The sequence below is a fragment of the Anabrus simplex genome, chromosome 3 (assembly GCF_040414725.1).
Source record: "Anabrus simplex isolate iqAnaSimp1 chromosome 3, ASM4041472v1, whole genome shotgun sequence".
Taxonomy (NCBI): Eukaryota; Metazoa; Arthropoda; class Insecta; order Orthoptera; family Tettigoniidae; genus Anabrus; species Anabrus simplex.
In genome coordinates, this window is record NC_090267.1 from 105,429,711 (window position 1) to 105,573,889 (window position 144,179).

The 144,179-nt window shown below is 38.4% G+C and overlaps 2 protein-coding genes across 2 annotated transcripts in view; one reads left to right on the top strand and one right to left on the bottom strand.

Annotated features, from left to right (window-relative positions):
• Positions 1–3,175: 3,175 nt before the first annotated feature.
• Las (lipoyl synthase, mitochondrial) lies at positions 3,176–114,442 on the bottom strand. The gene is made up of 7 exons (XM_067142668.2): positions 114,182–114,442; positions 103,085–103,414; positions 102,844–103,000; positions 52,176–52,233; positions 37,069–37,227; positions 23,392–23,507; positions 3,176–8,560 (listed from the first exon to the last, which is right to left on the bottom strand). Exons 1-7 carry the CDS (start codon positions 114,242–114,244, stop codon positions 8,325–8,327), a joined length of 1,119 nt encoding a protein of 372 aa, XP_066998769.1. The 5' UTR covers positions 114,245–114,442; the 3' UTR covers positions 3,176–8,324.
• Positions 114,443–127,161: 12,719 nt separating this feature from the next.
• The window catches only part of Ip259 (NSA2 ribosome biogenesis factor-like IP259), a 20,377-nt gene continuing 3,359 nt past the window's right edge, over positions 127,162–144,179 (top strand). Inside the window, exon 1 of the mRNA XM_067144170.2 lies at positions 127,162–127,429. The gene's annotated coding sequence lies outside the window, so the exon portion shown is untranslated. The remainder of the gene's footprint in view (positions 127,430–144,179) is intronic.

Consider the following 144,179-nt stretch of genomic DNA (forward strand, 5'->3'; position numbering starts at 1 on the left):
TCATACTAGGAGACCTTAATCTGTCCATCTCTTGGATTTCCCCTTCATTAGATCAGTCTTCCAATTAACTTGACAAATGGTATCTGGACCACTATATTACTGGACTGAATTTCAAACAGCATGTCTTGGAAAACATCTACGGAAATTGTCTTCTTGACTACCTGCTTCCTTATAACGAACCCTCATCTGTTTCTGTGGGATGAGAAATTCTGAACTCCAACCACAAATCCGCTGAAGCAAGTTTCAATTCCATCCCTCTCCGTGCTCAGAGATATCATCGACCTATCCTTAGGAGCTCTGTGCCTGTGTGGTGTAAAGTTTACTGGCAGACTATTCATCATACCCTATCCCTTTTAACACGGCAGCTGCTGCATGTGGGTGAAGTTCAAGATGCAGTGGACTTATTTTATGCAAACTTGTGTCCTCAACCCGAGGTGGTACAGCTCCTTTCAGGCACACCCCCACTGGAGGTGCACTGCATGTACCATTTTAACCACATACCAGTCCCCCTGCCATTCTTAAATTTTTGGCAGTACCGGGAATCTAACCCCCCCCGAAGACAGCAGCTAATAACACCCACTGTTACGCTACGGAGGCGGACGACTCATTTTATGATTGGACCCTTGCTGTGATCTGTGACCTCATTCCTACTCGTTCCATGTCCAGGAAATGCCCCCCATGGAAGAAGAGTGATACTGAAAGGGCTGAACTTAAAAAAATGAGAAGCCTGGAGACAACGGAAGAATGCATCCTCCGAGAGATATCATAAAGTACTCTCCGACCTTCGCAAACACCACAAGTATTTATTAAGGCTGGATTACTCAGAATATATTAATGGAGCCTGTCTTGAAGTAAGACAGAACAGTAAAAGGTTCTGGTCACTTATAAATAACAGAAGACAACAAACGAATACCGGAAGTAGTAACCTGCGACCATTCTGTAACCAGTGAAGCAGATAGACCTGAACTGTTCAATGAATATTTTACCACTAATTTTGCTAAACCTGTTCAGTATGCTGATTTTCCTAAAATCAAACCTGTTACTTCCCATAGCCTCAGTAATATTTCTACCACTGAATCTGAAGTGTACTCCCTATTTTTGTCTTTGTCAGCAAATAAACCCAGTAGTCCTGATGGTCTCAGTCCTATACACCTTAAGAACACAGCAGTAGCTCTTTCATATCCTATTAGTGTGATATTCAATTGTTGCTTCTCAGTCAGCCATTTTCTGAGCTCCTGGAAACTTGCATTTCTCACCCATTCTTAAATGTGGAAAGAGATCGGATATCATAAGTTATTGGCTGGTCTCTTCTTCTTCTTCTTCTTCTTCTTATTTTATGACCACATAGGATTACTTTAGTCAGTCTGTCGTTCAGGTCTCTTTGAAGTTATTGTTCACGCTTTGCGGTCCTCCCAGTACTTCTTCAGATGCTCCGATCTTCGTGCCCTTTCCTCAGTTGAAAATATGCGTGTTGTTGGTTTGTTTTGTGTAAGGGTAAAGCGGAGGTTTGTATTCTTGAGTTTTGCATTCAATTTTATCTGGTCTCTATACTACTTGTTTTATCAATCATTTGTGAAAAGATCTTCCAACAGCGTTTGCTTTCATTTACAATTCTATACATATCCCCCAAGCAGCATGGTTTCCTTCCTGGAAGCTCCTGCATAACTAACTTGTCTATCCTCCTCCATCATGTCACATCTGCCATCCACACGGGTTCTTAACTTGATGTATGCTATATCGACATCGCATAGGCTTTCGATACCATGGAACACATGCATCTTTCACACAAACTTTCTGAACAGTTTAACGTGCATGGGAGACTTCAAACTCTCATTAATAGGTTTCTGAATGAAAGACTACAGTGCGTGGTCCCTCTCTGGTGTCCCGCAGGGCAGTCTCCTAGGTCCCCTTCATTTTGCACTGTTTATTGATGATCTTATCAATACCATTTCCCACCATTCATGTGAAATCCTTCTCTTTGCAGATGATTGTAAAATCTTCAAGCAGATTGATTCTCTCACAGATACAATCTACTTGCAAAATGCACTTGATTCACTGTCGCGTTGGTGTACTACATGGCAGTTTAAACCTCATCACTCCACGTGTTCCATCATTTTGTTCACACTTCGTAAATCCCCCTTCTACAAGAATACCACCTACTGAACCGACCAATTACAATTGCAGATAATGAAAGAGACTTCGGAGAGCATTTTGACAGTACGTTGGTGTTTGTCTCACACAAACAGGGTCACGTCACTCCTTGGTTTAGGTTATAGGTTTTCTGACTTCACAGATGTAAATGCCCTCACAGCATTCTATGTTTCCTGTATCTTACCGATTGTTGAATGTGTCTCCCCAGTCTGATTTCTGCTTTTTCAAATCTCAGTGCCACCTTGACTTGTTACAGTCTTTCTTCTGTGCTATCGCCAGAACCAAGGTCCATGCCTGTCGCAACTTGACCACTAACCAAGTGTTTGGGACAAAACTCTTTCTTGCTCAGAGGAAAGTAGCCGAATTAAAGCTGCTATACACAGCAGATAATGGTTTATTTAGGTCTCCAGAATTAGTTTCGTCATTCCCCCTCCGCATCCCCTCCCACAGTACTAGAATGAAGACCCTCTTCTATATTCCTTACTCCCGGCTTTCTCTAACCCAAACCTAAAGGTATTCCAGCAATTTTTAATACCTTATCTATCAACGAGAACCTAGATATCATCCTATCGTATCCTCAAATTTAAGTGTAATTTTGTTTGTTTATGTTCTTTATGTAAAGATGTAATACTAGGATTGCACAGTTTTTATTGTGTATATTGTGTCCTTTGTAAATGTCTGTTCATTTTTCATTTTTGATTAATAAATATTGTACACATCTGCCATCTTTTTTATTCGGCATTATGCTGTTGCTGATCGTAAGTAATAATAATGATGAAGGAGATATTTGTGATTACTACATTTTGCATTCCAAATATCTCTGCAAATATTTGTTTCGTCTAAAACCTGTACATAACTAAGTTACAGAAACTATAATTTCCAATCATTTATGTCTCGTACATTTAAAAACATTGTTCCCTTCACACTGATACAGATAGGTCTTAAGGCAATGATAGGATAGGTGTAGGATTAGGAAGAAAGCAACTGTAGGTACGTTTTAAGATTGCACTGACTGTTGTTAATTAAGATGCTCACTCTGTCATAGGCTGCCACTTCTTTGCTAGATGGCATTATCACTGCAACTGTATAAAAACCAACCTGTGAACAACAGGTTCATTATAAAACAGTAGGTACAGCAGGTAAAATCTCCATAAAGTTCTTGGAAATCAGATAATATCACTTACGGAAAACAGGAAATATATATTTATTCTTCAACAATTTTACATCCATCATTCTTTTTTTTTTAATCTATAAATTAGATCATTTTTTCTCACTGTTAGTTTCAAAAACTGTCAAATAAATTTCCACAAATAAGTTCAGAATTTAATTTATCGTGTTCCCATTTCCTCAGGCTATGATTCATGAACATGCTTCTCCGGTGTTCTAACAGAGAGTTGATCCTGATATTCCAGTTTGAAAGTATCAGTTAATTGAGTTTGTAAGTATATTAGCAATTCAAGAACCTAAAACAAGAATTGTGTTGAAACTCTAAGGTGAAGCAGACTGACAATGTGACATGCTTCAGATTATGTTTTCTAAAGGTAGATTTTGGAGTCATTCCTTTAATCTTCTGGCATCTCAATACAATTTTGACAGAGTATTCTGTTGTTGACATGGAGAGTGTGATTTTGGATATATCAGGTGATTTTTGTCCACTGTAGGATTTTGCTGTGTGCATACTGCACAGGAACAGCTATAAAAATTTTGATCTGAAGAGGATGTGCCACAAGACTGACATGACCACGTCCAGCTGTGTGGTGTAATGATAAGCGCTATAGATGTCAACTTAGATTCCTGGTACTGGCAGGTGATGACTGGATAGGTCTGGGACTAGGAACGAAATGACTATGAACATTTTTTTTTTTTTTTTACTATTTGCTTTACGCCACACCACCACAGATAGGTCTTACAGCGATGATGGGATAGGAAAGGCCTAGGAATGGGAAGGAAGCGGCTGTGGCCTTAATTAAGGTATAACCCCAGCATTTGATTGGTATGAAAATGGGAAGCCACGGAAAACCATCTCCAGGACTGCCGACTGTGAGGTTTGAACCCACCTTCTTCCAGGTTCAAGCTCACAGCTGAGCGCCCCTAACCGCACTGCCAACTCACCCGGTTGAACTTCATTAAGGTACAACTTTAACTGCTCATTGTGAAAATGTGGAAACCATGGAAAACCATCTTCAGAGCTGCTGACAGTGTGGTTTCAACCCACCATCTCCTCAATACAAACACACAGCTATGTGACCCAAACATCACAGTCAATAAATTTACAAAATATATGGCCGGGCTGAGTGACTCAGATGATTGAGACACTGGCGTTCTGACCCAAGCTTTGTAAGTTCGATCCTGGTGCTCAATTACGCCAGCCTCGTTTCAGTAGATATACAGGCACTTAAAAGAACTCATGCAGGGCAAAATTCTGGCACATTAGCATCACCAAAAACCATCAAACGTAGTTAGTGGGACATAACAACAATAACATTATATTATTATTTACAAAATATGGCTTTGGAACACCTGGATGAGTTATAATACATAGTTCTGCTTCATACAATTGGAACTATCTGACGTCTTAACACACTTGCAGTTTCTATAGTTCAATGAAATCATGTGGAATAATGAAACAGGCCTAGCTGTTCTATAAACTCCAAATCCAGAATGTTGATCACATAACCAGGAGTAAAAAATCTTGTTACATGTACAGGAATTGAACAGTATCCAGAGAGGAAAAAATAGCTAATTAAGCAAATTGCAGATTATCTATTTATGTAATTATTGAACAGCCAAACAAAAGAAAACATTCGTACAAAATCATATCTGAAATTTTTAACAACGCATGACCAATAAATTAAAATATCAACATCATTTGCACTCCACAAGATCAATGAACTATGAAATAAATATACATATCTAGCTACAAAGTATCTAAGATAATATACAACCCACAATTACTGTCTGAAGAAAAAGGAACACATCACTATTAAAAAAGACCACAAATCTTCAGAAAGCATAGGACGTGTCTGTGTTTTGATCTCTTTGAAGACATTTATCAACAAAATTAATCACAATAGTCATTTGAAAAGTAACTGCACTGACAAAGTTTCACATCATCTTCAATGATATTACTTTTTATACTGAAGGGAGAGCATTTTACTTCTTATAGGCTAACTATCCAATCACTGCTTGGAAAAACTGATACAGAAACTTATGACTTGTTGATGTTATGGTTATAATTGCTACCTCGTACTAAAGTCTTCATGTAGTTCAAAAAATTTATAAGAATGGAAGGAATACATCCGAGGTGGTCACCCAAGTACATCAAAAGCAGATTCTAACATTAAAAGAGATGGTAAAATTGTCTAAGATATCATCGCTTGAGCATTGCTGACACTTAAAATTTATAAAGAAACTGTTCAAAAGATTTTTACATGATAGTTTTAACATAAGGAATGTATATAAGAAGATGGTGCTGAGACTCCTCACCCTTGATCATTGAAAGGATTTAAACTTATATCATTGTAACTTGTAACAAGTCGTGCTTCTTTCTTTTTTCAGTAATACCCTGTCACTACTGGTCTGGCCAGGGTACTTGCTATGGTATGGAATAGACTGTCCAGCCAGCGACACAATGTTGAGCGTTGGGCAGCGGTAAATAACCTGATTATCTCAAGGAGCCAGTAGCTTCAGGTCGAGGAGTTCCTTTAGTTATGTGCTGGTTCCCCAGTGGAGGAAATACCACTGAAATCCAGAAGGTAGAAATGAAATGGCGTATGGCTTTTTGTGCCGGGAGTGTCCGAGGACAAGTTCGGCTCGCCAGGTACAGGTCTTTTGAATTGACGCCAGTAGACGACCTGCGCGTCGTAATGAAGATGAAATGATGATGAAGACGACACATACACCCAGCCCCCGTGCCGGTGAAATTAACCAATTATGGTTAAAATTCCTGACCCTGCCAGGAATCAAACCCGGGACCCCTGTGACCAAAGGTGAGCACGCTAACCATAGCCATGGAGCCGGACCCAGAAGGTACAGTCTGTTCTCCAGATCAGGGGAGGTCACAAAAGGCATCTGTTCTCTAGTTTAGGGGTGACCTCAATGAAACCAGGCAGTTACGTATAAAATGTTTCTGGATGTGGCGAGTCCACGATAATAAGCCTATAAGAAGCATCAAAGTGGATCAGGGCACAGAGCTAGAGAGCATCCCACAAGCGACATGCATCTCTTGTGTCTCTAGGGAGGTAAATGATTCACTACCTGACTCAGGAGCTCCCTAGATAAGGATGACAGAAGAAGAACACTCCAAAATTATATGCCAACCCATGTCCCATGTATTGGAAGAGTTACAGTACACCAAGGAAAAAAAAAAGCAAGAATGAATGAGTCTATATTCAAAACAATGATAATTTTTTTCAATATTCAAGACATTACCTATTCACATTGACTGGACACCTGAAGGCCAGACTGTTAACCAGGTCTACTATAAGAAGGTTGAGGTGACGCTTTATGAGCAATTACGAAGACAGTGACCTAAAATATTGCAGATTCTGTTAAAACTTTTCTGGCAAAAAAAAAAAAGCAAAACATGCTGAAACACCCACAAAATGTGCTAGGCCTAGACCCATGCACATCATTCTTTTTCTTCCAAAGATTAAGCCTGTGCTAGCAGGAAACCAGTTTGAGCCTGTAAATATAGGCAAAGCAAAAGTGACAGAGCTCATGCACAACCTATCAAAAGAAGTTCTGCAGCACTGTTTCGAACAGTAGAAAATTCACAGGGAGTAGTGTTTAGCAGCATTGTTTCTAAGAGTGGAAATTTCAATGGGAGTGGTGTGTAGAACAAGGAGTGGACTACAATGAAAGTGACAATGTTTCCATTTAGTCATTTATGGAACAACTGTTTCAGCATCAATTTCATTGTTTCTAGCTGCACCTTGTATTTCACATTTATTTCAAATGCTAAAACCTACATACACTAACTATGATGTTTACAAAATATTGAGTCTCAGCCAAAGCATTTAGACAGTTTAATAAATTGTTCTTCAAAATAAGGAGATGAAAACTGAAGAAAGAAACAAAAATCTGACATTATAAACATACGTCTATGGGTGCACTATTATGAACTGCTTGCTGAATTGTGTAAATATATTCTACAATTAAAAACAAGAGATGAGAAAGCAAAAACTCTGTACTGAAGCATGGTAATGTCAGAAGGGAAGGGGCTGTTCTGATATCCAGGGCCAAGTTTTCAACACTTGTTCAAACTTAAAGCAGCTTTACAGGAAGATTGTAAGGGAATTCTTTTATACGACAAGACTCAACCCAACCCACAAAAACAAGGAAATATACCAGGCCTATACTGGACAGCCAGTAACAAGATGAAACAGATTCTGTTCCCTAATACAGCTGTACATTATTACTGTTGTTTGTATATTTCTGTAGTCTAGAGACAGCAATTTTGTATTGGAGTTACTTCCCAATAAAGCCACAGGTTACAACAACACATTAATAGTAATGTTGTGTAGTCTCTGAAGAGGCCTGGTGCAGGTCTTTCGAGATGACACCTTAAAGGTGACCTGTGCGCCGGTGAGGATAGGGCCCTACCTCAAATGAATTTTAATGCTGAAGATGGTGCAAAAACGCCCAATCCCCAAGCCAGAGGAATTAACTAATGAAAGTTAAAATCCCTGACCTGGCTAGGAACCGGACCCGGAACCCCTTGGACCAAAGATCAATATGCAAACCATTTAGCCATAGAGCCGGACAATACATGAAGCTTCATAATCATCATCATCATCATCATCATGCTTAATATACTTTAATACAATATCTGTACAAAAGTCTATGAGATTCAAGGCAGTAATTACAGCTGGAATAGAAAATAGTCAGAACATAACAAGAGATTAATTTCAAAAATCTGTTTAAATTGATTACATCAAATTTTGCAGTAAATCATTTTCTCTTCTAATTATTACATTTTTATTCAATTTATAAAAACCCATAAAATTAAAACTAACTGACTTAATATCACAATTTGAAGATTTTTGGATGAAATTTATATACATTTCAAAAGGGAAATTCAGTTAAGAAGAGATTTCTTAAAACAGACTGATGCATCATTCCCTCTTTTTTTCTTCTCTTGACAGGCTATGTACATTATCACGAAAACAATGCTACAAAGATGAAGCCTTTCTCTTTTTCAGAATGCTAGCTATAAAGAATTCGCCAGCCTTATATGAACTGCGAACAAGTGGCCCACTAGCCGTATAAAGGAAGCCTAACTGGTTGCCTACATCTTCCCAGTGCTTGAACTTTGTTGGTGTCACATACTCCACAACTTTAAGATGTCGTTTTGTTGGTTGCATGTACTGACCCAGGGTTAAACAATCCACTCCAGATGCTCGTAGATCTGTAGGAATGAAATAAACAATGATTAACAATACAATTTACAAATCATCATTAGGGTTGGCACTTGACATTGATTTGGCCTAGTTTTACAGCTGGATGCACTTCTTGATGCCAACCCTACATTGGAGGGATGTATTTCTGTGGTGGTCAGTAGTGTGGTGTGTTGTACATATATAAAGAGAAGTGTATGAAGATGAACACAAACACCCAGTCCCTGTACCAGAGGAATTAACTATACGTGGATAAAATCTTTTGCCTGGCCAGAAACTGAACCCAGGGCCCTCTGAACAGAAGATCAGTATGTTGACCATTCCATCAAGAAGACGGATGACATAATTTATACGTTTCAAGACTGATAAATGCGAACGTGAGAGTATAAATACACTGGTAGAAAAAAATATCCAAACACCAAGAAGGGGTTGTGCTAGATTAATGAACATTGGTAGGCGCATTTATACATCTGAAAGATGATGCTGATTCAAATTTCCCGCAAATCGCATAAGTGTGGCGCTAGTAGCAGCTCCATGACGTTGCACATCAGGTTTGCTTTAAATACGGGCTGTACTGTGGGAGCGCGTTAGTTACCTGTGAGATTGGATGGAGTGACTGTACCGGGTCAAGAGTGCCTTTACAATGACGAAGAGGCCGGGATCAACAGCTTACTGCGGTTGAACGACGCCGCATAATAGGGCTATGTGAAGGTGGATTTTCCTTCCGTGCTACTGCGGAACGACTTGGCAGGAATGTCTCTGCTGTGCATGCGTGCTGACAGCGGTGGTCATGAGAAGGTACGCTCGCAAGAAGACCGGGCTTCAGATGTCCCTGTGGCACCACCAAGAGGGAGGACCGCCGTATTCGGCATACAGTTGTGGCATAGTGGACTGAGTCTGCAGCAACAATTCGAGCAGCAGTTGGCACCACAGTGAAGCAAAATACTGTTCGAAATTGGTTACTGGAAGAATAGCTTCGAGCCAGACGCCCTGCAGCGTGCATTCCACTTACCCCAAACCACCGCCGCCTGCGACTTCAATGGTGTCAAGCGAGAGCTCATTGGAGATGGAGTGGAGGTCCGTTGTGTTTTCCAATGAAAGCCGGTTCTGCCTTGGTATCAGTGATGGCCGTGTGTTGATTAGAACGAGACCAGGTGAGCACCTGCATTCCACCTGTCTGTGGCATTGACACACTGGACTTACACCGAGAGTTGTGGTCTGGGGAGCAATTTCCTACGACAGCAGGAGCACTCTCGTGGTTATCCCATGCACCCTGACTGCAGATGTGTACATCAGTCTAGTGATTCAACCTGTTGTGCTGCCATTTATGAACAGCATTCCCAGGGGTGTTTTCCAACAGAATAATGCACGCACCAATGCCGCTGTTGTAACTCAACGTGCTCTACAGAGTGTTGACATGTTGCCTTGGCCTACTCGATCCCCCGATCTGTCCCCAATCGAGCGTATATAGGACACATTGGATAACAACTCTAGTGTCATCCACAACCGGATTAACTGTTCCTGTATTGACTGACCAAGTGCAACAGGCATGGAACTCCATCCAACAAGCTGACATCCGGCACCTGTACGACACAATGCATGCACGTTTGCATGCCTGCATTCCGACAGTCAGGCGATTATACAAGTTTTTTTTGCTAGGGGCTTTACATCGCACCGACACAGATAGGTCTTATGGCGACGATGGGATAGGAAAGGCCTAGGAGTTGGAAGGAAGCGGCCGTGGCCTTAATTAAGGTACAGCCCCAGCATTTGCCTGGTGTGAAAATGGGAAACCACGGAAAACCATTTTCAGGGCTGCTGACAGTGGGATTCGAACCTACTATCTCCCGGATGCAAGCTCACAGCCGCGCGCCTCTACGCGCACGGCCAACTCGCCCGGTCCACAAGTTATTAATGGACCAGCATGGCACATTTGTGATGGCTTTTCTCATGCGGAGAAAGGTAGTCTTGTACCTTTAAAAAATTAAATATGTTACCTCAACAAATATATTGCCAAAATTTCCATATTCTACATTCCTTATTTCATGGTGTTTAGATATTTTTTCTGCCAGTGTAGTAATTATAATCTATATATATAAAGCAGAATGTCTGTCTGTCCGTTCGTCTATTCCTTATACAAATCCATACCGTTCCCATCTGAACCAAATTTTGTATACTTACCTTTTAGGACCCTACAGGTAACCCCATCTACAAGAAATTTTAACAGCCCTCTCCATTCCTCATATTTAGGCCCTTTGGCACATATGCTAATATAGGTGAAATATTGAATTTGTTGTGCAAGTACGAGACAAAGCCCGTTGTAAACCTCACAACGTGAAGAACAAAACTCTGTAAGGCTCTGAAAATCATGTTTTAAGGACCTAAAACCAGCCGTTAAGGAGATATTGGCATCACACTACCCCGCAATAGGAATCGGATGAAAAAATGACACGTCACAACCATGGTAACGTCAGCTCAAGGATTCTACAGCAGAAGCAGGCACGTGTGTAAATGTAGGATAGGCCAAGGAGAGATTCAGCTACACATATGACTGTCTGGAAAAAAGCACTGTGGGTGTCTAGTGATGGAGTTGGGGAGGAGGTGGCATATAAAAATAATCAAAAATAGTGTCAAATCCATAGGTTTTGGGGTTGCCGAGATGAACTGTGACACTCTGCATGTCGTTTAAATCCAATGAATGACAGAGCAGAAACTCTGCACTGATGCACCGTAATGTTGGGGAGGGCATGTTGCAAGAATTACAGTATTGTTTGGCAAGCATGTGTGGCACCGGTATCGAAGTTAGTAGTATCTTTTATTGGCTGTTGCTACGTAGTATTCCCAATGCAACTGTATTTTGTATTTGTACATTAATAATTTTTTGCACTACCTAGAATTAGTGGTTTCTTGTTAATTTGGAAGCACTCCACTGGGAGGAATAGTTAAATAGATAACAAAGTTCCACTCCTAAAAGACAGCAAAGAATTGAATTGACATGTAATATATGCTTGTTTATAAAATTTGATTTTGTACAAAACAGAACTAAGTAAACAACACAAGTATAATTACAATAAAAGTATCATGGTTTTATTTTGCTTTGAAAGTTATAAATAAAATAACATATGTAAGATTGCAGGGATGGGAAAGGGCTAGGGTTGGGAAGGAAGTAGCCATGGCTTTAATTAAGGTACAGCCTCAGCATTTGTCTGGTGTGAAAGTGGGAAACCATGGAAAACCATCTTCAGGGTTTCTCATGGTGGGATTCAAACCCATATATAATTGTGTGCTTATAAAGCATTTGATAAGCAGCATTTGTTTTTGTTATTAGTAATACATGTGAAATATGACTTGAAGATGCATCAGTTAGTATGTGTAGATTTTATCATAAATACGGCTCATCTATGACATTAAATGCAATGCAAATTTTCCCATTAACTGGCAGATTCTGCATTAAAAAAGGTTCTTTTTAAACTTAATTCATGAAACATATACTTTTAAAATGGCATCTCAAGAGAAGTGGGGCCAAGAGATAAAGAAATTATTTGGTAGAAACTTAGAAACCATATTTAGTTTATTCCTGACTGTGATAGGGATGAACTGTGAAGTTAATATTATCTCCCAAGCTAAGGAATTCGAAAAGCAACGGTTTGTTTCAAGTGACAATAAAATACTTTATGTGCAAATACTGAAATACAAGACTTGGGTAGAAAAGATGTGATCAGTGTGATATCATGTACCAAGTACAGAACATTTAAAACATGCTCAGAGAACAAGATCACAACATTCTACTCCTAAAAGACAGCAAAGAATTGAAGACAATCCTCAAAAACATAAGGATGCTAAACTAGGAAAGAATTAATTTGTCATGGAAACAACATAATGTTCCTAGAGGTAAGCTTCATCTGTATTATTGAAATAATTTTAAATTAGATATGTAATATGCTTGTTTATAAAATTTTATTTCATATAATACAGAACTAAGTAAACAACAGGACTATATTTACAATAAAAGTATTAACATTTATTTTGCCATGAATGTTGTCAATAAAATAACATACATAAGATTGCTTCTATCCAAAACTTATGTATGTTACAAGTTCCTGTAATTTCATATTTTTTAAAAAAAATTCAAGAAATTGCTAACACATTTCTATCAATGATAAGCAGGAATACCTTTTGTTTTTTCTGGGTAGTTTTGAATTTTTTGCATGATATTTAACAAAGAACACTCAAATCATAAATTTTAATATTGGGACTTGAAGGCAAGCTGGCTCCTGAATCATCAGGTTAGTCAAGACGCCACAGCACATAACTTTTTGCTCCCAATATACAGCGCGGTGTAAAAAGCGTGCTTAACCTCTTCAAAGAGGGAAGGGAAACAGGTGCTTATATCTCGAAAAGGCTAAGAACTTGTCACATTCCACAAAAGTATTAATAATAGTACACCTAAGCTACTTGTATAATGGTAACAGCATTAGCAGAACCCTCTCTTGGTGCTGTGACAGTATTGTTTTTAAAATTTATTATTTTCAAGTCCTTATTGTTAAAGTTCATGATTATAAAATGGGGATAATTCCACCTAATCAATATTGCTCAGTAAAAGTACAATGTATTTATGCTTAAAATACACTATTTGCAGAACCGATTTTGATCTGTATCGATCATCCTCAGCTGCATTAATAACATAAGATAAAACAACATGTATAAATTACTGCACATTACTTAAGAATGTGATTAAAAAGCATGATGAACAACTAAAAAGGTAGATTAACAACATCAATGACAAGTTAAAATCAATAAAATGTGAGTTGTGTCCATGTTCTTAATGCAGCTGAGGATGATAGCTACAGATTGATACCAGTACTGCAAACAGTGTATTTTAAGCATAAATACATTATACTTTTACTAAGCAGTATTGATTAGATGGAATTATTCCCATTTTACAACAGTATTGTTTGACAAACATGTGTGGCACCCATATCAAAGTTAGTAGTATCATTTATTGGCTGTTGCTACGTAGCATTGCCAATGTAACTGTATTTTGTATTTGTACATTAATAATCTTACTGCACTACTTAGCATTAACAGTTTCTTGTTAATTTGCTTGTGAGGGTGTTTGTTCATCTCATGTTATCACAGACCAGAAGCGATTAATGAATCTGTTCACAGCTACATTGGATTTTACTTTTTCCTTGCTAGTGGTTTAACATCGCACTAACACACTGAAGGTCTGCAGCAATGCAAGGATGGAAAAGGGCTAGGGTTGGGAAGGAAATGGCCATAGCTTTAATTAAGGTACAGCCTCAGCATATGCCTAGTGTAAAAATGGGAAACGATGGAAAACCATCTTCAAGACTGCTGGCAGTGGGATTCAAGCCCACCATCTCCCAAACGCAAGCTCACAGCTATGCAACCTTACCACACTGCCAACTCGCTTGGTTGTTGGATTTTCTGCTGTAACGAAATATAAAATGCCTATAATTTCTACTATTTTTTATCGAGTGAGGGAGTTTGAAGATGATGGCTTTTATGTGTTCGATGCAAAGCACAATAGCCTATCTTCTTTTTCTATCACTCTTGACCAGGCAACTCCTGGGTCGGGCAGTGTACCATCGACCTCCATTTTACCTTTTCCTTCTCCTGATCCATTTTGACACTTTGTACAGGCTAATATTAAGTGGGCTTATCATACCGAAAGGCATTTTATACCTACTTGCCAGGTTTCAATGAGGTCACCCTAACCTGGACAACAGAGGCTGCATGCTGGATTTCAGTAGCATTTCCTCCACTGGGAGATCAGCACCCACCTAAATGATCTACTCCACCTGAAAACGATGACCTCTTTATAGAGTCGGGTCATTTACCGCCACCCAACACTCGGGCCCCCTTCATCCCGTAGCAGGTATCTCTGGCTTTTATCGATGTGCAAGTTCTCCAATGTATGGACAGTGGGAAAATTACAACATGTGTGTACAGCATAGCAAGGAAAGTGCTAAACTTTAATAAAGAATTGGACAAAGCGACAATATCTTCTTTGGCAGAAGCAGTTAGTTCTGCCAGAAGAATTCAAACCAAAAAGGAAGTATTTATTTATTTCTTCAACAGTCCAAGCTATCTTCATCATCATGATCAGTTCTCTGCTCCAGCAAGCCAGGTGTGGGTGTTTACAGGTCATCCTTCTCATATGTCCCAACCATTGAAATCTACATAATTTTTAGGTTTCCAACAAACTCCTGTCCAATCCATATTGTTGTTGGATATTGTCATTCCTTATTTTTAGATGCACCTGTTTGTGTTGAAAATTTTTGCCTATTTTCGTCATTTTTTAACAGTTATTTTGGTATTTTTTAAGATATTATTTTATTTTGTCAATAATTTTGCAAAATTTTATTTCCACCTATCAGCAATAAAGGGTAAACCAAGAACTTAGTTGTTAACACATTTGCAGTATAACAACATTGTATTTTTGCATAAGTACAAAACACACACAGTATTACACATTATATCAAAGCATGGAAATTTGAAAAAATTGTATCAGCTGTCACTTTAACAGGTAGGGCCTAGCCTAAGTATATCATTTACACATCAGTCTGAAAAAGACAAAGGTACCATGAGTTCCATTAAATGGGAGTCAGAGCTGTTCTCCTGTAAGACATTACATTACACTACGTTGAGAATGCCCTCTCACTATCAACATTACTGACTGAACATGAAGATATTCTCCAAGGTACTCAACACTTTTAAACCATCAGTTCCACCTGGTGATCACAGGAATAGGGAAGAGTTTAGCTTTAGTGGGTTCATCTTCATATTTCTGTTTCAAGAATTGAATGTATACATGCTGTCTCTTCCGTGTAAAGGAAGATGTGTTTTTTCTGTACAACACTTTGGTTCAAAGCACTAAGTTTCACTGCCCGTACACTGCCCACCAAATTCAGTTTATGAACTCAGCACTGTGTGTGTACTAACCCTTTTGAAACTAAAAACCTAACTGCATTTATGCACTTGCCTATGTAACGTGCTGAATCTGAAGTTATAGAAACTACATTCTATTACTGAATTTCAAGTTTGTGAATTACATTCATAATTGCCTGTGAACATGCTGTAGCATTAGCATTTGCAATAACTTTCACTCCCCCTACAAATAACTTCTGCACTCTTCTATTACCACAACTAAGCACTTTTACAGAACCATAAACACACATTGCCCTTTTTTTATCAGTCGTTTCATCACACAGAATTGAAACTTCATCTTCCACAGCTTCTTTTAATCTTTCCTCCCCCTCTTTGATGATTGGAGGTACAGAACCTTCCTACAGTCTTCCAGCTGTGGGCAAGTCTCCAGCACTTTAAAAAATCAATAGGCCTAATATGAGATGGTTCTTTAACATCATTTGAATGAATTAAATCATTTATAATTTTAAGTAAATGAGGGACCCAGCATGCATTGTCTACCCCCAAATGTCATTAAACAAGAAAACTAGCATAACCGCACAAAGTTATTAGAAAAACATAACCTCAAATTTCTTCCTCAGAAAAAATTTATAGTCTTGCACAAAGGTATATATTTCTCCATCCACTCTCACATCTTCAGAAGATCAACTTTTTCCAGTGGAATATTTTCTTCCATACAAACATGAGTTGTAGATAAAATGAATTCGCCTTTATCGTATTTCGCTCGTTTTGCCGTTGAACTAGTGTCTGTGAGACTAGCTTGTCTCCTGATGCCTGCCGTTGTTAGCACCTTTTCCTTCTTCTTATGTGAAACTCAGCCACTCAATTCGCACATTACAGTATTTGCATATCAGTATCTTTTTAGTTTTTTCAAACAAGTAAAATCCTTCCGATGCAAATTCATTTTCTCGATCAAAAACTGCCACAACCATTTTAATAAACTGAGCAAAAAAATAGGAAATTAAACGCACCGATCAGCAGCGATTTTCAACAGGCAAGAGCAGGAACGTGACACTTTACAGGGAGCGTCGAAAGCAGTTTCGAGTATGCTCCTCTATCTCTGCCAAGTAGTGAAAACTAAAATTCCCTTTTATATAAATAATTAAGAAGTGCACAAATGTGCATTCTCTTTTGCACAGTTAATTTAGCAGGAAGTGATTGGAATTACACATGCAGTTGCACGCGATACGGCACATTCATAACATAATACCGTTATCGTTGTGCGCAAAGGGAACTTGGTCGTACGGCAAGTGATAGTGCTTGTTAGAGGAAAATATGTTGAGTTTTTTTGACATTGAACAAGATTTTTGATCCAGTATGCCACATCATAAACAGTGTGTTGCGCCAGGATGTCAGGAATACGCTTACAAGTTAAAAAGTATAGCGCTTTTTAGGTTTCCAAGGGACTCTGCTATTATAGGTAAGTGAGTTTTAATTAAGGTTCAATTTAGGAAGAATTTTGAAGTCGATTACAATTTTCAGGGGTCACGTTATTTCGTACATTGAACTGAAAATAATTCTGATAAATTGCCTGAAGACAATACGTACTATCTTGAAGTCTACTTTTCTTAGGTGCTCCACATGGGTAAAATTGTGGAAATAGGGAATTATTGCAGCTACCTGTGATGAAGTTTTATGACATGAGATATCTCTGTGGAAAGCAGAGGGAGAACATTGTCATCTTCAACTTTCTTCTGAATGTAGGGAGAAATAATGAAGTGGTTTCATCGACTCCAGGACCCTCCGATATGCAGAAAAGGCTGCAGGGCATGTATGATTCAACAGTGTAATTACATCTGGATTCTTTGTTTTTGTACTGAAGTTCGTTTGATGTGATGTTATCTTTATTTTATAGGACATCTATCTGCCTCATATCTTACTGGATTTGCTGTCCTCGATGCCAGTTTCACACAGGGAGAAGATTCCCAGCTGTCTTCCACTGAGAGTGAGTTTCAATGTACATCAGAAGGAGCAGGAACTATGGTCATTTGACTGTTATCTGTACTGTGATTTCCTGCATTAACTTCAAGGGACAACTTTTTATTAAGGTTATGAGCATTTAATGTAGTCTTGTCTAAAAATGTTGAAATAACTAGTGGGTTATTGACGCTTGTGTTACTGCTCTGGATGTTTTGTTTTAACAGGATTAGCTTTCTCATTCCTGAATGTATTTTTGATTCAAATGAACTGTTAGAGAGGCACCAATAGGCTTTTCTCTTAAGTAAATCCACTCAGTTCTTTGCATTAACATCAAACATTAAATTCAGTGTCCAGTGGTCCATTAGGGTATTTAAAAGTAACTTTTTGTGTCAGAAGAGGAAAATTGAATCCTGGGTTTCAAATACTTAATGGGCAGTTGTTGTATAACTTATATACCTGTAGGGCAAAAATATAATGTCCCTACTGGGCTCAGTGGCTCAGACAGTAGAGCGCTCGCCTTCTGAGCCCAACTTGGCAGGTTCGATCCTCGCTCAGTCTGGTGGTATTTGAAGGTGCTCAAATACGTCAGCCTTGTGTCACTGGCACGTAAAAGTACTCCTGTGGGACAAAATTCTGTCTCCAAAAACCAAAAAGTACTTAGTGGCACGTAAAATCGATATCCTGTTTTATAACATCCACCTACCTCTTCAAATCTGTGATGGCTGGTATCACAAGTTTTTCATAAATGAATTATTTGCAAAGTAATTAATCAACATTATGAATGTTTTCCTTTCATTTATATTAGTTTAAGGACCTGTTCCTGAAGAGGTTCTCAATTTAAAGGATAGGGTAGAGGTCTAGGTATTAAAAGTTAAGTAGACAGTCTTGTAATTTGTAAGAGAACATCTTTATGACTTAGATGTTTCATTATTTCATATAATGCCTCTTGAGTTCTTTCGAATTTAACATCCAATGACCCTTCATGATCTTGATGCTATTTAAAAAATTATGGAACTGCTCTCAGTAACTGGTGCAGTAACCACCTTACCGCCTTGACATCACACGCTGTATCCTACGGCACACAGTGTAGTCAGGGCTGCTGATGGTAGAAATAAGTGTGGCCTAAGTTTTATAGCATTATAATGTATTTGAAATACATAGTGCAAATTTTAAGTGGAATACCTTGTAGAGGAGAGGTATGTTTACTGCAACAGCCAGGGACCCACCTGCCAACCCCCTTAAGTACATCTACTTTTATAACCTAATGTAATTTACCATGCGTCATTCTCCATTGCTCAAGCACACAGTACTATTTTCATTGGCTGAGATACAACAGGATATGACATCATTCCATTCAGTCAAGTCAAATACATTCCAATTACCAACCCACGCACAATATAAACAGAACTAAATGCAATCTGTAACGAAACAATGTACAATACCAAACAGTAGCGAAGGATATAACATACTCACAGCCTTGAAAAATTTGTACACACTCGTGTTAGCGGGAAAGGATGGTGGGATTTCAGCAGGACATATCAGATCAGTTGGATTCAGGAGGCCAGTTACATTGCATAGCCATAGATCTTTCCAAAGCCTTTGATAGAGTGGAACATGGAATATTATTAAAGAAATTGGAGGGAATAGGATTGGACGTAAGGGTTATACGTTGGGTAAAAACATTTCTAAATTCAAGGGTTCAGAAAGTCAAAGTAGGAAATAATTTATCACAGGAAGAGAAAGTTTGGAAGGGAACTGCACAGGGTAATATAATCGGTCCATTACTTTTCTTGATATACGCAAATGATTTAGGGAACAATATAACATCGAACATAAGATTGTATGCAGATGACATAATTGTTTATAGGAAAATAAATAACATTGAGGATTGTTCAGAATTACAAAGGGACCTTGAGAGTATCCAACAATGGGTTGAAGAAAATAATATGAAGGTTAATGGAGGCAAATCAACTGTTACAACATTTACAAACAGGAGCTTTAAAACTGAATTTGAATATACTTTGGATGAGGTAGTTATCCCAAAAGACGGCAAGTGCAAATACTTAGGTGTGAGATTTGAAAGTTATTTGCACTGGAAGGGTCATGTTGATGACACTGTTGGGAAAGCATACAGATCATTACACGTCATAATGAGGCTACTTAAAGGATGCAACAAAGAATTAAAAGAGAAAAGTTACTTGAGTATGGTTCGTCCATTATTGGAATATGCAAACAGTGTTTGGGATCCTCACCAAGAATACCTAATAAAAGAAATAGATAGTGTGCAGAGGAAAGCAGCAAGATCTGTAACAGGGGATTTCAGGAGAAAGAGTAGTGTATCAGAAATGTTAAAGGAACTTGGGTGGGAAACTTTAAGTAAGAGAAGGGAGAAAACTAGACTTATAGGATTATATAGAGCCTATACAGGAGAAGAAGCATGGAGAGAAATCCGTGAAAGGCTTCAGTTGGAAAATAATTATATTGGCAGAACTGACCATTTTAGCCAAAGCGATTGGGGTAAATTTTCATTCATTGGGAAGGGCGTGAAGGAGTAGAACAGTTTACCAGGAGTAGTGTTTGATCGTTTTCCAAAATCTGTACAGATATTCAAGAAGAGAATAAACAGAAACAGAGAAAATAAATGAAATGTTAGAGGGCATTCGACCAGTGCAGGATATTGTAAATAAAAAATGTGTGATTAAATTAATTCCATCCCCTGGTCTATGGAGTTTAGACAGCCCAAGTAGAGGACTGCCTGTAGGGAAAGTACAGTGGGGACTTCGAGGGCCCTGGGACCGCTACAGTAGCTGTGAAGGCCCTTCAGGAACTCTGAAAAGTGGTGACAAAAGGGGCTCTGGTTAAGACGCAGCAGGTCGTTATGCTACTTAGGTTCCAAAATGGGTAAAATATAAATATGTAAATAAATACAAATCTTATACCAGTTGTATAGTATTATTAGAAGTAGTGTAATTTCACATTCTGTATATGAGTTGACTATGTTTGTAAGTACAGGAGATATTATAAGTAGAATTTTTTAAACGATATAAATTTATTAAGGATGTTGTGTGTGTTTAATAGAAAAAATTATTAGCGTAAATTGTATAATATTGTATTCTAGGAAAATTTTCTTCGTCTCTTGTTAATTTAAAATTTAGTGCTTGACAATAATGTATTTTAGTGTACCATTTGCCACCGAGGTAGACACCTCATTTGCAAATAAAGAGATTTTGATTTGATTTGATTTGATTTGAAGAGGAATTCCACCAAGTACCCTACAAAGTGTGCTTTCTTCCTGCCAAATCTCGTAATGGAATACATGCCGTGCTTTAAAATGTCAGTGTCAGCTTTTCGCCACTGTCCAACATTCAATGAGCTGCTATCACCCTACGGAGTGACAGAGGCCTGACAGCTGCTCTGCGGCCCTAACCTGGGGGCATATGCCTCCATACTCTGTTTGCTACATCACAGATCGATGGTTTTGTCACTAACAGTAACCTAACCAATCCAGATCAGTCGTTTTGTCGCTAGCCGGACCTAACCAATCCACACCAATGGCTTTGTCACTAGCCGGCATGATAAATTAATTCACCTTTTCACCACTGTTCAACATTGAATGCGCTGCTATACGACCAGTTCTCAAGTTCAAAATTTGGCACTGTGCTGAAACAAAAGCTACATTAACTGAATATATGCCCAGCCAACAAGTGATGATACTACCTGTGTGACCCATAAGTTGCTTCAGACTGTAGTGTTTTCCAGAAAAGCAGAATGGAACCTGTCACTATCAGTAATTTTGTCATTAAGTAATCCAACCCTCCCTGTCAGTAATTTTGATACCGACAATAAATGAGTAGGGTACATTGCTACACGACCTAAAGCAACACTCCCATTAAGTGATTTCCGATGAACCAGTACGCGGGGTCACTGTCGTGGGGGCAGTCGCGGGACAAATGGGAGGCGGCGCATCTGCGGCATCTGGGCTCCAGTCGGCAAGCCACCCCTGGATGGCCATGACTCTGACACACTCCACATTGGGGGCCAGTGGCTGGGGGGCGGTACGGCTCGACCGACACCAGCATGTTCGCGAGCATCCGCATTTTCCGCAGATTGTTCGCTTCTGGGGTGTCCGCCATGGCAACTAGGAATAGGTTGCCCTTGGCTGGCCTATTCCCTGTTCGCATCCGCACCACGGAGAATGCGGGAATATCCTGTGCTTTCAATGCAAGTTGGATTTCGTCCGCATTACTTCCGTTAATGGGGGTCCTCACTACGAACCGCTTCCTAGTGCTGTTGGGCAATACTTTTACAAAATTAATATTCAGCCCTTTTAGCCCTCCGATAGCAATTTTGTAGCTCTCAAAGCTTTGCACGTGCAGCCAATATTGATATTTGTATGGTACAGGAATTAAGAAGAATGTTTTCATTAAAATTTTCAAAGGAGAGCGCACTATTATGTAATAAAGTATTTTATAACATTGGCAATACACATTTTCTATACTTCACGTTTCTGTGGAGTTACAGAACAATGTTTTTCACACAGACTAGAACAATAGCCATTTGCAGCACTTCTTTGAAGATGCATCACTATCGAGGAATATTTAGCTTACAGGATATCACAAACATTTGCAACTGGCTAAAGCCTAAGAATACCAATTTTTTTTTTTTTCTAGTTGCTTTACGTCGCACCGACACAGATAGGTCTTATGGCGACAATAGGACAAGGAAGGGCTAGGAGTGGAAAGGAAGCGGTGGTGGCCTTAATTAAGGTACAGCTCCAGCATTTGCCTGCTGTGAAAATGGGAAACCACAGAAAACCATTTTCAGGGCTGCCGACAGTGAGGTTCGAACCTACTATCTCCTGAATACTGGATACTGGCCACACTTAAGCGACTGCAGCTATCGAGCTCGGTAATACTGAAATTGTCATCTCATAAACTGAAATATCAAAAATTGCTTCACCTACATCAACACCATTGCCTTCAATAAACATAGGTGTATGTTTGCCGGGCTGTGTGGCTCACACAGTTGAGGCACTGTCCTTCTGACCCCAACTTGGTAAGTTCCATCCTGGCTCAGTCCGGTGGTATTTGAAGGTGCTCAAATACATCAGCCTCGTGTTGGTAGCTTTACCGGCACATAATAGAACTCCAGTGGGACTAAAATACAACACCTCTACATCTCCAAAAACCGAAAAGTCGTTAGTGGGACGTAAAGCAAATAACATTATTATTATTATTATTATTATTATTATTATAATTTTTTTTTCATTTGCTAGGGGCTTTACATCGCACCGACACAGATAGGTCTTATGGCGACGATGGGATAGGAAAGGCCTAAGAGTTGGAAGGAAGCGGCCGTGGCCTTAATTAAGGTACAGCCCCAGCATTTGCCTGGTGTGAAAATGGGAAACCACGGAAAACCATCTTCACGGCTGCCGATAGTGGGACTCGAACCTACTATCTCCCGGATGCAAGCTCACAGCCGCGCGCCTCTACGCGCATGGCCAACTCGCCTGGTTTATTATTATTATTATTATTATTATTATTATTATTATTATTATTATTATTATTATTATTATTATTATTATTATTATTAGATGTATGTTTGCTGTAATACTGGTCACACTTTCTCACTTTCTTCAGCTTATTCTAGTTATTTCTGGGGTCTCTGGAGCCATCCAGGCTTATTTTGGTTTTGGTCGGGGGTTGAAGGCCATTTTCCGACGCCACTTGATTTTCGAGATGAAAATCTCAATCCGGGATTGACTGGAATTCAAACCTCAGCCTTCCAGGTTTGCCCGCTGTTTGCTGCAATAATGGTAATAGAATGCGATATCTAGTACCTGTCTCAACCAAGAAATAGCAACAGTAATGTTGGCCTTTTCTACATTAAAGGTTACATTCCTTTTCTTCTGCACTTCAATAAAGAAAGTTTGTGTATCACATTCACAGAATTGCAAGCACCTCACCTTCAAGGGTATGTTGAACTTGTTCATCTGTCTCGCCCAATCCAAGCATGATGGATGACTTTGTGACAAGGTCTGGATTAAATTCCTTTGCAGCTTTCAGTACAGAAAGAGATTGCCTAGAAAAACAATAGTATATTATATCATTGCACAACTGCTTTTATTCAATATGCATTTGTGATTACAAAAGCTAAGTAGGTAACTGTAAATTTGAAAACAAGTTATTCCATTGCATGTTATAAATCTCATTCCATATTGACGGTTTTGTATTGAAAAGGAGGATCATATAAATACAAGTCATTCCAATAAAAATGCATGTTAAGCTCAAAACTAAAGAACATTTAATTACAAATATGTTACTTCAAGGGTAACTAATAAAATAATGCTATTTGATGTCTAGGGGTGTGATAACCAAGTACCACAGAGATAAATTTATCACCAACGCAACCACGGTCCGAATCCCAGCCAAAGCATGTGAAATTGATGTAATGAAATGTAATATCCGTAGGTTTGGATTCCATGTAAACAGGAGGTCTTCTGGCTATGATCATAATATCAATAGTCATGTAAACCTACAAGCATGCTTACTTCACATCAATTCAATCACTGGAAGTTTTAACAGGTGCCAGGGAATTTGAAATTTGTACTGCACAAGTTCTTTGACATACCAAAATCCAAGATATGGAGCTGCTCCATTATTATAATCGTCATCAGCATCAGGCCTCAGCTACCATATGCACACACATTAATTTGATGCCATCTGGCTGCTTGCTCCATTTAAGCACCTTCATATGTTACTGAACTCAACTGGGATCAACATTGTCTATCTTATATTATGGGACTGTTAATATCACGATCATAGCCATGAGACCTTCCATTTTACATGGAATTCACTGGAAGATACTTTTCATTTCAAGAATCCCACATGCATTAGCCAAGATTCAAACCGTGGCTGCCTTAGTTAGAAGCCAGTGATGATGTCACTCAGCATGCATAAGAATAACATCCTCGTAGTCGTATGCCACAATCAGTATAAGCTTCACCTGACTGGCTTCCTGTCAAAATTTCTGTGGATATAGCGATCCTGGGTGACGCCATTCATTCGACTGATGCTTTAATTCAGGCTCGTACGCTAATGCCCATGTCTTATCAATGGCGACAATACGCTGCAGAAATGCGTCTCCTTCGTTGCAAAATCTGTCCAGGTGGATGCCAGCCAGTGCGTATCAGTGCCATTTCTGTACGTTGGTGAGTTGATGCGGAACTTGTCCTTGTGTTAAGACATTTCGTCGGTATGTGCCACACCGTTTGATGACTGATGAGACCATCCTCTACGATTAATTCCCGGACAGTCCATCAACGGTCTATGGAAACGAGACCACTCACGATGTCAATCTGATCTTGAGGAATGGACAGCCGACCTGTGTGGTGCAAATTTGCAGTCTCATTCTGACCAGCACGAAACGCCTTAACCCATCTTGCAACCATCCTATATGGTACTGTATTCTCACCACAAGCTTTACGTAATCCTTGATAACATTCTGATGCATTTCTACCACAAGCAACATAGATTTTAATCCACGAATACTGATGACTTTATGAAAACATGCTTTAGAGCAATGAAATCGACACTCTTCATTTCAACGCCACACAGCAACAACACTCCCAACTGGATGCCCACCAAATGCACGCTACAGATCGACAACAGCGCCATCTGACTGCTCCCATACCCGATCTCCTGTGAATGTCTGGACTACATTGCAACTACTTTATTTATCTTCAAAATACAAACCACAACAAGCAAATATCCACTTAAATGGAGAGATCTAACTGCAAACTCCATGAGCTATCTAGCTGAGGTGAAAAAACAATGCTCAGTTCACCCAGAAGAAAATAGGTTCAGTTTCCAATCAAGAAGTTGAAAAATTCAGAAACAAGCCTTTTCATTTCTGAAGTAGCATACATTTTTGGAGTTCACTCAAACAACAAGAGAAATGAATGACAGGATGATTTCAGGGGTAAAGCTAGCTAGGCATAAATCTTTCTACTATATTCCATACAGTACTTGAACATGAATGTTGTTTACTAGTAGCCATTTTTACAAAAATTCCATAAAACATACTGACAACTTCATAAAGAAAAGTTATCGTAAATTAAAGAAATTTACCTTTAAATATCAAACATTCCGCCCACCAAAAGGGGCGTTGCCACTTTCAAAACAAACTGAACAAATAAATGAGTAATTCTCAACTTTCACTTGTACAGATGATCTAGAACTCATCTTCTGGTTTTGGAAGTACACACAGTTCATTAACAGAACTTTAATCACACCCTTCCTTGTTTTTACTATGGTAACTCAGACGAGACCATCATCACCGGGATACACCGTATTAACAACTCTTCTTCTCCAATGCAACAGTGATAAGTTGTCATCTTTGACGAATACAAGGTCTCCAGGGCAGAGATATTCTTTATAGTGGGGCCTACCAACAGTATGCCACATAGTGCAACATTGTTATCAATCCTTGCTGAAGCAATGTATACAACTCTTGTTTTCGTGGTGGAGGTAGTACACTTGAAGATTTGGTAGTGAGGCATGTGATATCTTGTTTTATCATTTTTAACTTGAGTCTGAACTTTCATGTGTCCTAGTTCTTGGTATTCACACGTAAAGTTGATGTAGTCTTTGCGCAAGTTCTCATTCGCTTGCAATCTCTTCTCAAGAATATGAAAACACTGTTCAGTGAGTTGTCTTGAATTTCCAAGTTTTGATTCACTTTTTATTGGTAGCTGGACAACATATCTGCCAGATGCATCCCTCAGGGTTGTTTCTTTAAAATGTTTTGCACATTCCCTTTTATCTTCTGAATGGAATATTTGACTGAGTACTTCTAGTTTCCAAACTTCTACAACTGGCTCTCCAGCTGCAAATCAATCTGATGAAAAGAGAATTAGATGACGTTTGTTCATTGTTGTTCTTGCCTTGCGACTGCAGATATTCTCCACTGAGAATCCAACCCAAATGTGTGTTCTGCAAAACAGGGTATCCAGGACAACATTTTGTTTCCAGCTTTACAAGTTGCAAGAAGAACTGCACACCAATCAACAATCCAGTAGTCTGTGCAATATGGAACTCGGGTAATACCAATATAAATGGTCCGTTATTGGACATTATAAATTTACTCATTCGGGACAAATATTTCAGATTCCCTACAGGAATCAACAACTATATCATCTGATGGCCAAGCAGGCATCAATTTTTGGTAGTGAGACAAAGTCTCTCATAGTGCATTGGTACTGACGGTGGCTTCAAGTAGCCTACGCAGTGGCCTCCACAGTATGCACTAGCCATGCATCTTGGTAGGTGTGCTAGGTACCAAGTGATGAGCCCAAACTAGCACACGGGGGCGAAACGCTGGCAACCAGGAATGAGTTAGCTGGAAAATTTAAATGTCCAATAACGGACCATTTATATTGGTATTATAAATTTACTCATTCGGGACAAATATTTCAGATTTCCTATAGGAAACAACAACTATATCATCTGATGGCCAAGCAGGCATCAATTTTTGGTAGTGAGACAAAGTCTCTCATAGTGCACTGGCACTGCCGGTGGTATAGATGTTGATTCCCATAGGGAATCTGAAATATTTGTTCCGAATGAGCAAATTTATAATACCAATATAAATGGTCCGTTATTGGACATTATAAATTTTCCAGCTAACTCATTCCTGGTTGCCAGCGTTTCGCCCTCGTGTGCTAGGCTGGGATCATCAGTTGGTACCTAGCACACCTACCAAGACCCTGGCTAGTGCATACCGTGGAGGCCACTGCGTAAGCTAATTGTAGCCACCGGCAGTGCCAATGCACTATGAGACACTTTGTCCCATTATCAAAAATTGATGCCTGCCTGGCCATCAGATGATCTAGATGTTGATTCCCATAGGGAATCTGAAATATTTGTTCCGAATGAGCAAATTTATAATACCAATATAAATGGTCCGTTATTGGACATTATAAATTTTCCAGCTAACTCATTGCCTGGTTGCCGGTGGCTTCAAGTAGCCTACGCAGTGGCCTCCATGGTATGCACTAGCCATACGTCTTGGTAGGTGTGCTAGGTACCAACTGATGAGCCCAACCTAGCACATGGGGGCGAAATGCTGGCAACCAGGAATGAGTTAGCTGGAAAATTTATAATGTCCAGTAACGGACCATTTATATTGGTATTATAAATTTACTCATTTGGGACAAATATTTCAGAATCCCTATAGGAATCAACATCTATATCATCTGATGACCAAGCAGGCATCAATTTTTGGTAGTGAGACAAAGTTTCTCATAGTGCATTGGCACTGCCGGTGGCTTCAAGTAGACTACGCAGTGGCCTCCATGGTATGTACTAGCCATGCGTCTTGGTAGGTGTACTAGGTACCAACTGACGAGCCCAACCTAGCACACGGGGGTGAAACGCTGGCAACCGGGAATGAGTTAGCTGGAAAATTTATAATGTCCAATAACAGACCATTTATATTGGTATTATAAATTTACTCGTTCGGGACAAATATTCCAGATTTCCTATAGGAATCAACATCTATATAATGGAAGTCGTGATCGGCAAGAGTAATATCTTGTGGGATGTTCCAGTTTTCAAGGTTTATGAACAACGCTGGGATCTTACAAGTAATCTTGGGAAGAACTATTCATTCCATACTGAAGTGGTAATCATTTGCTGTTGAGAAAATGTATTTTTTTTAAACTTTAGTAGCTGCACCATATTTTCAGATATGAAATTACTTTAGGATCCGCTGTCCATTAAGGCATGAACTAAATGGAATTTTCCTTGGGCATCCTATACTTTAACTAAAGCGATACTCAGAAGAATTTTTATTTTTTGGTGTGCTTCTCAGAGAATGGTACGATAATTGCTGGGTATTATTAATAGCAGGCATTTCTTCTGAGGACTTCTTAGTGTCATCATGTAAGAAAGTGTGGGGATATCTTCACAGACTGAATGTAAAATCAGATGTGCATTGTTTCCAAGTGTGTGTGAAACTTAAGCAGTTGGTGCAAATTTTGTTGTCCTTTACAACCTTGAATTTCTGATCAGAATTTAACTTTAAAAATTCTGGGCATTTGTACAATTTGTGTTCTTCAGGACAAATAAGACATTGCTTTGAAATCACAATATATGATTGCTGAGTTATCTTGGGCTTTTGCTTAGTTATGTGCTGCTTGTCAGTTTGATTAATAGATGAGCTAGAGGCACAGAGTTGTGAAGTTTGACATCATTTTCCAAGGAAGCCAAGTAGCTCCTTGAACTTTACAGACTCAAGGTGAGAATGCTTTGTTTCATATTCTAATCTAATTTTTCTATCCACTCACATGAGCAATAGTTCACTCAATATTAGATCTTAGATAATAGGCTTAGCATTAAGGGCATTAAGAGCATCTACTGCACCTTGGAAAGTGTTTACTAATTGACATAGCTCAGCTTCAGTGGATCTGAGTTCAGATGATGATTCTAAAAGTTGTTTTACATATTCAGATGTTATCAATTTGGGTAAGTGATATCTATTTATTAGAACATTGTAAGCAACTTTGAAGTTGGAATGTGAAATGGTTATGTTCTAATGGAAACAAGAGAGGTCCACCTATTCAATACCATACAATGTTATAAGATAAATTATAACATTTTATTATTCTTAGTACTGGTTTCAATGCTGGTGTGCATCATCAACAGCCAAAAACAAGAAAAACATATAATGACAGGGTTACAAAAAACAATGCATAAAATATACACAAATTTTACAAAACTGGCAAGAATTAATTAAAAAACAAGTCCGAAGATAAATGGGGATAAAAGTCAGGTTGTGAGTTTCACAAATAGGAAAAGTCCTCTCAGTTTTAATTACTGCGTTGATGGGGTGAAAGTTCCCTTTGAGGATCATTGTAAATACCTAAATATAAGGAAAAATCTTCACTGGAGTAATCACATAAATGGAATGTAAATAAAGGGTACAGATCTCTGCACATGGTTATGAGAATATTTAGGGGTTGTAGTAAGAATGTAAAGGAGAGAGCATATATGTCCCTGGTGAGACCCCAACTAGAGTATGGTTCCAGTGTATGGGACCCTTACCAGGATTACTTGATTCAGGAACTGGAAAAAATCCAAAGAAAAGCAGCTCGATTCGTTCTGGGCGATTTCTGACAAATGAGTAGTGTTATGAAAATGTTGCAAAGTTTGGGCTGGGAATACTTGGGAGAAAGGAGACAAGCTGCTCGACTAAGTGGTATGTCAAAAACATATCAGATGTAAGGCTTTTCAGGTGTTTGCTCTATTAACCAGCTATTAACTGCTAAGTATTATTTGCTTCAGGTCCCAATTTGAACCGAGAACATCGTTCAGTACCCTGGAAACATGGTGTCCACCATTTTTCATTCAAAATATATAAAAATATCTTGTTATTTAATACTAAGCAGACTGAATCCAGCCACATTCTTTAAGTTAGAGAAGACCTATGTTTTATTACGGAAAACACTGTCTGAAGTTTCCTCATGTTCTTTTTTAGTACTAGAAGTTGTTACGTCTTTTGACAGGTTACGTTATTTTAATGACAGCCATTTTTAACCAATAGAAAAATGGTTTCTTAATTTTTTGCACCTGTTACTCCAATACTCAGTGGATGTTCAGCAAGAAAATCTTTTATATATATGTTCTTACAAAATAAGAAAATATGCTCTTGGACTTTTATGATAGTGAAGCATTGGTTTTTTGTTCTCGGCTCAATTTAATCTGTTCGCACATGGTTTAATGTTTTTAGATTCAGAGGACTTTTGTCAAGAGGACGTATATTCAAAAGTTTTAAGACAGCTGGTGCTATTTTTTAGGTTTAAGTTATAAGTTAATGTTTATGGACTTGTTTTTTAATTAAGTCTTGTGAGTTTTGTAAAATTTGTGTATACTTTATGCATTGTTTTTTGTAACCTTGTCATTGTATGTTTTTCTTGTTTTTGGCTGATGATGATGATGCACACCAGCATCGAAACCGGTACTAAGAATAATAAAATTTTATAATTTATCTTATAACATTGTATGGTATTGAATAGGTGGACCTCTCTTGTTTCCATTAGATTCTCGGTTCAATACGGAATTAAAATGAAGTTTTTAAACTTGAATGGTTATGTTCTTTATAACTTCTTTAGGTTCACCCTGAAGTGAAGATAACACATAGCGAAATTTCTCAATATCAGTGAGTTCACCATTTTTAACAACCAAACTTTCCAAGGTGTCCTTGAAATGTAACCATGATGTTAATGCTCCATTAAATGATGGAAGATTAATCTTTGGGAGCATATATGCTTTGAAGTGGCATCATTTGAAAGATAAGAATGTGAGTTATCATTTGCAATGATGTCCTTTTGTTTAATAGCATTTCTTAATTTGGATTTAAGAAGATCAGTTGTTTCCTCAAACTCTTCACGATGTGGGAGATGTTCATACTATCGTCATCATTAATTTCAAATTCAGTTTGAACTAATCTGAATTCATCATTTATTGAAAGCAGTCTTAGTTTTGCTTCAATCAAGTCTATGTCAGCAGAATTCAGATCTAAGGTTAGGAATTTTCATATATGAGTTAAAATACCCTTTAATATGCCTCTCCTTTTAACCAATTCATGTCTACGAGTTTCTTCCATTTTGATTTGAATGTTCAATACATACAAGAGGGCTTTAGTTGTATGCTCTATTCTCTGCTTGTATTACGATAGGACCATTATAAATAGGATACCTAGTGAGATCACTCCGTTCTCTCAGCATCGTCATTGTGGTGCTGTAGTCGCAAGGCACCGCTGCGCACCAAGTTGAAAAGAAGGTAATAGTGTGCGTGCATGAAGTCATGGTGATAATTTTAATGCCTATTGAGCGAATTTGTTTTCATATTTTCTGAAGGCCTGTGTTAGTATCGGCGCAGTACTTTGTGTATGCAATCAATTAGTTTTCTATTATTTCAAGAAAATGTCGTACTGTTTTGATCCTCGTTGTAAACAGGGTTATAGAAGGAAGGGTGATGCTAGACGAATTTTTACACAACCAAAAGAAAATAATCTATTTGCAAAGTGGGCAAGAGTTATTCGGCGGAAAGATAAGCAATTGTCCACCAAAAGCAGAATATGTGACCTGCATTTTTTGGCTGATTTAATTATAAAGGCGGACTGCTTCTTTGTGAATTATGAAAACGTGAAGCTTCCTCGTGTGAGGTGGAAATTAAAACCAGGAACACTACCTCATATTTTCCCAAATTTACCGAAATACCTATCCACGGAAGTAAAATCATGAACGGCATCCAATAGGAAAAGGAACGAAGACAGTATCAAGAGGACAAGAAACAAAAATCACGATGTGAGAGAAGCAGTGACAGCAACAGTAAGCGGTGAAGTTCAAGGTCAGCCCAGTTGTAGTCAAATTACCGATGCCGAAAAGACAATATTGTCTCTCAAAACGTGACTAAAGGACGCAACTTGTAATTTAATGCGAGATAAATGCAGTCTTTCCTCTGCCAAAGCTAGGATTTACTTCCTACAAGGGCAGACTAAGAACACAGAATTTAAATTTAAAGATTGTACATTTCTAGTAAGAAGCAGAAAATTATCAAACACTATATTAAAGAAATGACAATTAAAATCTCCCGTGGTCTGAGGTACAGCAGTGACTTTCTTTTATAAAGTTTATTACTTAGAATAAAATCACCTAAAGGATAATCTGTTACCTCTTCACTCACAGAGCCATTTGAGGAAACTCTGCAAAGGACCTCAATGTCCCTATGGTGTAAATTCCCATTGTGTAAGTGCTATTTCAGATTATTTTGAGTATGACATGGATGACAAGGCCCCAGTTCAGCAAAGCAGGCGAGGTCGCCTGGGCAAGGTATTGGTCCTCCTTCCCAGCTGTATCCCCTCAACCCAAAATCTCATGTTCCAGGATGCTGCCCTTGAGGTGGTAGAGGTGGGATCCCTCGCTGAGTCCAAGGGAAAAACCAACTCTGGCGGGTAAACAGATTAAGAAAGAAAGAAAGAAAGAAAGAAAGAAAGAAAGAAAGAAAGAAAGAAAGAAAGAAAGAAAATACATGGTACGGGGTAATTATATTTGATGAGATTAAACTAACATAGAGAAGGGATTCAGTTTAATGGTACTTCACTGAAAGTAGGATGGCTTTGTTGATTAAGGTGAACTAACGCCGGATTGTCTAAGAAATCAGACGACAAATCATGTATTAGTTTTTATGTTTGTACTTCTTTTGCAGAACTGGGTGCATCTATGGCAATTTGCATGAGCAGAAATGCTACTAGAGGAGATATCCTTACTAAAATTTGAATTCAGGTTATATTGCAGCTAGAGAAGGCTGGGGCGAGAGTGGACGGTTTCACGTACAATGGTAGTCAGTCAAATAATAAAGCTTGGAAATCTTTAGGAATTAGTGGGAAGAAAAATCGAGCACAAAGTTATATTCTGAATCAGCAGATGTAAAATGGAAGATCTTGGCTTTTTCAGATTTTGTGCATATATTGAAAGGTATAAGAAACTTTTTCCATGATAAAGTAGGACTATTTTACAATAGCAAAAATATCAGTTCTGACTTTTATAGGGAACTGTTTAAGGAAGATATCTCTGGGTATGTAGGACTTAGCGCTTGCCCCAAGATGAAAAGAGCTCATTTAGACCTTTCCTCTTTTCAAAGAACGAATGCCAGTCTAGCATTCCACCTATTCAGCAATAGTGTCACCAAAGGACTAAAGTTTTATCGTGAAATGGGACTGACAGGATTTGTGGGCAGTGAGGACACTAAGGCATTTACAGGTGACTTGAACTTGTTTCTGATGCACTCAATGCATGAAAGGCTCTCTATAAAAACTCATTATCCCACAGAACTGACCTCACTTTTCTTCAAGCTCTAAAATCTACAGATATCACATTTGCCTCATCCAGGACCATGGAATCCTTAATGGTAACACTTCAAAGTATATCAGAGGTGAGTGAGTGGCTCTGGGAAAGACGTTATGCGTATGTATTGATGGGAGAACACACTCAGGATCCCTTGGAGCAACACTTTGGAATCATGTGTTCACTCACTTTGGATGACCATCCAGCCATGATAGATTCTCTTAATTTGCATATACTAAAATGTATCTACGTTCCTGCCCAAGTAGGCACTATCACCTGGAGGAAACTGTGAGCCGAAAAGGGAATTAGTGCTGACGTCCTTCATAAACCAGATGCAAATGTTGGCCCAAAATGTGAAAGTCCGGAACGAGACCATAAAAAAGTCAGTGGAAACTTCCACAAAAGAAAACAATTGTTATTCACTCCTGTTTAAGTATTGAAGATTGGAAAAGTGCTCTGCTGGAACTGAGCCCCGTCCCTGATCTTACAATAGAAAAGTGTTTAGTTTATCATGTGGTCGGGTATGCTGTCAGGCAATCCTCAAAATTTATCAAGTTACTGTGTCTCTCAGTCATGAAAGTGAAAGTCATTTTTCAGTTCTTCTGGAAATGTAAGATTATGGATCCAGCAGTAGCGTGACGTTTTTACCATGTCCCTCTAAAAATGTGAGTGTGACATTCTTTACCAGACTGAAAGGAAAATTCATGAAAAACTGAGCTACTCTAGGTCGATATGGAGCGATAATTTTTACAAATGTCTTGACTCGATTGAGGCGATTTCAGTTGTACCATCAGGAGCTGGGTGTTGTATTGAGCACACTTTGGACATTATTCCTAAACTCATCTACCACTATTTAAAGGGCCGATTCTTCTTCAGAGAGAGAGAGAGAGAGAGAGAGAAATCCACAGAAATCTTCAAGCGTGACAACCTGCTAAGTCTACTCGTAAACTATCAAAAGTGGCCTTAAACTAGTGTTGGTGAGTTCTGTAATTGACTTTTTTTGAGAAAAGTGTCAGTGTTATTTGCAATCTGGTGTATATTTAATGTTTTATGCACTCTGTTTAAAATGATTCTTAAAATTATGTAAAGCACAATATTGCTATTGCTTTTTGTAATGTTCCGTTTGATCTCATATACTCTCTTATTAAGGTAAATCTGTGCTGTATTTATACCAGGAGGTAAATCTTTACGCCTGGTTGCCTGGAAAGATGGATTACTCCGTAAGTTCCTAAAAGTGGTCCCATGTAGGATAACTACACGACTCCTGAACAACGTGTTGAGTCAAAGACAATTTTGTGCGTACAATGGGACAGCTGTAAGCAGCCAAAGATTGCTGAATAACGGTCTGCCACAGGGGTCAGTTCTCGCTCCTTTGCTGTTTAGTTTATATATTGCAGACATACCGAAGACACTTTCAAGGAAATTCGGATACGCAGATGACTGGGCACTTGCTATCAGGGAAAAACAGTTGAGAAAACAGAAGAGATCCTGACTGAAGACCTCAAGACACTGGCACAGGTACTTTAAAATATGGGGACTCCAACCAGACATCAACAAAACTGAAGTTTGTTGCTTCCACTTAAACAATAACATGATTAACAGGGAGTTAAATGTGTAAGTGGACAACCAGAAATTGAGATATAATAGGTACCCTAAATATCTTCTTCTTTTTTTTTTTTTTTGCTTTACATTGCACTGACACAGATAGGTCTTATGGCGACGATGGGATAGGAAAGGCCTAGGAGTTGGAAGGAAGCGGCCATGGCCTTAATTAAGGTACAGCTCCAGCATTTGCCTGGTGTGAAAATGGGAAACCACGGAAAACCATCTTCAGGGATGCCGATAGTGGGATTCAAACTCACTCTCTCCTGAATGCAAGGTCACAGCCGTGTGCCCCTGACCGCACGGCCAACTCGCCCGGTTCCTAAATATCTAGGAGTCACACTGGATAGAACATTGTCTTATAAACAACATCTCCTGAACGTCTCTGCCAAAGTAAGAACTCGCAACAAAATAATTCATAAGCTGTGTGGTGTTGGTGTACTCGAATGCCGAATACTGCGCTGCTGTTTGACTGAATAGTGCCCACACAAACATCATAGATACCCAGCTGAACACTACAATGCATCTCATCACTGGCACAATCAAATCTACTCCCACGCAGTGGCTACCAGTGTTAAGTTGTATCCCTCCTCCAGATCTCAGATGTAAAGATGCTCTCCTAAGAGAATTCAGTAAAATAGTGAATAACCCAGAACTCCCAATATATAATGACATCGGCGATGCAAATATTAATCATCTGCATTCGAGAAAACCACCAACTAGAGATGCCATGAACTTATGGAACAGCAACTACCAAACTTCCGCTGAATGGCAGAAGAGACTCAATGACAAATACTGCCCGACAGTGCCTTCTGTGAAGAAGACGCCGCCACCTGGTTTCAACCTCCCTCGTAGACTATGGTCCGCACTGAACAGGATCCGAACAAACTACGGGAATTGTGCAGCCTCCCACTACAAGTGGAACAGAATCCTGAGTATGACTGTGGCGCTACACAACAGACAGTAAAGCACATCATCAAAGAATACAGGACTAGAAAATAAAATGGCAGTGCTAGTGACTTTGCTTTTGCGACTCCAGAAGCTCTAGACTATATAAACAATTTGGACATACGTATATAGTGTAGATCTTACAACAATAGATGCTGTATCTCTAGGCATACGCTACATAAATAAATAAATAAAATCTTATTAAGGTTCAAAGGTATTTCTATATGCGAACTGAGAATATTAATTACAACTCTGACAGTATTATTCCTAAGCTTAAACAATAGGGTGCTGAATTTGGGTATTTGCGTATCAGTGTAACCTCCATTAACGAAGTTGACCTTGGTAGCATTGGTGTTTGGCTCCATTAGTGCCACTCTACGGGAACACGCTTGAACTCTGTGAACGATACCACTAGGTATTTTATTCGTCGTGGTAGGACTGTGAAAGGTGCACACAGTGCCACCTGTTGGACATGTCTGGAACTAACTGAAGAATGACAAATTGGCATGCCATTTAAGAGGACGTTGCATTTGTATTTAGAAGGCTGTGAATTCTGGCACTGACTACATCTATTATGTTTGAATTGAAATAGCAGTTCTATGTGAAGATGCAATTGTGAATAATGTGTCACAAAATTAGTTTAGTTATTCTTCAGTACCTCGAGTTGGTGGATAATGCCTGGTTCTTGGAGTTACTGCAAATCCCATCCAGAGCCAGAGGACCAAAATGAACATGAATGTTGTTTACTAGTGGCCATTTTTACAATATTAATTCCTTAATACATACTGAAAACTTCATGAAGAAAAATTATTGGAAATTAAAGAAATTTACCTTTAAATAACAAACAGTACTGAAGTTACAAAAAATGGACGTTTCCACCTCCTATTCTTCCATGATCCTCCATGGCCTGTACAAGGACAGAACTGTGGATCCCAAGGAATTGTGTTATTACAACTCAGAACAGGAATCATCCAAAAACTAAACCTTATTAATTTGCTACCCTTTACACTAGTTTGTTATGTATGATTCACAGCATAACAGTTTTAAAACAAATGAAAAATCATTCAATACAGACAGTTAAGTTTGTACACAAAAATAAGGTAACTATTTTCAAAGAAACTGCCACAGTATTACACCATAACAATTAGAGTTATTAGCAATCAGATCATACCCTGAAGTACTTACCGATATCTAGCTCTTCTATCACGAACATAAGGAGTAAGAAGCTCAACCGTCTCTATGTTGTGAGCAAAGACATCCAAATTGGAATCTACAATGGTCTTTACAGCTTCAAAATCCCCTCGGAAATCAGGTACCAAGCACTCAACCATGATATTTGGATTTCTGTGCAGGCAACCAAAACAAACAGAATATATTTTTCTAAGTGATATGAAGCCATCAATCTCACAACTCACTACTAGCATGACATACAGTAGTTTTTAAAATAAGTAATAAAAGAAACCAACAAGTGAGAAATCACGTTATATATAAAAGACACGAACATGAATAGGAAAATATAATGTACACAATGGCAGGTCAGCATCAGAAGAGGGAGTAGTAGAAAAGGATAAAAGGATAAACATGAAAATGCAAAAAGACAATGACAATCTATACAACTTCATACACTGCCATCTTGAAACAGATAAACTCACTCCTCATCAATTCAGATCTTCCACATCCAATACTTCTCTGCATTGAGGGACTATGGAGACTAAATGGGGTTTCTTCGACATACTGCCCACAATTAATCTATTTCTCACACAAAAATCCACCAATTTCTTAGTAGAATCCTAGGAGGGGCACCCCAGCATATAACACACAGCTTTGGGAGTTAAGATATATAAATATTACCTTAAAAGTGCTTATAAAGGAAGTCTTCCCACTGACCATATAACACTGCAATATCCGCAAGCCATCTTGCAGGGTATCAGTTGTCTTTGCAGACCCTACATATTACACCATAATATACCTAGCTGCCTGACAGGCAGTGGCGCACGCTGTGACTATTCATACCCAGACACCTGGCAGGCGGTCTACGGAGAGGTAGCTCCTGAAATTAGTTCAAGCCCTCTGTTCACAGATGGCATGACATGCCATATACCATTCGAAAAATGAGAATTTGATCTCTCTCTTGACGTTGGAATGAACATCATGGATTGCATCACGCACCAGACAATCGCTCTCAGAGTAGGGTCATTCCCCGCTTGGTAGTCAGCAGAAGTGGTCGGCTCTACGAGGAATGAAACTGAGCATATATTGCAGGATAGTAGGAGTAAATGTGGCAGTGTTATAGGTTCGGAAAATGAAACATTTTTATTTACTAGCAGTGAAAGTGATAGCAATGTAACAAGAAGTTTGACCAAAATTGAGGACGAGTTTGAATGTGACAGTGATGATGAAGCCCAGCCTGCTTCTAGGAAAGAAGACAAAGAAGGTGAAGGAAGACAGTTGCAAATGGAGTAAAACAGATGATAAAACATATAAATACAATTTTACAGGAAATTCTGGAATAAATTCCATTGTAAACAGGAACCTCCATCCCAATCTCTCCCCACTAGACATTTTTCAACACACAGTTCACGACTATTTATGGAACAAAATAGCTACTGCCGAACAAACTGTTTTGCTTATCAGTTTTTGCAACAACAACAAAAAAAAACCAACTCACCCAGTATGAGCCAATGGTTTCCTACAACACCAGATGAGATCAAGGGTTGTTTTGCTTTATGCATTCTCATGGCTCAAGTAAGAAAACCCACCTTACAGTCAGTCATACTGGTTTATGCAAAAGTCTATGCTCACTCCCTTTTCCTTCGAAGTAATGCCTCTCCAAAGATACGTAATCCTTTCTAAATTCCAAAAAAAAGTGTTCATGGCCGCAGATCTAAAAGTCACAGGAATAGAACCAGCTTTTGGGTAGTTAGGCCATATGCGTTTGCAAAGTTTCACCCAGACGTGCAATTTGAGCTCATCAGTTGGATCGACACGCCCCTCCAAGACTCTGCTTAGCAGTGGCAGACCAAATGGCATATCTGGGTGAAACTCTGCAAACACACACACAGGCTAACAACCCAAAAGCTCATTCTATTCCTCTGAATTTAAGATCTGCAACCCTGAAACACTTTTTTGTGGAATTGTATCTCCAGGGTGAGTACATATTTTTGGAAATGAAGAATTCATTTCTCCTTTAGCAGGTTAGCAAACCCTATTTGCTAACATGGCAGGACCACGCATTTGGTCTGCCACTGCTAAGCAGTCTTGGAGGAGCGTGCCAATCCAACTGAAGAGCCCAAATAGCAAATCTGGTCAAAACACTGCAAAAGCACACAACCCAACCACGCAAAAGCTGGTTCTATTCCTGTGATTTTTTGGTTTGTGGCCGTGAAAACATTTTTTATAAATATATCTCCATGGGGAGAACATATTTTTGGGAACAGAGAATTCACTTCTCCTTTACCAGGTTAGCAATTCTTATTTGCTAACACAGCGGGACCACAAAGTTGGTCTGCCACTGCTAAGCAGAGTCTTGGAGGGGCGTACCAATCCAACTGATTAGCCCAAATGCCATATCTGGGTGAAACTCTGCAAATGCACACGGCCTAACCACCCAAAAGCTGTTTCTATTCCTGTGATTTTTAAATCCTTTCTAAATTTCTACATTTCATAAATAATGAAACCCTCATAGAAAATGAGAGACAAAGAAAAACTGCACTGATTGTAAACCATTTGCAACAAAATTTTAGAGAAGTTTACTATCCAGAGCAGGATACAGCAGCAGATGTAAGTCTTAGTAAAATTTAGGGGAAGACTGTGTTAAATCCAATTCAGTCCACAGGGCTATATTTGTCATAAAAATCTATAAAATTCATGAGTCTGACAAAGTCAGAGGGTTTCCTTTATATATATATATATATAAAGAAAATTAAAAAAAAAAACAGCCTAAGCAGAAGCGACTGGAATGTTGTTAAGTGAGGCTATATTTGTGCAAATTATGGAATCATATTTTGAAAAGGAGCACACAGTTTATGTTGATAACAGGTATACTTCACCCTCCCTGTTCCTAAATTTGTCTTCCAAGAAAATGCAGCAGGAACAGTCCATGTCAGTAGAAACAATATGGCACAAGAGTTCAGGTCGATATATTTACACAAGATGATGGCACTAAAATGGATCAATATAAAAGCTGTCACTGTTCTATTCACTTTTCATGTTAAAGAGGATTTTTTTTTAACAATATGTTATACGTCACACTGACGATGGGATAGGAAAGGCCTAGGAGTGGGAAGGAAGTGGCCGTGGCCTTAACTAAAGTACAGCCCCAGCAATTGCCTGGTGTGAAAATGGGAAACCACGGAAGACCATCTTCAGGGCTGCCGACAGTGAGATTCAAACCCACTTTCTCCCGGATGCAAGCTCACAGCTGTGCTCCCCCAACCGCACGGCAACTCCCGCTGAAGAGGAAATGATAGGGACAGGCAAACAAGATAGAAAATCCAATACTGCAATATGAAAACCAAATGTAATAATAGATCACAATAACAGTGTGAATGGTATAGATAAACACGATCAGCAGCTGTCATCTTTCCGTATAATGCATAGGTATGCTAAGGAATATAACAAAATATTATTTTATCTAATGGATGTTGCAATATTCGAGTTTCACAAATAGGAAAAGTCCTCTCAGTTTTAATTACTGCGTTGATGGGGTGAATGTTCCTTTTGGGGATCATTGTAAGTATCTAGGTGTTAATATAAGGAAAGATCTTCACTGGGGTAATCACATAAATGGGATTGTAAATAAAGGGTACCGAACTCTGCACATGGTTATGAGGGTGTTTAGGGGTTGTAGTAAGGATGTAAAGGAGAGTGCATATAAGTCTCTGGTAAGACCCCAACTAGAGTATGGTTCCAGTGTATGGGACCCTCACCAGGATTACCTGATTCAAGAACTGGAAAAAATCCAAAGAAAAGCAGCTCGATTTGTTCTGGGTGATTTCCGACAAAAGAGTAGCGTTTTACTTTACAAAAAACAATATATAGATGAGTCTCCACCTTATCAATACAAATTTATTTTACATTAAGCTGGTAAATATAGTCAAGACTAGTTTCGACCCCTAGGGGGTCATCTTCAGTTGACATGCATTAAAAATGTATTATTTACAAAAACATCACATGTAGTGGTAAAAGCTTAAATTAATTTGAACCGATCATTAATGTTGGTATGTCTAGTACATTTGGGCTATTGTATGTGTCAATTTTGAGTTTTTAGCACACAGTGTGAAGGTAGTTGATTAACTAGTGTGCATCATCCATGAAGACACATATTATTTTTTATGCTACTACCATCCAATTTTTTGGGTTATACAATGTGGAATATACATACATTTGTGCAAATCAACAGTGGCAAGTTTAACAATATACATTTAAAGTTGGTTCATAAATTACACAAATTGGCTATTGATTAGTCATATGAAAATGTAGGACATTGGTTTGAACACTTTTGACTGAAATATCAATGTAACACCTTACTGGCATATATCTTAGATGCTAAAATCAGTTTATAAAGCCTGTTACTCTTGATTGAGTCTTGGAATAGGGTTAAAATTTTTTTAAATAAATACTATTTGCTTAGTATAGGCATTGAATAATGCTGTTAAAATGGACATATAGCTAAAACAGTGGTATATGTATGCCATATATGCCTGGTTAAAAACACATTACATTAATGTTATTGATATGTGGTGCTACATGTACATTGTTTTGGAATAAATGGGGTTGACGAATTTTTCACAACAGTCTTAGATATAGTGTTCCGATAAAATGGGTCCGTAAAAATATTTATATGTAAAAAACGGTTAGGTAAGTATTTGAATAATCCGCTTGCAGATCAGGTAATACTTAGTTATATATCTGGAGATATTTTAGGCAGCTACTAATGTTGGAGTTATTAGAAATCTTGAATATATTAATGGAGCATGTTTTTCCATCCGTATGTCGTGATGTTTTAAGTTGGTGACATTTGTCAGAACGTGTTGAAATTATGCGTCTTGATGCACGTTGATTTTATCATGAAAGCGTATATGTTGTAAAAACAAGGTACAGTATCTGGAAATAGAAATAATAAGTATGATAATGGTGTGGTATGAAAGTGTAATAGTAAATCGTATGTCGTTTTACTCACAATTAAGTATTTATTTTCCACCTAGTCGATACAATGATTGCTTAAGGCAATTTTTAATGGTCAAAAGTGGTACATGTTTCGTATATTATCAACATCTTCAGCCACATAACACTGTTTAGATGAAAAATGTATAAAATTGACAAAGTAATGCTTTAGAGGAAGTGTCCTTAAAATTAACATAAGATTGACAAATGTTTTAATCTTGTCAATCTTATGTTAATTTTAAGGACATTTCCTCTAAAGCATTACTTTGTCAATTTTATACATTTTTCATCTAAACAGTGTTATGTGGCTGAAGATGTTGATAATATACGAAACATGTACCACTTTTGACCATTAAAAATTGCCTTAAGCAATCATTGTATCGACTAGGTGGAAAATAAATACTTAATTGTGAATCTATTGAAGTGCGATACGGACCATGAAGCTGATTTTATGTAATGTCGTTTTACTTACGTAAGGTGTTGGAATCGTGCATTCTTTGTAGCTGCCTGTTGAGATCTGATACGTGTTGCTCTGAGATTGTAGTTAGCGGCGGTAGAGGGGAGGTTTGGGGGGATGGGTGGAGTGTTAGTAATGGGAGTGGGGTTGGAGGGGAGGAAGTCTTGGGGCGGTTGATTTGAACGTATAGATTTTTGTTTACTTATTCTTTTGATGTAGAAATCTTTTAATAAGGGAATTACTGCATGAAAAAGAATATTGTTTCTGTCTATACTTTCATTTAAGTTGGAGTTCGGATTGACGTATTTGTCTAAATTTATGTAAAATTCTTCTATTATGCTGAGCAAGGGACTTTTTGGATTCATATTGAGGATTTGCATGTCGTTCTTAATGTCCGTGAAATTATGTTTTTGATCGTCAATGTGCTGACCCATAGCTGAGAAATGTCTGTGTTTGACGGCGTTGACATGTTCATTATATCGTATTAAAAAACTTCTACCAGTGAGCCCTACATAGCTGGCTCGGCAGTCGTTGCATTTGAGGCGATAGACTCCTGAGTGATTGTATTTATTTATGTTATTAACTGATTTGGAATTGTATAGTATGTTGGTGTTATTGCGTGCAGTTTTGTATGCTATTTTTAGGCCTTGTTTTTTGAAGATATTTGTTATGGGATGTGATTCTGGTTAGCTTGGTTTTAGGTTGGTTTTTGACTTTGTTGATGATCCGGTTTATCATTTCTCTTTTATATCCGTTTTGTTTTGCTATTTCGTGGATAGTGTTTAGTTCTTTATTTAAATTTTCCTTTGAAAGTGGAATGTTGTATGCTCTGTGAATCATACTATAGTATGCAGCTCTCTTATGAGCATGTGGGTGGGTGGAGTCTATCTTTATTGTATTTGATGTGTGGGTAGGTTTTCTATATATGTTGTATGTTAGGTGGTTGTTATGTCTAGTTATGGATATATCTAAATAGTTTATGGTGTTGTTGTATTCAGTGTCCATGGTAAATTTAATATGGGGATCTATTCTATTTAGTTGTTCTAAGATTATGTTTTCATTAGTATGTCTATTGTCCATGATTATAAATGCATCATCGACAAACCTGCACCAATAGATGATATTTTCTATTTTTTTAATTTCTTGGTGTTCTAAGTAATCCATATATATATATATATATATATATATATATCAGCTATTATGCCTGATATTGGTGATCCCATGGGTAATCCTTTCTGTTGATAGATAGTGTCATGGAACTTGAAATAATTGTTATTGATAGCGAATTGTAAAAGTTTTATAAATTCATCTATTTCCAATTTGCTTAGCTTACTGTGGTTATAAAGATTGGATTCTATGATAGTGATAGTTTTTTGTGTGGGTATATTAGGATACACGTTTGTTATATCATATGTTGCTAGCTTGTAGAAGTGTTCTATTCTTATATTCTTAGTAATATTGCAAAAATCTATTGAGTTTTTTATGGTTTTATTTGCTTGAAAGACATAATGTTTTTTGAGGAATTTTTGTATGTATTTGGATAATTTATAAATAGGGCTTGGCCTGTAGTTTATTATGGGTCTCATAGGAATGTTGTCTTTATGGATTTTAGGGTAAGCTTTAGCTGTAGGTATCCCTGGATTCATGGTGATTAATTTTGTAGTTTCCTGTTCGTTCAAGAGAAAATTGATGTTTTTTAGGAGAGTTTTTAAGTTTTTTTGGATACTGTTAGTAGGATCTTTAGTCTTAATTTGAAAAGTTTCATCTTGAAAGCAGGTTTTTGTTTTTGTTATATATTCCTCTTTATCCATAATGACTGTAGTGTTTCCTTTATCTGCCTTTGTTACTATTAGGTTATTTTGCTGGATTTTATTTTTGAGTACCTTAATTTGTGTTTGGTTTGTGATATCTTGATTCTGAGGTTTTTGAGTGATCTTATCAATATATTGTGGTAGTGTTTTTTTAATTTCATATCTAATTTCATTTTGTTTTTCTTGGGGTATTTTGTTTAGAGCATCTTCTGTTTCAGTAATAATAGTGGCAATATTTTCAAAAACTGAATTGTTTTTCCAGTTATGTTTTGGTCCCTTGCTCAGTATAGTTGTTTCTTTTTCATTGAATATTGTGTTAGTTAGGTTTTGGAGTGGGGGATGGAAAATATGTTGGTTGTTGTCAGTAAAAACAGTAGTACGTTGTCTATACTGTGTATGATTGGTTTGGTTTAGTGATGCCTTAAGTGCGTTGAGTTTCTTGTTCAGGGTATTCTGCTTCTGTATGGCTATATTTTCTATCATTTCGTTGGTTATTTGTTGGAAGTTGTTCCAGTATGTGTGTGGTAGTTCATGTGAGGCTTTGAGGTGTGCTTCATACATTTGTATGTTGAGGTGTTGTTTCTTTCTATACATGAATTTAATTTCTTCCTTAAGCCATATTCGGTTTGTTTTGTTTTGTGTATTTTGGGTTTGATAGGTGCTTCTATGTTTATTATTATATTTCCTAAGAAATTTAGGAGTTAGATTATTTTGTAGACATTGTTTTAAGAAAGTGATGTTTTTGACAATATTTGTGATCTTAATTTTCAGATTTTGGTATCTGTGTGCCATTTTTCTTGCCTGGTTGGCTTTTCTACTGTTGTTTATAAGTTTCATTTCCGTATTGATAGATATTACTTTACAAAAAACAATATATATATGAGTCTCCACCTTATCAATACAAATTTATTTTACATTAAGCTGGTAAATATAGTCAAGACTAGTTTCGACCCCTAGGGGGTCATCTTCAGTTGACATGCATTAAAAATGTATTATTTACAAAAACATCACATGTAGTGGTAAAAGCTTAAATTAATTTGAGCCGATCATTAATGTTGGTATGTCTAGTACATTTGGGCTATTGTATGTGTCAATTTTGAGTTTTTAGCACACAGTGTGAAGGTAGTTGATTAACTAGTGTGCATCATCCATGAAGACACATATTATTTTTTATGCTACTACCATCCAATTTTTTGGGTTATACAATGTGGAATATACATACATTTGTGCAAATCAACAGTGGCAAGTTTAACAATATACATTTAAAGTTGGTTCATAAATTACACAAATTGGCTATTGATTAGTCATATGAAAATGTAGGACATTGGTTTGAACACTTTTGACTGAAATATCAATGTAACACCTTACTGGCATATATCTTAGATGCTAAAATCAGTTTATAAAGCCTGTTACTCTTGATTGAGTCTTGGAATAGGGTTAAAATTTTTTTAAATAAAAACTATTTGCTTAGTATAGGCATTGAATAATGCTGTTAAAATGGACATATAGCTAAAACAGTGGTATATGTATGCCATATATGCCTGGTTAAAAACACATTACATTAATGTTATTGATATGTGGTGCTACATGTACATTGTTTTGGAATAAATGGGGTTGACGAATTTTTCACAACAGTCTTAGATATAGTGTTCCGATAAAATGGGTCCGTAAAAATATTTATATGTAAAAAACGGTTAGGTAAGTATTTGAATAATCCGCTTGCAGATCAGGTAATACTTAGTTATATATCTGGAGATATTTTAGGCAGCTACTAATGTTGGAGTTATTAGAAATCTTGAATATATTAATGGAGCATGTTTTTCCATCCAAACCAATCATACACAGTATAGACAACGTACTACTGTTTCTACCGACAACAACCAACATATTTTCCATCCCCCACTCCAAAACCTAACTAACACAATATTCAATGAAAAAGAAACAACTATACTGAGCAAGGGACCAAAACATAACTGGAAAAACAATTCAGTTTTTGAAAATATTGCCACTATTATTACTGAAACAGAAGATGCTCTAAACAAAATACCCCAAGAAAAACAAAATGAAGTTAGATATGAAATTAAAAAAACACTACCACAATATATTGATAAGATCACTCAAAAACCTCAGAATCAAGATATCACAAACCAAACACAAATTAAGGTACTCAAAAATAAAATCCAGCAAAATAACCTAATAGTAACAAAGGCAGATAAAGGAAACACTACAGTCATTATGGATAAAGAGGAATATATAACAAAAACAAAAACCTGCTTTCAAGATGAAACTTTTCAAATTAAGACTAAAGATCCTACTAACAGTATCCAAAAAAACTTAAAAACTCTCCTAAAAAACATCAATTTTCTCTTGAACGAACAGGAAACTACAAAATTAATCACCATGAATCCAGGGATACCTACAGCTAAAGCTTACCCTAAAATCCATAAAGACAACATTCCTATGAGACCCATAATAAACTACAGGCCAAGCCCTATTTATAAATTATCCAAATACATACAAAAATTCCTCAAAAAACATTATGTCTTTCAAGCAAATAAAACCATAAAAAACTCAATAGATTTTTGCAATATTACTAAGAATATAAGAATAGAACACTTCTACAAGCTAGCAACATATGATATAACAAACGTGTATCCTAATATACCCACACAAAAAACTATCACTATCATAGAATCCAATCTTTATAACCACAGTAAGCTAAGCAAATTGGAAATAGATGAATTTATAAAACTTTTACAATTCGCTATCAATAACAATTATTTCAAGTTCCATGACACTATCTATCAACAGAAAGGATTACCCATGGGATCACCAATATCAGGCATAATAGCTGATATATATATATATATATATGGATTACTTAGAACACCAAGAAATTAAAAAAATAGAAAATATCATCTATTGGTGCAGGTTTGTCGATGATGCATTTATAATCATGGACAATAGACATACTAATGAAAACATAATCTTAGAACAACTAAATAGAATAGATCCCCATATTAAATTTACCATGGACACTGAATACAACAACACCATAAACTATTTAGATATATCCATAACTAGACATAACAACCACCTAACATACAACATATATAGAAAACCTACCCACACATCAAATACAATAAAGATAGACTCCACCCACCCACATGCTCATAAGAGAGCTGCATACTATAGTATGATTCACAGAGCATACAACATTCCACTTTCAAAGGAAAATCTAAATAAAGAACTAAACACTATCCACGAAATAGCAAAACAAAACGGATATAAAAGAGAAATGATAAACCGGATCATCAACAAAGTCAAAAACCAACCTAAAACCAAGCTAACCAGAATCACCAAAAATAAAAAAGAATATGCACTGTTTACTTACAACAATAACCATATACATCCCATAACAAATATCTTCAAAAAACAAGGCCTAAAAATAGCATACAAAACTGCACGCAATAACACCAACATACTATACAATTCCAAATCAGTTAATAACATAAATAAATACAATCATTCAGGAGTCTATCGCCTCAAATGCAACGACTGCCGAGCCAGCTATGTAGGGCTCACTGGTAGAAGTTTTTTAATACGATATAATGAACATGTCAACGCCGTCAAACACAGACATTTCTCAGCTATGGGTCAGCACATTGACGATCAAAAACATAATTTCACAGACATTAAGAACGACATGCAAATCCTCAATATGAATCCAAAAAGTCCCTTGCTCAGCATAATAGAAGAATTTTACATAAATTTAGACAAATACGTCAATCCGAACTCCAACTTAAATGAAAGTATAGACAGAAACAATATTCTTTTTCATGCAGTAATTCCCTTATTAAAAGATTTCTACATCAAAAGAATAAGTAAACAAAAATCTATACGTTCAAATCAACCGCCCCAAGACTTCCTCCCCTCCAACCCCACTCCCATTACTAACACTCCACCCATCCCCCCAAACCTCCCCTCTACCGCCGCTAACTACAATCTCAGAGCAACACGTATCAGATCTCAACAGGCAGCTACAAAGAATGCACGATTCCAAGACCTTACGTAAGTAAAACGACATACGATTTACTATTACACTTTCATACCACACCATTATCATACTTATTATTTCTATTTCCAGATACTGTACCTTGTTTTTACAACATATACGCTTTCATGATAAAATCAACGTGCATCAAGACGCATAATTTCAACACGTTCTGACAAACGTCACCAACTTAAAACATCACGACATAGGGATGGAAAAACATGCTCCATTAATATATTCAAGATTTCTAATAACTCCAACATTAGTAGCTGCCTAAAATATCTCCAGATATATAACTAAGTATTACCTGATCTGCAAGCGGATTATTCAAATACTTACCTAACCGTTTTTTACATATAAATATTTTTACGGACCCATTTTATCGGAACACTATATCTAAGACTGTTGTGAAAAATTCGTCAACCCCATTTATTCCAAAACAATGTACATGTAGCACCACATATCAATAACATTAATGTAATGTGTTTTTAACCAGGCATATATGGCATACATATACCACTGTTTTAGCTATATGTCCATTTTAACAGCATTATTCAATGCCTATACTAAGCAAATAGTTTTTATTTAAAAAAATTTTAACCCTATTCCAAGACTCAATCAAGAGTAACAGGCTTTATAAACTGATTTTAGCATCTAAGATATATGCCAGTAAGGTGTTACATTGATATTTCAGTCAAAAGTGTTCAAACCAATGTCCTACATTTTCATATGACTAATCAATAGCCAATTTGTGTAATTTATGAACCAACTTTAAATGTATATTGTTAAACTTGCCACTGTTGATTTGCACAAGTGTATGTATATTCCACATTGTATAACCCAAAAAATTGGATGGTAGTAGCATAAAAAATAATATGTGTCTTCATGGATGATGCACACTAGTTAATCAACTACCTTCACACTGTGTGCTAAAAACTCAAAATTGACACATACAATAGCCCAAATGTACTAGACATACCAACATTAATGATCGGTTCAAATTAATTTAAGCTTTTACCACTACATGTGATGTTTTTGTAAATAATACATTTTTAATGCATGTCAACTGAAGATGACCCCCTAGGGGTCGAAACTAGTCTTGACTATATTTACCAGCTTAATGTAAAATAAATTTGTATTGATAAGGTGGAGACTCATATATATATATATTGTTTTTTGTAAAGTAATATCTATTAATACGGAAATGAAACTTATAAACAACAAAAGAGTAGCGTTACAAAAATGTTGCAATGTTTGGGTTGGGAAGAATTGAGAGAAAGAAGAAGAGCAGCTCGACTAAGTGGTATGTGATATACTAACAATTTGTTGGTTATTTTGATCCACCTTTTCAATACAAATTACAGTTTGTGTTGCTAAGTTGTAATGTTACAACACTAATTTACCGGGACTTTTTCCCCTTTTATTCACAAGCATCATCAGCCTATACAATTGCCTCAAGGTTTGTCATTTTTGGTTTGTTGTTACAAATTTCATTACATTGAATGTAAATCTAATTTCAGTGATAACAATATTTAAAACAAGAATAATATATACATTAAAAATTATGACAATATGATCTGCGATGTTAAAATGGATTAACTCTTAATTCTAAAACACATTGACGTCCAAAACACAGTTTTTAATTTGGCTAAAAATTGTTTGCAATGTTAAAATAAAATTGATTCAACTATAATTTGGCATTAAAATTTGAGTCATAAATATAAATATAAATATTGGATGTTAATATATAGGAGCCATAGTTTCTGAAGTTTCTGAAGTTTTTTTTTTAAATAACATTATTTAGAGAGCACAATTCTTAACTATAATTTGCAATACTGAAATGTTACTGTATTCTAGAAACCAACGCACTTCAGAAACTATGGCTCCTATATATTAACATCCAATATTTATATTTATATTTATGACTCAAATTTTAATGCCAAATTATAGTTGAATCAATTTTATTTTAACATTGCAAACAATTTTTAGCCAAATTAAAAACTGTGTTTTGGACGTCAATGTGTTTTAGAATTAAGAGTTAATCCATTTTAACATCGCAGATCATATTGTCATAATTTTTAATGTATATATTATTCTTGTTTTAAATATTGTTATCACTGAAATTAGATTTACATTCAATGTAATGAAATTTGTAACAACAAACCAAAAATGACAAACCTTGAGGCAATTGTATAGGCTGATGATACTTGTGAATAAAAGCGAAACATGTCCCGGTAAATTAGTGTTGTAACATTACAACTTAGCAACACAAACTGTAATTTGTATTGAAAAGGTGGATCAAAATAACCAACAAATTGTTAGTATATCATAGCATAGTTCAATACGGGTCTAATAATGAGATTAGTTACATGTAATAAGTGGTATGTTCCGAGCTGTCAGCGGAGAGATGGCGTGGAATGACATTAGTAGACGAATAGGTTTGAACGGCGTTTATAAAAGTAGGAAAGATCACAATATGAAGATAAAGTTGGAATTCAAGAGGACAAACTGGGGCAAATATTCATTTATAGGAAGGGGAGTTAGGGATTGGAATAACTTACCAAGGAAGATGTTCAATAAACTTCCAATTTCTTTGAAATCATTTCGGAAAAGGCTAGGAAAGCAACAGATAGGGAATCTGCCACCTGGGCGACTGCCCTAAATGCAGATCAGTATTGATTGATTAAAAAAAAAAAAAAGCTAAGTAATCCTGAAAAAGATCATGAGAAAAAACAGCACTTCACAGAATTAAGAGTCCTCTTAGCAGAACAAATCCCTGAGAGCGTTGTGCTTCCTGACAATCTAAGACCGAGCAGACCATGAAAGTGCATTTCACTTATTAGGCTTCAGCAAGCTCGGTGGGCACACTTCACAAGGTTTATACCCTCAAACCCTAAAAGAAAGACTCCATGTGGTGACTATGTTGTATGCAAGGCTGGCAACAAGAAAAGTTAAGATATGAGTGTGAAAAGTGTCTGGTGGATTTGAATTTCCCAGAGTGTTTTAGGGTATTTCACACCACTACAAACTTTAAAGTGTTCTCCAGTTTGCAGTTCATCATCACATCAAACACACGTATGATTAAAATTTCAGTAGGGTGCAGATTACACGTAAAAAACTTAGTAGTATAAAACTATATCGTACGTATGAAAAAAACTGTATATACACGCAAGCTCAGCACATTAAAATTAGTATGTCGATGGGTTCATGAGCAGTAAAGGACATGAATTATCTATTATTTCAGTTAAAGACACCTCTCATTCTACAGAAGTGCAACTGAAATGAGCAAACCAGCTGCATCAGTTCACTATGAAGCTAATAATAAATGTTGCAAGTACACAACATTTCCAACGGTCACCAAACACTGGCTCAGTCATAGTTGTGGAAAAACTGGGAATGATATTTTCTACATTACAATCTTAGAGCCATTCTGAAATGTTTTATCTCATAGTAGGTGGTCAAAAGGGTAGTCATTTGTTTTATGTTATATATTTCTAGATTAAAGGTAAAGACATTAGTAAAATCTAAAGTTGTAAACATTACAATTACTGTACCAATCTGTAGAAAACAACACAATTCTGTATCTATCAGAGCCTCATAATTAATATCAATACCGATGTTGAAAAAAAACTTAAAAGAAGGGTGATGAATAAACAATACTGGAAGAAATCATTGCATATGAGGGTAGAAATGAGCAGAAATTACAGTCATGTAGAGATCAAATGAATTAGAGTAATACCTAGGTAAATAGTCATATACAGAGATAGGAACATAAAAAGGAACACACAATAGAATAAATACTTACTGTCTTTTAATCTCACAAACAGTTTCAGCAAAATGCTTAGAGCCACCATCAGGGAGATCTATGAAAGAGAAATTTTTGCATCAGTTCATAATCATAAACATACTTTTATTTGTGAATTTCCAATTATTATTTTTCTATGCTTACAGTTAGTATAATACCAAACTAGGTACATACTGAACTTCCTGTTTTTAAATTCTACAGGATTTAGAATTAAGATAGAGTTTTGGAACTGAAAGGGGAGAAGCCTGTAAAATATCCTGCATATTAAAGTTTATGGAAAAAAACAATACAAAAGTTATGCACATGTTTGACAACACACTTCATATCCAGTGTAAGATTGTTTTCAATAATAATGATGATGATGATGACGAGGATACTGATACTCTAACAATCAATTTAGCAGGGAAAATAAGAAACACCCATGATGGACTGAACAGTGTGATGATGCTGTTAAAAAATTCTCTCAAGCATGAAATTGCTGGAATCAGATAGGAAAACTTGAAAAATTCATCATCCAACATAAACAGACTGCTAAAGTGATCCATAAAGCAAAAGCAAAAAGGCTCATTTTGAGACCAATGAAAAAACCTTCAGGAAGAAAAATATTCTTGATTTTTATCATATTTTCAAACCTGGACTTACTGGCTATCATGTCCTTTTGCAATGTTTCCAGGATGAGAACGTTACCTTATTCTGAATTATCATGATAATGGTAAACACTTAGCTCAATATTTTGAGGCCTTACTCATCTGCCTTCCTCCAACATTAAAATTAACAATTTCTGGTCCATCCTTATTTTCACCTGATTCTCTTCCTTCTAATCAAGAAGAAATCACTCAAATCATAGCATCTCTCTCCTGCAACAAGACTTCAGGCAAAGATTTCATAGTTGATGAAATTCAGAAAACGGTTCTTCCAAATTTTTTTTGTCAAAATGGAAGAATTCTTTCATGATACAAGGGAATCAGAAAGGGTCATCTTGAGACCAATGATGTTGCAGTGGCAATCGCTCGTACACATCCTTTCCGTAAAAAGGCCAGTTGGCCATTTCTGTTCTGTACTTAACATCTCTTCAATATGTACTATATGTACTGAACATGAATGACTAGGCTGAAGGTTTATTTCAAAATAAGAAAAACTTTTAAAATTTTCATCATTACCAAATTTACCAGCTATGAATACTCATTATATTGAATTAAAAGCAATAATACAACCATTCTCCACAAGCGATGTGCAAAATGTTAAGGTGTTCCCCACAAGCGATGTGCAGTTCTTGTGATGCTGGGAGAAATGTGAGAAATGGGCGACCAGCAACCAAATACATCAAGGTAGCGACCATCAATGTAGTAACAATAACAGGGAAAGTGGAAGAAATTGTAGATTTTATGGTTGACAAAGATATAGCATTGCTGGGAATCAGTGAGATTAAACAGAAAGGAAAAAGGGGAGAGGACAATAAAGAAATGATACACCTTGTACTATAGTGGAGGAAGAGGAGCCAAAAATGGTGTAGGTCTCAGAAAAGACCTAAAGGAATACCTAGAATTGGTGGAAAACATACGAGTAAATGACAGGTTGATTAAGGTCAGATTTAGACTTAAAACTGGTGTTACAGATTTAATTCAAGGATATGCTCCACAAACAGGAAATACAGATACAGATCCAGAGGAATATCATGAATATCTGGAAGGCCATATACAGGACACACAAGTTGTGTGACCGGGCGAGTTGGCCGTGTGGTTAGGAGGGCGCAGCTGTGAGCTCGCATCCGGGAGATAGTGGGTTCGAACCCCACTGTCGGCAGCCCTGAAGATGGTTTTCAGTGGTTTCCCGTTTTCACACCAGGCAAATGCTGGGGCTGTACCTTAATTAAGGCCATGGGCGCTTCCTTCCCATTCCTAGGCCTTTCCTGTCCCATTGTCACCATAAGACCTATCTGTGTAGGTGCAACGTAAAGCAAAATATCAACAACAACAAGTTGTGATCATAGCCGACACGAATGCCCAAGCAGATCAGGAAAGAAAAGGAGATTAAGAGATTATAGGACCATTTGGACATGGGGAAGAGAAACAATGCTGGAGATATTTTGGTATACTTTTGTAGAAGAAATGAGTTGATCATTGGTAACACATGGTTTTGAAAGAAAAACAGTCAGAAGATAACAAGATATAGTTGGGACAACAAAATCAAAACTGTGACAGATTATATTTTGGTCAAGAAAGATAACAGGAAAATGTTGGTAGATGTAACAGCCCTCCCAAGTGAATCTTTTGAAGGAGATCACACAGTTGTGATAGCTAAGTTAAAGATAGGAAAGATACAAAAGATGACCAAGATTAGGCAGAGAAAGCTAAGGGTGTGAAAATTGCAGGAGAAGGAAATAAAGAGTTTCAGACACACATTAAAACAAGTATACCTAAGGAAGACATCGGAAGGGTCGAAGAAGAATGGGCACACTTTGAAAGAGTCATGGTGAAGTCTGCAGAAAAGACATGTGGAAGAGTATCAGGAAGGAAGAAAGATCAAGACATGCCATGGTGAAATGACAGGGTAAAAGAGATGGTTAAACGGAAGAAACAAGTTTGGAAAAGATGGCTGAGAAACAGAACAGCAGAATGCAAAACAGAATACAAGCACTGCAAGAAGGAGTGCTCCAAGGTGGTTCAAGGAGAGAAAAAAGAAATGCTGGAAAAAATTCACTGAATTTCTGCAAGAAGAAACAACCAGAAGCAAAAAGATCTTGTTCCAGTGGGTTAAAAAGAAGAAAAACCCAGGTGAAGGTGCTAACTTCATTAAAAATGAACAGGAGGAAGTGATGACCCAGAATATTGCAGAGGTGGGGAAAATATTTTGAACAGCTTTATAACATGCAAAATACCTCAGTACAAGGATAAATCGAAGAACCAGATTTAGTTCAGATGGAAGATAAGAAAAATGAGGTGTCCATGGCAGAGATTGAGTGGGCCACTAAAAGAATGAAATGAGGCAAGGCAGCTGGAATTGACATGGTCACCATAGAAACGATAATAGCAGCAGGAGCAGTTGGTCTACAGAGGTTGTATAGACTCTTCAGAGTGATATGGAGTGAAAAGACTGTTCCAAAAAAGTGGACGAAAGGGGTCATTATACCAATTTTCAAGAAAGGAGACAGGAACCAATGTGAAAATTATACTTACTGTACTTCATACAGTCAAGATCCTTGAAAGAATCTTGGATAAACAAATAAGAGACAGAGGATGGAAAATAGGCAGAATTGGCCCAATATTTACATTGCATCAAATGATGGAAAGGTATTGGGATATGGAAAGGACATGATAGTAATGTTTCTAGATATTGAAAAGGTAGGGCCTATATGACAGTATTCCAAGCAATTGGTATGGAAAACAGTGACAGAGGTACAGACTGGGAATGAAACAATGCAGATGGTAATAGCCTTGTATCAAAATTGCAAAAGCTGCATTAGAACCAAAGTTGGTCAAACTGAATGGTTCAGAGTTGAGACAGGCTTAAGACAGGGAAGTGTATTGTCTCCCTTACTCTTCATTATCACCATGGATAGAATTCAACATAATATCAGGGAGAAGATGATGGGTGAGCAAGTAAAGTCTATGCTCTTTGCTGATGACATTATAGTTTGTGAAGACAATGAAGAGGAAGAGACAAGTTGATTTATGGAATGAGGAGATAAGAAATTTTGGAATGAAGATTAGTACTGAGAAAAGCAAGGCTTTCTTTTTTTCTTTTGCTAGTGGCTTTACGTCGCACCAACACAGATAGGTCTTATGGAGACGATGGGATAGGAAAGGCCTAGGAGTTGGAAGGAAGCAGCCATGGCCTTAATTAAGGTACAGCCACAGCATATGCCTGGTGTGAAAATGGGAAACCACGGAAAACCATCTTCAGCGCAAAAGCAAGGCTTTGATCATGAGGAGAGGTAACAGAAAATCCAGGGGAGTGATAAAGATAGGAAATAAAGCTCTTGAAGTTGTGAAAATTTTTAAATATTTGGGCAGCATAATGTCTTAAGATGGAAATTTGGATGGAGAAATAGATTTACTAATACAGCAGTCTGCAAGTTTCTACCAGTGTGTGAGAGACATTATATGGAACAAAGATATGTCTATGAAGTGCAAGAAGGTTTCATACTCTTCCTATTATAAATCTATACTGACCTATGCTTCAGCAGCCTGGACGTTGACTAAGCGAAACCAAAGTAAGATACAAGCAGCTGAAATGAGGTTCTTGAGGAACATACAGGGAAAGACAAGATGAGATAGAATACAAAATGAGGAAATAAGGAGAAGTGTGGGAGTGTGTAAACTTCAAGAAGAGATTGATATAGCTGTCGCGAGCACCAATTCGCAACACGTCCTTCTGGGGAAATTATGGGGCGAGCGCATCGAACGAGATTCGATCCGTGACCTCCCAGTCAGAAATCCCTAATAATCACGAGTAGTTTAAGTGTAATATATAAAGGGAAGATACAGCAAGAAACAGTGGAAGTGAATGATTAAGTGTAATAGAATATCAGTGCAGTGAATAAGTGCAGAATTACAATTACAATTAAAAGCATTTCTTAAAGCTAGTCTCAACTTGGAACATTTCAGTGAGCTGAGAATGAGGCAAACTTGTGCAATCAGAATATTGGTCAGAAAAACAAGTAAACAGACTACAAGATCATAGTTAGAAGCTTTTAGTGGGTGGACCAGGAAAATCAAACCTGTTGTTAGTCACGAAGCAAGGTGCCCTGTAAAAATAAGAACACGCCGTGGTGCAATAATTCTTTCTAGAAAGAATCTCTGGAAGGTCACCAGTCACATGTACATCCATGAGACGGGTGGAACCACACTTGAAGTAACCAATAGGAAGCTAACATATTAGTGATGTGAGGGAACATAGTAGTAGGGGATGACTTGTTCCAGAAGCGCAGAGAAGTGATAAAGGGGAGTGACAAGGAAGCCTCTGGGTCATTCTGTCATTCTTGGCCATTCTGTGTGATTCTGTGGTCATTCTGTGTCATTCTGTTGGTCGTAATTCTGGTGTCATTCAGGCAGTTATTCTATTAACATTGGAAAGGAACGTTCTCTTGGGAAGGGACGGACACTAGATCACTTGGCAGAGAACAGACTCTGTAGAATAAAGTCAGTGAAGATAGCAGTGTATGGAGTTAGTCAGATCAGGTAGTAGTTGAGCCTGCCATCAGTTAGTGAAGACAGCAGTATAAGAAGTTATTCAAATTAAGCAGCAATTAAGACTGTCAAGCAGTAGAACTGGTTAGCAGTGTCCCACAGGTTAAAGTACAGAGTCGGTACGTAGAGAACTCACTGAGTGAAGGAGACTGTAGCTTCAGTTAGCATTCACCTTAGAGTTCTGTGTTTAAGTCCTGAAGCCATCAGGGAAGATTCAGAGGAACACCACAACGAGAATTCAAGAGAGAAGCAAGAAGAAAGAAGCTTCAAAACCCGAGATAAGTATCAACTAGTTAAGAGACTTTAAAGACTGAAGGGAATTTATAAATGTTGTAAAGTGAATCATAGAAGTGTGTGTATTTTCCAAGGAAGTCAGAGACTGATAAACTGGTTATTTAAAAGTAATATTGAGAAGAGAATAATTACAAGTGTGATGTAATATTATTGGAAGGGTATATTTGATAGTTTGTTTAAATAAATTAGAGTAAGAATTTAATAGTGTCAGAAAGTGTTTTATATCAAGGTCAATCTGATATTCGAACCCAAGTCCTCAGACTGTCCTGTTCATAGAATATGACATAGCAAAGCTAAAATGGTTCGGACACATGATGAGAATGCCAGGAAAGAGAGTACCAAAGAGAACATTCATGGATACAGAAGCTGCAAAGAGGCCCAGGGGACAGCTTAGAATGCTTTTTTTTTTTACCTCGCACCGACACAGATAAGTCTTATGGCAATGATGGGATAGGGAATGCCTAGGAATGGGAAGGAAGCAGCCGTGGGCCTTAATTAAGGTACAGCCTGGTGTGAAAATGGGAAACCACGGAAAACCATCTTCAGGGCTGCCGACAGTGGGGTTCGAACCCACTATCTCCCGGATGCAACCTCACAGCTGCGCGCCCCTAAACACATGGCCAACTCGCCTGGTGGCTTAGAATGAGATGGAGGAGCTCTGTTGTGGACTGAATTGCAAATAGAGGAGTCGACAGCAATAAAGTATTAGAAGAGATATGGTGGAAAGACTGAGTAAGGTGAGGGCTTTGGTACACTACCCTACCCAGAGAGATTCTGGAAAAGGGAATGGATGAAGAAGAATACAAGCATGCAATTTAAACGTAAAAACTCGAAGCAATATATACCACTGAAAGAGGCTTAACTAATCACAAAGAATTAGAAGTAAATCAGACTTAGTACAAAGCTGGCCCCTCACTTAATCCACATAGTAGAAAGAGAATGTGTTTTATTTTTTATGTACAAAACTGTATGGTACAATTTTTTTTTAAACTTCAATATTTTATGCCGTGTACAAAATAAATCACACAAGCAAGTTTCGTCATGCTTATACAGAGGTTCTTTTCATAAGTCATGACAAACATGTTATATCTTCCGAACATGATGGACCACAGTAAATCTGGTACATACTGGTACACTTGAAAACCTATGTTGCACTCTACTGAATCTCACTGATAGATGGCGCTAGTGTGCATTGGTGGATAGTAAACAATGCATGAAAATGTAGTTTGCTACCAGCTGTGCTACAAGTTGAACACCAATCAGACATGAAAATTGCACCTCTGCATGGCATAAATTCAAGTCAGTGTCAGTGTCATTTGGAACTAAGAGAAGTGTTGGGTGATACAGCTTTTAAGACCTTCAGACATAGTCACACAGCAATGGTTGAACTGTTGCAGAGTGAATGTCCCGTGTTCTGTTATAAAAAATGACTAACAGAGGACAAGCATTGGACTGTGCATGAATTATCTAGACATACAGGTATATGGGAATTTCTGTGTCGATGGTGTTCTGTATTTTACACTGACTGACAGAGCAAATGCAACACCAAGAAGGAGTGGTCAGAACTTTATGCCAATTGCAGGGTAGACTGACGTCACTGAGGTATGCTCATGATGTGAAATGCGCCGCTGTGCTGCGCATGTAGCGAACGATAAATGGGACACGGCGTTGGCGAATGACCCACTTCGTACCGTGATTTCTCAGCCGACAGTCATTGTAGAACGTGTTGTCGTGTGCCACAGGACACGTGTATAGCTAAGAATGCCAGGCCGCCGTCAATGGAGGCATTTCCAGCAGACAGACGACTTTACGAGGGGTATGGTGATCGGGCTGAGAAGGGCAGGTTGGTCGCTTCGTCAAATCGCAGCCGATACCCATAGGGATGTGTCCACGGTGCAGCGCCTGTGGCGAAGATGGTTGGCGCAGGGACATGTGGCACATGCGAGGGGTCCAGGCGCAGCCCAAGTGACGTCAGCACGCGAGGATCGGCGCATCCGCCGCCAAGCGGTGGCAGCCCCGCACGCCACGTCAACCGCCATTCTTCAGCATGTGCAAGACACCTTGGCTGTTCCAATATCGACCAGAACAATTTCCCGTCGATTGGTTGAAGGAGGCCTGCACTCCCGGCGTCCGCTCAGAAGACTACCATTGACTCCACAGCATAGACGTGCACGCCTGGCATGGTGCCGGGCTAGAGCGACTTGGATGAGGGAATGGCGGAACGTCGTGTTCTCCGATGAGTCACGCTTCTGTTCTGTCAGTGATAGTCACCGCAGACGAGTGTGGCGTCGGCGTGGAGAAAGGTCAAATCCGGCAGTAACTGTGGAGCGCCCTACCGCTAGACAACGCGGCATCATGGTTTGGGGCGCTATTGCGTATGATTCTACGTCACCTCTAGTGCGTATTCAAGGCACGTTAAATGCCCACCGCTACGTGCAGCATGTGCTGCGGCCGGTGGCACTCCCGTACATTCAGGGGCTGCCCAATGCTCTGTTTCAGCAGGATAATGCCCGCCCACACACTGCTCGCATCTCCCAACAGGCTCTACGAGGTGTACAGATGCTTCCGTGGCCAGCTCTCCGGATCTCTCACCAATCGAACACGTGTGGGATCTCATTGGTCGCCGTTTGCAAACTCTGCCCCAGCCTCGTACGGACGACCAACTGTGGCAAATGGTTGACAGAGAATGGAGAACCATCCCTCAGGACACCATCCGCACTCTTATTGACTCTGTACCTCGACGTGTTTCTGCGTGCATCGCCGCTCGCGGTGGTCCTACATCCTACTGAGTCGATGCCGTGCGCATTGTGTAACCTGCATATCGGTTTGAAATAAACATCAATTATTCGTCCGTGCAGTCTCTGTTTTTTCCCCAACTTTCATCCCTTTCGAACCACTCCTTCTTGGTGTTGCATTTGCTCTGTCAGTCAGTGTACAACACACCCAACAGATGTGCAAGATTTGTATTCATTATGTCCATAATAAAACACACCCATTTCGGTGGTAGCATTCATAAACACAATCCAGTAGCCTTATAGCAGATTTACACTTGCTGTTGTTTCATCAGATGATTTAATACAGTTGCCAACACTAATGAAACAACCCTCAGACTAACATAGAGCTGTTATACTCCTAAAGTTTGAGAAGTGTTTCTGAGATACATGGTATTAGTAGAGACAGCAGATTCATAAATTCTATTTCACTCTATCTCACCTTTTCCTTTTGCTTCCAACTGGGTTCTCTAAAGTATGGAAACACCTACTTTCATAATTGTAGACTGAACATTCTAAAGGGGCTAAGCACCAATTACAATTTTTTAATCCACATAAATCCATCAACAACTGGTGTCACTCTCAAACATTCATCTAATAATGAGAGAATATTTTAAGACTTTTAATTAGATTTCTTCACACATATCTTTAATTTTTGGAATATTTTAATATGTATTCAATACTATAATGTGCCAATTTAATGAATAAAATATCATAAACATTTCAAGAACAATTGTATTTTTTCTAGCTGAAGATGGCTCAATATGATCTATAACATATCCTAGTTTATACAACATACATACATACATACATACATACATACATACATACATACATACATACATACATACATACATACATACATACATACATACATACATACATACATACAGACTGTTATCCCCTTCAGCGTTCAGTCTGCAAGCCTCTATGAATTTACTAAACGCCGCCACAATTCTCTATTTGTAATTAGTTCTCTGGCCTTGTTTAGTTCTATACCTCTTATCTTTAAATTGTTAGAAACTGAGTCTAACCACCATCGTCTTGGTCTCCCTCTACTCCTCTTACCCTCCACAACAGAGTCCATTATTCTCCTGGGTAACCTGTCCTCCTCCATTTGCCTCCCATGACCCCACCACTGAAGCCGGTTTATGCGTACAGCTTCATCCATCAAGTTTATTCCTAACTTAGCCTTTATTCCCTCATTTTGAATACCCTCCTGCCATTGTCCCCACCTATTTGTACCAGCAATAATTCTTGTTACTTTAGGGTCTGTTAATTCTAACTTATAAATAAGATATCCTGAGTCCACACAGTTTTCACTCCGGTACAGCAAAGTTGGTCTGAAAACAGACCGATATAAAGATACAGTAGTTTCGTCTGGGAGCTGACTTCCTTCTTACAGAATGCTGTTGATTGCAACTGTGAGCTAACAGCATTAGCTTTACTGTACCTCGATTCAATCTCACTATATTACCATCCTGGGAGAACACACACCCTAAATACTTGAAATTATCTACCTGTTGAGCCTCCGTGGCTCAGGCGGCAGCACGCCGGCCTCTTACCGCAGGATACCGTGGTTCAAATCCCGGTCACTCCATGTCAGATTTGTGCTGGGCAAAGCGGAGGTGGGGCAGGTTTTTCTCCAGGTACTCTGGTTTTCCCTGTCATCTTTCATTCCAGAAACACTCTCCACTATCATTTCATTTCACCTGTCAGTCATTAATCATTGCCCCAGAGGAGTGCGACAGGCCTCGGCAGCCGGCACATTTCATATCCTCACCACAAGTTGGGGGCTTCATTCATTCCATCCCTGACCTGGTCATTGACTGGAAAACAGGTTGTAGGTTTTCATTTCATATCTACGTGTTCCAGTTTTGTATCCCGAATCTGACATTCAATTCTCTTGGATTTCTTATTCCCTATGGGTGGGGGCAGTAGAATGACACCCACGGTATACCCTGCCTATTGTAAGAGGCGACTAAAAGGGCCCCAGGTGCTCTGAACTCGGGAGGGTGGGTTGGCGACCATGGGGCCCTGAGCTGAGTTCTGGCATATCTTCCACTTACTTGTGCCAGGCTCCTCACTTTCATCCATCCTATCTGACCTCCCTTGGTCAACTCTTGTTCTTTTACGATCACGATGGTATTAGGTTTCCGAGGCCTAGGGAGTATTTCATTTTCACACCCTTCGTGGCCCTCGACTTTCTTTGGCCGATACCTTCATTTTTTGAAGTGTCAGATCCCTTCCATTATTTTTCTGCTTAGTGTTATATAGAGGATGGCCGCCTAGTTGTAATACCTTCTAAAACAATAATCACCACCACCACCATCTTGGATTTCTTACATACTAACATCAATTTAGTCTTGGGAAGACTGATTTTCATACCATACTAATTGCACCTATTTTCAAGGTCCAAGATTGTAACTGGTATTTAGCGGTTACACGATACACAATTAAAAGGGAAGAAAATAGATAAAATTACACGGTACCTTAAAACCTAGACACGCAATAAACATCAGATGAACCGCGCCAAATACGCACAAACAAATATCAGGTTGGGCAACTTGACGACTATCGTAAGAAACATGGAACGGGACTGGGCAATCTACCAGGGTCACAGAGATACGAAGGTTGCGGGTTTCCAGAAAAATCAACGGCGATCTTTTGTTTTCAAAATATTATTTTCCAAAATCAATGTTACAAGGTAACTTCCGAACATATTCATCTATCCACACAATCCAGATACACAAGTTACAAAATACAAATTAGATGTACCTTGCCAAGAGCTTTGCAATTAGGTAAAGAGGTTAACTAAATATATCTTAGCATAAATCAAATTCTACAATATGATTTTGAGGATAATAAGACACACAAGATACAAATACAATATTAAATTAAAGTAAACATACTTTCTAAAGCATATGAGGAATAGAGTGGCGAGTAGGGCAAACTCCTTATGTGATAACACCAGCGAAACATTAAATGTAAATTGAAGGGGAACAGAAATCAACTGTGCTTACCCCAAGGTAGCCCATCCTGGGAGCGGGGAGTCACCACATAAGAGGCTTCTGATAAGTTCACCTGCATACACCCCAGCATCAGTGGGTAGGGTCTGACACATCCCACTCTGACGAGTCTAGTGTCAGACCTAAGACGAAATGCTGGTTAATAGAGCAAACGCCTGAAAAGCCATACATCTAATTTTTGATCTGATTTTTGATATGCTCTATTGGTGGAAAAATATCTGATTCCCTCTACGGGAATTTAGAATTACCACGTGCGTCTTATCGCAGAACTGACGAGAGAACAAAAGACCAAAGAACACGAAATCCATCCTCTCTCACTTAAAAAGGAAAGTCTGGCCTTGATGCGATTACCGAGTGGCCAATCAGAGCAAAGGAGCTTGTCTATCGCCACCCAAATCCACCAATCGTAACTCTTTACCCAGTCATGATGTTTATACAATATTCCCGAACATACAGAGACACTAATTGCGAACTTTCCATCTTCCAGAATTAGAAAGGACATGCTTCTAGAATCAACAAATCGACAGGGAAAGTTTGCGTCACAACGTTTCTGGACTGTTCCAGCTATTACAGAGCAATAATTTAGAATCTACTAGTTACTCAAGTGGATAAAGTGATTACAAATAAAATATACTACAATAATATTTTACACCATACAGGTTAGGTAGCTAAATGGAATACGAATAAAATATTCTACCACAACACTCCACATCATACAGTACGTATTCCTTAAAGAAGATTTACAAATAAAATATTCTACAACAACATTCCACATCATACAGAAAACATTTAAAAGAGTCCCACAGTCCCCCAGTACAGCGAACGTCTTTTTCCTAGGTACTGTGCGATATGCTTTCTCTAGATCTACAAAACATAAATATAACTGTCTATTCCTCTCGTAGCATTTTTCAATTACCTTGCGCATAATGAAAATCTGATCCTGACATCCCCTATGTGGTCTCAAACCACATTGGTTTTCATCCAACTTATTCTCAACCATGGACTTCACCCTCCCTTCCAAGATACCACTGAACACTCTGCCTGGTATACGGATCAATGAGATACCTCGATAGTTGTTGCAATCCTTCCAGTTCCCTTACTTTTACAGTGTAGCATAGGACAGTTAGACATGTATTATAAGTATTTATTATTAACATTATTTATTGTTACATATTGTTGAGATAACAATTTCCACCAAAAGCTGAGTCCTGCACATGACACGTTCACTGTGGTTGTTCCAAGTCACAATTACTCAACTCATTCACTGGGGATGGCCGAAAACATGAAAGTTTCATGTCTTTCTGCATATGGTCTTACATAGTTGATTGCAGGATGCCTAATTCAGCAGAATGCTTAAGAGTTGACTTCACCCGATTCCGCTACAGCAGCACAAGTTTTGGTGTGAGTCGTAGGCCTTCCGCTACGTGGTGCATCGGGAACACTTTCCGCCACAAAAGTTTTCTCCTCACATGCAAATAATGTTGGTCATTATGGCAGTGGTTTTCCAAATCTCACAGAAAAATCCTTCAAACAGTCAGTCATTATCTTCTTAGCATTCTGACGTTCGTGAAGCCAAAATGAAGTCACCAAACACTCGTCAACAGTGAAAGCATTTGTATTTGCCATGGTTTAAATCTTTCAAATGAAGGCAGCGAGCTAGCAGCAATCCACGTGACATGACTTTCCCCACACTATATGTCACCATTTCAGGTATAATTTCATCTATTCCTGCTGCTTTATGACACTGGAGTTTGTTTACCATCCTTCCACTTCATCAAGCATAATTTCACCAATATCACTGTCTTCCTCCCCATAAGCTCGGTTGTTCATATCACCAGGAAGATTTCCTTTTACGATGAGAAGATTTTCAAAATATTCCCTCCACCTCTCCAGTGATTCCCAGGGTTCAATTATGACTCCACCTGAATTACCCAAAACATTATTCATTTCCTTTTTCCCCTCCCTTCCTAAAATTCTTTATTACTGTCCAGAATGGTTTCCCTGCTGCTTGACCTAGCTTTTCCAGGTTATTACCAAAAGCTTCCCATGACTTCCTTTTGGATTCAACAAATATTTGTTTCACTACGTACGATTCCATGTCTGCATCAGTCCTTGTTTGGAACGATTTCTGATATGTCTTCTTTTTAAGTTTACAAGTTGCGCTCACTTCATCATTCCACCAAGAGGTTTACTTTTTCCCCATCTTTACACACAGTTGTTCCTAGGCATTCCCTTGCTGTTTCTACTACAGCATCCCTGTACGTCACCCATTCTCTTTCTATATCCTGAACCTGCTTTCTGTCCACTGATTGGAAATTTTCGCTAATCATATGCATGTATTTCTGTCTAAGGTTCTGAAATCGATACGGAAATGTCTAATAGAATTGCACGTGTTAGCATATAGCTCGATGTGGACAGCCCTGGTGACCAGCTGAAGCGACCGGGTTACCTTGAGCTTTCTGTGCTAGCCAGTTGACACATGTTCTTTTAAAAGAGCAGCCATGAATCCGGCTGATGTTCTAGAGTATGCTTTACGTTATTTCTGTGAGAAAGGTATCTCCTCTTCCCATGAAATAACTTTAGAAGAAAGGAAGATGGGTCAACATGTGATTGAACTAATTGAAAATCATCCCATGGGAGCCAGCATCATCTCGGAGTCGTGTCTGGAGAGAAATAGTGACAATGAAAGTGATAGTGGAAGCAGCGACACCTCATCTTCATTATCTGAAAGAGAAGGCAGCACAACATTGCCAGGATCAAGATGTGTTATGGATCCGATTTTGAGCCCTGAATCTGATTCCCGCCAATCCAGTGAAGAGACACTGCAGTCACCTTACAAGTTCAAGCTATGCTTCCAGTGCACAGAAGAAAGTGAAACAAACTGTAGATCTTGCGTACAAGAGAAAAGCTGTAAATTTATGGTTAAATAAGGGGGGTAAGAAGCGGCTTTCATCAACCACTGTTCGCAAAAGTTGTTGTAAGGTAACGTTACTACGATAACTGTACAGGTGGAAGAACCAATTATAATCTGCATCAGAAAGCCCCACTGAACACAGGAAATTGATGCATACAAAATTATTTTCTTGCTTTACAGAAGCAAGAAGACTGAAGCAGAATGTATGCAATGAAGACCTGCGACTGTGGGCCTTGGAAATTTCAAGAGAGATTTCAATGGAGCAAACTAATTTCAGTGCATGTGCTAGTTGGTTGAATCATTATAAGAAAAAGTACACAATAAAAAGGAGAAAAATTACAAAATTTGTATCCCGTAAGTATCTGTAAGAAGAAGAAGACGAAAAAGATTAAGTCACAAAGAAATTTGTGGAAGCAAGTACAGAGCGATTTTTAGACTTACACCCCTTCTTCCATATGCAATATTGATCAGAGTAGTTTCGTGCGTGAAATGAAAGCGAAAAAGACTCTATCGTCTGTTGGTGAGAAACATACAGAAACAGTTGTTCAATCAGTTCGTACACAATTATGCCTACAATTAGTATGGCCAGTACTCTTTTCCCGAAATTATTCATTGTACTACAGGAAGCAACTGGAACTTTCAGTCCAAGAGTTTCCAAAGAAATGTTGCATGCCAGAAATATACTTGTAACAGCCACAAAATCAGGAAAACATGAAAAAGGAATTAAGTATTGGTTTAAAGAATCCTTCTTCCCATTTGCGGAAGAGAAGTGTTTGCTACTGCTAGATTCCTGGACTACTTATAGTGATAAGAGCTGTCTTGAAGACATTCCTCCAGGCAACAGTACAGAAATTCTCCAGATTCCTCCTGGCATTACAGGGAAAACACAGCCCTTGGACAAGTTTTTCTTCCAGCAGTGGAAGGCTTTGTATAGTCGCTTAATAGACATTGTGCCGACTTGTGAAGACTTTCAGTATGATGTTCATCAGAGAAACAGCATATTGAAAATGCAGTCCTTTACTCATTTTCGATTTTCTTCCCCATGGTTCAAGGACATATTTGTTGTGCATGGTGCCAAAAATATTTGTTTTTTATCATGCGATTAACGCACCTCATTTATGTTTCACATTCGTTGCATAACAATAAAGGGACCTTGGCGTGTGGCAGCCTGCCAGTTCGTTCTCTTTCTCTCTCTCTCTCCAGCACAACTGCAAGTCCATTCCGCTTTGCGCTGCGCGAGCCAGCAAGAAGCAAGGGTTGCCCAGTAAGCTGCGTTGTCACAAGGATTTTGTATCAAGATTTTGAAACCTTCCAGTTTGAAATGGTAGCTAATTTTTTGTACTTTGCTATTTTATGGGTCTTCTCAGGGTCTCTGCAAAATTTCATTGTCGATTTCGATATGACAGTATAGACAGTTCCCTTGTTAGTTCACTACAGATCAGATAGTGGTCTGTAACATCAAAAAATTCCCAGAAAACCCAAACATTCCTAACAGATTTCCTGAATTCAAAGTCAGTTAAGATATAGTATATTATGGATCTGGTGTCCTGACCCTCCCATGTGTAGCGGTGAATAGCCTTATGCTTGAAGAATGTATTCATAACTGCTAAACCTATACTAGCACAGGAGTCCAGCAAATGCTTCCTGCATTTACCAATTACCCTTTCGCATTCCTCAGTTCTATTTCCAACTCACGCATTAAAATCGCCCATTAGCACTACCCTATCCTCGCTGTTGACCTTGACTATGATGTCAATGAATGATTCATAAAAATTGTCAACTTTATCCTCATCTGTACCCTCACTTGGTGAATATACTGAGACAATCTACCCACATCATTCGCTCATTTACATGCCTAACAGAAACTAAGTAGCGTGCAATAGTATTCTTGAGGAACAGCCCAACTCCACACTCTGCCTTTCCCTTTTTTACACCCATCAAGTATACTTTATAATCTCTTACCTCTTTCCCACTATCTACCCTTACATGAATATCGTTAACTCCTAGCAAATCCAGATACATCCTGTTTGCTGACTCAGCCAGTTCTACTTTCTTTCTTCCGTGACCCCCATTAATATTGATAGCTCCCCAACGAATTTCATTTCGTTCACCAAGTTGTTTTCAAGGAGTCCCTTGCCTGTCAAATGGGAGTGGGTCTCTGTTACTCCCATAGGCCCGAGACTTGCTTAAAACATTGTGACCATGTTCGGTGAAAGTTCTGTGAAGCAGGATGCTGCCCTACTTTCACATAGTCCAAGTGAGGATCTCTCCTCTAACGAGTTAGGGACCACAATGGATTGTACAGTCCTAACCGCCTGAGCACAAGGAGAGCCATGTCTTGGAATATGTCCGAGATGCCCACTCCCATTCCATAGCAATTGGTATCCCGACTCTCAGGACCACTTACTACGCCACTCAGCCCTTGCCCATGGTTCACGAACTAGGATGTGACTACAGTAACCCACACCATGAGGCATTAGTTTATATAATGACTTTAAGTATGAATGATCGAATGAAGTACTGAATAGGTGGATCTGGAAGTTTATATTCTATTGAAGAATAAAGTTGTTTAGTATTCGGATTACTCATCCTGCTATAGTGTAAATTATCATCATTTTATTACATCCATTTAGGAAATCTCGCTTGTGCCAGTACCATAATAGGCTGACGTGGCCTAAGCGAGGAGTCCCCCTCTTCATTATGAAACTATACAGATATCTACAAATATTTACAACAGAAATAATTACTACATACATAAATATACAATAAATTGTCATAAATGATGGTCCTAAACAACTTTTTATCTCCCGGTTTGGGAATCTACCCTTCAGTGTTACCAGATCTGCGGCCTGGAACTTCATGCTGTTTGGTGTAACTCAGAGGAAAAGTCGTTCCTAGAAACTTTCTCACAATATGGCAGGTGCTCAGGAGGGTGGCTTTCTGTAGTTCAACGTGGGCGTGATGATGCAGGTTTAATGCAGCCAGAGAGCTGTACAAGCTTTTCGGAATACTGTAACTGTGATGACTGAATCTAGCTTCCACAGGAATAATATCTGGCCTATTGTTGCTGAGCGTGACATCGGTTATGACTTCTCAGACCCATAGAAGCTTGTACGAAGAGTTTTCAAGAACGGGTCGAGGAGCGTATTTCCAATATGCTGTCGATGGCTGAAGAAATCCACATTTTACAGAAAGTTCCTGGTGAATGATTTTAGCTACCTGATCACGACAGTGCTTATAATTAGTGTTGGCCAATGTGGGCAGCCAGAGATGATGTGCTGTATACTGTCTGTAGTTCTGGAACAGTGGCGGTAGTTGTTCATGCACAGACAACTGCTGGATCATTCATGATGAATCTACGGTAGTTCTGTGTAGTAATTACTTGATCTTGGATGGCCAGAACAAATCCTTCTGTTTCTGGGAAAAAACCAGAGTAGTAGCCAAGCGTGCGACGCAGGTTTGTCGATATGAGGCTGATCCAGTTTGTGGGTGTATTTCCCGTGAAGAGGTTTTGCTTCCACGTGGCCATATTCATCTCCTTTGTAGGTGGGGTGGAAACAGGCATTTCCGGCGATGACAGAATGAGAGGTGTATAGTTTATATCAGCTCTGCAAACAGCTTGTTTCAGCTCTCGAGTGGAAATATTCTCTTAGATTTGATATCAGATTGTTATGTAAATTTACAATGGATAAGAAGCACATACCACCTTCTGATCTCGGAAGTGTAAGACGTTCGGTTTCAGATTTAGGATGATGCATATGGTACCAGGTGAGTGAAACTGCTGTTTCCGTCTGTAACTGCTGAAGTTCTGTTTGGGTCCATTTTATGATGCCAAAGCAGCATGTGAGCAGTGGAATGAGGTAGGTTTTGACTGCTTTGGTAAGATGTTTAGCTGTCAGTTTTGATGATAGTACTTTGCTGAAGCGTGTATTGCTGTGTGACATTTCTCTTGATGTCAGCATGTTTCCTACGAGTACTCTGAAGTATTTCTATATTTCTTCTTCCTCCAACTGTTGTATGGGTTCGTCGTTTAATCTAGAAGATGCCCCTTGTGCTGAGTAGGATCCTCTGATGACAGTTTGGGTTCTGCATTTGTCCAATCCAAACTGCATGTCTATATCTGAAGAAAATGACTTGGTAATTGAGATGAGATGTTGAAGATGGGGTTTGGTAGAGGCATACAGCTTAATGTCATCCATATAGAGTAGTTGGTTGATTTTGAATAGCTCTTCTCGCTTATTCTTAATGCTAAATCCATACCCACTTATGTTCAATAGGTAGGATAGTTGTTTTTAATGCCATGCAGAACCATAATGGACTCAGTGAGTCCCCTTGGAAGATCTCTCATCGTATTGGTATGGGTCTTGTTGTAACATTGCTGTTTCTCAGAGAAACATGAAGTGAGGTGTTCCAGTCTGCCATTACTGTCTCCAGGAAGTGAATGATTGAGAGGGTCAACTGTATCTAGTTCCGGAACATGTATGAGCCAAGTGTGTGGTACTGAATCAAAGGCCTTTTGATTGTCAATGAAGCACGTGTGTAGGTTCCTGCATTTTTATGTGCTTGTTCGAGGACCACGGTGTCAATAATCAGTTGCTCCTTGCACCCCTTGGTATTCTTCTTGTAACCCTTTTGCTCCCTGGCAATGGTGTGGTTTTCCTTGCAGTTTTTCAGAATTCTGTTGGCTCTTATAGATGTAAATATCTTATGTATAGTAGATATACATGTTGTAGGCTGATACTTTGCTGGATTTTGCAGATCATCTTTTGGTTTCAGGTATGCCAGTGCACAGGAAAGCTGAAATGATACCGGGTTGTCTAAAAAGTTCTGGAAATGTTGAGTCAGGAGGAAGTGAGTACATGTAAATTTCTTGTAATAATAATTGTGTATGCGATCAATGCCTGGGGCCTTCCAGTTCTGTAGTTTCTTGATGCTCTGTTGTATTTCTCCTATCTGAACAGCCTTGGTTGCCATATGCTTCACCTCATTAATTCTATCTTTCAGTTCCCTGATCCAATGGGCCTCAGCATTGTGCTCTATTGGATTCAACCATACAGCCGACCAATAGCTGTGAATTTCTTCCTCGCTGGGTGTATTCCATCTTGTCCTGCATCTTATGTTCTCTTGTTCAGATTGTTGCAGAACTGTTTCTTATTTCTTCTGAATATTGCGTTCTGTGATTTTCTCTCTGTGGTATTTTGGTATCTCTTGAGGTGCTTGGATAATGCAGCCAACTTTTGCTTCATTGATTCAAGGGTTTCTTGTAGCACTGTGCTTCTAGGTTCCTCCAGACTTTGCCTTGAGCTGATGGATTTGAATAATTTTGTTATTTAGACATTTCCCTCTTACTCCACTCTTGTATTGCTGCAGGCGATTCACGTCCTGGTGGATTTGGATGATGCGTTCTTTCAGGTGTTTTGCCCAAGGCGGTTCTCTCAATTTCTTCTTGACAGACTTATTGTTCGGCAAGATTGGCTTTCCATTGTTCAATAGGACTGCAGCAAGTACTGCACAGTATATAACAGTATGTACTTCAAGGGATGTCTGATGTTCTTTCAGATATTCTGGCAAGACTTTCAAATTAAGATCTTCAATGATTTTTCCAAACTTTTGGGGTGATTGCTGCTTTGGCAGTATGGGTCGTTGCGTAGGATCCGAACCAGAATATTCCAGAAGGGCCCTGCAGAATTCAACACGAGTCTTGTTGTGGAGGTCAGACTTATCTGATTGTATTACTTTGGGAGTACTTGTATGTACTGTTACATCAGTATCAGGTGGCGTGTTAATAGTTGAGTCAGGTTCAGTACTTTCAAGATGTGGATAGAGTTCTTGTGTTACTTCATGTCTGATTCTACTAAGAACAGGTCCTGGGATCAAATTGTTCTTGATGGTTGATCCTCGATCTGCAATGCATTGCTCAGTAAATTTCATTGTTGGGTCCTGATTTATAAAGGTTGTGTGTAGTTGTTGCCTACGTACAGCAATTTCAGTTTTAAGATGAGTTATTCGAAGATACACCCACATGATGAATTCGTTCATATCATTGTTTCATTTAATGTGGTTTTTGGGCTTAGAGATATGAGAGGTTGTACTTGGCACAAAAAGCACTTGCACCAGGTGCGGTATGATAATTAGGTTCTTCTGTTCCACCATAATTGCCTTGAGCTACTGTAGCTTGTTCGGGTGACCTGGTGAGAGGCGAGCAGCTTATGCTCCCACCACCACCGGCTCGCATGCTGTCATCCCTAGTGGTGACTCCAGAGATGTCCTGGCGTACCCCAGGCAGCGGCTTTTTCCGAGACACAGTTTTAGAACTTCTCATAATTGATTTTTGCTTTTTATAATCTACAACCAGGTGATGTGATGTTTAGCTGCTCCATTGGAGACTGGTGCTAACTACTTTGCTGCTTGCTGCAAGTCAGACGCAAAGTGGATTTGAGTCGGTTCTTCTGCCCTCTCTGCCGTTGGGATATGTCCTCTTCTGCCGCTTAAGCCGTTAACCATTATTCTTGTCACCTCAGTTGATCCAAGGGTGCTTATTTGGCTAAGCCTTATTCACATCTGCTCTGCATATCTACAGGAGCTACCCCTATCAACCACTGGGATACTCCATGTCAGGGTTAAGGGGCCCCCACCCCAGTGTCTTACGCAGGGTTATGTCTAGCTCTTACTAAATTCGGAGATAAACCCCCACGCAAGCTGACCGGGCATGGTGGTGGTTGATATTATTATTATTATTATTATTATTATTATTATTATTATTATTACTACTACTATTATTATTCTCAAAGGAAGATAGTCCTATTTTATCTAAAAGTATGCTGGGGCTATAGTTTATCACAATACAATATTAAATGTTATTAATCCATTATCTAGTAGAACAAAATACTGCAAAGAATATTATATTGAGTTAAAAACATTTTCTAAGAAACAGATAAAAGCTGAAGTACAACACCTTTCCACAAATATATCAGAAACTGGCAGGGAAAAGTTTACATTAGGTGTTTTAACAAACTGTTCCTTTTGATAGCATGTAGTGGACAATAGAAAATTAGATGAGCTACTGTTTGATTTGTTTGGCACTAATAAAGGTATCCCTCCGGGGTGACTGTATTTTAAGCCATCGAAAATAACTTCTGAATTTACCATATCCAGTAATGAACTGTGTAATTATAAAAGTGGGTTCAAAGAATTTTGAAGTTAAATGTTAATGAATGTTAGAAAAGAATAACTCTCATATGAGGCGGTCCGTTCCAAAACTCGTCTTATCCATTTAAAAAAAAAAAAAAAAAATGAGTTAGAGGTAGCATTGCCTTCTTGATGATGTTTGTGATAGTTCTATCACAAAATTAAGCACCAAAACTCGCCATTTCCCATAGAAATCTGTCACCAAACTTAGGCTATTGTTCCATAACTCGCCTTATCCACGGCGCTTGTCGTTCCAAAACTCGCCATATGCAATCAACCAATAGGAATGGATAATTTCAGCACGTAACTCACGCTACAATTTACCCGCGTTTTATGCCAGTCTTTCCACTCTTTGAGTTGTTCTTGAACTGTGTTAGTCTTTCATGCAGTTTTGTGCTGTGAAAGAATATTATATTGAGTTAAAAACATGACCGAAAATATTACTATTGTTGTGGAAGGTATATAAAACTTGCTAATATAGAACAGTTTCAACATTCAGGTCTGCCAAAAGACATTCTTGAATGTATTGTATGTCAGCAAAGATCGGGTTCAGAGGATTGCCAGAAATCACTTCACGACAGGGAAACTTCCAACAGAAAAGAGGGGAGGAGCTAGGATCAAACCAGAGTCCACTGAAAAGAGGCACTCCGTGCAACGTTTCATTGAAGTTTTGCAGTGTTGTGAAAGTCACTATTGCCACGGAAAGTCACTGGTCAGACAGTATCTACCCGGAAATTTAAGCATCGCTAAGCTTTACAAAATGTATAACAAAAAATCACCTGAAGAACTCAGGGTGAAGCGGTGGTTCTTCCGTGAAATTTTTACGTGTTGCTACAACATAGGATTCGGAACACCAGTTACTGACGCTTGCTCAAAGTGCATAGAGCTCAAGGAGAAAATTAAACTTGAAAATTTGAACGTATCACTGAAGAATGATTTAATCTTGGAACTTAGAGTTCACAAACTAAGGGCTGCAGCTTTTTTCAAAAAGCTCCAAGAAGAAAGGGACAGCATGGCAATATTTTAATTTGACTGCCAAAAGAATCTTGTGAATCCAAAAGTTCCAGATCAAATTGCCTATTACAGTCGCCAATTGTACACCTATAATTTTGCCATTGTGAGGGGTACCTCACATGCCAAGTTGACAAAGGAGAATGTTTTTACATACACATGGATGGAGCACGAATTCAACAAGGAGTCTAATGAAACGTCATCTACAGTTTACCATCGATTATCACAAACTGATTTGTCAAACTTCACTACTATACGAATACGTGCGGATGGCTGCGGAGGACAGAACCGCAATTCTACAATGATTGCAATGTGCTCATATTTCTTGACACACACCACATCTCCGCCTAATATAGAAAGTGTTGAATTGGTCTTTCCTATGACAGGCCACTCATTTCTGCCCTCTGACAGGGTATTTGCTCAAGTCGAGAGAGAGAGATACGGAAATGCCCTATAATCTGTAATCCAGCAGAATATGAAGACATCTTTAGCAAACTTGCTGAAGTCTTCAAGTTTGGCAGAGACTGCTCGGTTAACAATTGGAAAATGTTTTTTGAAAATATGATGAAAATGCCTGCATGTTGGCACTTTGAATTTTCTTCAGTGAAACGATTTGTTATTAGCAGAGGCTCACTGGGAAACGTCACCCTTATGGGGAGAACCTCATTACAACTCAGACATCGGTTTAGGAAAATCCGTAATGAAAAAGGGAAAACGCCTGCGAGATATGCTAATGCCACCTGAATTATTGCCAGGAGTAAACTTGAATCCCGCCAAAGTAAAGGACGTAAAAAGATTGCTTGAAAAGCATTTTGGAATGGATTGGGATAGGAATGAGTTGCTTTCTTTTTATAAGAATCTGTTCACCTCAATTCCTGTAGACGAAAATAATCTTGCTGAAGAAACAGAAGTTCTTTGTGATGGAACTCAAGAGGAGGGAACAGATTTGAGGGTTTGATTAACAACAAAGTTATGTTTTATTGTTCAATTTACTTCTATTGTGAGTGCAGTGTAGCCTATAAAGGAAGGATTCTCTCCAAATACTATGGATAGGATGTAAATATGACAAATCACACTGCTGTGTTTAATTTATTTGTGAATATCATTATACTGATAGCAAAAAGGTGCATGAGTGTACTGGTGAGTTTTATTACAACATTATATTTTCAATCCTTTCATTTTTCTTGTTTAAAAATAAGTTGTGTGAGGTAATATGTTTTGAATTTTTTCGGGTGCACCAAAACTCGTCTTATCCAAAATACAAAAGTAATTTATTGACGTTCTAGTAATTATATTTATAATTCTTCAGTAAGACGACCCTATGACATTGGACTTGAACGCCTCGTAATACATTTAAACAAGTGAGACCTATATTACGAAAATTACAGGTTTTTAGCTTTTCCTGAAAAATCACTTATGATGGATAAGACGAGTTTTGGAACGGACCGCCTCATATATATGTCCCTTCATGCTATTTGTCCTTAAAGAGTTCCAACTCTCTTCCATTTCACTTCTAAATATCTTCTTCATGTGAGATGCGAGGACACTTGGAGAAACTGAAATATGTCTCCCATCGAGCTGAGGATCTTGCTAATATGTCCACCCCTCTTATTTCCAACAGTTCCACCATGACCTTTTACCCAACTAAAACAGATACGCAAGTTGCTGATAAGATTGAATTCCTAATATTTGAGGCCAATGGGTGTAGATTATATTCATCTCTTATGGCGGTGATAGAAGACTGAGAATCACTGGATATTTGAGCACTATAATTATTCTGTAAGCAACATCTTAATGCCTGTTTTAGAGCAAAAAGTTCTGCTTGGAAAATGGTGGTAGAATGTGCTAACTTGTATCCTTTATTAAAAAATTCTGAAGTATTAATATGCACAATAAATGAGCATCCTACACAGACCATTTTGAGGTCTGAGGCAGTTATCCAATACCTGTCGGTGTATATGAAGCAATGATGTATATTCTTGTACGGTTACCTGCAAGCGCTCATCGTACAAGCCAAGAAGGCCTGACATCAAAAAGTGTGACTTCTTTTCAACATCATAGTAAGGCGTTTGAAGAGAACCGTTGTAACCTCTCTTTAACTAAGTAACTTTTACCTTAAACATAGTTCAATTCCAGCAATTATCAGCACTGCATCAGTGGAGATGGTGCAATAGTCACAACGGATTCTCAGTATGAAGCCTCTTTGAATCTGGCATAGTTTCATTTGGGGCCATTGTTTGTGAAGTATATCTTGAAAAGCTGTCACACAATATGAGATAATGGATTCAGCAACACCCCGATATATGGTTTTCAATATGGATGAGATCAGGCCCCACACAGGTTTGGTGGTGCAAGTTATGCTTGATAAGAGACTGGTAGATTTCATTGCAAAATGATTAAAATGTGCCCGAAATGTTAATGTTTGATCCGGTATTACACCCAAGTTTCTCCATCTTCCTTTTTCTGGTTGCAATCATAGCTTTCGTCTCAACTGGATTGAAATGTAACTTGTTTTTCTGATCCCAGTTGATCACGAGCTGCATTAGTATGGTGAGTTATGTTGGCCATATTATTGTCCTGAACCAGGAGCACAGCATCGCCCCATATGCCACGAGTTGACTATCAAGCAACTGTAATGCCAGCATGTCATCATATAATATATTCAAGAATCCTAGACTGCATGTGGACCTCTGCGGACAGCCTTTTGATAACGATTGGTAATTTATATCGTTTTTCCACATAAGGTTAGTTACACCTTTCTACTATTGAAATAACTTTGAATAAGTTTGAAGAGGTTGCCAGGACATTTCTTCAGTTTCAGCTGAAGCAAAACTTTTGGCCACCAGGCGTTATTAAAAGCACCAGATATATCACAAGAAACCTAGTAGCCCTATCATCTTTCTGGTAAATATATAATTAATCCACTCCACGAACCTGAACACTGCATCTTCTGTTGATCTGTTCTGTGTGAATCCATATTGGTTTCTGTTAAGCAAATCGTTGCTATGCACATGAAACATAATCCTGTCAATAATAATTTTCTCTAGTATTTTCCCGAGAACTGGGAGCAGACATTGGGTGGAAAGAATTTGATATGAAGTTCTTCCTGTCAGAACCAGGTTTAGGAATAATTTTCACCACAGCAATTTTCCAAGAATCTGGAAGAACTCCTAAATGAAAGTATTTGTTCAACAGGTTAAGAAACAAGGATGGAACTGCGCAGTGAACATATTTAATTTTATTAGCTGAGGAAGCATCAATGCAGGGAGACTTCTGATCACTCTGCATTTCAATGACGTATTCAATCTCCTTCTTATTAAAAGGTATGTCATCAGTTGTGTCAGAAGGTGTAAGCGATTGTTGGTGAACAGAAGCCTGTTCGGCATTGTCCCTTGTATCCAATGGAAAAAAAGGCATCACATAGCACTTCAGCAGTTTCGTATGGATCTTTAGTAAATCCCCTGTCAGAGTCAATAGTATTCAGGGTTTGATTTAGTCTCTATGCCTTCCTGCACATTTTATACACCAAGTTCCATGGATTCTGACCACTCTGTGAGGAGCAAAACTGTTTCCAACAATTGATCTTAGCTTGATTAATCTCTGCTCTGTATTAGCTTGATTAATCTCTGCTCTGTATTCTCCTTTCACTTCATAATATTTAACTTCATACACTTGTCTCATGCCTTTGATGACAGGACCTAGTGTTTACAGTGCACTATGTCTTGTGGCATGGGCTAGAGCAATTTTGTTACTTTCATTGATCTGTCTCTGTCTTATCCTTGGCTTTGACAATATGAAAGTGACTGAGGTATGAATGATGCTAGTAATGCCATTCCTTCTGCAGCCAGTACCTGCTATGAATGGTGTGAAAATGTTGCTCATAGTGTCGGTTGGTGCATGCACTTCAGTGGGCTTGGCAGACTGATATGTAATAGCAACTTCTGGCTCGGTGAGGAAAGCAACGGGAAACTACCTCACTCCTCATTTAACTAGTACTTCTCTTCAGTGATGCCTAGGCCATCTGAGAGCTGATGGCAGAGCTGTTGCGGATCCAACCAGCCTTAGGGCTGAAGACTGAAACATACATACACTTGTCTCAGAGCTTCACTTCTCGCTCTCTTAACTCGCCTGCTGCAGGCTAAAAGAAGTTTTCTCATTGGTTTGTCACACAAAATATTTTATGTTTTTTACGACTCGATAGATGTACTTTCAATTTCATGTATTTTAATTTGGTGGTTTATTCCACAATTTTAATGGGTCATGCATTTGGCTGGAGACCATAGGCTGTTGGTTGCAGATATCACAAGGAGAAGACCTCCTAAAGTCTACAACAAAAGAACACCAAAAATAAAAACTTGGAGACTTTCTGAACCACGGGTGAAGGAAATGTTTCGAGAAAATGTTCGGAAGACGTTACCAAAAGAAGATCTGAGATCTGCAAATGGGGATAACCTGAGGAGAGTATTGGTGAAGACAGCTGAGAGAACATGTGGAAGGCGGGGCCAAATAAGAAAATCCAAAGAAACAGCATGGTGGAATTAGGATGTAAAAGCTGCTGTCAAAGCTAGAAATGGTGCAAGAAGAGCTTTCTACCATGCCAGAGTGAGAGGATATCCAAGTGAAATCAAGGATAAACTATCATTTTACAGAGAAAAAAGATTACAGGTCAAAAGAATAGCTGACACTGAGAAATGGAAATGCAAAGAAGATTTTACCAATAGAATAGGGCAAGACAAACACAAGAAGCTCCTGCATAGCATCGTTAAATACATAACAAAATGAGAATAGTACTATCAACACAGTAGAGCTTCCAAACGGAGAGGTAACTAGAAATAAAAATTAAATACTACAGGAGTTTAGTAGATATTTTAATCACTTACTGAACTGTAATACATCTGACGACACACAAGATGACCCTCTATACCCTATAAATTATAATGTAAAAAGCTTGACCTGGCTGGAAGTGGAGACAGCAATATGTAAAATGAAAAACCACAAGTTTGCAGGATTGGATAGGTTTAGTGTGGACACGATCTAAGCACTTTGAAAACCTGGAATACAATGATTGTACAGAGTACTAAATAAAATTTGGGAAGAAAATGAAATCCCCAGTGACTGGAGGCAAGAGGTGATTATTACACTATTTAAGAAAAGTGACCATAAGAAGTGTAACAACTATAGAGGCGTAACCCTTCCATCTCATGGGTTAAAAATATATGAGATTATCCTGGAGAGAAAAATTAGAAAATTTGTTGAACCTAAACTTGAGGGAGAACAACGTGGATTTACAGGGAACAGATCAATACTAGACCTAATTTTTTCGACAAGAATGCTCTTTGAAAAATACCGAAAAATTCTATTTTTGAATGGTTATAGTTGTATTCTTGGATACTGAGAAGGCATATGATCATGTACCACTAAGCACATATGGGAATGTCTGAGACGCAAAAGAAGTGCCAGACGAGATTATAGCTCGAGTAAAACAACTATATTGAGAGACAAAGAGCTGTGTGCAAATTCAAGGAGGCAGGTCAAACTGTTTTGAAACCAAGAGCGGAGTCCAACAAGGAAGTGGTCTATCACCACTTCATTTCATTATGAGGTTATAAAAGCAGTGACAAAGGATCAGACAAGAAATGCACTTGTATTTGCTGATGATGTTATGCGATGGGGTGAAACAGAAGTAGAAGTTCAAGCTAAACTGTATCTTTGGCAAGAAGAATTTGAAAGAATGGGAATGATCATCAGCTGAACTAAAACCGTCGGTTTAGTGATGAATTTAAAGTTAAAAATTTCATTGTTCCGTATTGAAGAATATTACAGTTAAAATTGAAATAATTGATAAAGAGATTCAACCTATTCAATACAAAAGAATAAGAAGTATAATGAAATTACATTCTTATTTAATAATAAATAGAAGTGGTACCAGTTTCAACCCTAGTTCAGGTCTTCATCAGCCGATTAAAACATGAAAAACAATGCATAGGAAACGGAGATAAAAGATCAAGTACACTTCGGATCAGTAGAAGAGGCGATATAAAAATGAATGGGGGTAGACACTGTTTTCTTTTAAGTGATTTACATTTTACTTCTGAATTTTACAGTGTCTACCCCCATTCATTTTTATATCGCCTCTTCTACTGATCCGAAGTGTACTTGATCTTTTATCTCCGTTTCCTATGCATTGTTTTTCATGTTTTAATCGGCTGATGATGACCTGGACTAGGGTCGAAACCGGTACCACTTCTACTTATTATTAAATAAGAATGTAATTCATTATATTTCTTATTCTTTTGTATTGAATAGGTTGAATCTCTTTATCAATTACCGGTATTTCAATTTTAACTGGTTTAGTGATGAGTCAAAATCCTGAAGCAGTCCACCTGCGAGTGCAAAATGAAAGTAGACATTATCAATAACTTCGAATACTTAGGGAGTTTCGCTTCTTCTGACAATACCATAAACCAAGAAATAGGCAATAGAATACAAGCTGCATCGAAATTCTACCACTCTGTTCATCAATTACTTTGCGATGATTCATTTCCCCAAGCTTGCAAGCTCACGCTGTACAAAACATATCTTGTACCAATTCTAACATATAGACTGGAAGCAGCAACGTTGACTTGATCTGCACAAAGTCGCCTACAGGTCACTGAAATGAAGTTCCTTCGGTCATGTCTCCAAAAGACATGGAGAGACAAAATAAGGAATGAAAGTATTCAGCAACAACTTGGATTGCACAGGAGCCTGTTGGAAACCTTAGAATTATGCAGATTATGATGGTACGGACATATGAGAAGGATGGCTCCAATAGGACCCCACAAATTTTCAAAGACTTTGCCAAACGTGATGTAAATTTGCAGCAAAAGGTAGAACATAAGGTGTGGATGGACAGGATGAACTGGAAGAAGCTCGCAAACACCCACACCTGGCTTGCTGGAGCGGAAAATCCATGATGATGATGATGCATTAGTTATCCTATGGATATTTTAATTCTTATTGCTCTCTTTTAATATGGTTTAGTACTTCTGTAGCTGAAGATGTTCACTAGGTGGATGAAACATGTACTAATAATTTATATCAGGTGATGTCTTTTATTTGATTAAATAGTGTATTGAATTGGTGGATCCTTAACAATAGTATATGTTTAGTGACATCAATATGGAACCAATATGAAACTTTTAGTATGTAATATTTTAAAAAACAATGGAAAAACATAAGCAAACCCCTGCCCAAAAAAAATAAATACCGTGGTTCTTTATTTCGTGAATAAAAATACGTACAAAATAGCCAACATATTCAAAAAGGAAGGATTTAAAATCGATTTCAGAACAAACAAAACATTACAGAACCAAATTGGTAAATGTAGTCTGAATAAAGAAAGGCCATTTTTCTAAATGAACTCACAAATGCCAAGAACCAAACATCGGCCAGACGAAACATAATTTCCATACCACGTAGAAAGAACAAAAATGCAATTAGATACAACAGACACTCAGCATTCAGCGAACACATATATGACAACTCTCGCCACTTCATATACATCAACAAAGATCTAAAAATTTTACATATAGATAATAAAAGCAAATCACTGAATGTTAAAGAAGGTACCGAAATTTACATTGCAAAAAAAGCTAACCAAGCCAACCTCAATGAACACACACATTTTAAAAATTCACTCCTATACATACTACATAATTTCTGAACAACGTTCCACTCTTTTTGCATTAGAGCTTAATGAATCCCACTGGGGGTTATTTTGATTTAAAAGTGTGGATGTGGTGGGTTAGGATATTCTTATTTGAAGTAAAGTCTCTGAATTTATGCAGCGACTTGGTCACTCCAGACATTTTAATAGTATATTAATTTATCAATAAAAATAATGTCTCACAATAATGTCTCATTTCATAAATAGCTTAATCAATTATAAATTTAATTCCCCCTACCACCAAAATGAATATATTTGCATGAAAGTAGTTCATGTAAATGTAAATTACACAACAGAAAATTAAAGGATAACAACCAACCCATTAAAAGCTCCTTAGATTATTCCTAAATAGTTTTCAAAAACAATTCAAATTATAAGAAGAAGAAGAAGAAGATAATAGTAGATTAATATAAACAAACTCAAATGTACTATTCCAAAAGAGTTGAAGTAAACAGAAATAAACTAAAATTATTGGTATAATAGGCAGCCTATTAGATTCTCATTAAAAACCCTTGCATAGTTTACAAAAATAATAACAATATCAACAATAACAATGGTAATATTAAGGGAAACACTAAAAATAAAACATCTAAAGGTAAAACACAGCGTCATTGAGCTAGCCAAGGGGAGGAGCATAACGTGGCGCAAGGTCAATGGGACTGCAGCCATCTGGACACACCAATGACAGAGCAAAGGTTTTTCAAACACCTCGCAATATATGCTGAAGTAGACACAAAAGCAGGACATCATTAAGTTCCAGACTTCAAGTTCCTAAGTATACTAACAGAAATGAACATAAACATCTGAGTTTGATTTGATAGAATCTGATGAACTTCTTTCCAGAACAAAACATGTAAGATGTAAAGATTGTTGGTTACAAGGATAATGTCCACACAGGGGAGGAGACTAATGCTACAGAAGTATTAAAATGTACACATGATAACAATGACATTTACAATAAGATACAAAAGTAGAAAACTAGAAAAGCGGCTGGAATTGATAAGATTTCTGGGGATATATAAAGACAATGGGTTGGAATATAGTACCATTCTATTTTAATTAAGTTTATTCTTTTTCAGGTGTCATACTATTACCATATGTTATCTTTTTCAGGTAATTTATAAATTTATTTACCCAAAGTTAGTTTTGGCAGACTGAAGAACCTAACAGTTATAAATTAACTGAGTCAGAACTGAAAAAAGATGGTTTCAGATATTACAAAAAAGTGTATCATACAGATAGGATAGGAATGGTGGGAGGGGGAGTATTCATTCTGGTGAAAGAAGGAACTGTAAGCTATGAAAAAGTTAAAGATGACAAACATGAAATTCTAGGTGTAAGGCTCATTTCTAAAGATAATACGCAACTTGATGTCTTTGGAGTGTACAGACCGGTAAAGGGTAGCGCTGAAACGGATTCAGAATTATTTGACAAGATAATATGCTATGTGGGAAACGACATGGAAAGGAATGTGATTGTAGCAGGAGATCTGAATTTAACAGATGTCAATTTGGAAGGAAATGCAAACGACAGGAACATGACCAATAAATGGCAAATAAGTTAATATGGGAAGGACAGCTGATTCAGAAAGTGATGGAACGAACTAGAGGGAAAAATATCCTGGATGTGGTGCTGGTAAAACCAGATGAGCTCTATAGAGAAACCGAAGCAATAGATGGTATTAGTGATCATGAAGCTGTTTTTGTCGTAGTTAAAAATAAATGTGATAGAAAGAAAGGTCTTAAAAGTAGGACTATTAGGCAGAACCATATACCTGATAAAGCAGGGATGAGGCAGTTTCTAAAAAGTAACTATGATCGGTGGAAAGGGGTAAATAAAAATGTACACAGACTCTGGGATGGGTTTAAAGGAATTGTTGAGGAATGTGAAACAGGTTTGTACCTTGTGCAGACTGGAACGAAATAGAGTTAGAAATGGCTGTGGAAGTAAGGAGAAATTGAAGGAACTTACTAGGAAATTGAATCCAGCAAAGAATGCAGCTAAGGATAACATGATGGCAAGCATAATTGGCAGTCATACAAATTTTAGTGAAAAATAGAAGGGTATGTATAGGTATTTTAAGGCAGAAACAGGTTCCAAGCAGGACATTCCAGGAATAATTAATGAACAAGGGGAGTGTGTATGTGAGGATCTTCAAAAGGCAGAAGTATTCAGTCAGCAGTATGTAAAGATTGTTGGTTACAAGGATAATGTCCACACAGAAGAGGAGACTAATGCTAAAGAAGTATTAAAATTTACACATGATAACAATGACATTTACAATAAGATACAAAAGTTGAAAACTACAAAAGCGGCTGGAATTGATAAGATTTTTGGGGTTATATAAAGACAATGGCTTGGAATATAGCACCATATCTGAAGTACTTATTTGATTATTGTTTGGTTGAAGGAGCCATACCAAATGAATGGAGAGCTGCTATAGTAACACCTGTGTATAAAGGAAAGGATGATAAACATAAAGCTGAAAATTACAGGCCAGTAAGTTTGACATGCATTGCATGTAAGCTTTGGGAAGGCATTCTTTCCGATTATATTAAACATGTTTCCAATATTAATAACTGGTTCGATAGAAGGCAGTTTGGTTTTAGGAAAGGTTATTCCACTGAAGCTCAACTTGTAGGATTCCAGCAAGATATAGCAGATATCTTGGATTCTGGAGGTCAAATGGACTGTATCGCGATTGACCTGTCTAAAGCATTTGATAGGGTGGATCATGGGAGACTACTGGCAAAAATGAGTGCAATTGGACTAGACAAAAGAGTGACTGAATGGGTTGCTATATTTCTAGGAAATAGATCTCAGAGAATTAGAATGGGCGAAGCTTTATCTGACCCTGTAATAATTAAGAGGGGAATTCCTCAAGGCAGTATTATTGGACCTTTATGTTTTCTTATATATAAATGATATGAGTAAAGGAGTGGAATCAGAGGTAAGGCTTTTTGCGGATGATGTTATTCTCTACAGAGTAATAAATAAGTTACAAGATTGTGAGCAACTGAAAAACGACCTCGAATATGTTGTGAGATGGACAGTAGGCAATGGTATGATGACAAACGGGGTTAAAAGTCAGGTTGTAAGCTTTACAAATAGGAAAAGTCCTCTCAGTTTTAATTACTGCGTTGATGGAATGAAAGTTCCTTTCGGGGATCATTGTAAGTATGTGGGTGTTAATATAAGGAAAGATCTTCATTGGGGTAATCACATAAATGGGATTGTAAATAAAGGATACAGATCTCGGCACATGGTTATGAGGGTGTTTAGGAGTTGTAGTAAGGATGTAAAGGTCTCTGGTAAGAGTATGGTTCTAGTGGATGGGACCCTCACCAGGATTACTTGATTCAAGAACTGGAAAACTTCCAAAGAAAAGCAGCTTGATTTGTTCTGGGTGATTTCCGACAAAAGAGTAGCATTACAAAAATGTTGCAAAATTTGGGCTGGGAAAAACTGGGAGAAAGAAGACGAGCTGTTCGACTAAGTGGTATGTTCACAGCAATTATAATAAGAAGTATTTCTTGTCCATCTATTCAATACAAATCACCTTTACACTTTCATGCAATAAATTCTTCTAAGGGACATGTTTTGCTCATATGAAGAGAATCTTCAGCCTTATTTTGTTTTAAAATCTTAAAATGATGTTCCTGAGAATTAAAATTACAGTAGTCTATAAACCAAATTACATTACATCTAAAAAAACAACATTAAAGCACTTGTAAAAATGTGATAACATAAACAATTAAAATTATCACAATGTCTATTTAAAACCTTGTCTGAAACTATTATTGAATCTTCATCTTAAAAACAGTAATAATTGTTTTTCTATAAAAACAGCACCAAGGTGAACACCAATCTTATGGAAAGACGAAAATTAAAATGCAACTTAAGCGACGTGTTATTTCAAGAATGTAAGTTAAAATAGTGTGCCCACAAGCTGAATTGTGAAAACACAATAATCCATATTGCTTTAAACATAACAGACAGGACAATTATTGACTCCTGCACACATTCTATGTCCTTTCTGTTATCTTTAAAGTACGTAAGTGTTAATATAAGGAAAGATCTTCATTAGGGTATTCAAATAAATGGGATTGTAAAAAAAGGGTACATATCTCTGCACATGGTTATGAGGGTGTTTAGGGATTGTATTAAGGATGTAAAGGAGAGGGCATGTAAGTCTCTGGTGAGACCCCAACTAGAGTATGGTTCTAGTGTATGGGATCCTCACCAGGATTACTTGATTCAAGAACTGAAAAAAATCCTAACAAAAGCAGCTTGATTTTCTCTGGGTGATTTCCGACAAAAGAGTAGCATTACAAAAATGTTGCAAAGTTTGGGCTGGGGAGACTTGGGAGAAAGAAGACGAGCTGCTCGACTAAGTGGTATGTACAAGAAAATAACAACGGTATTTTATTGGTACATCTATTCATTACATACATACATACTGTGACCGTATCGTCACACTGAATATTTATTCAGAAATATACATGTGTGGGTTATTTATGCTTGGAACTTCTTTGTCAATGCGGGAGCTCAATTGCATCATGTTGCGTAACATCTTCGCCAGCCTGGCACCTAACCTGGCTTATAAAACCCCCGAACTGAGCGTGTGTGATGAGGGAAGACAAGGAAGAAAAATAGCTTCTGCTGACTCCACCCCTAAAACAAATGCCGACTCGCAGTAGAGCCAACGTGAGGAGGTGATTTTAGAAGTACTTTGGGGATAATAATGCTTAAAGTAAACATGAAGCACACGTCGAAGTAACAGCAAGAATATTGGGTCATTGACAAAATTATAAATTAAAATAATATAATATTACTTATGAAATTACGTAATTGGCTGTAGCGTCCTGATGCTAACTGTGAAGCAGACACCCAACAGGGGTTCCCCGTTGGGCTCTTGATTTAGACGATCAAATTACTATTAAACTACTGATCGTTTTGCATTCCGCCGCATTACATCTAGTATTAGTGATTGGTGAACCACACAATTTGCCACATCGCTGATTTCCATAAACTTAGTGGATCTGGAGATCTCAAAGTTGGAGGGGGAACAGTACCTCTGTCCAACCCCCCACTCCATGTGAGTCCATATATGCTCGCAGTTTCTCAGGGTGGTTAGTTAGTCAGCAGGCAGTCTATGAGGTGACCAGACGGTCAGTTTGTGGTCGGACTTTCCTGTTCTTTGTACAGAAAATATGGATATAAACGGTAGTGAATATAAGTATAATTTCTCATATGAATTGTCAGTAGCAAACTTAACTGAGCGATAGTGCTGTATGAGTTATGGATTGTTAGCAACGCACCACATGATTACATAAACGACGACGTATGTTCGCATCGCGAAACTGTGACGCTATGATGTGCCGAATATCGGACGGAGAAAACTATTCTTCGATTAATCTCCCGTGGTAGAGAGAGAGAGTGCATGGTGTGTGAGAATAATTTGAATTTTGTGAAGGTAGACATGTAAAAAGGTAGCACAAAAGTCCGTGTAATATAATATAAGCAGAACTCCGGTGTTAAAGTTATCGTGCTGAGTGACGGCGTAACTGTAGAAGTACACAGAAACAGACGTATTGGACAGGGTTTGAAATAAATATAGGAACCCAATGTCACGTTAATTCAGTTAGATAAACTATTGCAGTGACAAAACCGTGATTTCTGTACTATCCTTGTTGGACTGAGATATTTTAGCTGCGTCTGGCATCAAATTAATAGATATACAACTTTCATTCTGCAAAAGATCGCAACCATACCAATAAAAGGGGAATTTTGAATGTAACATGTGCAGAAGAAGTCTGTGTGAAAATCAGTGTGAATAGTATCTTTCCAGTTCACGACTCCAAGACCATGGATTATTCAAGAGTCATCGAGGGACGTCTGGAACCCGTGACCTCCCACCTCAGCAACATGGAGTAGACGCTTCAGGCGAGTCCCTTGAGGACTCGGACTATGGAGGATGAATCAAAGCTGTTGAATACCGTAAAACGGGGTAACTTCGGCCACTTCTTCATATATTTTTAAAAATAAAATGTGAAATATTCCCTCTAATTTTCTGAAAAATATAATATAAATTCTGCCATGTTTGTTCTTCATTTTTAAATATGAACATAATTTCATCGTAATTCAGTAATGAATAATGATTATCGAAAAAGTGGCCGGAGTTACCCCGTGTTTTGGGGCAACTTTGGCCGCCATAAAAATAACTCAAGAAACAAAGTTTTCTTCGATGTAGTGTTACTTCGGCCACCGTGGATGTTTTTTAAAAACCTGCAAAACAACCCGTATCAACAATCACAAACAAATTGATTTATGCTGAAAAAGATGTATAGTGATCAAATTCACTTTTTCCCAAAAGAAGAAACAATTTTATTTAGCCTAAGCATACAAGAATTGTATGATATTACAAATTACATGTTGCATTGCGTAAATATTTGTAATGGTACGGAAATCATAAAGCCCAATTGTATGGAGAGAAAAGGCAGTCGGAAAAGAAGCAATCTTGTAGACTGTTCTCATAATACACTGTCCTCTAAATTAGAAAATATCTGGGCCGGGGTCAAGTTCTTAAATGTGTATCATCCATGTCAACTGATATCCGTCTATTTATCATTGAAAATGGAAACTGTCTTTTCCCTCCCTGTCGGGATAAACTTCCCTGTTTATTGTTATTGTGCCTTTTTTAATCTCTTCTAAAGCGTTCTTGAAATAAACAGAATTGTAATTACAATATCCGTGGCCGCGTAATGTTTTCCTGGCATGGCCGAAGTTACCCCGGAAGAGGACAACTTTTATCATAAAACTATTCCCTGAAAAACCTACCTATATATTAAAAAAATTGATGAAAACTAAAGTCAGTCAGTCCGGTCACTCTATCCAGTCGATTTCCTTCATTCTTTTTTTAACTGAAAGGTATTCATGCACAGATTTGTCATCAGGTACTATAAATCACTTAACTTTCACCTTCCTCAAATTATTTGATTTTTCAATTTTTTTTGTATCTTTGAAGCAATCATATCTTTGGCTCTAACTGAGGTATGGAGTTCGTTTTGGCCTAAGAACACTCAGTGGATCAAGCTCTTTCGTTTCAGCTCTTAATTATTCAAATTGGTTAATTCTGAGGAAAGTCATGAGTGCACATTCAATTTGACGTCTCATTTCTTCAACATTTTTTTCTCATCGAAGCAATCATATCTAAGAAGATGTACAATATTAGAAGGATCCACCTTTCAATACTTCGTTGTAAGTTGAACTAAAAAGAAGTCACAACTTGTTTATTGGGACTGGTTTTGACACATTACAAGTGTCATCATCAGCCAAATAGTAAAGTAGGGCAAGATATAAAGATCTTAAAACAACTAATACATTGAACACAGGCAAAAAATTAACATTGATTCATATCGTAGCAATTCAGTTAATGTCCAAAACACAATGATCGCAATCATATCTTTCGTTCTAATTGAGGTACGCGGGCCGTTTTGGTCTAAAAACACTTAGTGGATCAAGCGCTTTCTTTTGAGGTCATAACTACTTAAATTGGTAGATTCTGAGAAAAGTTATGAGTACATTTGTCTCCATGACGAACATCTTTGAAGGACTTTTTAACAGTTCGGCACGTAGTGTTGTTCCAAGGAATGCTTAATTCAATTTCTTTCTGTGATGTATTTCCAAGTGTTTTGTTGACATAATATTACATTCTATTACCACAGCAGATCATGTGCTTTATCGCATTAACTCGAAACTTTGCAAATACATCCGTGAGGAGAGCATCGAACATAACCATACTTTGTACATTGCGGGCGGAGCCAGCGGGAAACTGCTAGTTTGATTAAAATGCATCAAATTGTGTTGATCAGTTACCAGAAAAACTTACATTTTGACTCCATAAACCACTGGAATGGAGAATCGAATGCTGGGGCTAGAGAACAGTTGGTTTTCTGCTGTTACCAGACAAGACAATAGCCGGGGCAGCGAAAAACATCGATTGACTCAACAATGAGCCCACCAATGTTATTTGGACTACCGAGTGTTGATAGAGCATTCTATTGCATGTGCATTTTAGTTGTTGCAACTGGTTCATCTTTTCCAGTATAGAATGCAGGAGAAAATAAGTGTTGCTATTCGTCAGTGGCCAAAGTTTCCCTGTATGGCCGAAGTTACCTCACTTTACGGTACCAAGTTATGACTTTGTATTGCTAATATTCCCTTTGTAAATAGGTAGAGAAGTAAGGATAGGTTTAAGATAATTTATAGTACTGAATTGTCAGATTAATTTGCTTAGAGTGGTCAGTAGGATCCTTTTTAATTCCACTACTTGAGGTCATTCGGGAAGGAAACAAATTAGGGTAATTGCTTATATTTTTGGCCCAATTTATTTAATTGCCTGTGCATGTTTCGGGGTTATTTGTGTTTATGAGTACTGTCAGAGGAGAAGGGGGGAAGAGAGTATTGAATTTTGGGTGAGTTAATGAAGTAGCATTCCTCTGAGTGACTATTCAAGATTAGTCAGGATAATATGATGGTAGGGTCTTCGCCAACTGCCTTTGAACAGTATTTTAATGTGGGATAGTCAGAGCACTCTCTTTCTAATGTAAAGTAGTAGTAGTAGTATATTGCACGGTAGGTTAAGACATGGTTGTATCTAAATGTGTGTGAAGAATTCATTGTGCCAGGTTCGATTTCCACCCCCCCCCCCCCCCCAACACTAGCTAGGCCCCTGTGTAATTTTTGTTTGTTTGTTGTTGTTTGGTATTTTATGTTTATTAAGTTAATTTATTTGGTTGGATATTAAATGCCGATTTACTGAACGTAGTTTCAAGTTATATTCAGGTACACATTCTCATCTCTTTGGCGTGAGATAATAGTAAGCTTTAGCTTGTGAGCTAGTGGAAATTGTGGTTAACTCTGCGGTGAAGGGAACGACGTCTGAACTCTGGCCTTCTGTGAAGTTGAGAAAATATGAAGTGATATAGCGGCATGATTTTGAGAGATATATTGAAACAGGAACGCCCGTACTTCAGTTTTGCGGAGAGCATGGATAACGCCAAGGCGTGTACGGTTCATGCTTTAGAGAGTACGAGAGAAGGGTAGTGAAATAAGTTCATATTTAAAGTGGAACTTGCAGTTTATTCAAAAGAAATGCATAGAAACTATATCACCTTTTACAGACGAATAGTTTGAATGCCCTTGAAGATGTGGAGGAGGGATCGTTCTGCGGCGTCGGCGTCGTCTCCCGTCGTCGAAGTCGTCCCACGTTGTCGGTGTTGACCCACGGCTGTTGTCAGCCCTTGATGTTGATGGAGACTCGAATCTGGGGCGGTCGTCTGATGATAGTGCAGCGTGGAATAGTTGTTGAGTTTTGTATTCCACAAAGTCCTACGAAAGGAGCGAGAAATGTAGAACTTTCGCACAGAATGTCAATGGAATCTGATACGACACTTCTCTACCGCACCGCACTGCGAATTAAGGCGAGACACTGTTTACTGGTCGAATAGGTTCCACTATAAATGGTGTTGGACGCACTTTTGAAAGAAAAGATGAATTCAAAGTCACAGTTCTGTGAGAATAATGCAATAGTCACTATCGAACTTGAAGTGATAAGCAATTAAAATAATCTGGAACTTTCTGAGATACGATGGTTTACCACTTCACTCAATCTCGAAAGAAAATAAATTGAGTCCTTCGGACAGAGTCTCTGCACTGTTTGTAATGAGTACATGCAATGTCCTAGCACACACACTCGTAGAAATAAATTAAAGCATCTGCAAAGACGGAAGGAAACAGTTTATAACACAGTTTTGTGAAAGAGAACCAAGTTCTGTTACGATTCAGTCTTAACAAAAATCACGTAACTTCTCAGAGGTAAAATTATCACTGAGGCCCAATAATACATGTAAATTTAGACATAGTCTTTACAAGGGGAATTGACATAGTCCCTCAAAAAGAAATAAAGGTACCATATTCCACGAATCAGCACTGTCGTTGAAAGGAAATGTCGGCACAGTTTTATGAAAGTAAATATTAGCACAGTTCTGTGAAATGGATTGACACAGTCTTTTAAAAGTGAAGGTTGGCACAGTTTTATCAAAAGAAAATGTCGACACTGTTTTTCTCACGGAGTGACTGACACAGTCTTTGAAAGAAAAGTAGGCACTGCTCTTTACGAAATAAAGTGACACTGTCCATAAAAAAATTGTTCTGTCACTATGGCATAATTTTACGAAATGGCCTAACATAGTCTCTTGTAGAGGAAAAAACTAAAGCACAGTCTTTATGCCCTAAGTCCTTCAAGCACAGTTTCAAAATGTACAGTCTCTTCACAAAACGAAATGATGTTACACAGCTCAACAGACTGAAATTAACAAGAATAAGCTTTTGCTTACACGCGAAGTTAGAGTCCACAGAGAAGGTTTTCAACACTAGTATTACGTACTTTCGAACCCCGGTCCTAAGCCGGACAAAGTAACAAATCGCATTACATAGCAAGGCGACTGGTTCACCACGATGCGCTCGCTCGCACTGACCCACTTAAGGCTGGCAACCTCCTTTTATTGACCAAGGTCGGACGGCGAGACTGTAAATGTGAGCATCTTAAAAAATTCATATCTCGGCCATCCTTCCACCGATTTTAATGAAATTTTGGGTAGTAGCATTTGTTGTCCAGGCCTACAAGGTGACGTTCTCGAAATTATGATTTAACCTTCCGTTCGTTATGAGATGCCATAGAATCGAAAAGAACTTTCGGTGTGACGTCACTTGGCCTTGGCTGGCAAGCTGGAGCAGCGCTTGCTTGCATGCTGTCCCCCACAATGCCTGCGCGCTCGGCGCTTGTTTTGAATGCATACAGCCGGGTGTTAGCGAGTTTTCCTCAAGAAATACATGAACGTGAATGCTCGCAGGGCATTCCCATTTCAATATATAGGATATGATGAACACCCAAGCTGATTTTAGCATGTTTATAAGTGCGTCGGCATTATTGCGTTAATATAATTAGCCGCTGACCATGCATTGAGAGTGCATTAATGTGTGGAGAAGTTTGTTTCAAGTAGGTTATTGTCCCTTCGGGAGGGCTGTCCCATGTGATTTATGGCAGGCGACCCGAGGGTTGCTGCTTTTGAGAGTAAGACCGGCGAGTCGACATCTCTATGCCGCTTGGCGAGGAAATGAAAGTTTTTCAGATACTGTGTTCTTATGTTATTAGGAGACGTATTTTTACTTGTTACCCCTAATGATGCGGTAGATAGGGTTTTGATTTTCAGGAGACCTGATATGGAAGGAATCGAGGTCACTACTTTGAACCTTGGGGCACGATGAGAACTGTTAGTCACACAGCAGCGTACAATAATAAAACAAATGCAGCCATTATTTGTGTTATATGTGTTTTCTTTTCCAGGTTGTAGAAGTATGTGAACATGATGTTTAGATAATCATTGTTTTATTGAAGTTAGATTTCGTGAGAATCCATTTGTAGTTTATTTCATGTGAAGGGGTTGAGATCCTTATGACATGTACAGTAGGTTCATCAAATGTGGTGATTTGTTTCCACCAGAGTTCTGTTTACTTTTCTTATTCCTGGGATTATGTTGTGATTATGTGGAATTTGTTTATTGCTTTCTTGTAATTTATATTTTACATATAATTCATTCGTACTTTATTTAATTTAGGCGGCCACTCTAAGACTAATTTCAAGTAAATAAGTGTTTTGAATATGTAAATTGGGAGTCTTCCCACAGGAATATCGCACATTCGCAAGGTCGTAGATTATCACTGTAAATAGTCAAGTGTTGTATTATCATATTGTGAAAGGTAAATGTTTGTCGTATTCAACAGCTGAAATAAAACATAGGGCTGATCAACAACAAAACCAGTTATACCAAGTGAAATTTTAGAAAGGTAATTCAACCTTTTCCGATTTGTTTGGATGGAAAGGAATTAATACTCAAGTACTTAATAAATGTGTGATTTGTTCTATCATAAACTTCGACACCATAATTTCAATAGTCCACATAGAGACACTTGTGAAGTTGTGGACTGTGAGTGTACTTAAATGACAGCGTGGAATTTGTTTCCCGTTGCTTTATTGGGTGTCAAATCTAATTGTATAAATTTATGAATTTAATAATCAAGGTTGTAAAGTGTCTATGTGTTGCAACGAGAGTTCACTAAACCTTTAGAAAACTTTATTTTTGCTTATCTGTGCCGATAATTGCATCGTTATCTCTTCCGTTCATTTTAAGCCTGTAAGTTAGATTTAAGTTGGTTGTAATTCGTAGCTGCGGACGCACCATGGCCATGAAAGGCTCATGCTCATGTTTCGGAACAGAAGGGTAGCAGTTGACCTCGCTATGTCAAATAGGGCATTTGTCATCTCATGTGTTCGGATTAGTCATCTCAATCCAAATGAGGCGGCATTTGTCACTAGACAGAAAAGGTCCCTTGACTGTTAATTTCTGTGGCGCGTGGTCGCATGTGTTCATGACCCGGTCGGGGTAAATGTGCATCGTCACAAGGTCCCATGAGCTATGGGAGTTGATGGGAAAGGTCTCAATACATACATACATACATCCATTTATTTTATTTTTTTTGCTAGGGGCTTTACGTTGCACCGACACAGATAGGTCTTATGGCGACAATGGGATAGGAAAGGCCTAGGAGTTGGAAGGAAGCGGCCGTGGCCTTAATTAAGGTACAGCCCCAGCATTTGCCTGATGTGAAAATGGGAAACCACAGAAAACCATCTTCACGGCTGCCGATAGTGGGATTCGAACCTACTATCTCCTGGATGCAAGGTCAGAGCCGCGCGCCTCTACGCGCACGGCCAACTCGCCCGGTCATACATACATACATACATACATACTCGAGAATATACAAGTTCCACACGTTATAGAAAATGAAGATCTAGTTTTAGTTTCAGATGCATGGATTTCGACTGGCGTTGAGATAGTTATAATCTATTATGTTATCACAGTTTTAATGTAGTGTTGTCCACATTTTAAATGACTTTGTGTGCTAGTTTTAGCTTTACAATGTTAATTTTCTAGATTCTTGTTTCACATTTTGTTTAATATTTAAGTTCAACATTTTAAGATTGTCGTAAGAATGAAGATGCCCTCTAGAAAGGGCGAAACATGTACCGTAAAACTCTATAGCTGTACATAAATGTAACCACATAAAAGTGGATACTATTGAATAGGTGACCAATAAAATACCTTTGTTATTTTCTTGTATAATAACTTTCAATACAGAATAATCATGAGGATAATAACTTATAATAAGTGTATGTTCCAAACTGTCAACGAAGAGATGGCGTGGAATGACATTAGTAGACAAATAAGTTTCAGTGGTGTTTTAAAAGTAGGAACGATCACAATATGAAGATAAAGTTTGAATTCAAGAGGACAAATTGGGGCAAATATTTGTTTATGGAAAGGGGAGTTAGGGATTGGAATAACTTACCAAGGGAGATGCTCAAGAAATATCCAATTTCTTTGAAATAATTTAAGAAAAGGCTAGGAAAACAACAGACAGGAAATCTGCCCCCTGCGCAACTGTCCTAAATGCAGATCAGTACTGACTGATTGGAATTGCATTAAAGATCGGTCCTTATAGTATTTTTAATGCTCTCTCTGAATTAGTGGCCCATGTCTTTCATAAACAAACATTTGTATTTCATTTTTAACATAGAAATATACAGTTTATTTCATAATTGGACACCTAAAAACATAGTTTCTATCAAAAACGGACATGACCGTTTCAGCCAATCATACTGCTACAAATGACTTCAAACTGTCATGGCGACCATTTGTTTACATTCTATTGTCAGTGCATGTTAATGTTTTTGTTTTGTTTTTTCTTTCAGTGTTTTACATATAAGTATTTGGGGAAATATTTTCGTTTAATATGGAAGACAGTGTGAATGTGCTAGGAAACTAAAATCATATGCGTGTTACCCTCAATTAGAATCAATATTTAGTTATTTAGTAACTAAATTATAATTAACTCAAAAACTTACTCCCATTAAGCATGAATACTGTATATTGCTTTGAGATCAGTTAATACCAATGCTGGAATTGTTACAGCTAACTCCTTTACTAGAAAATTGAATCTAGCAAAGAAGGCAGCTAAGGATAACATGATGGCAAGCATAATTGGCAGTCATACAAATTTTAGTGAAAAATGGAAGGGTATGTATAGGTATTTTACGGCAGAAACAGGTTCCAAGAAGGACATTCCAGGAATAATTAATGAACAAGGGGAGTGTGTATGTGAGGATCTTCAAAAGGCAGAAGTATTCAGTCAGCAGTATGTAAAGATTGTTGGTTACAAGGATGATGTCGAGATAGAGGAGGAGACTAAGGCCAAAGAAGTAATAAAATTTACATATGATAACAATGACATTTACAATAAGATACAAAAGTTGAAAACTAGAAAAGCAGCTGGAATTGATCAGATTTCTGGGGATATGCTAAAGACAACGGGTTGGGATATAGTACCGTATCTGAAGTACTTATTTGATTATTGTTTGGTCGGAGGAGCTATGCCAGATGAATGGAGAGTTGCTACAGTAGCCCCTGTGTATAAAGGAAAGGGTGATAGACATAAAGCTGAAAATTACAGTCCAGGAAGTTTGACATGCATTGTATGTAAGCTTTGGGAATGCATTCTTTCTGATTATATTAGACATTTTTGTGAAATTAATAACTGGTTCGATAGAAGGCAATTCGGTTTTAGGAAAGGTTATTCCACTGAAGCTCAACTTGTAGGATTCCAGCAAGATATAGCAGATATCTTGGATTCTTTTTTTTTTTTTTTTTGCTAGTTGCTTTACGTCACACCGACACAGATAGGTCTTATGGCGACGATGGGACAGGGAAGGGCTAGGAGTGGGAAGGAAGCGGCCATGGCCTTAATTAAGGTACAGCCCCAGCATTTGCCTGGTGTGAAAATGGGAAACCACGGAAAACCATTTTCAGGGCTGCCGACAGTGGGGTTCGAACCTACTATCTCCCGAATACTGGATACTGGCCGCACTTAAGCGACTGCAGCTATCGAGCTTGGTATCTTGGATTCTGGAGGTCAAATGGACTGTATCGTGATTGACCTGTCTAAAGCATTTGATAGGGTGGATCATGGGAGACTACTGGCAAAAATGCGTGCAATTGGACTAGACAAAAGAGTGACTGAATGGGTTGCTATATTTCTAGAAAATAGATCTCAGAGAATTAGAGTAGGTGAAGCTTTATCTGACCCTGTAATAATTAAGAGGGGAATTCCTCAAGGCAGTATTATCGGACCTTTATGTTTTTTTATATATATAAATGATATGAGTAAAGGAGTGGAATCGGAGCTAAGGCTTTTTGCGGATGATGTTATTCTCTATAGAGTGATAAATAAGTTACAAGATTGTGAGCAACTGCAACGTGACCTCGAATATGTTGTGAGATGGACAGCAGGCAATGGTATGTTGATAAACGGGGTGAGTTTCACAAATAGGAAAAGTCCTCTCAGTTTTAATTACTGCGTTAATGGGGTGAAAGTTCCTTTTGGGGATCATTGTAAGTATCTAGTTGTTAATATAAGGAAAGATCTTCATTGGGGTAATCACATAAATGGGATTGTAAATAAAGGGTACAGATCTCTGCACATGGTTATGAGGGTGTTTAGGGGTTGTAGTAAGGATGGAAAGGAGAGTGTATATAAGTCTCTGGTAAGACCCCAACTAGAGTATGGTTCCAGTGTATGGGACCCTCACCAGGATTACCTGATTCAAGAACTGGAAAATATCCAAAGAAAAGCAGCTCGATTTGTTCTGGGTGATTTCTGACAAAAGAGTAGCGTTACAAAAATGTTGAAATGTTTAGGTTGGGAAGAACTGAGAGAAAGAAGAAGAGCTGCTCGACTAAGTGGTATGTTCCGAGCTGTCAGAGGAGAGATGGCGTGGAATGACATTAGTAGACGAATAAGTTTGAATGGCGTTTATAAAAGTAGGAAAGATCACAATATTAAGATAAAGTTAGAATTCAAGGGGACAAACTGCGGCAAATATTCATTTATAGGAAGGGGAGTTAGGGACTGGAATAACTTACCAAGGGAGATGTTCAATAAATTTCCAATTTCTTTGAAATCATTTAGGAAAAGGCTAGGAAAGCAACAGATAGGGAATCTGCCACCTGGGCGACTGCCCTAAATGCAGATCAGTATTGATTGATTGATAAACTTCATTAAAAGCCTTCAGGATGTAGAATTTCATTACAGTCGCAACAAAAGTGCATGTAAATATTTACCGTCTGAGCTATGAGCAAACTATGGCGTATGCATAATGAAGGTAGAGAAGTGGAATTGCAAGTGAACGAAGCTTACGTTCAGCACATTTTTAATACCAGTTTCAAGTTAGGGTTTCCTTCTCCAGGCACAGATGAGTGCAGTACATGCTTGGAACTAGAGTTACATATTAAATTTGAACAACATGGTGGAAAGATCAACCTTAATTTTGAAGAGAACCATCCACAAAAAACAAGCAGAGAATTTTTATTGACATCTGAAGGAAAAAGAGGAGGACTGTTTTTTAATGTCCTATGAGTGCAAAAAAAAAAAAAAATCAACCTCATTTTGCAAAAATTAAATGATCACTCAGCTTATTATTCCAGACAACTCTACTGTTACAATCTGTCTGCTGTAATAGGCACATCTCAAAGCAAACTGTGCCCTGACAATGTGTCTGTTCATACGTGGCTGGACAATGAGGCAAGGAAATCATCAAACGAAATGGCATCAGTGGTTTTCAATGAGTTACGATCGAAAGATTTACAGGGATTCGCTTCAGTCAAGTTGATTGCTGATGGCTGCACCAGCCAAAATAAAAACAATAATATATTTGCGATGTGTGCAAAGTGGCTAACAATGTATGCACCATCTTCTGTTGACAAATTAGAACTGGTATTTTCAGTTACTAGAGACACATATTTGCCCTCAGATAGGATTTTTAGACTCATTGAGAAAGACCTGATGAATATCACGAAGTGTTCAAAAGGTACGGCACAAGGAAAGTGATTGGACAAACCTAGGAACCACTGGATTGGAAAGAACAAGCGCAGATTTATCTGAAATCTGCTACTTAACTTTAATTCAAGATTTCAAGGTGTAAAAGAATTGTATTCAGGTGCACTAAAAGAGGTAGGCTACTATTTGGACACAAGTATTGAGCACAAGATCACAAAGACAGGACAGGCAAGTCTAATGTTAATGAAGCTTTTACATATTGACATTGGCGTGAATGTAAACCCACAGAAACTTACAGATGTTGACGAATAACTAGGTAAGCACTTCGGAAAACAGTGGAAATTAAATGCCTCTCTTAAGTGGTATGTCGAAGTCATTAATAAGAACAGATGTAGTGAAAATGAACAAGCTGTTAATGATTATGAATCAGTTTTGAAGACCTGTGTGATGAACTATAGGTTATTTACCCAGAAATACAATGAAGCAAGAACTGAAATTAATGTTAAATTATTTAACAAAGTAGCCTATAAGAATAAACTTATTTCTTTCATATTTTCATTATTATTTCTTTTAAACAGTTGAAGTTAACTTTCATGTCATCCTGCAACTTTTTTCCAAATATTGGGATAGTTTGTTTCAAAAGTAGGCAATTACATGGATGTTTGTATCAAAAATGGACATAAGGCAATCTTAATTTCAAGTATGGACATCGTCATATTGGAACGTGTTTTACATTGCCTTAGAATGAAATTCTTAAATGTTGAGCATGGTTTTCTTGTTCATAGGGCTGGCAATATGGCAAAAAAAAAATTCCCACTTGTAACGGGAGGTTAATATAGTATCAAATTATTATAATTAATGAACCACCTTTCCAATACACAAAATCCTTATATTTAGGATGAAACCATTTAATCACAAATTGGACATGTTTCACTCAACTTTGTGAGCATCATCAGCAATAGTTAACATAAGTCATTGGTGGGTCAGGGCCCTGATCCTGATGTATATTACAAAAGAATGTCTAATTTTTTTTTTTGCTAGTTGCTTTACGTCGCACCGACACAGATAGGCCTTATGGCGACGATGGGATGGGGAAGGGCTAGGAAATGGAAGGAAGCGGCCGTGGCCTTAATTAAGGTACAGCCCCAGCATTTGCCTGGTGTGAAAATGGGAAACCACAGGGAAACCATTTTCAGGGCTGCCGACAGTGGGGTTCGAACCTACTATCTCCCGAATACTGGATACTGGCCCCACTTAAGCGACTGCAGCTATCGAGCTCGGTAAAGAATGTCTAATATACATTGATAAAAATATATAAATTTAACACTTTAAAAATAATCAATAAGATTATTTATGTCTATTAAAACAAAAATTTTAATCATTCAAATTGTTTAAAATGTAAAACGGAATGGATGGCTTAAATGTTAAAAATAGTATATGGTAATTAGATGTTCTTAAAAATCGTTGTCCAACATATCTACGCTCGATTATATTAGACTGTTTATGATAAAATCAGTTTTTCATAAGAGGGTGAGTTCTTATTATAGACTATGTTGCTGTTTTTTAAGAATAAACATGATGAGAAACGCTAAAATCGCACATGATGGTTGAAAAACGAGTTCACTGGTGATAAAATGTCGTCTAGATCGGCGTAATTTAGCCTTTATGGGAATCCTTGCGTTGTAATTTCTGCCATTATTTTATGCAGTAATAACATGAAATTGTTCTTCTAACCGAAAAAATGCTGATCTATTATATGAAATTGATCGAATGTATCCCGTGTGTGAACTGGTCCCTTGGTTATTTACTTAGGTTTGACGGTAACTGTTACCGTTACCGTCAAGTTACCGTCAAACCTAAGTAAATAAACAAGGGACCAGTTCACACACGGGATACATTCGAACAATTTCATATAATACATCAGCATTTTTTCCGTTAGAAGAACAATTTCTGCATAAAACAATGGCAGAAATTACAACGCAAGGAGTCCCATAAAGGCTAAATTACGCCGATCTGGACGACATTTCAACACCAGTGAACTCGTTTTTCAGTCATCATGTGCGATTTTAGCGTCTCATCATGTTTATTCTTAAAAAACAGCAACATGGTCTATAATAAGAACTCACCCTGATATGAAAAACTGATTTTATCATAAACAGTCTAATATAATCGAGCGTAGATATGTTGGGCAACGATTTTTAAGAACATCTAATTACCATATACTATTTTTAACATTTAAGCCATCCATTCCGTTTTACATTTTAAACAATTTGAATGATTAAAATTTTTGTTTTAATAGACATAAATAATCTTATTGATTATTTTTAAAGTGTTAAATTTATATATTTTTATCAATGTATATTAGACATTCTTTTGTGATATACACCAGGATCAGGGCCCTGACCCACCAATGACTTATGTTAACTATTGCTGATGATGCTCACAAAGTTGAGTGAAACATGTCCAATTTGTGATTAAATGGTTTCATCCTAAATATGAGGATTTTGTGTATTGGAAAGGTGGTTCATTAATTATAATAATTTGATACTCTGAACTCCAATACGGTTGGAAAATGAGATTTATAACTTGTAAGGTTAATATAGAGAAACAAAAATGTGACTACTGTAAAATAAACAAAATGGCTTTCGTCTATGTTTGATACATTTTTTGCTAGTGGCTTTACGTCGCACTGACACAGATGGTCTTTTGGCAATGATGGGAAAGGAAAGGCCTAGGAGTTGGAAGGAAGTGGTCATGGCCTTAAGGTACAGCCCCAGCATTTGCCTAGTGTGAAAATGGGAAGCCACGGAAAACCATCTTCAGGGCCGCCAACAGTGAGATTTGAACCCACTATCTCCCGGATGCAAGCATACAGCTGCGCGCCTCTAACCGCACGGCCAACTCGCTCGGTCATGTTTGATACTAGACACCCCATTTAACGAAAAAGAATGAAAATGGATTGAAGTGGTAGTGCTGTGGGGATAAAAATAGAATAAAGTAAGTTCTGATGAAAGTTTGTTGTTAGTTCTCATTTCAAATACTAGAGACCCAGCAGTCATTAGCTCTTCATGTATATGTGGGTTGTCTCATAGCGGTGACAAAGCTACGGAAATATACACCCAGAAAAGTTGCTCTTAGCACTGAAATTTGCACCTTGGATCTTTGAATGGAAAACTACAATCAAGCAAGGATCTAAAGGCACATCTAACTTGACGTTTCACAAAGCAACTTAGCAGATCCTTTCTCCTCCTTTCCATTTCTTTTCCCATTTTACACTACAGTCAACAAGGGTCATTCTGAAGGTTCCTAACAGACCTTAGTGCAAACATTATCTCAAGAGGCATAAAAGAAAATACATTAAGATAATGAACTAATAACACAGGAGATCATGAGGAAATGTAGCCCGATATCATTTCTCCCTCTATATTTATTTTCAAGCTCCTGCGATATAAAAAGTGTTAATTTTTCTGTAATATTCTATTTTTAAAATAACAGCACCCATTCAATAAATATCTAATGAGTAAATGAATAGCAATTGCTTGACTTACCATCTCTGTCCACTGATGTCAATACAACATAATCGAGGCCCCACGAAGCAATTGCAGTTGCAGTGTTAACAGGTTCCTTGGAATCAGGTGGTGGAGGAGCACGAGAAGTCTTCACTGAACAGAACCTGCAGCCACGAGTGCAAGTGTCTCCTAGTAGCTGGATCAATACGTTAACAATTTGGAATAATGCAACAGAGATAATGGTTGATTATACATCAAAACTTCCACTAGCAATACTTACCATGATAGTAGCTGTAGCAGTGCCATGTGTACCACCTCCCCAGCATTCACCGATGTTTGGACACCGAGCCTCCTCACACACAGTGTGCAAGTTCAGATTACGCAGTTGACCTTTAATTTTATTAAAATTTGTACCAGTTGGGATAGTGGTTTTCAACCAAGGTGGTAATCGAAGGCGTTCAGATTCTCCTTTCTCCCTCTTTAATTTTCCGTCATAATTGCTCCAGTCCTCTTCTTCTTGATCAGAACTTTTAATAAAATGCTCCAAACCAGGACCGTCAGCTATTTTTTGTTTCAGTTTTTCAGGCAAAGTATACTTGCATCTGCTGCACTATAAACATTCACATTAAAAATAATACAACAGGATAATCATTAGATAATAAATAAACTCTTGAATAACAAATTAAAATAATTAGGTAACAAAACTCAAAAAATCAATGGTCAAATGTATATTGCAAAATGAATAGAGATATTGTATTGAGTAAATTATAACACAATGACAGTCTGGTTTTAAAAACCTTTCAGTCTCGAAGAGTGTAAACATTGCTGCTGCAAATTTATTACAGTGCAAACTACCACAAGTGTCAGAAAATGGTAATATATACTGATTTCTTTAAGGGACTTAACTGTAAAATATGATACGAGGATGAAAATAATGACAATGTAGTCTACAGCACTGGCATTTGCCTGGTGAAAAAGTAGAGAAGCACAGCGGGAGGACCTTCAAGACTTCAACAGCAGGGTTCAAAACCAAAACTATCTTCCAAATAAAACTTTACAGCTAAAATATGAATACTGTGCAGCAAACTAGTACTTAAAAAAAAGGTCAAGAGATTCATGTCAGTATGCTGAAGGGCTTATTTCCAGGACAAAATAATAATAATAATAATAATAATAATAATAATAATAATAATAGCTGACCAAGGAAGATCAGACAAGATAGATGAAAGGGAGGAGCCTGGCATGAGAAAGGGTAAGAATGCCAGGATTCAGCTAAGGGCCCCGTGGTTGCCAACCCATGCTCCCAAGTTAAGAGGCCCTGGGGCAACACTAATTATAATATTATTAAATTACTGGTAAGTATTACTGAGCTCGATAGCTGCAGTCACTTAACCCGTCAAAGCCCAATATCACCTATAGGTGACAATATTAATAACATTTCCTGCTCATCAGGCTGCTTGAACTTCTCTGCCTGTTGGAAGTATTTAAAGAAAGGTCTTATAACTTGAAATGGACCATTTTTGTACTCAAAGCCTGCACTGGTCAGTCAGTTCTCGCTCAGATAAAAGAGGAAACAGACTGGATTGCAGAGGAGAAACAACTGCAAGTCATTATGGCACAGAAGCGTGCGATAAAAGGTAATTTTATTTTTGCATTTTATGCTCGTAAATTGCTAAAATGTTCAGTAATGAAAGCGACGCATTCTTAAGGCCAATATTATAATTTAAGGATATGTTATTGCCGTTAAAAGGCATGGTGTCACCTATAGGTGACATTGGTCACATGAAGTAGGCCTTTTTGTCCAGTTTCAGTTATGAATAGTATCTGATATTCACTTTTTCTCCCTCTTTTCAGTCTTACACTGGATGAGGTACTAGAAATGTTGGTAAATGACAGTAATAATACACCATCTATAGATGTCATTATGTTTCCTCCAAATGAAGGACATTTTACAGATGAGGAAAGTAGTTCTAATTCTGTCAATGTCAATCCCCTTCCTGGTAGAATACTGAGGTTGACAGTGGAAATAAATATATCTGTTTGCTAGTTGCTTTACATCGCACCGACAGATAGGTCTTAAGGCGGGTACTCACTAGGAGGCTGCAACATGCAACGCAACGGTTGCTGCAACCTTGTATAATGTGTCCGTTCATCAAACCTCAATGCCAACACCAGTAGTTCCGCAGCGTTCGTTGTGACACATGCAACAATGTTGTCCAGTATACTCGTCATAAGTGCCGTGTATATTCTGCTGCATTACCTAATCGAGGACTATAAACATCCCCGTCGTTGGTGGCAAGGTGACTTTTACAAAGGTAAAGCTATTTCCAATTTGATTCTGGATTTGAAATCGCAAAAAAATAAGTGGATATTTTAAGAATTTCACTCGTATATCACCGACCGATTTCGAGTATTTATTAAATTTGTTCGAACCCAAAATAAAAACAATGGACATGAAATGTAGAAAAACTATATCTGTTCAAGATATATTGGCACTTACTTTGAGATTTTTAGCCACCGGTGACAGCTTCACCAGCTTGCAGTATCCCTTCAGAATATCCAAGCAAGTCATAAGTAATTTTTTATTTGCTTTACGTCGCACCGACACAGATAGATCTCATGGCGACGATGGGATAGGAAAGGCCTAGGAGTTGGAAGTGGCCGTGGCCTTAATTAAGGTACAGCCGTGTGTGAAAATGGGAAACCACGGAAAACCATCTTCAGGGCTGCCGACAGTGGAATTCTAACCCACTATCTCCCGGATGCAAGCTCACAGCCGCGTGCTTCTAACCGCACAGCCAACTCACCCGGTGGGAAGGAAGCAGCCGTGGCGTTAATTGAGGTACAGCCCCAGCATTTGCCTGGTGTGAAAATGGAAAACACGACCATATTCAGGGCTGTCGACAGTGGGGTTCGAACCCACTACCGGTATCTCCTGGTTGCAAGTACTCAGCTGCACGCCCCTAACCGCATGACCAACTCGCCCGGCAGTCATAAGTAAATTTGTACCACAAGTGTGTCAATCAATCATCAACGAATTAAAAGATCACATAGAGATAAGGTTCATTTAATTTTATCATTTCATTAAACATTTTTTTTGTATGAGACGTCATTGAAATCATTTGGCACCTCACTGAAGAGTCCCATAATAATGTAGAATTGCGATATAATTCTATTAAATTTAGACAGGCTTCCTCAGTCCACTCCATGACCTCTGCGCGTCCTGAATACGAAATGTGCCTGGAACACGTCAACGAACACACTGCGCGCCACTTTGTGTTCGCCGGAATACCGACAACCAGATGGATCACAGCGCGTCTCACTGTGAGCGGTTGCAGCAACAAAGCTCAAGGCGTATTCATTGGAAAAATATGGTTGCAGCAACCGTTGCGTTGCATGTTGCAGCCTCCTAGTGAGTACCCGCCTTTATGGCGACGATAGGACAGGAAATGGCTAGGAGTGGGAAGGAAGCGGCCGTGGCCTTAATTAAGGTACAGCCCCAGCATTTGCCTGGTGTGAAAATGGGAAATCACGGAAAACCATTTTCAGGGCTGCCGATAGTGGGGTTCGAACCTACCATCTCCCGAATACTGGATACTGGGCGCAATTAAGCGACTGCAGCTATCGAGCTCGGTAAAATAAATATATCAGCAGATGACGGTACGTCGATACCTTATAATGAAATGCAGCAGGCAGCAGGTCTTTCTGGGACAAATAAACCAGCATCTTCTAAGAAAGAGTACAGTACATTGTGGGCAGCTACAGAAGGTTTTTTTTTTTTTTCAATTGGGTGAGGTGACGTACAGTGTTTTGAGTTACTGTTCATTGAAGAAGAAAAATTTCATTGTGAAAATGTCCAAGCTATATGCTCCGCTCAGGAACCACGTGTTAAACACAAATTCAGATGATATAAGTGTTTGTATCGTTGTACTACTGTTGACCGGCTAAATGAATTTGCAAAACTATAGGAATGCTTTGAGAATAAAAGTCAGACGTCTTCAATAACTTAGTTTTCAACAGCATGAGAATAAATACATTTCCAGAAATTGATCAATATTTGCAGCCTTCATATAATATGAATATCACCCCGACCCCTCAATGACAAACTTTGCAAACTATGAAAATAGTTAAAACTTCTAAATCAATAGTCAGTAATTTGAAGAAATCTGTCAACTGATCTTACAGTGGCTGAATCTATTGTTCCGTATTACAGTCGTTCAGTACCAAGCAACATATCCACGGAAAACCTCTGCAGTTCGGCCATAAACTGTGGACAATTGCTACGCGATTTGATTACCTCATAGCCTTCAGACTTACCAATGACCTAAATGGGCTCAGCATCCTGGAAAGTGCGAATATGCACTACGGGCAGCAATTGTCCTCGCACTCTAAAATAAACTACCCGCAAACTGCAAACTGTAACTATACTGACCAATGTCACCTGCAGGTGACACCCCTGTATTTTGTTTGTGGAACACAGTTCCTGTAGATTTTTAGTTTTGTATTGTTTTTTGTAATATACCAAACATAATCTGAAAGGAAATACATAGAATTATTTTGTACATTGTGTACATTGTGCCAGTATTCAGTATTTGGGAGATAGTGGGTTTGAACCCCACTGTCGGCAGCCCTGAAGATGGTTTCCCATTTTCACACCAGGCAAATGCTGGAGCTGTACCTTAATTAAGGCCATGGCCATTTCTTTCCCACCCCTAGCCCTTTCCTCAATCAATATCAATACTGATCTGCATTTAGGGGAGTCGCCCAGGTGGCAGAGTCCCTATCTGTTGTTTTCCTAGCCTTTTCTTAAATGATTTCAATGAAATTGGAAATTGAACATCTCCCTTGGTAAGTTATTCCAATCCCTAACTCCCCTTCCTATAAATGAATATTTGTCCCAATTTGTCCTCTTGAATCCCAACTTTATCTTCATATTGTGATCTTTCCTACTTTTAAAGACGCCACTCAAACTTATTCATCTACTAAAAAATGTACAATGAAGTCAAATAAATATTAAAATTTATTTATTCCACCTATTCAATACATAAATAGAGATTTTAATTAAGAAATTAAATTTGAATAAAATGATAGGGACATGTTTTTTTTCTTTTCTTAGGCTTCATTTTAAGAATATCATAACTATTGTTAACCATTTGCTCACCATTTAATACAATCAGGCACCTGATTAATTACCTTTCAGATTGAGATTAAGGCTGAAGATGCCCTTAATTAAAGGGCGAAACATGTCCCTATAATTTTATTCAAGATTTAATTTCTTAATTAAAATCTCTATTTATGTATTGAATAGGTGGAAAAATAAATTTTAATATTTATTTGACGTACCACTTAGTCGATCAGCTCGTCTTCTTTCTCCCAATTCTTCCCAGCCCAAACTTTGCAACATTTTTGTAACGATACTCTTTAGTCGGAAATCGCCCAGAACAAATCGATCTGCTTTTCTTTGGATTTTTTCCAGTTCTTGAACCAGGTAATCCTGGTAAGGGTCCCATACATTGGAACCATAGTTTAGTTGGAATTACCCCAATGAAGATCTTTTCTTATATTAACACCTAGATACTTACAATGATCTCCAAAAGGAACTTTCACCCCATCATTGCAGTAATTAAAAATGAGAGGACTTTTTCTATTTGTGAAACTCACAACCTAACTTTTAACCCTGTTTATCATCATATCGAGGTCACGTTGCAGTTGCTCACAATTTTGTAACTTATTTTTTACTCTATACAGAATAACATCATCTGAAAAAAGCCATATCTCTGATTCCACTTGTTTACACATATCATTTATATATATATCTAAGAAAACATAAAGGTCCAATAATACTGCCTTGAGGAATTCCCCTCTTAATTATTACAGGGACAGATAAAGCTTCGGGTACTCTAATTCTCTGAGATCTATTTTCTACAAATACAGCAACCCATTCAGTCACTTTTTTTCTAATCCAACTGCTGCCAGCAGTCTCCCATGATCCACCCTATCAAATGCTTTAGACGGGTCAATCGCAATACAGTCATTTGACCTCCTGAATCCACTTCTTTACTCATATCATTTATATATATCAGAAAACATAAAGTTCCAATAATAATGTCTTGAGGAATTGCCCTCTTAATTATTACAGGGTCAGATAAAGCTTCGCCTACTCTAATTCTCTGAGATCTATTTTCTACAAATACAGCAACCCATTCAGTCACTCTTTTTACTAGTCCAATTGCACTCATTTTTGCCAGCAGTCTCCCATGATCCACCCTATCAAATGCTTTGGACAGGTCAATCGCGTTACAGTCCATTTGACCTCCTGAATCCTGTCACACTGTCGCCATAAGATCTATCTGTGTCGGTGCAAATTAAAGCAACTTGTAAAAAAAAAATTTTTTTTTAATTATTAAAATTAGATTTGAAATAGGATTGTGCTTCTTTAGATACTAAGTCGAGTAAAATTGAAATATACATTAGCCTATATACTAAGTTTGAAACTAAAGCATCATTAACTATTATAGACTACCGGAATCTAACAAAACTGGTCTCAGTGGCTCAGACAATTGAGGCACTAACTGACCCCAACTTGGCAGGTTCAAACCTGGCTCAGTACGATAGTATTTTAAGGTGCTCAAATACGTCAGCCTTACCGACACATAAAAGAATTCCTGCGGGACTAAAATCCGGCACCTGGGTGTCTCCGAAAACCGTCAGTAGTTAGTGGAAGTTAAAAACAATAACATTATTATTACTTAATGTAAACAAAATAGCAGTTGTAATTAGGATTCACCTAAATGCCAAATTATCAACAAAATATACAACTTTCATATTGACATACACAAGATTGCGTGTTCTCATCCTCCTTATGCTTATTTCTCCAAGAAGTAAGATGTTAAGGACTGCTTTAGTTGAATACAGTTAGTTGTATTTGTGAAACAGTGAAGACTAAAGGTGTTAAAGATACATGATGTCATGCAAATAAAATATGTGATAAATTTAGTGGTACACTGGATGGGAATTTGAAGAGTAGTCTTTGTAAACCTATTATTTCAGCTATGTACTGACGCCATAGGTTAAAATTCATTATAATGCTAGAATGGAGTTTCATTTTCAGAAATTTGTGCATGCCAAGGAACTCTGGCGGGAATAAATTCCGGCACCTCGGTGTCTCTGAAAACTGTCAAAAGTAGTTAGTGGGACATAAAAACATTATTATTATTATTATATTTTAATCTAAATAAAATAATTGACTACCTAAATGTCGCGACACTCATGATGTTTCACCATTGCAGCTGTATGTAATAGGGACTTATGTGTTCATCACACTTGGCGTTTGTAATGTAACCAACATATGGGGCTATGCCCTTTCTCCATTCACCATCCCTAAATTGTAACTACAATTAGTGGAAAATAAATAATAATAATAATAACACATGTGTTTTGCATCCTCTGTAGTTCAATGCTCAAAGTTTCAGATAAACCGTTATATATATGACTGAACCATAGTCAATTATTGGGAATATCACACTTTGAGCAAGTAGCTTTCACGTGTTAGGTGGTGTACATGAGGCATTACAGTTTAAAATATGCGTGGATGGCAACTTTTCTGATCACATTTGATGAACGATAAGATTCTGTTGAAAATTAGACCTAGGTTGTTAACAGTGTCACTGAAAGGGATACCTGTGTCTGGAATATTTATCCCTGGGAGGGATTTGAGATGAACAGTTCTCAGAAGTTTTGTGTAACCTACACAAATAAGCTGTGTTTTTGCAACATTTAATAAGACATTATGATTTACACTCCAATCAATCAATCAATCAATCAATCAATCAATCAATCAATCAATCAACTGACAGATGTCGTGAATTAAAGTGATTTACACAAGATGTGTTAATGAGTCTACAGTGGTAGTACGCTTGTAAGTCATCAGCATACAGTACATGTGAAAGATAGTGTGAGAGAGATTATCAGGATTTCAATGGAGGACTCAGTATAAGTCTATGCAGGTAGAACAACACAGGTTACTACTAGCAATGATGCTGAGACAATGGAAACGGCACATTCACTCTTTAAGCAACTCCAATGCCCTAGGAGAGCAGGTTAAAATTTTAGTTTTGCAGCACGGGACTTCCAGTGACCCAACACTTAGGGCACTGATGGAATACCCATTCACAATGAATGGCCTGCCAAGGATAAGTTACCGAAAAATTTCTTCATGGTACAAGAAATTTTAAGACTCGTATATCAAATCAGGAATGCTGTTTAAAAAGATATTATAGTGATAGCAGCACTGAGGTCATTAATCATGGATTATTTACACAAAGGTCAAATTAGTGGTAAAAAATAAAAAAATAAAAAATTCAGAAGTCACACAATTTTATTACCATACCGGCCAAATTTGTGTGAGGATATTTCAGGGTACTATAAGAAATGCTGCACGTGTGAAAAACACACAAATCATTACTATAAAGATCTGTTACCTCGTACGATACCCAAATTAAGGTTTAGCAGAGAGGGGAGAGACATTATGGTTTTTCAGGATAACAGCTACTTAATTTCAATAGATTACCTTTCGCACAGGTTGGAAGCATGACCATTCAGCAACATATTTTCCACAGATGTTGCCAATGGACTTCAAGAAATCTCAATAATTATTATTAAATTAATGATGTTTAATGAAGTTCCATTCTACAATTCCAGAAATCTTCTATAGATTTCGATACACTGATACTGTCTCAGATAATATTCCATTTGCATTTGAAGAATGCAGACAGTTTTGCACCTCCAAAGATAAAACGCTAATCATAAGCACTCCTCACTACGCACGAAGTAATGCTCAGAAGGCCTTTGGAAATATTAAGAAAATGTGAGAAGGATCTCAGTGACTATTGTAAACCGTTTCTAGACTACAATAATTTGCCACTCTCAGTCATCTGTGCCTCACCATCACAAATTTTATACAGCCAAAGATGCAAGACAACACTGCCTATAACAGAGGAAGCTCTCATCCCAGTAATGTAAGACGTATACGACCAACTACTTCACTGGCAAATACTCTCTTAGGAGGAACACAACTCAGGTAAAAAATGAAATGGCGTACGGCCTTTAGTGCTGGGAGTGTCCGAGGACAAGTTCGGCTCGCCAGATGCAGGTGTTTCGATTTGACGCCCGTAGGTGACCTGCGCGTCATGATGAGGATGAAATGATGATGAAGACCACACATACACCCAGCCCCCGTGCCAGAGAAATTAACCAATTAAGGTTAAAAATTCCAAACCCTGCCGGGAATCGAACCCGGGACCCCTGTGGCCAAAGGTCAGCACACTAACCATTTAGCCATGGAGCCGGACACAACTCGGGTGAAGAGGACAATGTCAGTCAGGTACTCAGATTTTGACACTAATCTAGAGGGGCACCTCTTACCTATGATCAACAACAGAGAAGTAATATAAGCTACAGGATTAACTGTACAGAAACCATCTGCCGATGAGACTGGAACAGGATTCAAGTCTATTAGAAGTGAATGAGTCATCGTTAAAACCTTTATGCCTCTCAACTGGGCAACAGAACTATATGCAGATCAATTTCTTTCTTTCTTTCTTTCTTTCTTTCGGTCAGTTATGAGGCAAAGGTGTTGTGATGTCACATATGGACAAGTATGTTATACTATTCTTGCACAAATGGTTTTTCTTTACTAACTAGTTCGCAAAAGAGACGTCATAAATGCGACATGGCATGGCTCACACATCACAGCACGCCACACATGGTTGCCAACTCATGACAAAGAACTTGGCAATGACAAGACCATTGGGCTGGGAGCAAGCAAAAGAGGTCTGGGGGCGGCCTCTAACATACCATATGCCAGTATCTGGTTAGCAATTCCGTAGACCCTAAGCGGAGAGATCCAACATGGCGCAGTTCGGACAATGTCACAGAAACTATAAATACAGCATTGTGCGGCTTGGACGATGTCACAGCAGGCAACACAAGGCTGCCAACTTAGGAACTAGTCATCTTCACAATACCATTGGGCTGGATAGTTTAGGTCCAGCCAGTGACAAAACCACTGGTTTGAATTGGTTAGGTCCGCCTTGTGACAATATAACTCGGCTGCGGTCAAGCAAAGAGGAGCGGGACTAAAGCCCCTAGTTTAATCATGACCTAGCCCCCAGGCTTCTAATATCCCGCATGAATACACCACTGGTGCAGACTGGTTAGGTCCAGTTAGTGACAACACCATTGGTCCAGATAGGTTAGGACTGGCTAATAAACAAAACTGTTGGTATGGATTGTTTAGATCCGGCGCACGCTATGGCAGTCTGAAACTGCGCTGTTTTCATCTTTCCAATGAAGGAGGTTGCCTTGTGAGCAAACGTGATACGAGGTCTATCAAAGCAGTAGAAAACTAGTCTTCACAACAGCTGACCTAAACTGACAAATAGCAACACAGAAATTGGTGGAAAATCTGACATTTACAGTGCCACAGTTTTAATTCTATATAAGTAAGAATATTCCTAGGGGCATGTTGGTGGATCCCTGCCAAGCATAAAGAAGGATCTCTCCTGTACACTACTTCAGATATCGCTTCATGTCATTTCAATATGTTTTTTTCACCTGTGTAACCCAAGAAATGTCTCCAAAACCACCACCTTTGTCTGGATAGGTTACGTCCAGCTACTGACAAGACCATTAAGTTGGATTGTTTAGGTCCAGCCAGTGACAAGACCATTTGACTGGAGGCAAGCAAAGGGAATCTGGCAAGTGTTAATTGAGTTCTGCTGACTTTCATTTGCAGGTCTCTTACACACACAATGACTTCATCAGTTAATTACCTCACATCCTGTGGAGTGTAACTACAACAGTCAGACATGCTTCACTTTCAAACTCCGGGGTTTCATTTTTCTTAAAGAATGTGGCAGCAGTGGAGACATGAGCTCTATCGGAGGCAGTAGGAATTGCTCTGCGACCATTAGTAACACAGGAATAACGTCCACATATCACAGACTGTCATAGGGTAGGAATTAAATTTCCTATATAAGAAAGAATACTCTTAGGGACGTGCTGGTGGGTCTCTGGCAAGCACAAAGAAAGGATCACTCCTCTTATGTAAGCCTACTTTGGGTATCATTTTTGAAAGATTCTGAGCATCCTAAAAATGCGAATTGGCTAGAAAAATGTAGCCGGACTAACTTATTGTATTGACTTCCATGGTTCTAGTATTGTTATCATGTTGTCGGAAGATGTGCAGAATATTAACGAATATATATATTTATAAGGAGCACTCGAATGAGTATTAAGTTTGTTGTGCCAATTTTCATTTTGCTGTATTCTGTTAGAGTCTTTATTCTGTTTTTGCACGAATATCACTTCAGCTTACCTCCACAGCTAGATTACATAACCTGTACATGTTGTACCCATAAGCATTCCCAGTTCGAAACATATTTGCGCATACAGTGTTCTGAGAACTACTTTTAATTATTTAAGAAACACCACAGTATTTAATATAACATATGCAAGTATGAATAATTTCGTTAAAACATGTCATTTGCATTATCCTTCGAAAATGTTCACTACACGATAATTCTTCAGCGCTACCAAACCAACAGGCGAAATATTTCTTTCTCTTCGATATTCTGCAGGCTCGGTCAACAGCTGTTCTGTTCTGTTCTGTTCGTGAAGTTGATTTGGGCTCGTTATTTCACCCAGACACAATACTGTATTATATTTGTACTAGTTCTACACACGCACACAATTTCAATAAAGTAGTACACCAATGCAGTTGACAATGTTTTCTGAGTACTTGAAGATTGAGGGAAGTAGACCATGCAGCAGACTCACAATATGGGTTCAAAGCACTTCAAAGTAGTTCAGGAAAAGACGTATCACCTAGACAATTGAGAGTGAGGAAATACGTATATAAGACTAGGAGATATAGGAAAAGCACAGGGACACAAGGAATACTAATCTTCACGCTAGAGTGGCCGTCTCAGCGACTTCTACAAAACATACACACCGGGCCAACATATAAGGGACAATCAGGAGAGGGCAGGGGAACGACGGAGGGGTGGATATATGTGAGAGTGTAGGACTTTGGACAGATGGAAAGAAATATCTGAGCAACGTATATGGGGGGATGTAGAGGGGGCAAAGTGTCAGTGAAATCGTAAACAAAAGATGAAGAGGGGCGACAGTGTGTTGATATGAAAATGTACACGCGATCGGTGGAGGGGGAGATGAGAATAAACGGTAGCTATGTGTCTTGTTTGAAGAGGAAGCGTTAGGGAGGGCGGGAGGCAAATGAGAATATGATAAAATATGTAAGTAGTGTCAATGTATTGTGGGAAAGTGGGGTTAGAGTTGTAAATTAGAGTGATCTAAGAACTGATTTAAGATACGTATGATTGTGGGAGAGGGCTTGTAGACGAGACATGCAATTGACGAGGGGAGTGGATAATTGTATTGTATTAAGTTGGAGTACTCCTATGTCTATTACACTTACACCCACAAGATGTAGATGTTCACCCATACCAGTGATCCTTGTACTGTGAGATAAAGTATTTCTTAGTCACCATAACTAAATGTTTCTGAGTGTTCGACAGTGTTTCATTTACAAAGTATTGGAACTGGGTGTTAGTTACATACAGAGCCCAACCAAATATCAAGAAAGAAAGAAAAGTTGGAGTACAAGCAGCGGCGAGGAGAGTTGTACAATGGGCATTGAAAAAAGAGATGATTGATATCAGCATCTACAGATCCACAATGGCATAGGGGATGCGGTTGTAAGCGAAATCGAAATTTATAGAGAGGTGTAAGGGAATGATTAAAGCGAAGACGTATGATATTGATGATATGACGACGAGTGTAGGTGGCGTGTTGATACCAGAAAGTAGTAGGTAGTATGGGTTGGAGACTATGATAGAATTTGCCCTTCTGACATGCAGATGTTGTCCATGAGTCTTGCCATAGTTGTCGTTGTTGTGATTTGAGGAGAGATATGAAATCTGTGGCTGGAACAGAAAATGTAGCTGGGGTTGTAGATAAGAGGGAAGCCTCTTTCGCTAAGCGATCGGCTCGTTCATTGCCTGGTATGTTCTTATGTGCAGGTATCCAAATGAGGGTTATTTGGATACCTGATTGGTGTAAATTGAAGAGGATGTGTTTGACATTATAAACATACCAGTTCAGCGTAAACTTGTTAGATTTTAGTGTTTGGAGCACGGAGAGAGAGTCAGTGAATATATTAGCAGATTGTATGGATGAATGTTTGATGTACAGTAATGTTTGTCGTATGGCAAGGAGTTCAGCCGAAAAAATAGAAAAGTGGGGCGATAAGTGAAACAATTCAGCATACTGAGTCTGTTCGTAATAAAAAGCAGCGCCGACACCACAAGAATTTTTTGATCCATCAGTATAAAAATTGGGACAGGCATTAGTGGATGAAATGCGAACTTTTTTAGAATGTAGAGGAAAAAATGAAAGCCGGTAAGGGAGCATAGCAAAAGAAGATTCTTTAGAATGAATAATAGTAGGAGTATATTGAATCACGTCGTATGCCACAGAATAGTATGGTAGCACATGACTACGAATAATAGTAGATTTAAAAGGGGAGACAGACTCGAATGCCCAAATTAAGGCAGGGGCTCGGCAAGGAGGGGTGAGAGGTGTTGAGAATGATTGAGCGAGTAATTGTATTTTGGGGAGAATGAGGAGATACTTAGATGCTAGAAATCTGCGTCGAAGGAGAAGAGGGGGGTCACCAGTTTCAACTAATAAGGCATTAGTAGGCGTGGTAGACAACGCACCAAAACAAACTCGTAGTGCTTGGTTTTGAATTGTGTTGAGGGATTGAAGGGCAGATGGTGATGCAAGATCAATTATATGTGCGCAGTAGTCAAAACAAGCACGGATGGTGGAGCAGTAGACTAATTTTGCTGTAGCAGGATCAGCTCCCCACGAACGACGTGTAATGGATTTTAGGAGGTTAATATACGTGGTAGTACAGTTGCGTATGTGTTGTACATGTTGGGAAAATTGTAATTTACGGTCAAGGATAATGCCAAGATATTTATGGTGCGAACGTATGGGAATTTCATAAGTATCGAACAGTAAAGGCTCGGAGTTGTAAATCCGCTTGGTAGTAAAGATTACTGCAGAGCATTTATCGGGTGATAAAGAGAACCCATGAGTGTGTAACCAGGACTGAACTTGAATGAGCAGCCGTGTTATGCATTTGCGAGCAACATCTACGTCTTTATGGGAAAAGTAGAGAACTATGTCGTCGGCATACATAAGAATTCGCGCAGATTGTAGGGCAAGTTGTTCGAGGCCGGATAAATATAAAGCAAACAGTATTCCACTGAAGATATCACCTTGAGGGACGCCAACAGTAGCTTGACGAGGGGATGGCGTAGTGAGAGGAGGTTTGAAGATTAGAGTGCGAGACGTTAATAGATGACGTAGAAGAGTGATGAAAGTGGTTGGGATGCCTTTCTGTGATAACACATCCCATAACATATTCAGGGGGACGGAATCAAAGGCACCTCGTATATCGAGGAAGACAGCAATAGTGTGTTCTTTTCGAGATTTAGCTAATAAGATGTCTATTATAAGCATATTGATCGCATCCTGAGCATTTCGACCCTTACAGTAAGCATACTGATACTTGGGAAGGAGGGAATAAGATTCTAAGTACCAGAGAAACCTTTGGAGCAGGAGTTTAAGAAATAGTTTGCGTATACAAGACGGCAAAATTATTCCCCTAATATTGTGAGGGGAGGTCATTGGACGTCGAGGCTTTGGAACCGGAACTAGGAAAAAAGTGTTCCACTCGGGAGGAGGAGTCGTAATATGTAACACAAAATTAAAGTACTGAACAAGCACGTGTAGGGCTTTGGTCGGCAACTGTTGTAACATGGCATAAGAGATATAATCAGGACCGGGAGTGGATGATTTGCAGGAAGTAAGAACGGACGTGAGCTCAGGGAGAGTGATGGGACGTGAAAGGACTGAACACTGACGAGTGGAAGCAGAGATAACTGGAGTATAAGGTGGAAGTGCATGATCTGGAGTGAGGGACCTTAGAAAGTCATTCAGAATAGTCGGCGGGATTTGAGGGCGTGGGACGTGAGTGGAAGCTCGGGTGAGAGCACGGATAGCATTCCATAATTGAGATGCAGAAATATGGTTATGGAAAGAGGATATAAAATTTTTCCAGGCCTGTCGTCGTTTTTGATTGAATACACGTTTGATATGAGCAATATGATGTTTGAGGTGAAAGTAGTGTGAAGGGGTTAGAGTTTTACGAAAAATTTTGAAGAGTCTCTTGCGTTTAAGGATTAAGTTGTGACATTCACTGTCCCACCACTTTAATTGAGAGGCACCAGTTGTCATGGAGTTTGATGGCGGTGTAAAAGGATGGTATAGGTCCAGATACTGTGTTATTATTTTGAGCAGTGAGTGATAGGATAATTCTGTTACAGGGAAGGTCTCCAATTGGGTTACCATGTAGGAGTTAAAGCACGAAGCATTGAACTGTTTCAGGGAACGTAGCGGAGCGATATAATGGTCGTTAAGTGGGTTTTTAGTAATATACCCGTGGCCATAAGTAATGAGGATAGGAAAGTGATCACTTGTATGAGTGTCACTGAGTACCCGCCACGTGGTTATAGAGGCAATGGAGTTGCGGCAAATTGATAGATCGACTGCACTAGGCAACGAACCAGGAGGAGTGAGCCTGGTAGGGGAACCATCGTTCAGAAGCAAGAGATTATGTTGAGTTACAGCATGTAAGAACTGTGTGCCTTTGGAGGTGTTGATCGGGGCTCCCCACTGAGTATGATGAATATTGACATCTCCCAAAAACAACAGTTGGGTATCAGGTGGAAACTGATTAAAAAATTTGAACCACTGGGCAAAAGAGATGTAGTTATCAGGGGGATTATACAAGTTTATAACATACGTATTCTGATATATAATACCTAGGGAATAGGTATTTGGTATTAAGTATTGTAGATGTAATGGAGTGTACGATAACGAAGTATGTATCATAAGTGCGACACCATCAAATCCTGGTCCGTCATGGCGTTCGATAGAATATCCTGGCAAATAAAAGTGAGTTGTATGAGAAAACCAAGTTTCTTGCAAGGCGACTATATGAGGAGACGTTTCGTGCATGAGAATTTTGAATTCGTATTGTTTATTTTGTAGGCTCCTAGCATTCCATTGAAGGATGCGTACTACCATTATTAAGGATAAGGTGTAAACTTTCGCGAAGTTGACTAATAACGGGTAAGATATTGGGGTGATCTCCAATTAGTTGAGTAAGCTGCAGGAGAAGATTGAGAACACACTGATGGACATGTTCCCGCTGAGGGAGTGTAGTACCTGTTTGAGGATGCTGTGCGGGTTGCAGAGGCATTGACGGGCTCGATGTGGAGGGAGTGGGCTGACTGGGTTGAATGGGGTATTGATAACTCAGAGATTGAGAGGGGCGAGAGGATGTAGTGGATTGCACTAGCTGGAGATACGCAGCTCTATCATAGCCGAGAGAAGGTTTAGGTGGCAAATCCTTAACTATCACTTGTGTGAATTTGCGTTTGCGAGGGGCGTCTGGTATAGGAGAAGGATGTTGAGAGGGTAGAGGAGGAAATTGTTGAATGTTATTATACTCAGAATAAGTAGGTGGAAAGAGTCGAGCAGAAGTTTCTGAGAAGGAGATGTTATCAGTGCACATGAGTTTTTTGATTTCCACTTGCTTCTGATGAACAGCACAATCTGATGAACCGGTTTCGTGTTCCCGGTTGCAATGTACACATAATTTGACATTAGCAAGGCAGTCTGAGGTAGGATGATTCAAACCACAGTTGCGACAGCGAAAGTTAGTGGACTGGCAATTGCGTATGGTGTGGCCATAACGCTGGCATTTGGAACAAATAATGGGGTAAAATATAAAGGGATGGACTTCTAACATTACATGATAGATTGAAACATATTTGGGCAACGTTTTGGAGCAAAAGACAATCTTTACGGAGCCGGTTGGTAGATATACTGCCTGACCATCTTGGAGGGATTTACGGCGTAGGCGATGAACTGAATGAACTTTGACGTCACTCTGAAGTAAAGTAAGAATATCGGATTCAGTTAGATCTTTCTCAACACCGCGTATAATGCCTACGCGGAAGATATTGGAGTGAGGAATAAAGGCATGCAACTTGTGTGTATCAAGGAACTTATTCTGCAGAAAGTCATTAGCATGATGAGGAGAGTGAAAGTTTACCTGAATCCTGTTACGGCCTTTATACTGGATGGATTTAACAGGAAAGTTCCTTTCATGGAATAAACGCCCTATAGCCATAGGGTGTAGGTTGCCAATGTTATTACCTTGTTTGGATGAAACAAAAACAAGATACGGTCCTGGGTGGTTTAATGGGTATAAATTACATGCACTAGTATTAGGAGGTTGAACAGGAGGGGGAGGGTTAGTATTGCATTGAGTTGAAGTTTTCAACGAAGGGGTAGGAGGAGAACTATCATTCACGTTTGTATCCATTTTCACTTCTTCTTCCCGTTCAACATTACTATTTGACGCGGGATGAAAGTCCCGAGTACCTCCACTATCAGAACTCATGCCACCACTGCACAATCACACGCAAGCTAGCACTCGAACGCAGGAGTAAGTTCTAGAAACTTCAGACACCGAACACGAAACCTCGAACACAACGAACCGTACGGTACGATGTCGCGGACGAGACTATCAACAGCTGATATGTTCTGTACTGTTGATTTGGGCTCGTTATTTCACCCAGACACGATACTGTATTATATTTGTACTAGTTCTACACTCGGACACAATTCCAATAAAGTAGTACACCACGGTTATTAGACTAGACGGTAGGGGTCACGCGCAGGCTCGCTTTGGCTGGTGACGTCATCTGATCCCCACTGCCAGGCTTGCAGTGAACACGACCCATTGTAATTGTGCGTTTCTATTAATGATTTGCTTGTTTTTATTTAACCACTTGCTAAATATTTTTCAGTTTTGTCAAATATAATTGCCAGTTGTTATGTGTAGGTAATTATGTTGTAATTTATTTCAGTATTTTTCAGAACATTACAAGTAATATAATAACACTGTGCTTAACACGAACTATTCCAGTAGCTTTCTCACTAATGAATTATATTTCGCTTCGTAAATAAAGTATTTACGGTTCTAGTTTCGCATTTTCTACCCATCCAGTGATTTTAGAACGATTTTATACGTAGTCTTATTTCTAAAGCTAGTTACAAAAATTAAAGAAACATGACCAATCGCGCGGGATGCTTTTTACCGTTGTTTTGGTGGATTGTTGGTGTTAAGTAGTATTAAAAAATATAATATTATATTTATGAATAAGTTATTATTTATAAATGTGTATTGGCCGGTGGAATGTTGGTAAAAATCCCCTGAAGAAACGTCAACTTCTTCCACCATATTAGAGGTCACATTTTTTTGGCGGGGAAAGAGGTTTCCACAGGCTTAGGTCATATAGGAATGTGATGCGGCGAAAACCCTTAGTCAGAAAATGCGATCAAATGTTCAATATTTAAAAACACCTAATGAATACTCCTAATTATTATTATTATGGTAGTAAAACTGTACACATATTTATATTATATAGGTTCCACACAAAATATTTACACCAGATTATTACTTGGTTGTTTTACATTACTTCAAAATCAGTCTATCAAACAACTCTTAACTTTTGTCACACTTCTTCTTTTTTCATTAAGAGTTCGTTTACACCTCTTGCAAGAATGCATGTGTCTATGTTTGTTTATGTTTTTCATCCTTATCAACGTTCTGGTTCTAACGAAACATAAAACAACGAAATCTTCAAGATCACGATGTTTTTCTTTTATTTTTTCCTTTAAAAATCTAAAATCTTCTGGACATTTCTTATGTAGTTTCCATGGAAGGCACTAAATTCATTTTCCATTTTCTTCTTCTTAATCTGTTTACCCTCCAGGGTTACTTTTTCCCTCGGACTCAGCGAGGGATCCCACTTCTACCACCTCAAGGGCAGTGTCCTGGAACGTGAGACATTGGGTTGGGGGATACAACTGGGGGAAATGACCAGTACCTCGCCCAGACGGCCTCACCTGCTATGCTGAACAGGGGCCTTGTGGGGAGGGGGGATGGAAATATTGAAAGGGATAGACAAGGAAGAGAGAAGGAATTGACCGTGGCCTTAAGTTAGGTACCATCCCGGCATTTGCCTGGAGGAGAAGCGGGAAACCACGGAAAACCACTTCCAGTATGACTCAGGTGGGAATATAACACACCTCTACTCATTTGACGTATGGAGGCTGAGTGGACCCAGTTCCATCCTTCGTACCACTTTTCAAATTTCGTGGCAGAGCCGGGAATCGAACCCGAGCCTCCGGAGGTGGCAGCTAATCACACTAACCACTACACCACAGAGGCGGACTGATGTTTACTTTTGTTATCTAATTCCTTCCTCAAGATTGCATTATTAACATTTTCTGCTTCAACTGGCGCCTGCGATTGTAAAATTTGCCATATCTCCTTACGATGATTTCGCTTTTGTGCCCTTATTTCACGATCTTTACAGAACTGACTCGCTAAATCATTACTACTCAGTGGCAAATTTAAATGTCAGGCCGTAAATCACGTCAAATTTTAAAGTTTCATTGTTCTTTGGAAAACGATGCAATAGGGAACATGCATGATCCGGGGTTTTAATTAAAAATATGCTAATCTGATTCAAAATTTCATGCAGAATTCAAAAATGTGATCAGAATGTACAAATAATAACTCCAAACATGATAAAAATCTACGAAAATGTCACGTCACGCAAGTACGCGATCTCATTGGTCTGACGTCATCGTACAGGTTGACTGAATTAGCAGACGAAATAACACATAGTGTGCTGTGAGAAGCAGGATACACTTCGCGTATTTCTACTTTACGTTAGTGTCTAGTATGGTTAAATTCGAGGTCTATACATTGGATAATAATCTGAGTGGTATATTTTAGACTTAAAATGAATCCTGCGCAGACAGTGAGGCAGAAAACTTGTAAATGGTGTAGAGTTCCGATGTGCAATAGCACATCGCATACCATACCAAACAAATTGTTTATACATGTTCCAAAGACGCTAAAACTAGGGAGAAATGGATTTTGGCGAGCCGGAGAAATGCTGGTGATATATCGGAAAAGTCTACAGTTTATTTTTTGAAGATTTTAACGTATGATGAATTTGTTTGAATTTTCAGATCACTTTTCCATGTCAGCTGTTCTAGTGGTAAAACTTTAAATTTTAATGTATGATGCTTTATTTAAATGCTTCAATTACATCTTGGAATATGAAAGTAATAAACAGTACATTAAATAATGCTGATTATTAAAGTATTCTCCAAACCTAACCTATGTTTTGGGTGATCCATGTCAAGATAATAAATCAAAGGGGTTATGAACCATTTTGACAGCTCTAATTCTACCAATATATCTTGGCATGGGGCAGTTATGTATGTCTTTATTGAAGAGCTTAATTGGTAAAGAAATTTAGGCCATATCTAAATACTCTATAATGTAGCAAAGAATAGGCGTGTACATCATGAAAGGAAACAACGTGAATTTAACAAATGTATAACTCTACACAAAACCAATGCTTGTCTGTTGGGGTCTTATAAGTTAACAATGCTCAATTATAATAATTATCATAATATTAATGAAATAAATAACATAATTGCACACAGGTGAAAATAGTGATGTAGGTGTTTAAAATATTATCCAACTTAGCCTAAGTTTCAAGTTATACAAGCCAAGTCAATAAACCGAAGGGTAAAAATACCGCGCGAGTTGGCCGTGCGGTTAGGAGCGCGCAGCTGTGAGCTCGCATCCGGGAGATAGAAGGTTTTGAACCCCACTGCCGGCAGCCCTGAAGATGGTTTTCCGTGATTTCCCATTTTCACACCAGGCAAATGCTGAGGCTGTACCTAAGGCCACGGCCGCTTTGTTCCCATTCCTAGGCCTTTCCTGTCCCATCGTCGCCATAAGACCTATATGTGACGGTGTGACGTAAAGCAAACAGCAAGAAAAAAAAAAGTAAAAGTCACAGCACCCAGAGACATTCCTGTATTGAGCGACTAAAATGTCACCAGGACACTTTTCTTTCCTGATATGCTCAGGTTGTTAAAAGCCAAATGTAATTAATGTTATTGGCTTCACGCCCCGCTAACTACTTCTACGATTTTCGGAGACGCCGATGTGCAGGAATTTAGTCCTGCAGGAGTTCTTTTACGTGCCAGTAAATCTACCGACACGAGGCTCACGTATTTGAGCACCTTCAACTACCACCGGACTGAACCAGGATCGAACCTGCCAAGTTGGGGTCAGAAGGCCAGCACCTCAACCGTCTGAACCACTCAGCCCAACTTGTGAAAACTAGATGAAGTCATATTTATCTTTATCATGTTTAACTTTTTCCCTCCACAAAGATATTTAATTATCTTTCATGGGCCCCGGAAATGGGTAGGCCAGTTGCCCCAACACCACAGAAGCGGACTAGTACTATAATGCTACCTATATGTTTATGTTAGTGCTGAAATCCGATTTCTTACTTTACTAATGCTGAAAGCCCGAAAATGTAATGTTATTCTTTAATAGGGGAATCAGTCTAGAAGGAAATGTTGAAAGTGATGTGAAATCTATCCAGGTTCGTTGTTATCCTAATACTATGGTTTACAGTACATTGCACGTATATAAAGAACGCCACGTACAAACTTGCTTGTTATCCGCTAATTTCTGCGGCCACAAAAGTCACATTTTTCAAGAATGATGACATCTACACATGGTAGATTGTCTGACTGTGCTGTTTTGAACCTTTCTTTTGTCATTTCGAAGTTATTCGCGATCATGAATAATAAACAATCGGCTTTTAGCAACGGCTGATGCACAACGGCTGGCAGAGCTCCATGCGGTACTGGATCGTGACGTCACAGCGCGCCGCTTACGTCAGAGGCCGTTTCACTCGCCTTGCGGAAAGGCACTATTAAATATTTTTTTAATGGTAGAAAGCAAGGCAACATACCACAATGTAATACGTTTACGTACTATTTCATTGGTGTACTTTTCAAAAAAAATATTTTTGAAAATGATGCATGTTCCCAATTTAATGTCTGATGTCTACCGTGGTTAGAGCAACCAGCGGTAGCACAACACACCATGGCACAGCACAGCACAGAAAAATTAAACTCTTACACTGTTGAGAAGGTAAACACCATCACTAAACTAATGGTGTTCTGCTTCGTTTAGCGAGCATGGGGAACGCGTGACGTCAGGAGGCGTGGCTTGCTACTGCGCACACAACTGATGACTAGTGGTGGGGACGGAGCGGAGCGGAGCAGTTGTTGTGACGTCATCACCCGGTAGCACCGAGTAAACTACCGAGTGAATGTAATGTGGCGGCACGTTTAAATACGTTATTGGTATGGCAACGTAAATTCAATGCCCTTTTCTCACAACATAACCATTTTGCTGAATACAGCTATGTTGCTTTCTGCTGGAGAAGCCGACCTGCTCATTTCAGATGCCTCATTGATATAATCCCACACATTTGATACACCACCACCCGTCGCGTAAATGCGGCCGCAAAATTTGCGTTTTGCTTATTTTTATCACCAGTAATTTCAAAGAAATGCCATGCATCAGACGGTTTTCGTGGCATTTGTGGTACAAATTTCTGTAAAAATTTATGCAATTCCTTAAATTTTCTAAAACATGAATACCATCTCAAAATGGGATTAAATACCAAACTAATGCCACAATTATTATCTACTATGCTTTGCATTATCTACAAAACACAACAAGCGGAGGAAATATAGACGTAAATTAAGAAACACAGACTGAATACAGGCATAATACTCTTACAGGAGGTGGCCACGACGTTCGGATCACGGAGTATCTTCAAACTTTGTACACATTTAGTAGTCTATTAGGACAAGATAATGTGCAAGTAGTAAGGTGTACTACTAAGGCGTTCTCGAGAAAATCTCAAGATAATTTTTCGCGTCGAATATGTACCGGTGCGTTGCGATCATGAGCGCGAAACGATGGTGGACGAGTGGTTAGCGTTCAAGCTCCGTAATCGCTGGTTCGCGTCCCGCTTGCCGTTTTGTTTTTCAACACTGGTAAAATTCTTTCATATACATTACAATTCAAAGGTAATACACTGAAAAAAGGTATATTTGCATGAACTTTTATTGGATTTCCAATGTTATTTGGTCTTTACTAATGTTTATCATTACAAAAAATATCTTTCTTTCTTAATCTGTTTACCCTCCAGGGTTGGTTTTTCCTTGGACTCTGCGAGGAATCCCGCCTCAAGGGCGGTGTCCTGGAGCGCGAGAGTTTGGGTCGGGTATACAACTGGGTAGGATGACCAGTACCTCGCCCAGGCGACCTCACCTGCTATGTTGAACAGGAGCCTTGTGGAGCCACTTCGAGGATGGCTGAGGAGGGAATCGAACCCCCTTCTACTCAGTTGACCTCCCGAGGTTGAGTGGACCCCGTTCCTGCCCTTGTACCACTTTTCAAATTTCGTGGCAGAGCCGGGAATCAAACCCGGGCATCTGGGATGGTAGCCAATCACACTAACCACTCCACGACAGAGGTGGACTACAAAAAAATATATCATTTATAATTATCAACAAGTAAACGGCCCAGTGCATAAAGTATTCCTGAAAATGTATGCCTGTCGTGATTTGTGAAATCCCTCATACCTGACAGTGAAATCGAGTAAGGTACCCGGAACTGCTTTGCACCTGGACGCTTTGATCTGCAATATATATGAAAGAATATGACCAGTGTTGAAAAACAAAAAGTGAAAAGCGACACTCGATGCAGTGATCCAGCGATTACGGAGCTTGAAAGCTATCCACTCGCCCGTCGCCACCGCGTGCTCGTTACCGCAACGCACCGGTACACATTCGACGCGAAAATTCTCTTGCGATTTTCTTGAAAACACCTTAATAGTACGCCTTACTATTTGCACATTATCTTGTCCTAATAGACTACTAAAAGTGTACAAAATATGAAAATGATCCGTGGTCTGAACGTCGTGGCCTCTCCTTGTTAAACACGTGTCGTGCGCCACACTGTGCTCTGGTCCTCCGCGAGTACTTGCAGTTGTAAGCGGAGGGGATCGGTGGTGCGCTCTACCGCTACAACCGGATTACTCATCGGTATTACTCGCTCCGTTCCCACCTCTACTGATGACCCCTACCGTCTAGTCTAGTAACCGTGCCAGGCAGCGCTTCCGCCTCTGTTATTCTAGCTCGTTGATATTCTCTTTGGTGAGGAGGAGAAGAGGAAGAAGAAGTTCTTGTAATCTTTGATAATGTCGTGTTTTGGCACGTGTGATTGATTTCATCGAGATGGAAACTTTTTTGGGGATTGTTTTCGATGAATATGACCGTTAATGTTCTAAATTTCCACTGTTCTCTTATCCGTTATAGAGAAAAACAGCGAGTGTCCTGCCAACGTAATAATTGTGTGGTGAAGTTAGTAAAAATCTGTGAGGGAAGAAGTGTCCGGAAGTTGTTGTGCAATAAGTAAACATTTTAAGTAAGTAATGTACTATAATTAAGGAGGAATATTTACATTTGGCTGTGAATTATTACATAACGAAGCATTTATAACCCTTTAGTCACGAGCTACCGACTTTTGGAAATACACTATGTTCAGTCCCTCTGTCCTCTGAATAATGTTATGCTTCAGAAGTAACTGAACTAAACATCCATTATTTTAAATGATGATGGTGCTTATGCTATTTTCATAATTTTGTTGCCTGGAAGAGGGTTCTGCATATTTAACCTGAACGTTTTAAAAGTGAACATTGGGGTTTGGGGGCAGGTCTGCTTTAGGATCAAGCAGCCAGTTAGAGCCTACTTACGTAATTCTGACGCTAGTTCATTAGTATCCAGTAGTGGTGGGCACTGTCGAATACTTTTATTATTATTATTATTAGAAAAGCGCACGAATGTGCATTACAAAGATCATTGACCGTTTTAGTCTTTGCTATAGTCGCATAGAGATTTGTTGTTGTTTTTACATCTTGTGATGTGATACATGTCACAGAACTGATCACACAGAGAACATTCACATTTTTCATTTGGGTCGTGATAAGACATATTTTTACATATCGAATACTTTTAACAATCGAATACTATTCGCTTCTACAAGAAAACTATCGAATATTCATTCGATTGTTTTCATTCGGTTCTTCGCTAGCCTTGCATTCGGTTTCTGTAAGTTGTTTACGGCTTTAAGGAGCATTACATTCGATAGTTCCCAGTTACTTTTCCTGTTATTTTCATTCGCTTTACTTATTCGTGAGTCCAGAAGAAAATGGCTAACGTGATCGCGTAAACAATGAAATAAACCCATTGAACACATAATATTTCAGTGAAGCTTCAAATATATACCTATAATATACTGCGAAATAGTAATATATTCACAAGTGACACTTAAGAATTAGGTTTAAACATAGGACATTTTCTGTAATAATAAATTAAAAGTAGCCCATTTTAGCTGTATTATTACATTTAATTTGTGATATTCCATAACCTAAAATTCTTACAAGAAGGTTGCGAGTAGTAACTGTTAGGTTAGGACAAAATCCTCTGCATTGTAAATTTTTAAGATGGATCATAAATTAAATAGGTTATTATCGCGGATAAAACCACGAATTCTGTGGACATCGAATGGTTAACAAATCATGTCGTACAACACCAATTTTCATGCAGCTTATAAGATTGTCATATGGAAAATGGAAAAGTACAAAATAATTTTACAACTGTACCAAACACCTATACCCTTGATCCTTACATTCCACACAGTAATTATATAGGCCTATATTTGGAAGTAATACCTATATTTTTAAGTGTACCGAACAGTATGATATAGATAGTGATTCCCATAGGGAACCTGAAATATTTGTCCCGAATGAGTACATTTTCCAGGTAACTCATTCCTGGTTGCCAACGTTTCGCCCCAGTGTGCTAAGTTGTGCTCATCAGTTGGTAAATAGCACACCAACCAAGACGCATGGCTAGAGCATACCGTGGAGGCCACTGCGTAGGCTACTTGGAGCCACCGGCAGTGCCAGTGCACTATGAGAGACTGTCTCATTACGAAAAATTGATGCCTGCCTGGCCATATGGCTATGCACTGGCCTCCATGGTATGCACTAGCCATGCGTCTTGGTGGGTGTGCTATTTACCAACTGATGAGCCCAACGTAGCACACTGGGGCGAAATGCTGGCAACCAGGAATGAGTTAGCTGGAAAATTTATAATGTCCAATAACAGACCATTTATATTGGTATTATAAATTTACTCATTCAGGACAAATATTCCAGGTTCCCTATGGAAATCAACCTCTATGTCATCTGATGGCCAGGCAGACATCAATTTTTGGTAATGAGACAGTCTCTCATAGTGCACTGGTACTGCCGGTGGCTCCAAGTACCTACGCAGTGGCCTCCATGGTATGCACTAGCCATGCGTCTTGGTGGGTGTGCTATTTACCGACTGATGAGCCCAACTTAGCACACGAGGGCGAAACACTGGCAACCAGGAATGAGTTAGCTGGAAAATTTATCATGTCCAATAATGGACCATTTATATTGGTATTACCTAACAGTAGCCAATTTGAAATGTCATTGCACTATTTTCTGTAGGCTTACTTCATCACAGTTCACATAAACAACTGAAAATAAAGTATAAAATCAAGTACCTTTACATTATACACAGTAATTGCATATATTTGGAGGTAATATTTAAAGGTAACAGTGGACACTTTAAAGTACAATGATATTGCTGCACTTCCTGTAGGCCTACTTTATGATAATTTATATAACCATCTGATAATAAAGTAGAAAATTAAGTACCTGGGCATTGTACACAGTTATTACATATATCTGGAAAAAATTACATTTTTAAGTGTACCTACCTATCAGTACTGGTAGCAACTTTTAAGTACAATATTAACTTATTGCTCTATTTTCCATATGCCTACTTTATCAAAACTCACATGACCAACTGAAAATAAAGTATAAAATCAAATTCCTTTACATTGTGCACAGTAATAACATATATTTGGAAGTAATATTTACACCAACTTCGATGGAGAAATAGAAGCCATTTGTCTTGACCTAAAACATCTAATTTATAGAGTCAATTAATTTGAAAAAGCAGTCCTACTCACAGATTCTCTAGCTGCCATACACGCAGTATCCTCAAATATCAAAACCCATTCATCAAGAATTCATGACATTAAATACCTACTAACAAAATTAAAAACTTCAAAAGTGAAACATCACTTTACAATGGATCCCCACACATGTAGAAGTAGAAGACAATGAAGTGACAGATAAACTAGCAAGAAAAGGCACTAGTACCTAGATGAGAACAAACCTCTGGCAGCTAACTCAATCAAGATGATAATCACAAATAAAAACCTTGAAAATTGGAAGAAAGAAACTACCCAACTTACTGCAATGAAGAAATGGAAAAAAATAAATGACCTCTCGGACAAAAATAAAAGCAAGCTGAGGAAAGAAGCAGTGGCGATCTTCAGATTGGAAGCAGGACGTGACTGCTTAGCTGCCCATCTAGCTAGAATCAAAATTTACCCGACAGAAAAGTGTACCATCTGCAAAATTACTGGGTCAATGATGGACTCGAAACACCTACTGCAGAACACAGGACTCAACCCAACCCAGCCCTATACTGGTTGGCCAAGAACAAGATGAAACAAGAGTCTGTTTCCTAATACATCTGTACATTATTCATGTTATTTGTATATTACTGTTGTTTAGAGATATCAGTTTTGTATTGGAATTACTTCCCAATAAAACCATAGGTTACAACATCATTTACATGTTTAAAGGTAACAGTGGACACTTTGAAGTACAATGATATTGCTGCACTTCTTTACGTCTACTTTATGAGAATTTACTAGACCATCTCTAAATAAAGTAGAAAATTAGGTACATGTGCATTGTAAACAGTTATTACATATATTTGGAAAAATAATGCCTATATTTTTAAGTGTACCTAACAGTAGCCTCCTTAAAGTACAATGTCAATTAATTGCTGTATTTTTTGTAGGCCTACTTTATCACAATTCACACAACCAAACTAGAAAATAAAGTATATCTATGGATATTACGAAGACACAAATATACCTAAGAAGTCATGTTTATATCTAGATACATTGAGAAATATCAAAAAACTATCAATCACCAATGATTTGAATTTAGGGTTTTCTTTCAGGGGGCAGATTTCCAGTTAGTTGTTAGCCTCGTCTATCTTAAATTTAAATTATTTGGAAATTTATTGAACATCTCCCTTGGTAAATTATTCCAATACTTAATTATTCTTCCTATTAAGAAATATTACATATTTGCACCAACCTAAGTTAGAAAATGTCTTTGACTGATCAAGCAACATGTATGAAAGTACAAACATTGCAACAGTATCAATAAAGCAAAATTTATGTACTGGTAAGTGTGAAAGAACAAATACTGCAGCAATACCAATAAACCAAAAGATTTGTAAGTATTGCAAATGCACCAGAATACATATGTAGTAATTTACTGTATACATTTTTAAACAGTTTGCACTGCCAATTAATGCTCTACTTATGGTCATTCATATTCTAAAAGAATTGCACCAAAATGTACACAATCATCTACACATCAATGAATAAAAATGAAAAGGGATCATCACTGGATAGCTACCCTTGAAAAGAAAGAATATTAATTACTCCTATACATTACAGCAAACATATTAATATTAAAAATATAACATCAATTTTACTAATGTTTTGTCTTCAGATTAATTGACAGGCTGAATGTTTTCGGTTTCCTTTATAAAGGACAGCTGCCTACCTCTTGAGGGTGTCTCTCTTTGTCACATTTACAAATTCATGTTTAGAAATAGCAACATATCCAGATTTTTCCCTTTTAGCCTGTTCCTCCTCTCACTCATGATCTGCCCTGCTTTTGAAAATACCCTTTCAGATGGGACAGAAGTTGCAGGAATACACAAATACTTCTCAGCTAATCTGCTGAGTTCTTCCATCACCAACTTCTTACTCTTCCAGAAAGCAAGTGGGGATTTTCTTCTGTCCTCATATGGTTGGTCAAGATACTGCCTAAACATGATAATGGCATTACTCACTGGATTCTCATTTTTCATATGATCTGCTACTTTAGCATCCAAATAACCAAGGAGACATTCATTGTCATCAGGATACACATCTGTTGCAACATTATCTTGAATGTCTTGGTCGGTAGGGGACTGGGTATTCATTCTCATTCTTGATTGGAAGAGAGCAGCTAAATCATCTGTTATAAATTTTTTTGCATTTTCTGCGTTACTGTCTACTCCAAATCCTGCTTTCTTGAAACGGGGATCTAACATTGTGGCAGCAGACGGTAGATCCATTTTCTCAACTTTCCCCAACCTTTTATTTATTTCAAACAGTAATGTTTCTTGTAGGGATCTGCCGATAGCCGTACTTGCAGTTTTTCTTGTAATGCTTATTTGGATCCCTCTTACTAAAGGGATGATCGAGGATAGGGTTGGGTACTTTTGGCCAGACAATTCTGTAGTCATAAGTTCCATAGGTTTCAATAGCAAGACACAGTCTTCAATTACTTTCCACTGATCTGTTGTTAATGCCATTGGACTACCTGGCAATGATACCAATGCTGCAGATAAAGCCTCTTTGATTTGAAGCAGCCTCTGAAGCATGTAATAGACAGAGTTCCACCTTGTTATTACATCTTTCTTTACTTTCAAATCAGTCTGTCCCATTTGAAGTTGAACTGATTTGAGTTTGTCAGAAGCAAGAACACTAGATTTAAAATAAGATACTATTGCCCTGCTTGCTTGAAGGACACTATCTAGTTCCTGAGTATCTGTCAGTGCATGCTGGATAACTAAATTAAGCAGATGTGCTACACAAGGTAGATGAGACAGTCCTAGAATGCTGACAGCGGATTTGATATTGGCTCCACCATCAGTTACCACTGCCACCAACTTAGACATTATATTCCACTGCTCAAATATAGCTCTAAGAACAGCTGCTAAGTAAGTGCCAGTATGGTTGGTTGTGAGCTGTACTGTAGACAAAACATAACATTTCAGCTCATATTCATTATTAATAAAATGAGCTGTTACTGTCATGTGTGAAGTGTTACTTGAAGACGTCCAGATATCAGTTGTTGCAGACACATAACGTGCTGTATTAAGTTCATCTTGAACAGACTGTTGGATGTTCTGGTAGAGGTCTGGAAGTAGTGAACGACTCAAAACTCTACGACTTGGAAGTGAATATCTGGGTTCCAATTCCTTAATTCATTTCTTAAACCCTTTGTTGTCGACTACAGATAATGGTTGCAAATCTGTTGCAATCATTTCAGACAATGCCATATTAATTCTATTTAGTTTTTCTTCAGACAGTTCTCTTGACTGAACACTTCCAGCAAGTGTTAATTGAAGAGCAGGAACTCTTCTAATCATGCCTGTTAATCCTGCAGATGGAGATGGAATTACTGGAGCACAGGGAACATGTTCTGTCCTTGTATTGTGACTAGGAGTTGCACTGAGTTGATCATCTGGATCTCTTGCTCCTTCTCGTTCACTTCTGAATACACTTACATGTTTGCGCTTCAGATGATCTCTCAAGTTTGAAGTGTTATTTTTATACTTAAATTCACTTTTGCACAGTAAACATAATGCTGTGCCCGGAGTTCTTTTCTCAAAATGGTCCCACACTAAAGATCTATTTTTTCTGTTCATGTTGTATTTTTATTTTAGCACTTAAGACTATGTAAAAAAACGAAGAAAAACTATAAAGCTAAGAAAAACTATAAAACTGAGTATAAAGTAAGAAAACTATTAAACGAAGAAAAACTATTAAACTAAGAAAAAACTATAAAACTGAGTATAAAGTAAGAAAACGAAGAAAAACTATAAAACTAAGAAAAAAACTATAAAATTGAGTATAAAGTAAGAAAATTAGAAAACGAAGTACGTAAAAACTATTTATTTTAAAGTGCACTCTTATTAATAATCAATATTTTGCAAAGACCTATTCACTGAAACGGCGCAAGACATTCATTTGCAACTATGAATAAGGGGTATAATCAGGATGTGCGCATTGTTTTGAGTAATAATACATTTCAATTGGTTAATGTGCAGTGTTATGATTAAAATGCATTTCAATTGGTTCTTAAATCCCGCCGTTTCCTCACAGATATCATGTGTTTGGGTGTTAGAAAGAGAGAGAGAGAGAATTCTTCCGATATCATACGAACTGAATCGGCTGCCAATCGGTAGAAGTCGTAAATTCATTCGCTTTTCGAGTGAAGGGATGTGGGAGGGAACAGCTGCATTCGCTTTTCGAAAAGCGAATGAATCATTCGAATACCGTTTAAAACAATCGAATATTTCGATAGTATGAAACTATCGAATATTTCGATAGTGCACATTCGATAGTGCCCATCACTAGTATCCAGTACCTATAAATATAACCAATATAACTTACTTTTCTTTCACATTTAGAATACTTCACATATTTTTGGTGTTTTCTTCTCTACAAAATTCATCATTTATAAGTATCATTATGTGCATAGAGATACTGATATTAATCATGCAATGAAACCTTTTCTACCGGGCGAGTTGGCCGTGCGGTTAGGAGCGCGCAGCTGTGAGCTTGCATCCGGGAGATAGTGGGTTCGAATCCCACTGTCAGCAGCCCTGAAGATGGTTTTCTATGGTTTCCGAATTTCACACCAGGCAAGTGTTGGGGCTGTACCTTAATCAAGGTCACTGCCGCTTCCTTCCAATTCCTAGCCCTTTCCCATTCCATCGTCGCCATAAGACCTATCTGTGTCCGTGCAACGTAAAACCACTAGCAAAAAAAAAAATCTTTTATGTACTCATTTGAGGGGATATTTTTCACTCAGCTGTTATCCTGGGAGCCATTTTTGTTAAGAAACTGAATTGAGAGCCTGAATTTTAGAACTTTGTAAAAACAGTACTATTTACACCTACCTTTATCAATCTCACACACCTTATTTTCAGTTTGCACTGTTATCACTTCAGTTAGTCGCTCAAGAATTCAGCAAGACACTCGTAAAGTTTCTTGGTGCATTCAACTGGGTGAGTTGGCCGTGCGGTTAAGGGCGCGCAGCTGTGAGCTTGCATCCGGGAGATAATGGTTTCAAGCCGCACTGTCGGCAGCCCTGAAGACGGTTTTCTGTGGTTTTCCATTTTCACACCAGGCAAATGCTGGAGTTCACTCTGCAAGGATTATTTCATAATATGTTAGTTTTAATGCTGCAATTCTTACCTATAAATGATTCTAGAGGAGAGATGTGTTCATTACGCCTGCCAGGTTCCAACCCACCCGCCTCTAGAGGTATATTTAGTTTTATAACCTAAAGTAGTGGCCCAGGCGCCATTATTCATTGCTTCTGCCAAGGATCATGGCCATTGGCTGACGTTACCAACTACTGCAAAAGATAAAATACTAAAGAGGCCCGCGAAGTTTGAAAATTGATATAGATCTATATCATCTGATGCCCAAGCAGGCATCAATTTTTGGTGGTGAGACAAAGTCTCGCATAGAACATTGGCACTGCCAGTGGCTTCAAGTAGCCTACGCAGTGGTCTCCACGGTATGCACTAGCCATGCGTCTTGGTTGGTGTGCTAGGTACCAACTGACGAGCCCAGCCTAGCACATGGGGCCGAAATGCTGGCAGCCGGGAATGAGTTACCTGGAAAATGTATAATGTCTAATAACAGACCATTTATATTGGTATTATAAGTTTGAAAGTGTCATGGCATCAGGCGGTAACCGTACACTTTCTCAATTCCTCCTCGAATCTTGGGGCTTACGGCAAGAAATAAAGGCCATTTATTAGCTTTAATGTATTTTTGCACATCCAGGCCAATCTCTGTCATGAGAACAGTGGCCCCTTTGGGGCCACACTCCCTTCGAGAGGCTCTTTTCTATCACCACGGTGTATACTGTCCGCACGACAAGAAAAAAAGTATAGCCATATCAATCCGAGAACCAACAGTTGGCAGCAGTGCTATTCTACTTACCTCTACTTACCTCAGCGCTACTAGAGGAAACCTAAGTATTAAACAAAGGAGAGTTACTTCGCTTGCGCCACATAGTGTTGCCTCGTGTTACTAACATTGCTGAGTGGACCCTATAACTTTGCCCTGGGGCTGTACCTTAATTAAGGCCATGGCTGTTTCGTTGCCACTCCTAAGCCTTCCTATCCCATCGTCGCTATAAGACCTTTCTGATCTGTGCTGGTGCGACGTTAAATTGAAAGAAAGAAAAATTGGTGCATTCAAGAAACAATGGATTCTTGCATGTAGAGCACTGGTAGACAGTTCAGATTCTAAATTATGATCACTAGGGTTGGGAAGTTTACGACTTAAAGAAGTACAAAATATGTAAGCAAATATGCCCTAAAAACTACCTATATATGATCTAAGAAAAAAGAGTAAAATATGACTTAACACTAGAACCGCAGCAATCTGTATAGGGCCTACCCCCCTAGAACTGCGGGTGGGCGACTAATGATTTTTTGTGATTATTAGTGAATGGATGGGTATTTGATAACTCTGGAAGATACCGGTGCATGCGCTATTTGAAAGTTAGAATATTAAGAATACAAATAAGGAACATTTAGATAATTGTCTAACTTATCTGGCAAATGTCAATGATGTACAGTATGCTGCAAACAGTTCCTTTGCAGGAATGGCATTTCACACGACACACATTGAGCATGCTTTTCCTTTGTCTCAGGAATCTCACCTGGAATAATGGTGCGGGCATTTGCAATCCTAGTTGCTGCATATTTCTCAGCGAGCTCTTCACCCAGCTGCAGAATGAAGTCCCTGCATTTCAGTTTCTTTTCATTCAGTGCGTTGTACACTACCCAGGCATTCATTCCTGCCAAATCCAGCAAGTTGTAGAACTTACGAAATGGCCAGAGCCTGGATGGTGCCTTCATTGAGTAGCCTATTTGCAAGCCATTTGATCGACTACATCCTACTCCATATTTTGTGTCATCATAAAATGTGAGTGTGCCTGGCTTCTTTTATGTTACCAGGTTCTATTTTCACATCAGGGTGCATAGTGCTGAGAACGAGAACATTGTTGTTGCTTTTTCCCTGATAGATTGTCAACGACGTATAATGTTTTTTCAGCAGCACTGTGCTGTGCAAATTGTGTTTTGCCTGTTTCACACACACTGGTACTTCCCTGTGGGCCTTGTTCACTGTACCAACAACACTTGTTGCATTTGATTTCAATGTTTCGGAGAGAGATACAGAGGTGAAGAATTTGTCACATGTGACATTTCTTCCCTTCTTCATATAAGGTTCCATCAACTTCTTTACTACAAAATCACCAAGGCGCTCGTTACTTGGCCTAGCATAATCTTCTCGGAGATACGGGAAGGCATTCACGACGTATTTGGAGTCTTTGTCGACCGCCATCCAATATGTCTGCCCATATTTGGCTATTTTCAAGGCCATAAACTGCGTAAATTTACAGTGGAATTTAGAAGGGAAGAGCTGCTCATCAACAGTTATATATGCTCCAGGCAGTGATGTAAAAAATACCCAGGTATTTATAAATCGGGGTGTAAATAATCAAATAACCAAAAGAGACTAGTAATAGAAAATTAAGTTACACTAAAAAAGTTCTAAAAAATAGAGGCCTTACTTAATTTAGGTTTAATGAAGCTTAACAAATGTATTAGGCTGTTCATAATCATACATAATGGATCTCTTTAGGCGTAGGCCTATATTCCAATTTACAATGAAAAATATCAATTGAGTACTACAAGTACAACTAATCTGAGTTTTCATCACGCTCAGCCTCAGAGATGTACTCTTCATATGAGAGCGAAATATGGCCGTCATCGCTATCGTCGCTACAGGAAACTTGCATTTGATCATTATTGGTGTTTTCAACTTCTTTTTTGCTGCACCCGCGTTGTGTCCTTGGACTCTTTTCTTTTGGAGTTTTGTTTAGCAGATTCCAGTTGTGTGACAAGTAAGCTTTCTGTCCAGCCCTTTCAGTTGTAAGTCGGTTTCTTTTCTTACAGTGGATCCAGCTGAATGTGCCAGACGTTCTTTCAATAGCAGTAGATGTTACTGGAGCGCTTAAAATTCTCAGGGCAACATCAGCTAGCTCACATGTTTCTTTCAAGCCCCTCCACCATAATGTAGGGCTAATTGCTTTCTCTTTTTCAGTATCTTTTAATCCTTCCCAAAGAAAGGGCCGCTGCCACAGCCCCTCTTTTTCTCTGTAGTCCGCAATGTTTTGCCAAAGTTCGACTACTTTTCTTCCCATGCTACTGCCGACTTCACAGACGAACTCAATAGGATCAAGCCGTTCAACAGGTTTCAAATTGCTGTAGTAAAGAAAGATAGAAAACAAAGGAGGGCAAAACCTTGGTTCAACCAAGAGTGCTACAAGGCAAGAAAAGACGCGTTAAAAGCACTTCATAAAGCAAGAACCTCACAAACACAAGAGGACTTAGAGGAATATAATAAGGCCAGAAGATGCTACAAACGAACACTAAACGAGCATAAAAACAACTATCAGGCAGAAGAAGAAAAGAAACTCATCCAACAAGCCGAACAAAAATGGTACAAGGTCTTAATGCCGAAGCAACCCCATTTTCCTAGGGACCTCCCACTCGAAATTTGGGAAGAACACTTCAGGAAAGTCCTTCAGTACAGAGAAACACGTCCAGCAAAAGAAGACCAAGAAGAAGTAGAGTCAGTGGTTCCATTTTCAATAGACGAAGTACGGAAACAAATCACCAACTCAAAGAATGGTAAAGCATGCGGACCAGATGATATTTTTTACGAGCATCTAAAAGAAACAGCACCAGAACTCACGAAAACATGGACAGAGCTCTTCAATGAATGTCTGCGACAAGGAAAAATCCCGGATAAATGGAGGATATCTACATTGAAGGTATTATAGAAAGGAAAAGGGGATTGCAGGGACCCGAACTCCTACAGAGGGATAGCTCTAGAATGCTCTTCACTGAAAATTCTGACAGGCCTCCTGGCCAAAGGAGTTAGCAAAATGACATCTCACGCAATCCCTGAACAACAATTTGGTTTCACCAAACAGAAATCCACAATCCAAGCAGTAAGTTGCTTGCAGAAAGACATAGAAACAGCGTTGGAACTGCCAAGAGGGAAACTTCATGCAATATTTATAGACTTCACAAAAGCCTTTGACTTGTTAAATAGAAAACTTATAATAGAGAAATTAGAAAGAATAGTTGGAAAGAACCAAGTAACAAGATTGATACAAAATATCCTATCAAACAATCAAATAATAATAGACAATAGAGTATCCACAACAGACCCTATGAATCAAACAAATGGAGTCCTCTACTTTTCACAATTGCCACCGCAGAAGTACCTAGAGAAATAGACACAGAAAATGTGAAAATCTACGTTTACGCAGACGACATGGTCATTGTATCACAAAACTTGGAAAATATTCGAACAGCCTTCAGCAAACTTACCACATGGGCAGAAAAGAATGAGCTTACTATAAATATTAACAAAACGGTAAAAATGACATTCAGAAGAGGAGGCAGACTATCAGCAAATGACGTCATCATGTATATGAATATTCCGATGAAGAACGTACCGCATTTCAAATACTTAGGAATCACACTTCAGACGAGTGGAGATGTCTATGACCTTCACATAAAAGAACGAACCATCGCAGCAAAGACGGCAATTAATAGCATAAAGAACCTAAGACAACTATCCTTGCCCACAGCTACCACACTGTTTCGCTTAAAAATTGCTCCCATCATAACATATGGACTGGAAACCATCTGGACACACCTAAAGAAGAAAAACTTCGAAGACATAGAAAAGGTCAAAGCCAACTTCCTCAAAAGAGCACTGTGTCTGTCAAAGTACACATTATCCCGACTTACATATGTACTAGCAAGAGAGCAATTTTTCATCAAAGACCTCCGCCTCGACCTGCTTCTACCAGCTACCAAAGCCTACTTGGATGTACTGCAGGAACTCAATAAGAAGAGACAAGAGATATGGCCAGAGTTTTATTCAACGGATGCGATGATATATAGGGAATGGACACAAGCCAGTTATGATCTACGTCATGTATTGACAAGATATGCCGTACACGGTTTCCATCATCGGATATGCCTTACAGATAAATTCCATGACCCGGACGATAACTGCAAGTGTAAATTATGCGGAGCCTACTGTGACCGTATCGTGCAACAAAAGACAAAACTCTTTGACAAGTTTCTGTAACAACTAAATGCACATTGTGCGAAATTTATCATATTATTAAATTGCAACCTTGAGATGAAGGGTTCAGTAAGTCTGCAGCCAGATGAATTTGGCCGACACCAAATTTCACACGTTTCTCCAATATGATTAATTTTTTTAAATATTTAAAATTGAATGAAAAATAACTTAAAGCACTTTTAACTAAGCTTTTTTTTAAAATGTCCTTTCTATTGAATATATTTTGTTAGCTTTTGAGTTTTGGCATACACATATTTCAATATGCATATAGCCATAGCGTACACTTTTGCCTTTTTCCTGGCAAGAAGTAGTGTTTGTTTACAGTGCGCTATGTCTTCTCATATGGGCTATATCAAATTTGTTACTTTCATTGACCTGTCTCAGTCTCATCCTTGGCTTTGACAATATGAAAGTGACTGAGGTATGAGTGATGCTAGTAATATCATTCCTTATGCAGCCAGTCCCTGTTATGATTGGTGTGAAATATTGCTCATAGGGTCGGTTGGTGCATGCATTTCAGTGGGCTTGGCAGACTGATATGTAATAGCAACTGCTGCCTCGGTGAAGAAAGCAACGGGAAACTACCTCACTCCTCATTTCCCTAGCCTCTTCATTGATGCCTAGGCTATTTATGACGGCTGTTGGCGGAGCTGCAGAGGATCAAACCAGCCTTCGGGCTACCCAACATACAGCATACATAGCCTACTCTTACTACTAAAGTAGCTTTTCCCTCCCACATCTTTGTTGCTCATTTCCAGTACCGTAATAAAACTCGACCTTCTCAATATCTTGGTATTTATTAAAAATTTAAAACACAAACAACCAACAGGTTTTATCATATATTTTACTTTAGTTTAAGGAAAAAAACACACTTTAAGAACTAAGAAAGACAAGGTTACAGTGCCTAAACATATAAATACCCAAAAAATACCCAGACATCCATTTTCCTTTTTTTTAGTTTTGAAGGATCAATATTGTTCCTGATTTCAATTTAAGGCATCAAATACCTGTGTTTCAGTCCTTGTTTGTCCTTCACTTCATCAACACATCAAAAAGTGTTGTACAAAGCTAAATAAACTGAAAATACCCTCATTTTGGGTATTTAAATGACCACTGGGTATATACCCAGGTAAATACCCAATTTATATTTACCTTCCCACTGGGTATTTATTCGACCCACATCGCTAGCTCCAGGTATATAGCTACGTTGGATATTTGCAATGAAGGCGTACCAGATTTCTGATACCAGTGCAAATTTGTCTTGTTTTAGTCTTTCTTACCTTGTAGATTTAATGTCAAATCTAAAGAGAAACACATTATTTCTCCGAATCTATCACGAGCCATTGTTGATTTTTATTAGAATTGCCCCACTTCTCTGACCACAATGAGTCGAGTACTAAGCCTTTAGCTCCTATGGCACCGCAAATGTACAGTACAGTATAGCAAGAAAGGCTTCCATCTCCTCAGTCTTTACACACCAATCATGTAATATCAGTACACGATGTGCCTCAGTCTCAGTATGTCACAATATGTTTCAAAATATTGTCCATGATCATAAGTCGCCAAGCACTTACGCAAGTGTCTCCAGGGAGACGTTGTGAAATAGACGTACGTCTCCGAATGCACAACCCCTTTCTCCGATAAAAGTTTCGGATCCATCCGCAACTTGCAGTGTGTTTTGAGATCTCGTGCTTTCAGTTAACACATTTCACTAGAAACACCATATCCTAACTCACGTTTTTCTATCACAAATTTGTGGAGTCGTTCTTCAATTTCTGGAAACACTGCACTCTGCCTGCGGAACGCTCTGCGATCGCCGTTACTTTTTATAACTTTGTCCTTCTTCTTCTTCTTCGGGCAATCAAGAATACATGATTCATCAATATCGTACTTTATGCCAATGGCACGATTTCCGTTTATTTCAGCTTCGCTTAAAACTTTAAGTTTCTCATGGACATTAAGTGACCACAGATGCCATTTTGAATCCATCGCTTACTATCGAGACAGCACTTGCGCGGGACAGATACGGAACTCGAATATGAGCGAGGTAGACTTCTGTAACCAACAGTCTCGACTCTCGCAGAGTACAATATCCCGCAAGATCAGCTATTCGCGCACCCAGCATGCCAGCAACACTTGTGAAACAAATGACGATCGAGCATCCGCAGCAGCGGCTTTCGTATTTACTGCATCTTTACCCATATTCTTTGATTTACCGTTTTTCATTACCTTACATTTCACTTTTACATGCCACTGTAACCGTATTGAGAAAAAATCGATCTTGTTTTCTAGAACATAACTAAAACACAAAAAGACCTGAATGACTGTTTACATGTGGTATATTGAGTACGGTAACCGTATTCAAATCTATTTCAGTACTCCATGTAAACGTAGTAAATATTTACGAGAATGAACAGCTTAAATACGACCCGCACCCAAGATTTAGAACCAATATTTTGGGAGGAAAAGTGCGGGTGGCATTCGGGATTATACGGTACGTCCCTGGTTAGACCCCAACTAAAGTATGGTTCCAGTGTATGGTACCCTCACCAGGCTTACCTCATTCGAACATGTCTGTCATTGAGCATTTGTTCCCTGAGGACATTACTAAGCTATTTCACCACTACATGACTTCGAGTTATTCCTTGTGGGGTGGGCAATTTTATGAACAGATGGATGGGGGGGACTTTGGGAAGTCCACTCTTGCTGGTAGTGACTAATTTCTTTATGGAGCATTTTGAGGAGGGGGTCTTGCTTTGGCGCCTGTCAAACCTATGATTTGGTGATCACACATTTGTGGTATGGACAGATGGTCCTGAGAAACATGATGTATTTTTAAACCACTTAAAACAGCAACATCTTTCAATGAAATTCACTATGGAGATGGAGTCGGACGGGCACCTTCCTTTCATGGATGTTCTATTAAGAAACCGGATGGCTCCTTAGGACATACCATCTATCATAAACCTACTCACATAAATTTCTACCTTCATTCAGATTCTCACCACCATCCAGAAAAAACAAACAGGGCATTCTCATGACACTCGCCATGAGAGCGATACAAATTTGTGAGCCATCAGATATCCAGATGCAGAAGATCTTGAGAAGCTGCTGAATGGTATGGATGAAGTCTCGGGTAAAGAGTATAAGATGAAAATAAATAAGTCCAAAACAAAAGTAATGGAGTGCAGTCGAACGAAGGCAGGTGATGCAGGAAATATTAAATTAGGAAATGAAGTCTTAAAGGAAGTAGATGAATATTGTTATTTGGGTAGTAAAATAACTAACGATGGCAGAAGTAAGGAGGACATAAAAAGCACATTAGCACAAGCAAGGAAGAGCTTTCTTAAGAAAAGAAATTTGCTCACTTCAAACATTGATATAGGAATTAGAAAGATGTTTTTGAAGACTTTCGTGTGGAGCGTGGCATTGTATGAAAGTGAAACATGGACAATAATTAGCTCAGAAAGAAAGAGAATAGAAGCTTTTGAAATATGGTGCTACAGAAGAATGCTGAAGGTGAGATGGATAGATCGAATCACAAATGAAGAGATACTGAATCGAATTGGCGAGAGGAGATCGATTTGGCTAAATTTGACGAGAAGAAGAGATAGAATGATAGGACACATCTTAAGACACCCAGGACTTGTTCAGTTGGTTTTTGTAAGAAAGGTAGGGGTAGACCAAGGTATGAATATGACAAGCAGATTAGAGCAGTTGTAGGATGCAGTAGTTACGTAGAAATGAAAAGGATAGCACATGATAGGGTGGCAATGGAGAGCTGCATCAAACCAGTCTATGGACTACAACAACAACAGATATCCAGGAGGAGATGGACACACTCAAAGTCACATTCAAGGGAATGGTTACAACAATGTACAGATTCATAGAGCCCTGCATTCCAGAGGGATAACTAAGCAAAGCTCACAGAAAGAAGTGATGGGAA

Coding starts and splice junctions, on each gene's coding strand:
- Las (XM_067142668.2), bottom strand. CDS start 114,244: ATGTTTCGAACTGGGAATGCTTATGGGTACAACATGTACAGGTTATGT. Junction 23,508..37,068: donor GATAGAAGAGCTAGATATCG/GTAAGTACTTCA, acceptor TTGTTTTTCTAG/GCAATCTCTTTCTGTACTGA. Junction 8,561..23,391: donor AGTTCAACATACCCTTGAAG/GTGAGGTGCTTG, acceptor TCATTCCTACAG/ATCTACGAGCATCTGGAGTG.